The 144,179-nt window shown below is 31.6% G+C and overlaps 1 protein-coding gene across 1 annotated transcript; it reads left to right on the top strand.

Moving 5' to 3' along the window:
- The first annotated feature begins 49,648 nt into the window (after positions 1–49,648).
- On the top strand, positions 49,649–122,337 carry LOC127702471 (short transient receptor potential channel 7-like). The gene is made up of 16 exons (XM_052206679.1): positions 49,649–49,694; positions 84,123–84,232; positions 94,180–94,338; positions 96,649–97,140; positions 104,439–104,615; positions 106,989–107,153; positions 107,769–108,054; positions 110,089–110,228; positions 111,465–111,564; positions 112,963–113,114; positions 114,129–114,289; positions 114,647–114,845; positions 115,100–115,330; positions 116,663–116,821; positions 119,601–119,667; positions 121,687–122,337. The coding sequence occupies exons 1-16, from the start codon at positions 49,679–49,681 to the stop codon at positions 122,250–122,252; spliced, it is 3,180 nt and encodes a 1,059-aa protein (XP_052062639.1). The 5' UTR covers positions 49,649–49,678; the 3' UTR covers positions 122,253–122,337.
- Positions 122,338–144,179: the final 21,842 nt, after the last annotated feature.

Genomic DNA, 144,179 nt, shown 5'->3' with positions numbered 1-144,179 from the left:
AAAAAAAAGGCAATACCTTCTGTTGAACATAAAAATTGATCGTCATGAGAGAGGAAGGCATGGCGAGAATAAAAAATCACTTATTTTTCTTAATGATTTATTTCGATCATCATAAGCTCACAATGCATTAGTTCGTCAACTATTAAATTGAATATGGTATTACACAAATGTCGGTAAACAAGTACTGAAATATTCATTTTTTATAGCGCATATGCTGCATTCTAATAAAAAGAGCAACAACTACCGAAATGGCATTATTGTATGTCTTTGGATATACATTAACTTAAAGATATAATATTATTAGTCAACAAGATATTCAACCATTTATATTTTAATAGATCTTTAATATGTAATTAACCTTTTGTAACGCAAAAATATGCATTATACATATTCTGTTTTATGAGTAAAAAACGTAAACTGAAGTTTTATTTGTTAAAAAATGAAAACAACACGTTATTAAATTCATGCGTTGGAAACGCATTTTTGAATTCACCTTCAAACGGAAGGCTCAAAGCCGAATATTTGAAAGCCAAGGATGCATAAGAACAGAAACAGTTAAAGAGCCATATGATCAAAAGTTAAATTTTCTTATTACATTATTTTAAAATGACGCGTGGTTGTTTTTTATTATCAATTTCAACAGGCCCTAATTAAAAAAAAATTATAAAAAATCAAATGTTCGTGTTGAGAATAATTATAGTTTTTATTCATGCGTTATATAACCAAAAATGTGCGGTAGTATATTGTGTATGTTATTTACCATAGCTGTTCTTCAAATTGTAAAGCTTAAGCTACATCATATGTTATTTCCTTTGTCAACGTGCTGAAACAAAATATTCGGTATTTTTAAAAAAGTTTGTAGAAGATGAAATAAAGCTATCCACAAATATGTCAAAATAATGTAATATAAGTAAACATGCGAGTTTCTGTTTTTTTTGGGGTTTTTTTTCACGGTATTGTGTTATCATTTTACAACGTCATACGGCCAATTCATGTTTATTATATTAAAAAATGTCTCCGAATTATTTAAATTGCTTGTTTATTAACCTAACCATATGATGAAACTCAAAATTCCTGTGTAATCTATTATATGACATTTATTGTTTGGTTTTTTTTTTACTTTCGTGATTGACCTAAGTCTTTAATAACGTTTTAAGATAAAACGTTTAATTTAAAATGTACAAATAAAAACGCACAGTGATAAAGAAAAACTATTCAGTGCTTAGGATATAGCAAAATTAATGAACATTTTAATGAAGTTTAATTTTTGTTTTCATAATAATTTCATTGACATGAAGTCAAATATACTTTTTAAGTAAAGGCATATCAAATCAATCAGTCAAGACGTGCGTATGTTCATTTTGTAATAAACCCATCCAGTCGTAAAACTCGTCCGTTTTGATATGCGGTGAACAACGCTTTAGTGTTCGTCGTGGCCTGTTGTATACAGTGAACAATTGCTTCATAAGGGATATTTAAATATTAAATTTATCTCTTTCTATATATTAGTAGGCAGTTTGCATCAATGTCAAATACCTAATACCAGGAGGAACATCAGAAAAAACATTTCCAATAACAAGGGGATGATGAGAAACGAATACAGTTCCTCATCACAAACACAAAATCTACAATACAGACGTGCATTGTACAAGACTTTAAATTTAGTACGTTTGAAGTTATGAAGATTTACATATTCCAGTTTAACAATGTTTGACTTTTATGCTCCCAAGCATATAATTGCATTTGGCCTCAAAACTTATATAATCGAACAAGTCTTAACTATTGGTGTATGTACATGTATTCATGGCAGATCATAGATGACAAATTAAGCATATTTTTTCATAAATATCGGGAGAGGGTCGTTGCAAAGTGGTCTAAATAGTTCATCTGCATTGGTCAATGTCAACTTCGAGTTTGCGAGTTCGAATCCCACTCGTGGCGAATTGTATTCGAGTCCGATCACATTTGAAAAGAATTGTCAGTTATCCTGCCGAAGACCGATATTCTTTCCGGATACGCCGACTTCGTTAACTAATAAAAAGCCAGATACTGAACGTGGCGTTATAAACAACCGAGTTTTCGTTATCGCCGTGGGCCCAAGAACAAATAATACATTTGTCTTTGTCTTTCTTATAAGATAAACTCGTTCCATTTGTATGTTAAAGAACAGCATTATACATTGTATCATACCAGGACCATTTGTAGCTTATTATATTGTATGGGTTTTGCACAATCAAACAAACGAAAATAAATATCGGTTAGAATTTTTTTTTTTTTTTTTTTTTGAAATATCCACAAAAACACTTTCTGTACTGTATGAGCACATTTGCTACAGTGTATGCTGTGAGTAAATAAAAAATAAAAAAACAAACGACATTTGAGCCTGAACGTGGTAGGTGGTTATGTAATTAGTCACTAATTGCATTTCCAATTTAAATGTTAGTAATTTTTAAAAGAAATAACCGAACTGCTTATATCTGGATATAAATTTATCTTATAAAACATTTCCTCGACTATAAAGATTTTCATTGCATGAGAAAATAGTAAGCAGAATCGTATAAATATGAAAAAAAGTGTTTACGATGCATGTTTGATGTATATTTTATATTTTCATTAAAATACATATTAATAGAATTGTCCTTCCTACTAGGAAAATAAATTGCTTCAGAACAATATAACGATATTGTATGTCTAGCTTATAATAGTTTTATGTTTTTGTTTATTGTTACAAATTAATCTGTGTCTCGTCGTGGACGACTTATTATGTCCCCGCGGACTGTAGAGAGACATTGCATTACGTGAAATTATAAAATAAATACATAGAATCGCTGATATATCCGAGCATTCTAAATATATATATATATATACCGAGTGTCAAAAAAAAACGCAACCTACATATATTTTTCGTTTAACAATAATTTTAAACTGAAAGATCTTCTATGGAAGTTCGCCAATTGTTCTTAGATTTGAAGACTTTGTTTGATGTACATACAGAACATTTCAAGCAATTTTCAGAGCTATTTAATTTTCAGATTTAACTTTTACAAAATCTACATTTTTAACCAAGAAAAAAATACAACATGGAGTAGAAATTTCTCTGTCATTATAAACTCTTAAAACAAAGGTTGTCAAAAAGTAATGCAGATTAACAATTTTCCTTTGCCTTTGATCCAGTGTGATCCCATTTGGTAAAAACAAGTTGTCATGAATTTTGATTTTTAATCCCAATGAGACTGATATATTAATAAACATAAACATGATAGACGCTTATTAGTTTCAACGAATCTTTAAGAATATTATCTGGGAGCTATTTGAAATAGTAGACGTGTTGTTGAAAATATGACCGTAAATAATAATGTGAAAATGTCTTGGTTGGAATCTTGTTACGGATACATATGTAGATATATCTATACTAAAAATCATTTTGTTTACATCTCTTTTACTAAAACTTATGAAAAGAAGTAATTTTTGGTACGAAATTCAGATATGATATTCAATTCCCTAACACAGTTGCGGGGTACCAGGATAAGAATGTGTTACTCGACTCGCTTTTCATCTATTTAAGAATACTCAGTCATTTTTGTAAGTGGCGCTCGGAATAAAATGTTACTGAAAGTTAAATAGCATGTACATAATTCGTGTACATTAATGAAAAAAAATCTTAGATTGTACAATAGAAAAGTGTCAATTTCATATTTCAAGGTCTAAATATCCCATAATTCAAAAGTTGTTTCTGTGACTTAATTTAGCAAATTTTCAAAACTAATTCACCAATATTCTAAATTTTAAACAAACACTAAGATGTTTCTGTCTTAGGAAATTTACAGTTAGACGTTGCGGGATGAAATCAGTTTTGTTGGATCACCTCGCTTTCGATTTCGATCTGTGGAATACAAAAAAGAACGTGCAATAAAGTCAGTATAGAAACACTTTAAAATGCCGGCATCATAGATAGAAGGAAAACAAGCACAATAATAATATCACCCATCCTATACCTAAAAAATCGCCGGGCGGTTGGTTTTAAGGAAGTTATTGGAAACCACGACCATATACAGTACCAAGAGTAAATCTGTACATTATTTCAATACAGAGATAAACAAATAGAAATTTGTTTGAATATTCAGATTGGTTCAATAAATTAGCGAATTGATGTAAAAACAACAAAGACCCAAGGGTTAACTGGGGTATAGAAATATTGTCAACCCTTTCCAAAACGGGAAAAGTGTCAATTTTATATTTCAAGGTCTAAATAGTCTTAAAATTGTCTCGTTGATTTAATTTAGCAGGTTTTCAACTACTTCACCAATATTCTAAATTATAAACAAACTTTAATATGTTCCTGTCTTAGGACATATACAGTAACACGTTGAGAGATTAAATCGGTTTGGTTTAATCACCTGGCTTTCGATTTCGATCTCTGGAATACAACAAAAAACGTGCAATAAAATCAGTATAGAAACACTTTAAAATTCCGGCATCATAGATAGAAGGAAAAAATAAGCACAATAATAATATCACCCGTCCTACTATAAAAAATCGGCGTTTAGTGTTAAAAAATATTGGAAACCACAAACATGTGCTTTACCAAGAGTAAATATGTACATTATTTCAATGCAGAGATAAACAAGTAGAAATTTGTTTCAATATTCAAATTGATTCTATAGATTATCGAATTGATGTAAAAACAACAAAGCCCCAAGGGTTGACTGGCGTATAGAAATATGGTCAACCCTTTCCAAAACGGGACATCGATTTTGGCTAAGTGTGGTGTATAAATTCGCAGCCACATCTGGTCAGAATGCGGAGGCTTAAACTGATGCCTCGTGTAGAGAGTGTCATGCTCTGTGCGTAAGAACCCTTTGGAGCTCCGTATGTGGTCTGTTGAAAGGCTAGCTTTAAGTCCATATCCAATATAGCCTCCGGTGACATCCCAAATTTCCCGTCTTTCCTACCGGTCGACTCTATTGCAAGACCTATCTATTGTACTAATTGTTAATTTGTCCTCGTCATTAACATGGACGACATATTTGCCACTGGACATTTAGCAAAATACAATCAATAAATCAAAACAAAATAACGTACGCATAGATTGAACTACACCAGCAAAATTATAGTCTTCATCAACAGGTATATGAAAGCAAATCTATAAATAAAATGGACAGTGCTTAACTTTGCTTGCTTTATAATAAATGTTACTTTAAAAAGCTGGTTGTGAAATACCAGTGTCATAACATTCCTACCGGTTGAATATTAATCCGTCAATATATATTTGTTTTTAAATTTTGTTAAAGTTTTAATACCAAAAAAATTAAACAACGATTTATAATATCTTAAATCTTTTACAATGTTTATAAACACAATAATATGTATAAAGGTTCGGATATTTCTCTTCATACAATTTCCCCGGTTATAAACGAAATTGTATTAGAACAGGTATATGTTAACACCTATACGATATGGTACTTCACTAAATAAACTTCCAAGGCCTGCAGAAGCTAATTAATTTAAACAATAAAACAAAGTTAACCTAGCTTTTAGGAACATACATGTACATTTTTTTATTGCGCCATTGTCACGTAAGCTAATTTATTATATTTTGTGAATTAATGTAAAATTTCATTTGCACATAATGTTTCTTTTCACTTTAAAATACTATTTGATATGTAAAGCTCATGTGTACCCCCCCCCCCCCCCCCAAAAAAAAAAAACCACCACAAAATAAAAACATACGACCTGAGTATTTGAGAACAATTCCGCTTGCCTGCTTGTATGTTTTTTCAAAGCGTATCAAAAGAAAAAGGAAGCTTAAGATCCTTCAGCATAAAGGCTTTCAAACATTCCTTTTCTTTCGATACAAATATCTTAGATAAAATGTATGTACAATGAATAACACTGTACATGAAATATACTAATATCCTGACACTATCGCGTCCAGTGAGCCCCGATTGTTGACTTGGGTATACATGAATCCTCCCGTCCGGCAATAAAACCAAAACTAAAGAGGGCCGTCCATTTAGTTCGGCAGAATGTATAAATACACAACCACGTCACATTCGAATGGATATTCATATCAGATGCCTCTAGTTGGTAGAGTGTCACGTTCTCTGTCTGTTACAGAATCTTTGCAACAAATCATAAGAGAAGTCCGCAAGTGGCTTATGCAAGAATAATGGTAATCCCATATCTAACATACCCTCTTTTTCAATGGCCGGTGTATATTTCTCCGCCCTGCATCTCGTTTGACCCATTTCGCACAACCTTTTTGTTTGATTTTTTGAAAATTTGTCCTCTTCCTGGATATGTATAAGCTACTGGACGTTAAGCAAACAACAATAAATTAACTTCTGTCATCAACCGGGAAGGCACCGGCTAACTTCTTCCTTTGATGCACTATGAAATTTTAAATATATCGATGGTTTTCTATTGTAAACTTTTATTATTTTTTAATCTTGACAACTGTTCATAAATAAGTTTTCAATCACCTGAATCCATGTGGGAAATCAGCTTAAACTTATCCATACATGCAATTACTGTTTGTCTACAGATTAAGTTGAATTTTATCAAAAGAAAAATCAAACAAAACTAAAAGTTAATGTCAAGAATTCATATGAGAAAATAATATTACAATGAGTTTTTCTTTACTTTATGAGAGGCAACGCCTCAGGGATTTAATATTACAAAATATGACTAAGTACTACATTTTTTAGCGTAAACTTTGATCATTGATTTTGTTATGTGACCAAGGATGAAAAAAAAACCTCTTGGGTCCGAATCTCGGTATAAATATCTTTCATGACTGTATTCGTTCTATTTTAAACTCCTTATCTGCACTAACTATACTTGTCACGTACTTACAGTTAATGAGGTAACATTTAATTATTTAATACTACTTAATTGCTACTGTAAGACATGTTTCGGATACATCATTCAACAGATTAAACAAAAAGACAAGAAGCAGTTTTATTTGATAGTTTTCGGTGTTTAGCGTAATACGGAAATGTGGAGGATGTCTTCAAAGGTCACCAAAACCATCGTCGTTGCATTGCGTGCAACTCTTTTCCGTTATCGATTGATTTTTCGAAAAATGTTCGTATTGTCATATTTTTGTAATTCAGACGAAAATATGATCAAGTCTTTTCCTCTGTCTAATCTTAAATGATGAGAAATGCATTTCTCCTATCAACATGATCAAGGGGCTAAATAGATCAAAAATTGTATTTAGACTTCAATATTCGAGATCATGATAATGAAATGGAAAAAACAAAATTAATTTTTTTTTGCTTAATTTTACTGATATTCACCCGTAAATAATTTTTGAATTAGATTCAAACAAAGAAAACATGTTAAGGTAAATAGAGTGTCTTCCTCCATCTTGGATTTTGAAATACCAGAAAACAATCGGTCTAGATCTTTAAGAAAATGTGCAAATTTTGAGAGTAGTAGGTAATGCATGTGTAAGAATTTTCATTTCAATATAGAAAATGACATGTTTTATCATATTTATAGTTGTATTTTACAAAAAAAAACAGAATACTTTTTGTTTGATTCCATTTTTTCCAACTTTACCATATAAGGGGAGGCAACTCAAATGTAAGGGCAGATAATTCAGATAAAGTTACTTTTACAATAGAATGTGTTAGGAATTTACCTATTTTATTATGTAGCAAGAAAACGGGTCCCGTGACCCCATTTTTTCTTTTTCTTATCTGAAAGCACAATATTAGAGCTATCTTCTCATATTTTATCTCAAAATTCTATGGTGTAGTTTTCGTTTTATGGCAGAAAATTGGGTTTTCCATAATCTATACAAAATCTGTCAATGTTGCACAACCTGTAGCGTGAAAATAAGCCCCGTGATCCATTCTTTTTATTATTTTTTTTTAAAAAGCATGATATAAACTACATTTTGGCAAATTATTAAAAAATTGTATGGATTATAATTTAGACACTCCATCTACCTTAAGTTAAGGAATGTCTGGTAATGAAAAGTAAGAAATATCATCACTGTGTTATCTCCCTTCCAATAGTATGCACTTTTCAGCACAACTTATTTTTTTATCGTATCTTATGCCATTAGAGATTAATATCTAGAATGTCAAAAACATTTATAGGTGAAGAGAGGGCATATTTAAATATGATTTTTCGCTTATTTGTTATTTAAAGTTGTCGACGGGCGGCAAATGGAATATTATATTTGATTTGTTTGTCTGGTTATTACCCAAACATGAACATTGTTAAAAAAAAAGTACAAGATAAAAAATTGAATATCACAAAATGAGATTTCCTATAGTTCTATGACCTTTTTCAATATTTAAATATAATTAATCAACATTTTTTTCGCATGAAATGAATTATTTCTTTAGTTCCATTAGCTATGTTTGCTATTATCAATTTGTTTTACAAAAAGTGAATTCTGCCGTTTGCATTTGAAAATAATGTTCATTTTACAGTAATATTAGAACATTACGACATGTATTGGGCTGAAACAACTACATGTGTACTACATGTAGTATCATTACATGTTATAGTAGGTTATATATCCTTATATGTTATAGTAGGTTATATATCATTACATATTATAGTGGGTTATATATCATTACATATTATAGTGGGTTGTATATCATTACATATTATAGTAGGTAAAAAGTATTCTAAAACTGTTTTTACCCTCCATATCCGTCTTGCTCCCAGTTGTCCCGTGGTCTACGAATTGTATGTACAGTGATCACTAGCAAGTTGAATCAGAGATTGCGATTTCGAACCCTGGTAGGTAGTTGGGTGGTGTGTTCGACTCCAATCTTATTTGACGATGATTGCCAGTTTTCTTCTCGAATGTCGGTGGTTCTCTCCACGTATTCGTGCTTCCTCCACAAATAAAGAAATGCTGCCATGATATTGCCAACGAACAACGTTCAAACCTATGATTGCGTTGGATAAAAACCGCAATTTTTATACGTGTGCATGCAAAACAAATTTCTTGGTAGAGGGGTCTAAATACAGCACAAACTTAATTGATCGGTGCTAAATATCCATCAAAATATGTGATGTAACTAGGTTGATAGAAAGTATATATTATCACGAACCCTGCTTTGTAGAGACCGATACACTGAGTCAGATATTCAACTTGATACCTAAAAAGTATAAATGAAGGTCCAAAGAAAGGCATGTGACCCTAGTATTTTCTTTGGCTACGAGCCATACTTGGCGGAGAAGTACCAAATACCATTTTTTTTTTTTTTTTAATATATGATTATGATTTGACGAAGACTCTAAATAAGCTTCTTTCCTAAAGAGGGTACGAGACCTTTGAGATGATTTAGGACAAACATATAAATCGAATGTTGTGATGTTATTAATTGACTCTTGGTGTTCTACTTCCGGTTAAGAGTTGAGGCGAGTTGTATTTGTCACTGGACATAAAAGGTCTAGCATCAATGTATTAATAGCTAAACAGATACAAAGACTATTAAAGACAAATTTGGTCAATAGGACGACCAACTTTTACTTATTGAAGACTATTAAGTATGTCTCAAGTTGTTTCCTTGTTTAGCTATAAACGTTTTATTTTGTTGGTCAAATTTACAGTTTGTATTAATGCAAAAAGAATGAATAAAAGTATAATTAAGTAACAGAATAATGTTTACAATCTATGCTTAACATAAGAACACATTTATGGAGTATTTGAGAATACAACAAACAATTGAGATGTATATTTCCGATAATCACTTGCTTTAGAGTGGTATATTTCCGTTTGTATTTCTTAATCAGGTCAGCATTTGCAAATATTGTTGTTTATTTATTATATATATACTTTCGGTGATAATTTATGGTTTTACGATATTAATGGTATTTACGAGTTTAACGTTGACATTGAAAATTAGGAAGACGGCTATTAGATAGGAAAAAAACATACAGCAGAAACAATCTCAAAATGGATGGACATTGTAACTACAATGTATTTGACAGTAAGAAACACGTTTCTAGATTAAAACAGGTATTCTAAAACAATTCTTTTTTTTTCTTATTTTAAGAGTTTAATGGACCGACATACCTCACGGCTGAAAATCCACATGATGATAGAGTAAACATTATACATGTACTATCATTTAGCGGCCCTGTCGTCGAATTTTTCTACGGTGCACTTTTTGTAAAATCGCGGTAAAGCGTGATACTGTACGAAAATGTAAACCTTTAGCTGAGTGTGTGATATCCCTGCATTTAAAAACCAGTACACGCCTGATCAGAGATGGTATGGGTATTGTACAGAGTCTTTATGTAAAAAGGTACAATAGTTTTGGAGATGTGGGTAAAGACGCCTTTAAAATCCTAATAGCTTGTTTTAAAAACTTCGGGTGTGTCGTGAACGTGTTTGATCGATATTATGTGGAACATTCTACGAAATCAACAGAAAGAATGGTGGTAGATCTAAAAATCTTCGAGTCATTGAATGCAGAGATTGTCAGAAATTTCTTTGTGCACCCGAAAATAAACAGGGGTTGATAAGATTTGTAGGTGACTATGCACTCCCGCACTACAATGAATTTGATTTGCAAGACCATGACGAACTATTCCTAGCGAAATTTTTTCCAAATCTATAGACTGTGAAGCAATTTTGTGCCGGGTCTGTAATTGACTGAAGAGACAGATATAAGAATTATTTTGCCGTCTCTGTTTGCTAATGAAGAGATGGTAAAAAGTTATTCCAGGGGTCGCATTATATTAAAATCAACAATTTACTTCTAATAAGGTATTTTCATCAGATGTCAAACATGATGAATTGTGGCTTCAGACTAGAAAAATTTCTTCAACCAAAGGCGCAAGACGGTTTTGCCTGTTCACGACATATGCAAAGTTTTTGGACCACTGATATATGGCAATATAACCCCAGAAGCGATGCTCAGTCAGTACATGGTGATCTAAATAAACTCACGAGTGAAGTCTGCGCTTTCTAAGGATGCTTTCTTAGTGAGATTGCTTCCTTCAGAAGCATCATTCAGACAGCATATACTTCGAGTTTCAGTCTAAGCGTACGTCTGAATGAATGCTTATATCGCCAAACCAATACATAGATCACTTTTGGAATATGGATACGGGGAATAGCTCTATAGTTTCAGTATATTTTGAATCCAATGTCCTCTGACTTTTTACAGGACCTTGTTGGTACATGTAAATGCAAAACTATTTGTATGCTACGAACAGAATTTGTCGTGCACCAGCATTTGTTGGTGTCAGAGCAGTGGTGATTGTAGAATCCAAGTTTCTCATCAGATTGTTTTAGAAGATTGCTACGATAAGGATGATGATTGAACTATTAATCTCGATGCCCAATATTTCATATATAATTTCTGCTGTTAATGGCCTCCGACTTGATGTGGTTGGGGGGCTCTCTCTCTCAATCTCTCTCTCTAAAAAGAAACCAACCAAAACCAAACAAACAAACCTGCCAGTGGTCTCGGACCTTGACCATGTTGACGCGGTTGGTGCGCTTTCAAACCAACTGGAGATATTTTTGTATTGAATATTTCGGAAGTATTACATACCATGACATCCACATTTAGTTTTCTTAGTATTCCGTTACCTTTTCAAATGGACATGCATATTGATGTCTAGTGTTAGTGTAATATATGCCTAGACAGCTTCCTTTGTAGCGAGATATCTGTGAATCGTGTTTGATTGTAATTCACATATATATATATATATCGGGCTTTCGAACCGGTTTTAGTCAAGTCTGCTATATTCCATTGTTTTGTGTTGTTTTATAAAAAGGGGGACACAAGTTTTCAATATGCTATTGCTCTTGTACTGATTGACCTATTAACATAAGAAAAAAAATTATTCATATACTATAGTGTTTATTCTGATATGTATGCATCAAGACTATTTTCTATAGTTCCAACATTCTTTTGGGTTTAAATAATCAATAATGAATTTTATAATGTTTTCATTAAATCATGGACCGGGTGTTAACTTTATAGTGCCTTTTTCTCATTTGTTCTTTATGGCATTTTAACAAAACTATCTTTATATGTTGTCATATATTATTGCATAGTTTAATATTAAATATAAATATTTTTTGTGGATAATTTCCGTAGATAAAGATATTGTTTTCATTTTCTTACGTGTTGGAAGCGGGGTATACATCACTGATCTCTGGCAATCAGCAATAAATATGACAAGCTGAATTCGTGCAACATTCCCAAGGCATGTGTACAAGTAATTCAACATCATTTTTAATAATCAAATAACCATATTTATTCTTTTTATTTGTCCCGGTACACTAAAAGGTTCTATTTATGCAAGTTGTTGCTTAATCTTTCCTGATAGAGGATACTTTAATATATCGTTCTGTGTTATCATTTTCAAAATTTATTTGAATGAATAACAAACTATAAAAATTGGATGTAAAGGCTAAATTTTACTCTGGTTTTAATTTAGAATTATAGATGGAACAAAGTATTTCAAAATTTAAATTAGTTTCTGATCATGCTGATCATCAATGGGGAATCATTAAATCTGTTTTCCTTGTCAGTAATAAAATTATAGAATATATTTACATTGTATGTGAATTCAGTTAATAAAAAAACAAAGTAATTAACGCTCATTTGCTGCATAGAAAATATAGGCTTTGTTCCAAGATCCTGCCTCCCAAAAAAAAATACTGTGGGCAAAATTTTACAATATTCCTTTGAAATATTATATCTTACTTTCTAATTGAAAATACTATCTTGATTCATAACCTTATTTTACACAATAGCACTCATCATATGTGCAGACCGCCCCCTCCCCTTGTTAAACTAAAAAAACAACCGAACAACCCTGAAATTCAAGATACTTATTGTAACCTTTTACTGGTAGATATTTGTATAGAGGAACTACATTAATTAGTTCACAACAAAGGCTTTTTGAAGTATCAACCAAAATATATTACCACATCCTGTATCTTTGTTTTCCTTCTGATGGATGAATAGGTTCAGGGGAGTGAAATATAGGCTCTACCTTAGTTTTATATAGGACTAATATTGGTTCCAGGTTTTATGCAGATGGAATTGGAATAACAAATTGTAAAAAGGTAAAGACTAGCGAAGAGTAAAAACTATTACCCAATTTTATTATATCAATTTGAAGTGTATATCAATCCGTCCTAATTTGGAAATAAACTTGATGCTGAAATAAGGGAGCTACCATTTGATTTTTATGGGGCTAGGATGAAAAATTTTGTCCTGCATTATTTTTTTTTGTTGTAATCTCTGCCCTGCCTTTTTATTTTTCACTGTATTCGGTCCTGCCTTTTTTATTAGTTTATCCTGACTTTTTATACATAAATTGTCATCCTGCCTTTTTTTTTTTTTTTTTGCCAAATTGCTCATCCTGCTTTTTTTTTTTTTACTCAAAACTCCTGTCCTGCCTTTTTTTAAATTTCATCCTAGCCCCCTCCCCATAAAAACCGAATGGTAGCTCCCTTAATCAGACAGTGATCTTTAAAAATAACCATAACTTTTTAAAATCAAATGGGAATATCATAACCCTTGAAAGCTATTTCCATTATGTACAGTTTTTACAAACTGCAAATTTATTTTTCATTAAGATTTTTTTGCTCTCAAATGTTATAAACTTAATCAATATGTGAAAAATTTCAGAGTTTTCATTTGTGATTAAATTCATGAAGTTGCCTTTAAAAATTTCTTTAACTCTTTTAAATCATTTGGGATTTTCATTGAACTTGACAACTATCTCCGTTTTTTACTATTCTTACAAATTGAAAAATGTGTGTCTCATGTAGATTTATGACTGTCAAATTTTATTCTTTGAAAAAAGGTTAAAATGAGAATTTTCAGTTAGGAATAAACTCAGATACCAATAGTCAACTTTGAGAATTTCTATATCTTTTTAAAATGACCAGTAATTTAAAAAAAAATTGGGCAATTATGTCATGTTTATACTGTTCTTACAATATGCCAATGTTTAGTTCATTTGGAGATCTATTGTGTTAAATAGACAATGTTAACATTTTTTTAAATGATTTAAGATTGTTAATATAGACCTTTACAAGCATACCAAATACAAATTATTCCTAATTACTACATTTTGTGCTTACTTTACATCATATTTGATAATTAAAGTTAAATATATTTACCCAACAAATTTCAACTTTACTTGATAAGAAAACAAATATTGTTACAAAATATTGCTGAAATCATTGTTGTCCCATCTGGACATGATGAATAAAAATGAGGTTGAGTCCCCCATTTACAGCATGACTCCGACTCGCCACTCTTCTTTAATAGTAAAAATGAGGTTGAGTCCCCCATTTACAGCATGACTCCGACTCGCCACTCTTCTTTAATAGTAAAAAATGATTCGCCCTGATATACCGCAAAAAAGTATTTACCAAGCCCCAGTTTATCCCTCAAATAAATATTGAACGGTCCTTAAGGGACCGGTCAATGTTTATTGTGGGGGGGGGGGGCGGTGCAATTCATATTTCTTCCTTAAAAAATCTATGTCCTACCCTCTGAATATACCAAAAAAAGTTTCTGTCCTATATGAAATATCTTCTAAATAAGTATATGTCCTATCTAATCTATGAATAAATCAGACTTTAACTTCATTTTTATCAGATTAACATAGATCACATATAGTAGTCTTTGAATTTGTCTGGAATTTTAACTTATCTCCTCCTTGAAGAAGGCAAATAAGATTCCTTTTCAATTTCACTTTCACTTTCACTAGCTGCCACTACTACTACTATTTCTACTGTATTCATCATTAGTATTATTATCATCATTGCCATTATCACTGTCAGAACTGTCATAGGCTCTTATCACAAGGTCATCTTCTTCGTCACTTTGGATTTGTTCATTATCTAGAGCTATTAACATTGTTGCTATGTTTCGTTTAACTGCTTGAGTCTTTTCTGCCTTGTAATGATATACACCTAACTTGTGAAGTTCTATGTATTTATCCAAAGTTGCAACTGTTTGCTTTTCAATTAAATTGTTTACAAACAGTTCATCCCAGTTTATTTCTTCATGTCTTTTCAGCTTCACCCTGTCGTTTTTGTTGTGCGGTAAGCATTCTTTTTTCTCTGCCGAACTTCATTGTTTCCAAATGTCTGATGAAATTATTAACCTTTTCTTCAAGTACAATGAATTTGACAGAAAACTCTGATCCAGCAATTTTGTTTTGGCTAGAAATATTGCCATTTGAAAAAAGTCTCTTCAAATTAGCTCTTGGCTGGTAGTCGATTTGTCTCTATGTTCCCTCTACTTCAAAAGGTGTTAAACTATATGGCAAATAATGAAAGTTAGGAAGTTTTGTTCCATCTGGATATGGTCTTGGAATTTGTTTCTATATTAAAACATAATATTAATGTCTAGACCTGAAATTGTATTTCCATTGTTGTTACTTGTTTGTTTCTCAATTAATCTTGTTTATTTTTTTGTAATTAGATTTGTATAGCCTTTTTTCTACATTCATACATATGCCATAAAAATATTGCTGTCCTATCAGTGCTGAAAACTAAAAAAGTAGTCCTACCAAAAATTAAGTTTAAAAAAATGTGTTTCCTACTGCGTTTTGCACCGGTCCCAACCCCCAATAAATATTGACCGGTCCCTAATATAAACTGTACAACTCAAACTTGATCGATGTGACATTAATTGTTCTCACAATTTCTTCGTTCTTTTCTCATAACATTATATATAATATATATATTACATATATATGATTATTACAATCGATACAATGATTTAAGTATACCTACGCATATTTAATGCAATGTAATTAAAATGTCTCGAGTTAAATTGTCATGTTTTCGTAAAAATTATATTCATATAAAACTGTTAAACCCCCGCACTTGCTTCTATGAGAGGGCGTTTAAAGTTCATTTATTGAACTAAATACAATGATATTGTTCCTCGTGGGGCTAGAGAATGTCAACATAAAAAAGATAAGGCTATTCATGTTGAAATGTAGACAGAAATAAAAAAAAAAATATATAAAGTAATATTCATCATCTAGGAATTATCATCTTAATACATGGGTAACATGCACCGACGGATTTTAAAATTCTGATAATTAATTTTTTAGAGTTTTATTCCAACGTGACATGTTGAAGGGAATGAGCTGACAACACGAGATGAATTGAATCAATGATGTGTTATCGCCCTCTCATAAAATCAGTATTTGTCTGAAGACTGAATAGCTTCAGGAGCCAAATTACAAATCTGCCATACAGGATTCGGGGGTGGGGGTCTGGGCACTTCAATCCTTAATTGATAGGGGATGCCGCTGGGGTTCTGTTACCCCACCCTTTTCATATAATTGAGAATTTTAAAAAGTATACCATTTCCTATATTGCGTAGGTTAAAATGTTATCTTGTGGCTCCCCAATGCCAATGAGACAACTATCCATTCGAGTCTAAACGACGTAGATATAAGCAACTATAGGTCACCGTTCGGCCTTCAAGAATGAGCAAAACGCGCACCGTATAGTTAGCTATGAAAGACCCTGACATGAGAAAATGTGAAACAATTCATGCAAGAAAACCAACGGTCTGATATATGACAAGACAAAACAATACACGTAAGAGAACAACCAGCGACAACCACTGAATTAGGTACATGTAGTATATATTTTTATCATCGTTTTTACAAAAATATATCTGTAAAATGTAAGCTTACATCCACTTCATTTGAACTTTGGTGGATTCTTTTATCATTGACAAATAATCATATCACAACGCCTTATATTTATTTTCATCTATCTAAATAGGCTCGAAAGCATTTTCTAATTACAGACATACAAATACATTATCAGTTCAAATTAACGTTTTCTTACAATTAATGCCTATCACCCGATGACATGCCCGTTGATAATTTATCACGAATCTTTCTGAATGTTCTTATTCCTAAGTACTTCTAAGAAGCTTTTTTGTTTCCTTTTTCGTATCATCGTGCGAAATGGCAAGTCCATATAAATATATATGCAGCTAGATTTCCCATCAGATTTGATTTATGGAATCTCTACAATGGTTTGATAGTCGGTAATTTATTATGTATTAATGTTTGTCGGATGTAAATAACGTATGCACTTAAAATATTCATTTGAAAATGGCTTTCAAAAAGGCACTGTGGAAATCTTTACAAAATGCAGGAGGAAACAAAGCAGTGTTTAATCTTCGTAAGTATATATTTATTAATTTTAAAATTAGTGAATATTTACTTGTACAATCAACCAATCAATCAAACGCTTTTACGTACATTATGACAATAAATTCGTTCAAGGTTGATAAAATGTTTAAATTTAAATTAACGTATGCAATTTTAAATTTAATATCAGTTTTGATTATTTGATTGAAAGTTATAATTTTGATTTTATTTTAAAAATATAGCAAAGCATAATGAGGGAATTATTTTGCCGATGGATTTTCTACTTGTATTGATGTCTCTGCTTTGTGCAAGTATAATTTGTTTTGTTGAAGGCTGTTTTGTATAATATTTGCTAATCGGGTGATTTATATTTGGTATCAATCAAAATGGCCGTTGTCGTTTGCCCATCAAAATTTGTATTTATTGTCTATGAAGATATTCGCACGCTAAAAAGAAAAGAACTCCGGCCAATTTTCCGTGAAATTATTTATTTATTCATCAAGGACAATTTTCTAAAAGTTCTTTATTGTTAAAAGGGCAATAGCTGCCAAATTCATCACCACCGTATTGTATCAAACTCTTCAGCTTGAATTATAACATACTAAAATATTTACCAAAATTACAAAAGTTCCATGATCAACAATAATGAATCTTACTAAAGTATCAGCATTTCATACGTACTTAAGGACTATAGACACCATCTAATTAACCGTCGAGATCACCCCCAAGGTCATGATATCAGCCGAAGAGACGAAGGCTCAAGGTCGGTTGATATTATTTTATGAAATCAGAATCGTAATGATCGTTTTTATCATATACCTCCACCTCGAAAAATATCATTGTATGGAAATGTTTAACATCCAAAATATCAACCGCAACTACGTCATTTTTACTGAATGTCGACACTCAAATAGGCAATGAATTATGTTAAATATAATACAACACATGTATATTAAACCCTAAAATACTAAAATTCTTTTCTGGTAATTTTGAATTAATATTTTTGTACTGACAAAGATGGATTAAAAATATTTTAAGACAGACCTGAATGGGTGACGTAATACATAAATGTACGAATTATAAGCATCCTATTCACGCTCAACACTCGGACAACAATTCAGATACTTTTTAATTTGTTTTGCATTTTTATCATTTGAAAAAAATAAACATCGTTTAAAAATACCATAGAATACATTTTGGGAAAAGAAAAGTTTTTGATATTTGTTTGTAAAGAAAATGTTTAAACCAACCAATAAAAAAGGCAGAGCATCACTTCGGTTATAATCTTTTATAAACTGATGAACTTTAATCCATTATCATAAAATTTTGTTATTCTTAAGGAACAAACATTGTAACGAAAAAGTAAAATAACAAAATTACCGAACTCCAAGAAAAATTCAAAACGGAAAATCCTTTATCAAATGGCAAAATCAAAAGCTCAAACACATCAAACGAATGGAAAACAACTGTCATATTTCTGACTTGGTACAGGCATTTTCTTTTTGTAGAAAATTATGGATTAAACCTGGTTTTATAGCTAGCTAAACCTCTTACTTGGATGACTGTTGCATAGAATTCCATTATATCGACAACAATGTGTGAGCAAAACAAACAGACATTATAGGTAAAAACGTCAAAAATTGGGGTACAGCAATCAACATTGTGTTATAATCTTAATCACTATAAGAACAAATAACTATTTCAACAAAGAAAAACAAAAAGACATACAGACACTCTATGGACAAAATACATATTAAGTAAAAATGAAAGACAAGAATACAAAAATGATCATACATGTAGCACAACACCACAATAGCGGGATTTATATATACCTAGCCACGCCAGAAGTATATGTATATACCAAAAATTTACGAAACGGTGGATTTCTTTTCATTTTAGCTCCACTGGCCAAAAAGGCCATTATGAGCTTTTGCTATCATGCATTTGGCGTCCTTTATACTTTTACAAAATAACTTTTCCTCTGAAACTACTGGATCTAATTGAAACAAACTTGGCCAAAATCATCCTTATATTATCTAGTTTTAAAAAAAAAAGGTGTTCGATGATACAAGGTAACCAACACGGCCGTCAAGACTCCCTGATGTATTTTTGGTGTTTTTTTTGTTTGTCCCAACACCGCGTTGCGACGGGGAATTAGTTATGTCTTGTATAAAAATAGTGTTTTAGCTACAGGAATCTAATAAAGGTAAATGTAAAATAATCTACTGAATCTGACAGGGCAAAAATGTTATAATTGTCAAGACCTATAATACACATTATTTATTTTGACCAAAACCTTATAGGAGTGTTCAGTCGGGTTCATTATAGGAGTTATTGCCCCTTATGATGATGCTTTTTATTTTTAAATTATTTTTGAATGTTTTGGCAAAAAATAGAGTAAATGCAGTAAGACAAGATTTATAAATACATGTACATGTAAGTCAAAATACTAGCCTAATTGTCAGTCGACTTCTTATAGGAGTTTTTACCTTCGAATGACAGTTGTAACCTGTTTTTTGCGTTTTGATTAAAAAAAAAACTATATTAGGTAAAGAGAAACTGTAACATCGGTAACACAAAATAAAAAAGAGATTTTAGAAAGGAATTATATTCTAGTATAATTATACTGCTGGAGAATGGCCTTGTTCACATTGATCCAGATGAAATATCTAGGCTAGTGTTTAGCCTCATGTCTGTATTTACATACAGCCTATCCGTTGCCCTATAGCTTTTGTCGACAATTCTATTAAATAAAAAAACACTTCTAATGTGAATTTTTTTTTAGAGTGAGTAGTGCTCTATGATATTTATCAATATAAATGAGTAAAACAGTCAAGATTTTGTAAAATTCGGAATTAAACTGAATTTACAGTCATTTCATGGCCTTGAAAAGCGGATCTGTTTTTAAATTATTGACGCACTAGTACAAAGAATCAACGGTAAAATCAACAAATGTTTGAAATACATTTGATTTAAGGTTTTATTTCATTCAAAGTTATACATTTTCCTTGTCTTACTAAAAGAGAGGCGACAGGTATCAAAGGGATATTCAAACTCGCACTAACTCTTTTTGTTGTTGTCTATTTTGTTATAAGAGTATTGCATTGCAAGTCAAAAGAGAATGCCGGATTTATATTTGTTGTAATTCTTTTTTTAATTATTTTATCTGTTTCGTTTAGTTATTTTAAAAGTGGACATTCGTAATCTACATCATTGAAATGAGAAGGTTAGTGATAACATCTTTTTCTTTTCAAAAAATTCCGGAAATATAATATATATCTTAAGCTGGAAATACATTGAAACATACCCGACTTTTTAAAGTATTATAGTTGTATGCCTCTAATTAATGTGTATATGGTATGCGGTATGGGTTTTGCTTATTGTTGAAGGCCGTGCGGTGACCTTTAGTTGATTACTTCTACGTCATTTGGTCACTGGTGGTGAGTTTTCTCGTTGGAAATCATACCACATCTTCTTTTTATCCATTATTGCTGCTCAATTTTTAGTACATTATTATTAATAGCATTTGGAAGATCGAGTGAGGCAAGAAACGTGCAATAGGGGGAGGGGTGGGGCTTAACAAGTTTTACTTGTCCTACTAGACCATATGTCATAGAATGTGAACACATGATAGAAGACATACAGAGATTAGATACCAAAAGAACATTTACCAACTTGAACAAAAATGCTGCACGAAAACCCCTCCGCAAAGGACAATAATACCGGGGGGTATTAAAAAACGACACAAAACAAAAACCACAAACTTAATAAACTAATCAGACTCATACATAGGTTTCTGGAAGTGTTTAAATTTTATATTGAAATCGGTAATACTTGGTAGAGGCCAGTAAATATTAACAATATCTAGACCATCGGAAGAAGGAACATTTTAACTTAATTAGTAAGACAGTATATCACGCCTGTAGTCATTTCTCTTGAATAATGTAAGACATTTTTCGAGTTTTAAGTATGTCTGTTTGTAATGTTTTAGTTCTGTTAACAAAATTTCAACAGAAGTTAGGATTGAACAGAATGATATTGTTAAAACAATTTTCTCTAATTCTTAGCCGATTTATCCTTGCTCGGGCCTGTTGATTATTTGTATTTCTCTAATTCTTACCCGATTTATCATTTTTCTGACCAGTAGATTATTTTTACTTAATCAACGTGTGGTTATTTTAGTTTCAGTTCTTCATTAGTCAGAATTCGATTATGACGTCAAATTTTCTTGCTTTCCTCTGAATTTCCTATTGTGACGTCATGAAAAAAGGCGACCATGCCTGATAACGTCACTGAGGAAGAACACATGTTTTTGCTAAGATTGTCCGTATATCGACTAAAATTCATTAGAAAAACAGATTCCACCACCAAATCTCGTGCAATACGATTTTTATCCACTCTAGAATTTAATTTCAAATATTTAAAATGCTCGGCAAGCCCCGCGTTTTAAATTTGAAAATTTAACTGTCTCGAGTGGAGAAATATCGTATCACACTAGATTTACAGGCAAGATGCTGATTACGACTTTACATTTTGTTCAAAATATTCAACTGCCTGGTGTCTCTGTACATGTGTATAACCATGTGAAAGTAACGTGTGGGTTAGTGCAAGGTTACTTTCATTTACAAGTAGCCTTCATTAGAACATATTCTTGCAAACCTTTCGAGTTTTGAGATGTAAAAGAAATTGAATGCGACAAAGGAACGTCGTCATCTAATAAAGAAAAGTTTTGTTATAGCATTGTTGTATAATTTACAAAGTTGGTATTAGGTTTTGGATTTTCGAATATAATTGCATAGAGCATCACACTTTTACTTGTAATCATGGTAATTGTCGAATTGCACATCTAGGGCAGTAAAATTAGTACCGTAAATGTTATTAATAAAACTGATTTGATACTTCTGCTTGTTGGCCGTTATATTACATATAATTTCCGATTATATCACACTTACATTAAAAGTGAGGTTTTCTGCGGCTTCTAGATGACAATGATATCTTTTCAAACTAAAACACGCTGTTTTGTACCATAAGATATAACGATAAGGAAAGTACCATTTGATGAAAGATTTTTAGATTTTAACACAATCACATTATTATGAAACATTGAATACAGGTCGCAATGCATTGATATGGATTTTGGTTCTGGCATAAATGCTAAGAAAAATTCGTTTATCCTCTTCGGATATTAAAATAGCTTCAAAATAGAAATGTTTCGAACATATTCGCCTTAATTTCATAAATGAATGAAATAAGATATGTTTATTTGCTTCAATAACAACCGGAAAAACAACATTGAAGCTAATTCCCACTGAAAATAGTCATAGACACGATATTTTTATTGCTAAAAGACAACACAGATGTCAAGTACAAAATAATCTTCAGATAATTGAAAATGTATCCGTGCGTCATTCCAGCAAGCTTTTGGTTTTTGTTCCCTCGTGACAAGACAAATCAGGCAAATTTTAATTGCCATTATAAAATAGATTAAGGTTGAAAATTGATTTGAACAATCGTCTTGAAATTGCATTGATCGGAATTTTAATATCTCATTTTTTTTCTGCGACATTTGATGCTAAGAACATTAAAATACATAACGGCAAGGAATATCGTGTATTATTTCAGTTTTATTATTAATTTTACTTCAAATGCTCGCTCTGACGTTTTATTTTTTCTTCTATCTTACGAAACACAATTTTTAAAAACCTACGTACGAGAAAAGAATTATGCAATTTGAAGAAATAAAACTGTCCCTGTCAACTCCAAACCATTAAAGATAGTTTGAAACTTTGATAGAACACGAAACTTGTTTTGAGCAAGACAAGATGATTGACATACGCGGCATGCCTTTCATTTTTATGCTATTTTAATTTAGATTTTGCTGTCTCCGATACAAGATAATACAGTGATGAACAACCGACGTGCATTTTATGTTCTAAATGATACAATGCAAAACAGTTCGACAAAAGTGATCGACGAAAATTGGCACCGCATCTTAAACCAGACAACACCAGTTGCTTAAGGATGTTCGCTCCTCTTGTTTTTGAATTTTTGCCAGATATTTGGAATCCTCTGGCTTAATCCATATAGTGCCATTAAATATTTTGCCCGCTAACCCCTACTTTTCTTTCCATAATTTTATTACATTTAGTTTAAAATGGCTTCTTATAAAATCCTTGTTATTATTTCATAGTTTTTGAAAGAAAAAAGGTGTTAAATATATAAAAAAATCTAGAGAGAATCATTTCCCGCCAAATTTTCAATGGCTTATATTTCGAAAGCAAGAACATGGACCCTTAATTTTTTTCTGCGTTTTTAGTTCCTTTATTTATATACTATCAATTTATAACAGTCTTTTCAAAAGCTTGTTATTTGAAACAGAGTAGCGAACATCCTTAAGCATCGTTCCGGACTTATATATAACACAAAAGTCATATAAAAACACATGTGCTCATTTTACATGTTTAAAACAGAGGCGGAAGATATCAAGGGGTTATTCAATACTCAAAAGTCATAGAAAAACTGACGACGATTTGGGAAAAAAACGAAAAGACGAGGTCATCAAAATATTACATACCTAGAAAACTTATTATAATAAGCTTGAGCAATACGAACCACATCAAAGCCGGGGGTAATCTCGTGCGCACCCGAAGGGTGGACAGTTTCTGCTCTACATGTAGCGCCTGTTATATTAATAATTAAGGATATTCAATCCTGAAATTCAAAGAAACATGTTGATAAATCACGACTTGTTCAAAAGATGTTGTATGATAGATCAGAGCTGTAAAAAAAAAAGTTTAAATCATTTATAGCTACAACCACTAAAGACAAATTTTTGGTGGAAATAATGTCCAAGGATTCTTTAAACATAATTCAAAAATTGATGGTTAACTGTATAAAACATATATTTTGAATAGCGAGAATTTCAAAATAGTTTGCCAGACTTATTTTCAATATCTGGTGATGAAGAATGTATGTTGCCCTCTAGATGTCCTTTGGTTATTTTTGACATATAACCCACATCTCACTTAATTGAAATTGAACAAAACTAATCTAGAAATATAGGAGCTGTTGGGCAACATATTCTAAATGCTTAACCTAGGAAAAAGTCCCGAGGGGTTATACAATGTAATGGAAAACTTTAAACCATGAGAATGTAAGCAAATTTCATTTAAAGGGCATTAGCTGTCAAATTTGTGTTTACAGATTTGTCCCAAATTCTCATATTTGATTTATAACATACTAAAACGTATATCCAAATTACAAAAAGTCCTAAAGAAACAATGCATGGACTCGCTATAATGTGCATGTTTCAGGCTTTCGTGCTTATTTTAGACTAGAGGCCATCAAATTATTCAGCGAGATGAAATTCGAAGATTGCCGACGGTCATATAACCCGATATAAACATAAATATAACTAGACAGACACCTGCGTGCAATTGTATTACGATGATTTTCTAGGTTTGTTTGATTTCATGTTTTATAGGTTAAAATATATAATATGTAAATTACCGTTTTATATAAGAATGATTTGTGTGGGCCGGATCAGTCAACGAACTGGTTATTCCTGATGTCTTCTTGATTTCTTTTTTTCAATGTTGACATTCTTTTCTTTTTAATGAATGAACATGCTGACCACATGCTTAACTCATGCGCAAACTATCCCCACTAAAGGTGAAATAGTCTTGAATGCATGAATACGTATAAAAATGAGTTGCAAGCTAGTAATCAGCGATGTTTTAGCTTATTTTGACGAAATTGAACCGAACTGACTGTTAATAGCGAAAAAGCATTTCTATATTCTGTCCTTATAAATGTTTGAAAAAAAGATCATATTTTATTTGTTTGTCTAAATAAATTCGTAGATAATGCCCCTTTAAAGTCATTATACATACAAATGTATATAAAGAACACAAGTCAACACAATATGTAAACAAAACCTCTTACAATTGCTAGTAACTGTAACAGTAAAAGAGGGACGAAAGATACCAGAGGGACAGTCAAACTCATAGATCGAAAACAAACTGACAACGTCATGGCCAAAAATAAAAAGACAAACAGACAAATAATAGTACAGATGACACAACATAGAAAACTAAAGACTAAGCAACACGAACCCCACCAAAAACTGGGGGTGATCTCAGGTGCTCCGGAAGGGTAAGCAGATCCTGCTCCACATGTGGCACCCGTCGAGTTGCTTATGTTATTACAAATCCGGTAAATAGTCTAATTCGGTAAGTCACATTCGTGAAAAGGGAATGGTATTGTAGTAAACGACACGAAGAGAATGGCATCATCACATCTTTGTGGGTCAAGGGCAATTAAATAGTTCATAATCTTGAACTCTGGCCTGTAAGTTTCTATAAATTATTTCGAGTCCTATTGTAAACATCTTTAGTATATATTAAGCTTAATTATAGCCAGTGGTGTCGTGTTAAAGATTAATGCCAAGACTTAAAAGGAATTTTCACCCGTTTAGTGTTTAGCTTCTGAATCAATTAATCTCGGTGTAATCTTTTGATTAATGTTGGGATGAATAAAGCATTTCGCACAAAACAGACAGCCTTATGCTTTTGTTCAAACTTGAAGAGCAGATATTTAGACAAAAATGTATATTGAATACATTTTGCATCAAGGTATAGAGGGTATAGGCAATCAAACTTAAAAGAACAAGAACACCATAGATTGTCATCAAGACAAGAGGTATAAGCAATATTCATTTACAAAGCTACTTGTGGATTCATTATTATTCGTGGGATACAAATTTTCGTGGATTTCGTGGGTATAGGTAAAAAGTAAAATAACAAAATTACCGAACTCCAAAGGAAATGGCAAAATCAAAAGCTCAAACACATCTAACGAATGCAAAACAACTGTCATATTCCTGACTTTGGTACAGGCATTTCCTAATGTAGAAAATGGGGGATTAAACCTGGTTTTATAGCTGGCTAAACCTCTCACTTGTATGACAGTCGCATATAATTCCATTATATTGACAACAATATGTGAGCAATACAAACAGACATAATAGGTAAAAACGTCAAAAATCGGGGTACAGCAGTCAACATTGTAATATAATCTTAATCACTATAAAAACAATTAACTGTTTCAACAAAAAAACACAAAATGGCATATAGGCAAAGTACATATTAAGCAAAAATGAAAGACAAGATCTAAAAGTTGACCATATCACAATAACACAATGGCGGGATGTATAAATACCGATCCACGTCATAGGTATATAATCAAAAATGGATAAACATAAGCAAGAATTTAAATGTTGGTTTATTAATCATGTTTTAAAATAAGTACAAATTATCTATTATATATTGTGTATGCTGTCTGCAGTCTGCAGACTTTGTCAAAACCACGAAATCGAGTATCATTGAAAATACAATTTTTCCTCAATCCACGAAAATTGGTATCCACGTAAATAAATGAATAGTATTGAACATAAATGTAACTACATGTATTTAGGTTTGACTTTCCGGCTTAAATATAGTGTAGCACAAATGTGATATGTTACATCTAATCCTATTTAGTAATACGATTTGTGTGTAGGCTTGAACAAGTTGTCCTGAACGATACATTGGTGTATATTTAATACATGCACCTTAATTATCTATACACAAGTAGTTCAGGACATTTTTTTCGTAACGCTTACTAGCGTATTATGCAACTTTCCTCTCTTTATGTCAAATTATGTTTACCTAAATGTGTATAGGTTTGTACTTAATGTTTAGCTACTTCATATAACATCTGTACAAGATTCAAGAGACAATTAAGTACATTATGAGTTTTATAGGGTTTAGGACTCGAAAATATTACAGTTATAATGCTTAAACACCCAAAACAAATGCAATATTCGTAGTTTGTCCGAGTCGTTAATAAATTAAACATCTCTTCGATAGTCTGTAATGAATAACGCATTGCGTTCGCATTATTACTGAAAAAACACAAAATTGTATTTTTTAAACCGGGTTCTTTATTTTTTACTGACCATAATATGTTTCGGAACGTCCTTATATACATTTTTACAATTAGGGGCTTACGATAAAGTTGCAAGGGCAGATAATAAGGTATCCAAATTAACGTGTTTCACCAGTCTATTTGTATGATAAATTGTTATTCAAAAATAAAGTTATATCATATGAAAGTCATTGTTTTACACATTATACATGTGCAGACTGCGCCTTCGCAGGGTTGAATTTTAATTCTGAACTGGTAACAACTGTGGCAAATGTATTGCACGTCACGTGACATTTCCCCCAGAGCAATGCGAAATTATGAACAAAATGTGAAAACTATGAGACAGGTTTCAAAGCAGATACTGTTTCGGGTTGTTCCAGTCAAGATTTCGATTTCCGAAGATAATGAGTTTTTAAATGCCGTAAGCCATATAAGACAAAAATAATATTAATCATCAGTAATTCGAGATAGAATTTGATAGTTTATTTCAGAAATTTAAAGAGAAATCAGAAATTGCTTTGTATATATACTCTTTTTTTATTATCCTGCGATAATGGGAAATAAAATAATCAGCTGTAAATGTCATCCAAATAAGATTTGATTTGCATAATGTCGACTCCACACAGGAGAACTTCGTAACAGTAGAAACAAATCTGCATACAAAGTTAATTTTCTGGCTCTGGCATATAATCGTGGATGTTTTGAGAGAGAACTCAATTAAGAAGATGTTCAGGTCAATCAGCCTTACATAAATATGAAACATAAAGCAAATAGATATCGACTTCAAACCAATCCTTGCGGAAAGTAAAAAAAAATACAATTGTTTTCTTCAAAACTGAGACGTCGGAACATTTGTTTCTAAGACTGTTTCAATCAGCTATAGTAGTTGGATTTAGCCGATCAAGGCTTGTCATATGCTGAATTAAACCGAAAGGGAAGTCATATTTCAAAACTGTGGTGTCGATGATCTGATTAAAACGTTCGATTGAATGGGATTTTGTGAAAATTATTATTACATGTTTCTTGAATTTCATCCATAACGAAAGCTTAAAACTTGCGGTTTGAATCATGAGCAGAAAAGAGAACGAGAGACAAAATAAGGGAGAATATAAATACAATCTTCTGCACAGATCGTCAACTGTACCTGCAAGTAAGTAAAATATAACTGCCAGATTTGTTTTTTTCAATTTATTACTTACACGGTATCGTATTAAAATTATATTACATATACATAACTTAATTGTCGAGTTTGTCTCTAAAGCGTTAAAAACAAGGTGTTTAATATCAAATGATGTCCATTCTTTCAGTCTGATTGATACAAAACGATTTCTTTTCTATATCCTTGGACTTGATTGGTGTAATTAAGTGTAATTAAAGCTATTGTACAACAATACATTTTCAATCTTCAGTATTACTATATAGTATCATCTAACACTGTTTTCTGGTCTCTGAATCATTCAGTAGATATTAAAGGCTTCTATTCTTTACCACTTTATTTATATCCTTTTGCAATACAAAGCTTCGTCTTTTACTTGCATGGAATATTTGCCAATTGACGTTAGGCAAACAAAACAATCAATCAATCGTCATTGCAAAGCAGAAGTAAATCAAATTTATAAGATCAATTAAAAATTTCAAAATTAATAACTTGTTGATTTAGGTTAAATACATGTATCATACGCCGAGTATTTGTGAATGCACATGGCGTTGGGCATGCACAATGTATCACGCGCAGAAGTCCATTCTATTACACTTTTTGTTTTCGGATTACTTCCCTGGAGTATATTCCCGACGTAAAGAAATCTAGACAGAGATGATGTCCACATGATCAGCTAGAGGGTATTGCAGCAACATTAGAATAAGTAAGCAGTGATGTTAAAGTAGAACTTGTAACGGAGGGACTGAAAGACTAATTTGATGCACAATTATGCACAAAATTTCGACATCCGGTCATTTGCGGAAAATTTTCAGAAAATAGAAATCTTGATAATATGGGTACTTTAATATAGTTATGTACAAACACCTTCAATAATACGTATAAAGGTTGTAGTTTGAAAACATTACAAGCTAGCAGGAAATAACCATGTACTCCGTGTGCATGATTTCGCATCAACAATGAGAAAGTTTTACATCCTGTCATTTGTAGAAAATAATGATAAAACAAAATCATCATACTATCCATACCCTTAATATACATGTATATGTACATACAATCTGCATACTATTAGTTCTAACTTGAAACATACAAGAGGAGTTAGTCAGATCAACCATGTACCTCACATGCATAATTTCATAAAATGTGACAATTTTCACCATCTTGTCATTTTTGGAAAATTAAAAAAAACGGCAACCAAATAATAGCTAAAGGGTTTAATCTTAAACCTGTATGTTATAAAGCTAGGCGAACAAACGATGCATACTTTGTTGGACAAAAGGACGGGTGGACCCTCCAATTCTAGTCATTGGAGAGTTAAAAGGTGTCTTAGAATCTTTTCTCACTCAAAGAAAAAAAATTGAGACCTTTATTAACCCTTTTTTTGCGTACATCTTCTGTAATTTATATTCCTATACATTTTACAAATAAAACAATTCCTAAAATCGGAATGCTATTTAGCTGCATGTAATCAATGTTTTCGAAGGGAATTTCTGAATATTGACCGATTTTCTTGTATTTGTTAAACATTGCATATACATGAAAGATGCTTAAATTCACGTCATTTGGAATCTGGTGGATAGTTCTCTTATTGGCAATCATACCACATCTCCTTATTTTATACAGAAGAATATCGGGAAACAATATTAATTGTGTACGTGATAGACATTATATTTATATATGAATACCTCCGATAGAATTTTGATTTGAAGTAGACTAAGTGTTCGCATATTTATATATATACATGTAGCAATTTTTGACAAAAAATATTAATTCATCAAACATTGCATGTTGAACAACTATAAGCATTTATAGTACTATTAAATAATCATAAATATGACTAAATGTTCACTTGTCAGACTTGAAATGCACAAATGATGCCGTATTAATTTAAAACTAAAGATTTACAGATTTTTTTTTAACGTAACCATTCTTGAGAAAAATATATAAATTGATCTCGACCATTTTCAAATTGGACCTCATTGAAGAAACTTGTTGCATAATTTTATTTTTTAAACATAGAACATAGTAAGACAAATTTATTTCTAAAAGAACCATAATAAAAATCTTTTCACTATCAGGGTTCTAACCTTATGCTTGAATTCCCTGTGGAGAACATTGAATTGGATTTGGTAATTACCAATAATGTTTGTAATAAGAATCGATTTGAGACAGATCATATTTCAAAGAAACTGTGGAAAATTATTACTTTTTCTTTATTTTCACCAAGACTTACATGCATTTGTGTTGCGTAAAGTTGTTTTCTAGAACTTTTACACAAATCATGCTGGTTGACGGTAAAACTGTTTTTATCAAATTAGACATGATCGAAACTGTTCTATATTGAAAATATACTTTTGAAAGAAAAATGATAGTTTCAAATAGTTCTGAAGACAACATAGCTAAAAGTAATTTTATCGGCATTTTAAGACAAATTCGATTTTTCGTGTTAAGAGTCCGAGACTGTTTGCATGCTTTAGACTGTTTGCATGCCTGTACATTGTGCCAACAATTGAGCTGCATCGGATAGAAATCGACCTTATGCAAGTGCACGTATACATGTACATGATTAGGACTTTGGTTGATTTTGGAACATTCAAATACGGAATGAAAGATAGAATTTGGTCTATTTTGTGGGGTTCTTATATCAACTCAATTTTCAAACAGTTACAGACTTTGCATAGAGATTTTTCAACCCGAAATAGGTTAACAGATGTATTGATATTCGTTTGCATAAGGTCGATTTCTATCCAACGCAGCTCAAATCATAATCTTTTTGAATCATTTGTAAAACATGCTTTTTGGTTTACGTTAAAGTACACGTGCTACGTACTGTTTGATGTATAAAGTATTCAGTCCTACCTTAAAATCTGTCAAAGAACAACCGATATCGAACGATAGGTATATCGCTCCTTTTGAAAGTAAAAGCCAATGCCATGTGAAAAATACATAGTACATAAATCTGATGCAGTTTAATTTCTTTGTTCATTCGTATGAACGAAATAATTTATCATTTATTTAGAGACTCAGTCACCTGATTTTTATTTACACATTGAGCTAATTCCACAACAATGCAATAATTCGTTATTTCAGAATCTACTGCATTCTGGGTAATAATTCCAAAAGCGTACCAAATGTAGAGATTGTTTAAAACGTCCTTGCCAATAGAAACTCAACTATTGACGTGGTGTCAATTAGCAATTTTAAGGGTACTACGATCAATTAGTTTTTCAATAGTCCTTTATTTAGGTTCTGAAACGGCTAATCACAGAAAAGTAAATCTGCATGTCAACACAAAACATATTATTATGCTTATCCGTGCATGGAGAAATAATTTTACTGCACAATGCATGTGATCTTATAAAAGAACGCGTATATAGAATTTGTATAAAGCGACTCGGAAAATAAATCCGAAAAATATGCGAATGATTTCGCTATTTTTCCGTAAAAAAATAATCAAATGAAAAGATTTCTGTGAAGACCAAGTGTTTCTTAGAAATCCTTCTTCAGGCACTTCTTGACAAAAGATTTGGAACGTCAAATACATAAACATTTGAGTATATTAAAGCCGGAAGGGTCCAAATCGAACAAACAAAACCATCGGTGGTGAATTGTGGCTGTGGAAGTTACAACCTTAATTTCTAGCACAATAAGTTCATGTATGAACTGGAAATTTACAGGCCTATCGTCCTAAAGAAAGATGATTATTTTTATCAGGTTAATCTCTGTTTTAGTAAAGATATGGACAGTTTGAATAAAAATATGTTGAGCGAAAGTTAAAGTTTAAATGTGATTTGTTTGTGCAATGTTATTTTTGTAAGTCTTAATTTAATTTCTATTTTTTTGTTGCACATAATTTGTTATTTCTTTTATGTAAGCTGTATTTTATAATGTACCAATTTTTAACTCTGAAAATGACATATGAATATTTTTTACTTGTCTATATATATTAATTACATAATGCTGTTGGACGCATTTGTGAATACCCCGTCCGCATGTTCCCCCATTGTACATGTAAAGGGGTAGTTTCTAAATAATATATGATATATATATATAATATATACAAACAAATGTATCATTTTATTCTTGCCCTTCTATGGGTGCGGACGGTACAGGGAATTTGAACATTCGAAGTGTTATTCATGATTAAACTTAGTATAGAACACAAATGAAAGCATATATAAGAATTACGCAATACAAGACAAAGATGTAAAATAGATTTATTGTTGTTTTCTGAAGGTCCGGTATCAAATTTGTTATGCATACTTATGGTGAAAATCAAATTTAAGTTGAGCAGGTTAAAATAAAAATCCTTATATACGCCATCTAATATTATACTATTTAGTTAAAACAGCCAGTCAACATAATGCCTCTAAACGTTTTATTTTTCTTGCTGTCTTAAAATTGAATTGAGGTTACCGTAATAAGTTTCCAATTTTCGCCACAAACTTTCAGCAAAAAAAGATTAAATTGTAATCAAACACCCATATGACACCGCACAGCCATTTATTTAAAAGCGTTTTTGGTGATGTAATGGTCATTTCGTCCTAATGCCATCTCTTGATTTATCTGAAAACCAATAGAATTTCCATCTTCATCGTAAACATATACATTTATCAATACAGTATTACCTTAATATAATTACAGTCTGTCTTAATGCTATATCGAGTCGCTGTGTTCTAGGAAGAACCAGGTCTTATGTCAAATTTGATTGATCTTGATTCTGTGCAGAAATCTCGTGCTTGCTGTCCTAGATTTACAGATTTACAAGACTTAATAGTGCAGTTTCTTTCCTGGACTTTTCGATCGATATTAATGTTAACAATATTTGTTTGTGACGTTGCGCTCGATATTGGTGTCTGTTTAAAAAAAAATGCAATAGATAGCGGTCATTCTCATTCATTTACATGTTCTACATATCATTCGAAAGAATATAAAACAAAGAAATAAATAAAGAAGATGATTTAATGCTTTGTATATTTTTTTAAGAAATGCTCTGTTCATTCCGATGCCTTTAATGTCTTCTTCAGGGTGTTCCGCTGTTTCAAGTTTTGTGTTAGTCTTTGCAATCAAAGTGCGGATGACTAAAATTTATAGGATATCTCCTTTTTTTTCTGTGGGATATTTTTTCTGGCAAAATTCTCCCTTTGCGTTATTTTTTGTTCTTTTGTTTTCGTATAGAAATCATATCACATAAAATGCTTGATAACGGCATTGTGTATTGAAAATTTACTTGGAAACTTCACATATATACCAACGACACTTACTAAAGTCTTAGAGGAAATCCTTAACATTCCCAGGTCTGTTTTATGGTCCTTTTGAAGTTTACAACGAAGAGCTGGATCTTCGGTCAGTGTACTGGATACCAAAATTACATAAGTGTCCTTACAAACAACGTTATTCCATTGGGTCTGCAAAGTGCTCTACGGAATCTCAGTAACTGTGAAACTACCTACTGTAGGGGAGATATGGATGCTAAGACTCCAAAGATCTGTTAGAGGACATTTATCAAATTATATTTTCCCTTGCAACAGTATAAAACAATTTGCCTTCTTTACCCTTTACAACTCAAAACAGATTGAAAGAATTAGTTCTACAATGTTTCAGTTTTGTTTTATACAGGGCTTAATCATACTTTGTAAAAAGTCATTTTGATTAAAAAAAAAATCTTTGAGACATTATCAAGATACTTGATTTTTTTTCATAGTAAACATATGTGTTACGTTTTGAGGACGTGTTTTTCAACAATAAGTATACCCATGGGAACACCAATTGTGCTCCTATTCTTGTCATCTTCTTCTTTATAAATATGAGGTAGACTACATTTAGGAGCCTCTCTGGAAGCTCGCATTATCTTTTACATTGTAACTTCATGTTCCTTGCAAACGTGCGTATAAAGATGTGATTTGATTTTTCTTTGAAATAAACTCGAGAGGGTGTACTACGTCGTAATCAATTGTGTTGAGTTAGGTGATGGTGTTTGATAATATTGCGGACCATTCAAATACAGAAAGAAAAAACAGTACCAGCAAAAAATGATAAACAAGATAAGATCTACAAAAACTCAGCATCACCGAAATTATGACTTGTTTCACTTAAAAAATGATGTTACCCCTGTTTGAATATTATATTCCAAATTAAATAGACAAAAAAAGAAATTGTACACTGCAAAAATTCTCAACAGAGAAGATCTTCAACTAATAAATGGAATAATGATTATAGTGACAATATAAAGGGACATTTACTCCTTAAAGAAAGAAGTTATTGTCCTTAAATGGTATTCCCGCAGGGTTTTTCAGCAATAATCATGAAAACTATAAAATATGAGGACTCCGAGGAATTGTTATCAGCGAAATGATCAGCAAGATAAGATATTACCGTTAGTTATTACCCTTAAATGTTAATTTTGAACATTTATTTTTTGAACATTTTTGGATCTTTCCTTAAAAAACTGCCATACGGAACACAGAAAAAGATCAGCTATATACATGTATTACTAACATCAGCAAATAAACAAGCATAAACGATTAGAATTAAGATGAACATAAATATCAAAAAGGCATATTTTTGCTAGGTGAGTGATTCAGGCTCTTGTTTTAATTATTAAAAAATCGCACATTAAAGGAAACAATTAGAATTACATGTAAGAACGTTTACATTTGATAGAGATTTGTATATAATATTATTAACCAGAAAATAAACTAAAAAAATATCATCTTTCCATCTTTAAATGCATTGACATTTGGCAACAGATTGTCATGATGGTATATTCATAGAAGCAACACTAACATTTATTCTCAGTTTGAGCATAATATTTCATTTTTTCATTTTTCAAAAATGGTAAACAATATCCCTTTGAGTCATACAATATGCATGAACTGAAAGGTTTAATTTTTATTGATCAATACTACATGTACTATTTGTGAAATTTGCTAATTTGTTATCGAGAAAACGGTAGACTGGTGGGTAATTACTGTACGTCATAATCAGCGCCAGTCGATGTAGTATTCATGTTCATGTGCAATATTTAATTGCTTCGTGGATTAGCACCTTGCTTTATTTTTAGAATATAGATCAACATCAATCAATCTGTTTATTTCGGATTAGAACTTTCTGTAATGGGAACGTATGATTCCTTTTTCAGGGAGAACGTCACGTGTCTTTTGAACACATTTCTTAAATTTCGTTCGATAATAAGTATCGAGGGCCAATACATATAACGTTTACAAGCAACAATACTGAGTGGGCATATTATACATGTATACATGTACAAGTAACAGAACAGCTAAAACTCTCATAGATTAAAATTTTTAGGGAATTAAACTGAAAATTAATCAGGATTTATCCTCTAAACAATATCAAAACCATAACTCTCGAAAGTGATATTTCATCGTACATGAGCTTCACAGATACGAGTTTATAAAACAAAATACTAATATCACTGGTGTCATGTTGTACCAGGGGATATTATTCCTAATGATCCATATAATAAGTTGTCAGTAACATGAACGTATCGCTATTTAAGTTGTCAATTTTGATGTTTGCAATTATCAAGAGAAATAGTCTTAAATGTCACCAAAATTGATATTATAAGTGATATTCGGCGACACAGACACCAGACTATGGAAACAGATCGCACAGTACATTGATTTTATTTAATAAACAGTCTTCTTCTTTTACATTTTCAATTAAGTTTAGGTCATACTTTTCTCAGCATATGAAAGAGTTTTGTTTCATTGTAATTACTCCTGTCAATGTAATATTAAGCTTTTACCACCAACAAAAGAACAGAAGGTATACATAAGGATCATGTTTATCCTCTCACAAGCTATATACCCCAGGGGCGTTCATTGTAACCGTCATAAACAAATAGGCTTCTGTATCACTAGCCTGTGAACACTGAGATTGTGAGTTCGAACAGCACACGTGAAAATTGCCTTCGACTCCAATCTTAATTGACTAGGATTGTCAGTGTTCCTGCCGAATGTCGCCACGGTAGTACTCTCCGGTCACTAAGGCTTCCTCCACCAATAAAGACTGACCGTCTAGATATCCCTGAGTGTTGAAAGTGGCGTTAAACCCCAACAATCAATCGATTAATATATCATCAACAAATAAATTATAATACATGTTGTCTTGTTAGTTTATTATTTCTACGTATTGTAATATGTTCATGCACGTCGTACTTTTTGCCAGATCGTTCACAGTTACTATGTATTTCAATTTCGTTTTTTTTTTGTAATAGTAGAATTTGCTATTACAGCGAATGTTTTAATTTAATAGTGTCTGTGATCATATTCTAAAGTCTATAATTGAATTTGGCATTTGATTCAATAAGATTCAATGATGATATAGAGTTATTTCGCTTGACATGCAATTAAAATCAATCATTTGTCAGGCATATTATGGAATCGACAGAACAGACTGATGATTGAGTATTAAAGGTTCTATACAAAACCAAATGCAATGGAAAAACTGCGATAACTCGTTAGCCCTCTCCCCAAGACTGAATTCATAAATCTCATATTATTTTTATGATATCAAATAATTTCTTCAGATGTCTAGTTTCTTTCGTCAGTTACCATATTTAAGTTTTGTCTTCCAGGTCTATAATCTAATTCACAGTATTTCCGACGCGGGGCAATTTAGAGCTTGTTGTACAAATGTAATCTATTGACGCCTGTTTGATATTGAAGACCGTGGGTTGACATCTATATACGTCTATTACGTTCTGTGTCAATTGGTTGCTGCATCATTGGCGTCTACCGATGTGGCATGAACATGACATTGTGTAGTTAGGAATTAAAAGTAACATTAGAATAGCAGTTCTGCGCTAAAATGTCAAAATATTGTATTTGAATCAAATTGAATAGCAAATTTGTCTAATAAACACATTAACCCTTTAATATAATAGTGATTATAAAGAATGTAATTAGTTTGTCAATTTAAGAAATATTCGTCCTTTAATTTATCAGTTTTAAGTAACTGTTGAATAAACCCCCTGATCCTAATTTCAAGAACATTGTAGAATGGATGATTTCCATCAAGTCCAATAAGTATATGGGACTGTTAAAAGTTCCCTCCATATTTAAAAATGGAAAGTAAGAACGTCAGAATTAGAAATATCTTTTTCGGACTCTTTTGTTAACTTATTTTGACTATTATACTACTGCTTTAAAATGTGTGTCTTTTGGTTGATTGATTGATTGATTGTTTTATTAATGCCCAATGTCAAGTATTTGGATATTGGGGTCCTATTTTGTCAATATTAAAAAAAATCAGAAAGATAGGACCAAGAGAAAAATTAACCATTTTTGATAGCTCCATATACATGTACCTCAAAAGTCAATCAACTACAGAGACAAAAACTACTTAAACTCAAACATGACTTATATCCCTGACCTATAGTACCGGCATTTTACAGAGAAAGTGTTGCGATATAACACATAGTACGGTGTTATACCATCCATTCATACTGTAAAGTAGCCGACTTTACTGTTAATTACTCTATATATATAGTTAGAAGTCTAAGATTTTTAAAGACTCAATAATTCATTCCAAGTCCTAAAAGGGTACCAGTTTGGGTTATGTAAAGGAAAGCAGTAGCATGCAACTTCAAAACTACAGACGTAGACGTAAGAAAACAACGATATTTGAAATAGTACAGAGACCGTTTTGTATATATGGGATGGTAAATCTGACTGTATTTTAAGATATTTCGAAAAGGACGAAAGGTATCCCCCAAAAGACGTAGCTTTACAAAGGGATTGACAAATCCCGAGTTGCAGCTACATTTTTTAATCTACCATCGTAGAGTGAGATATAGTTTAGAGGGCATATTCCATATGCATTTACACTATATTGATTGCCATAAAGATGTGAATAGCATAGTGTATTTAGAATACTATAAGTCTCGAGTATAGCATACATTGTAGAGATGGAGCCAATTTATCTAGGATTTGTTTGGCTCACTGAGTCAAAATCGGAATATTTTTAAAACAACAAATGTGAATATTACAGAGTTGGAATAAAATACTGGAGGTACATTACTTTAGATTTATATACAACCATCAAACATTTAGTTATGCAGCGCTACCGATTTCTGTTGAAACAATTTGAAACAACCAAGCAAGAAATGAATGCATCGAAAGACAACTTTAACCAAAATCATTTCATTTGCATCATATAGTCAATGCGGAATGTCCATTTTTTCAATATTGTATTTAATAGATACTTAAATTTTTACCAAAAACATTTCAATAATTGCAAACACTTTTTCATACCGATTTTCTGATAATGGTTTTCATTGTACTATAGTATAATTATATTTCTCGAAGGTTTTGCCCGAGGGAAATATGATTTATTTTTTGGTTTACAAATATTCATAGCTGAAATATTTTGATGTTTATGTAACGAACAGATATCTCTTCTTTACTAAATTGAAATGGAAATTAAAGTCATAATAATATTGTGTTTTAATTAGTCCCCGAGGGTATCATCAGCTCAGAAGTCAGTACTTCGGTACTAACATGATTTATAACAAACATTTTTAAATTGTCAGTTTATAAATTTAGAAAATTATTAAGAAACGAAGGTTTCATCTCCCTCAGGCAAAGTTGACCATAGATGGATTTAGCTCTTATGTAAAAATAAGAAGATGTGGTATGATTGCCAATGAGACAACTATCCACCAAAGTTCAAATGAAGAGGATGTAAGCAACTATAGGCAACTGTACATGTACGACCTTCAATAATGAAAAAAAACACATACCGTAATGTTGCCTATAAAAGGACCCGACATGAAAAATATGAAACAATTCAGTTGAGAAAACTAACGGCCTAATTTGTAAAAAAGCAATTTACAAACTGCAAATATAACAGACTTGAAGTAACAACAACCGCTGAACTACTGTATAACATTCTCCTGACTTTGGACAGGCACATACAGAATGTGGCGAATGTGTAGGTCCTTTATTGGTCATATAGCTCTTCACTCCTCTTTTTTTTATACATTCTTTTACATGCTTAAAAATATTCAGCTTTGAGCGTTCCTGGTGAAAGTAAATCCAGAAAAGCGTTTCGGATGCATGAAATTTATAACGTGTTGTTTTGTGAGGGGATCGTGACATAAGGATGTGAATGAGTGGTTTAAGTGTGCAATAATGTCAGCCTCCTAACTATAGTGTAAATCTGCAATTGTTTCATGTAGTTGATATACAAATTATAACAAACCTTAAGATAAGATAGATGAATTGATAGTTGGGTGTTTAACGTCCAGTGGCAACTATTATATGCATTATTTGGGGGAGAACATTTATTATGATATAAATATGAACAAGGACGTGCATGTGCAGATTTTCGACTTTTACTTTAAACAACAGTGTCCCCGGACGTCAACACCGAATTTAGACTTGCATAATTTCTGAAACATACATTTCATTATTTAACCAATGTAAAGCGTTCCGAATTCGCTCCACATTTCTGAATTTATCCTCATTTTAAATATTAAGAAGTTAGAATTTTCAAATGTTCTGATCAGGCAAAACAAATAATACCGTTTTGAACTATTACGCCAAAACGCTATTATTATGTTGAACCAATTCGAAAGTCAAACATAACGTACTACATGTATATTTGATGGATGAATTCTGTATTCTGTATTATTCCCAACAATGAAAGCGCGGATGAAAAGGAATGGAGTGATTTAAAAACCAAAGTTATAAATGTACACGAACAGACAAAAGTGTACTCCATGTCATTGGTGATTTAGTTGCATAACATATAGTTTGACTATTATCGTTTTGAATTTGCAAATAATACACAGCACTTTGCAACAATCAAACAATATTCAACCTGATTTATAATATGACTTGCATTTCCAGGAAGAGAACATTTTTTGCGATATATATATATATTAACACTGACAGTGTGCGTATTACTAGACCAAATTGCTGAACGGGATGTTTTATCTTGATAGATGCATTAGAAACTTCAATGAATTATTTGTATTCATCAAAATATTTTTTATATCCGATAAAAATGAAAATCAAAGTACTGAAGTACTGAACATCGGATGACCGCAAGTTCTTGATGATGGTCACAAGCACTTGTCTCAGAAAAAAATCACATCTCTATACCTGAAAGTGAGGTTAAGGTACATAGATATATTTTTTTATGAGACAAGTTCGTGCGTGGATGATGAATAAATGACAGGGAATTCAACCTCACCGTAATAACTATTAAATTGTAGTGATACAAATAAGTATACTCTGGTTTGTTGTTATATATTATATTAATATTTGTATATATCAGTTACATGTATATATAATTTTCATCCATTTGTATTTCATTCTATTCTACTATTCGAATAATAGTGCAGTGCAAGTGCATGGTGGACACTCTTCTGTAATAGTTCGATTTTTTTAATAGATTGGATTTGAGTAGGCATTCATATTTTCCCGCAAAACGTTCTTGAGATATTCTTCCGCATGCGTTAACACAAATTTTCGGTATTCTTGATTTGTTATTGATATATAATATATTTCTCACGACAAAACATTTCATATCATTTATCTATGTTCTTAAAAATTATTTTCATGAGTATTTATTGATGAAATTGATATATAACAAGCGATAAGGAATGTTATTTTGCGTTCGGTTATCAGTCAAAAACGAAAGTCACGTGGGTAGAAATGTCTGTGGCAACAATACATCGGAATGCCCTCACGGTCATCCGATGTAAAATTCTATCTGATAAAAACTACCGTTTTTTTCCTATGAGACAAAATTGGAGTCAAATTTCTCCTATGGATTCGTAAAGGACAAAAATATCCTCAGTATCGGAACAAAAAATACCCCTATTGTTAAAATATTCCGTCATTTTTTAATAATCTTAGAGGGTTAACAAATTTCTAAAGTAAATTATTTTTCGGAAATAATCCCTTAGACATACCTTCGAAACGGTGTGCCGGATTTGCAATCGTGAACACGATGAATAGTGCAAATTAATCCGAGAAAGTGTTTATTTTAAATGAAATAAAGAATTTTTATGATAATAATTTTTTTTTATTACCATAAATTTAACTATTTTATCAGAAAATAAATAACTGTATTTTAAACCCGTAAACACAATTCCAAGTAAAAAAAAAGTTCCTATATTAAAATCGTTCTTAAGGAATACTTTATATATTTGCCTGATCTTATATTTGTTTATTTACAAAATGCCTTCAAATACATTTAATGTTTATTTTTTAATTTGTCACAAACGTTTTTAGCTTAGTTTAAATGAAAATAAAGAACAGAGAATAAAAAAATATTGTTTAAGAGAAAATACATATCCGTGTTAAATTCGCCTCAGTCTGTTATTTCAAGTTAGACATCCAACTTCTTAATGCGCAATCCACATTTACCTGACAACCTTGTATTTTGTATAATTATGTTTGATGGAATACCCTCATGTACATGTGACCATCGGGAACTGAGACAAATATGATATCTGTTATGGTATTTATCAAAAAAGTATAAAATAAAACTCAATACTCTATAAACGTGCCTGCGTATATAGATTGTAAAATGTAGGATTTACCAATTTACTCCGTTGTGATTCTTTCTGTAACATAGATCTAAATAAATAAAATTATGTCTTTTGTTGGTTTTTGTCGTTAGGTTTCTGTCTCTGAGATGCATACCCACTTATATCATGATACCGATTATAATGCACATGATTCACTTTTCTGAGTTTTTCTATTATAAGTGACTATCGAGACTATGAATTTGAAAAGCCAAATACAGAAAAAAATATTAAAACATGATCGCCCCTAAAAAAACCTTGAACAGGTCACTTAAAAATTTTCTTCTGTGAAATTTAAATGAGACAGTTGAAACCTGAGTTTAAGTAAAATATCATAATTTAGTAACTGGAAATTTTGGAATAAAACGGAATCAATAATTATATCATATTTGACTTCCACGAGTATACCAATTTAATTCCTTACTAATAAAAAAAAAAGATAAACATCAATGTGAACACATTATAACTCATCTAGATCCTACTGTTCGATTGCACTTCACCTGATTGATGACGAGTTCCGATCACAGACATTCATAACCATAACGAGGCTACTAGTATTTTCTAGGACAATGTTGACACAATGGGTTCAACGGAATGATTAACGTTATCTAAATAAATCGAAAATTAAGTGACTGTGTTATTTCAATATTGCTAAGTAGAAAGATTAAGCTGTTTTTTATATAGCAAACTTTCAAAAATAAAAGCCTTCAACCAGGCATTCATATAACCTCTTATAAAACTGTGTATAACATGGGTGTTGTCTCATGTAACTATTACAACACTATAACATTATGCATGTCTTTTCCAGCATTTTACCTTTTATGGTACTATGTATATGCTTATTACAGAGAAACTAAAGATCCAAGGATCTTGTATCGCTGACATACCATCTTCAAGTATACATGTATCCGATGAACCTCCAAAGAGACTGTTTATAGTCAATCATTCAAAAACATTGCAATTCTAAAAAAACAAAAACTATTTTGGAATCCACTTCAGACAAAAATGGAAGGGCCATAGTAACTACATGTACGCAATAAATCAATTATAAATATCGGGACTTTTAATTTTATACGAGAATATAACATACTTGTATTTAAGTCATAACTGTGTTTGGAAATTAATTACGGTGTAATATCTTTTTGGAACTGAGAACTTGCTATAGACAATAACTGTCGTTTGTATGAAATGAAGTAGGAGAAGGTCGGTTGGAACAAGCTATATATTCATTTCTGTCATATTTGTTTTCGTAAATTAGGGCCGTTTTTTGCTTACATCCACTTCATCTGAAGTCTGATGGCTAGTTGTCTCAATGGCAATCATACCACATCTCCTTATTTTTATATACAATCTTCAATTTAGTCGACACAACTATACTCGGCGATAAATATTCAGCTTTATTTTCACAAAGATAGCCATAGCATTTGATTTTCAAGATTGCTTTCTACGTAGTTTTTACAGAAACTATGGTCAGGTCGGTAAGTCAGAAGCACCAAATGATGTAACTTTGAAACTACATCATCCAAGTTTGGTACCAATGAAATAAGTTGAAACGGACATTTTATCATATTAAGTTTATGACGGTCATACCGTAAGTAATTGACACATGCGAAGAGAAAAGAAAAGGCAACACGAACCATGGCATCATCAACTCAAAACGGTAAATCGAATATCAGGTGCTTATTTGAATTTAAGAGGTTGTTGAGTATATATCAAACAGGAACACATTCCCATAATTTGTTTAATAATATAAGATATCTATTCTGAAAAATATTGTGTGTTTACGTCTATACCTACAGGACGTTTTTACTCCCCTTATTCATAATAGCAGTACTCAGACAATTCGGAAATTGCATGTTGACTTCCAGACACCAGATAAGTGTCTGTTAATCTTGATTGGTCAATTTAAGTCAGAAGTTATTGGTTAAAATCCATTTAATAGAGTATTTAACTTAAAAGAGTGGGTTGATATCGAGATATTTGTAGTAAAAGCATGTTATTAAGATCACAGTTCATCTCGTACTTTTTGCCATTCCCCAACTCATTAACAAATCACTTGCTTTCTTCAACTGGTTTCAGCAAATTTCAATTTTTATTGTACTTTTTTTTAAATTTAAAAAGGACATCTTTTATAGATCCATAATATGCATAATGTTTTCTGATTAGAGTTTTAATACATAATTTTTGTTTCTATTCTTAAGACTAATCCATTATATTCATTATTGATTGCAAATTTGTATTTTCTTGTTTTGAAAAAAAGGATAGGATTTACCAACAAATTTGTTTACATTTGACAATCATCTTAATTTACTAATCAGTGTATGCAATAAATGTCGTCTTGTAAAATAAGTCAGTAAACGAAAAAAAAAACCAAAAAATTAATAATGAACCATTATTTATTTGTTTATATGAAGCTGATAAAGAAACATAACATGTTCGATTATCAGTGACATTTAGAGATTTTGTTCTAGTTTTATCGATGGCAGTGTACGGTATGGATATAGTTTTCTAGAACTAATAATGCATGTACACATATTAGATACACATTGAGGGCGTGATCATATGATATTGAAAAACATGATAAATACATGGTATCCAATTTCATTTAACGACATATTGGTTTAAATGTATTTATTTATTATGATGACAACGTTCTTTTGTTGTGTTTATTCTTCTAACTGCACATTCTGAACATGTTTAATTCGCAGAGTTGGTGTGACAACAAACTCAACCATTTACATTTGTCTACCGCTCTTAAGAGCATATATACATATACATGTAAGTTGTTCTTACATCTGCGTCATTGTTACATACATATCCGTTAAACCTTAGCAATGTTGTAAAAAAATACATGTTGTTCTGTTTCCGAGTCATGTCAGTGGATATTCATTTATAATATCTGAAAGACCTTAGAGTTCAATTATACTTTCTGTTAATCAATCGAGCATTTACACAAGAGACTATTAGGATTTGAAATATTTCTTATAATAAAATTTTTATTTTCTACTACTCAACATGTTATTATGATACAATTAGATGAATCTGTATTTCAAATCAATTGTTTTGCTAAATACTTTGGGAAGTATTAAACGATGATCAGATGTACATTGTATTGCTTAATGAATTTACAAACATGAATCATACGTCTTCCAACTGTCACGTAAATGAAAAGTTACAGAGCCTAAAGGAAACTGTCAATTCATTAGCCGGAATATGTACATATTGTCCAAAGCAATTAAAAAGTTCCTGGAAATGAATTTATTGGTATTGATCACCGATGTTAGCTCGACATAAGGTTAAACAGTCATGGGTTCTTTATCATCGGACATTAACATCACTGTACATGTGCATACCACTTATATAACACACATAACATTTTATATAAAACACATACCGTTTTAATATAAAACACATACCATTTTTATAACACACATACTATTTTATATAAAACACATACCATTTTATATAAAACACATACCACTTTATAACACAAATACCATTTTATATAAAAACATACCATTTTATATAAAACACATACATGTACCACTTTATATAACGTACATACCACTGTATATAACACACATACCATTTAATATTAAACACATAAATGTACCATTTTATATAACATACATACCATTTAATATAAAACACATACCATTTAATATTAAACACACCATTTAATATTAAACACATACCATTTTTTATAACACGCATACCATTTTATATAAAATCACATACCATTTTATATAACACACATACCATTTAATATAACACATATACCATTTTATATATAACACACATACCATTTTATATAACACACATACCACTTTACATAACACACATACTATTTTATAAAACACACAAACCATTTTATATAACACACATATCATTTAATATAAAACACGTACATATACCATTTTATATAACACACATACCATTAAATATAAAACACATACATGTACCATTTTATATAACATACATACCATTTTATATATATAATACATACCATTTTATTTAGCACACATACCATTTTATATAACACATATACCATTGTATATAAAACACAGACCAGTTTATATAACACACATACCATTTATATTTAACACACATACCTTTTTATATTACACACATACCATTTTATATATAACACATACCATTTTATATAACACACATACCATTTTATATAATACACATACCATTTTATACAACACACATACTTCTTTATATAACACACATACCACTTTATATAACACGCATACCATTTTATATAACACACGTACTTCTTTATATAACACACATACCATTTTATATAACACGCATACCATTTGATATAAAACACATACTTCTTTATATAACACATATACCATTTTATATATAACACAATACAATTTTATATTACACACATACCATTTTATATAACACGCATATCATTTTATAAAGACACATACCATTTTATATAACACACATACCATTTTGTATATAACACACATACCTTTTTATATTACACACATACCATTTTATATATAACACACATATCATTTTATATAACACACATACTTCCTTATATAACACACATACCATTTTATATAACACGCATATCATTTTATATAAGACACGTACATCTTTATATAACACACATACCATTTAATATAAAACACATACTTCTTTATATAACACATATACCATTTTATATAGCACACATTCCATTTCATATAACACACATACCATTTAATATAAAACACATACATGTACCATTGTATATATAACACACATACCATTTTATATATATAATACATACCATTTTATTTAGCACACATACCATTTTATGTAACACACATACCATTGTATATAAAACACAGACCATTTTATATAACACACATACCAATTAGTATATAACACAATACAATTTTATATTACACACATACCATTTTATATAACACGCATACCGTTTTATATAACACACATACCATTTTGTATAACACACATACCATTTTATATATAACACACATACCTTTTTTATATAACACACATACTTCTTTATATAACACACATACCATTTAATATAAAACACATACATGTACCATTGTATATAACACACATACCATTTAATATAAAACACATACATGTACCATTTTATATAACACACATATCATTGTATATAATACACATACATGTACCATTTTATATAACACACATACCATTTTATATTTCACACATACATGTTTCACTTTATATAACACACATACCGTTTTATATAAAACACATACATGTGCTATTCTATATAAGACACATACCATTTTTTATAAAACACATATATGTACCTCTTTATATAACACACATACCGTTTTATATAAAACACATACATGTACATGTACCATTTAAAAAAACACACATACCATTATATATTAAACACATACATGTACCATTTTATATAACGCACATACCATTTTATATAAGACACATAGCATTTTATATAACACACGACATGCATAAGTAATAAACTACATGAAACTCTTATACAAGTGTAAGAAATCGGCTTTCAGAAACGCTTATACAATTGAGAAAAACTGTTGTGGTATGCAGTTGTTCATTAGATTGTTAAACGATAACAAGGTCAGCTTGTGTAATCTCCCGCCCATTCTCTTGTTTTTTTTGTTTTTTTTTGTTTTAATTTTTATTTTATTGACACTTATTCAGTGGAAAACTCTTCTAAGTGGGTTTCAACAAATAACTCATGAACTAGTACGACACATTAGTAGTGAAGCTGGAGCCATGAGAGGAATGACCTATGAACAAACATGATACGTCATAAAATATTTTGTGATTTTATCTGGATTTGCTACAAATAATCGGTGTTCAGCGTTTGCAAATTATTCCTTTGAATTATTAATTTGGCTCGTATGTCGACATTTCTACTTTGAAATTTTCGATTTATTAATTTGCAGAGAGTACATTTTGAACGTCAATCGGTAGTTTTTCGGCCATATTCCTGACCGTTGAATATCATGCAAACGGTATGCGTTGATATGCGCATTGTTAATTAATTATTCTCTAATATAAACATCAATTATATACATGTCCTAGACATATGAGCTGAATGGTCTTTCTAAGTGCTACAAGAAGGTCATCCATCCATCTTTGATTTCAAATGATCATTTAAATACTGTATGCGACTCAAAACAATTGTTCTAAATAATATCTTTCACTGAAACCAATAATGTCTAACATCGAGATAGTATTCAATTGAATGACCATATTACTTTTTTATACGATAAAGAATATAATAAATAAAATTCAGAAAGAGACAAAGAATAAAAACAAAAACAAATCCTAAGGAATAAGGAATTCATAGCAAACATAGTTTCCTGTGTATAATTTGAGGACGCCTCCGGGTGCGGGAGTTTCTCGCTGCATTGAAGACCCATTGGTGGCCTTCGGCTGTTGTCTGCTCTATGGTCGGGTTGTTGTCTCTTTGACACATTCCCCATTTCCATTCTCAATTTTATATATCAGATTTAATTTCCGATTGCAGTCGTATTTTCCAAAACCTCCCCTAAACATTTTTGAACTCATTGGCGATTAATTACAAAATTATATGTTGTGTTTTGGTCTTTTTAGTTTTTTCCCATGGTGTTGTTACTTTATTTTCGACTTGTGAGTTTGAATGTCCCTTTGGTATCTTTCTCTTCTCTTTTATACATAATATTAACAGAATTGAATGGAAAAAAAATAACGTTAATTTATCAAACTTTTGGATTGCTGTGTAGATATTGAAAACAATATAAACTTTCAATGCAATTAATACATTATAATTGCCCTCTTATACATAATTGTAATTCGTTTGGGGCTGCATTGATGTTAATTCATCTGCTTACCCTTCCGGAGCACCTGAGATCACCCCCAGTTTTTGATGGGATTCGTGTTGCTCAGTCTTTAGTTTTCTATGTTGTGTTTTGTGTGCTATTGTTTGTCTGTTGGTCGTTTTCTATTTTAGACATGGCGTTGTCAGTTTATTTTCGACTTACGAGATCGAATGTCCCTCTGGTATATTTCGCCTCTCTTTTACTGTTGTTATATTTCCATAATAAGTGAATAATGGATCGACTAGTGAAAAAGCTTGGCGCACACATTCTCATTAGCAGTGCCTTTTCATTTTCTATCGCTGATATCTGATATACTATTTGATCCTGAATAAGAGCATTTCAGTGTATACATGTGTACGTCAATTAGACATCAGCTTAGCCACCACAAAATCAAAAGGCATCTACATGTAGTTGTACAGTGATGTGTTACTTATTATTTTTGAAAGAGGTTCTTTTACATCTGTATTTTTAGATAAACAATTTGTTTATTATATTTATAGAATATGCTTCATTTACTATGGCTTTTTTTTTTATGAAAATATCATGTTAATCTTTTACGCCGAAGAACAATAAACCAAATATGGATTTACACCACTGGATGAATTTAATAAAATTTCCCTATGAGAATCAAGCTCAGCAATTAAGCACTTATTAATCATTCGTGTTCAATTATCGATATTTAAGTTATTTTTAACCTGATGATTTCGAAAGATTACATTCAAAGTGTAATATGTTTGTAAATCAGAGTTTTGCTGAAATCGAAGATTTAATTGACTGAATTATGTTTGGTGTACGTCGCATGATAATTATGATTATTACATTAAGTATCAATTTTTAAAATTTGTACTTCATTTTCACGTGTCGCATAATTAAATGATATGGAATTAGTTGCCATGGTAATCCAGGTGTTTTCGTTAGTATTGACTTTTTTATGAGGTCATTTTACAAAATTGTTTTCACGTTTGGATTATTAGGATGGTCAGACCAAGAGGTAAGCAAAAAGTTTAATTACAAATTTCTATGAACAATTATCAGAATGATTGATACATTGACATTTCAAATACCAGTTATTGTATGAATGTACTTGGTTTTGGTATCTTTATGATATTGAAGTATTGTAATTCTATGATGAAACATGTTAACCCAACTAGACAAACAATTTAACTGGTTTCCATATATTTCGAGACAAGAATGTATAAAGTCAACAATTTCAGTCTTATTTATGCACACACTCACGTGCATTCAAGTTAGACAAGTTGTTAGTTTATTTTAAACAATGAGATGTATAAGATGATATATGTGTGTCGCCTTCTTTGGTTATAAAAATCAACATACTCGTATATTATTGATATTAATAATATGCAGAATTGATACCTGGAAATACTTGCACCGACAAAAGTTTCGACCGTTTTTATCTTTATATTAAAAGGATTTTGTACATATTATGTATCATTCATATTACACGACCAAGTCAGCTATACAAGTCTGTGTTGAAACAACGATTAAAAAAGGTTTAAATATCAGAATTGCATACGATACCATGAAGAGACGCATTCCAACAGCTCTCAGAAAGAATAAGAGTGATACAATGTAGTTCCATTGCATAACATTATTAACTAATATTAATTTTACATGTTTCCAATTTACAAAAATGGAAACATAACATTCATACCATAACAAATGACTGGTACCTACATAAATTCATAAAACATCTTCAAGCATATTGTATTTTTTTCTTTTTCTATTTTTCTTCCGTAACAGTAATCGACTTTAGAAAAAAAAAATGCAAACGATATTTTTTAATATTTGTACTATCTAACTTAACAGTTTAAAAGTCTAACGTATGCCTTGATAACCCGAGAAATAATGTTATCATCTCGAGCGCACACCTGTTAAATCTATCGTCTGGACAATTCTGGCAAACGCCACATTTTGTGTATAAGAGAGGCCCTAGAAGGTCTTAAGCCGTTGCTTATTCTTTAAATGTTTATGAAAAGATTGATAACATTCATCAAAAAAAAAGAAAAATGACCAACTTAAAAAGGTGGAAATTAGTGATTAAGATCATTCGGAACATTCATTTGTAAGAGCTTTGAACATGTTTCAATAGTTGTTAACTTCTACGTCATTTGGTCTCTGGTGGAGATTTGTCTCATTGGCAATTATACCACATGTCTTCTTATTGTTATATAATATTCACTAATGCGATCAGAATTTTATTATTTTTTTTTGTTGAAAATGAGACTTTTGAAACAACTAATTTTAAAAAGTAAATGTCTCAAAATATAAAAAAGCTGCATTGTTGTTTGGTAGCTTCTATTTGCTGAATGCAATACTTGATAGAATTAGTGGGTATACAATGTAATACTTGATAGAATTACCGGGTATACAATGTAATACTTGATAGTATTACCGGGTATAAGATGCAATACTTGATAGAATTACCTGGTATATAATGTAATAATTGATAGAATTACCGGGTATAGGATGCAATACTTGATAGAATTACCAGGTAAAGGATACAATACTTGATAAAATTACCTGGTGAAGGATACAATACTTGATAAAATTACCGGGTATATGATGCAATACTTGATAGAATTACCGGGTATAGGATGCAATTAAAATTGCAAGTCACTATTTGTGTAATTCTACATGTCATTGAATTTTGCGACATCATTTTGTCCTTTAGAACAGTTTTTAGGAAATTTGTATCGATGCATACTGTAATGTTAGCTTTCCTGAAAGTTTTAGATGCTGGATTTGCAGAAAGAAAATCTTTAAGTATAGGATTGAAATAAATGGGAACTTAAAACCATATTTCAAAGGCTTCATCAGGAGCTAATTAAATTTTCCAAGTGTTCTAATACCTAGCTGAGTATCCCATTTGTCAGCATAAGGATTTGTTTTTACGGAACTAAAATCACGAAACTATTATACTTTGAATCATAAATTTCTAACGATTCAGTTTGACATGAAATGTAAACTTTATCTAAACTTAGGAGTATTGTTTCCAATTTTTAGTTTTTGCTTTTTCCTGAACGGATATTTTCAACCAATAGTGTCTACCTTACCTATCTTCCTGAAGTAGAGAGCATATTTTGACCCCACTGTCCAACGAAAGTCACAGTCTTATTTTTTCCGTTGTCAAGTTAGTGTTCCTGGACTGTGCTTTAATAACATATGGTCTAGGTAAGCGAAAGGGGTGAGGATGGGTTCGTGCGCACGTAAAATTTACTTAACTCCAATTCATTTTGTGCTTGTACTAAGTTGGGTTAGTATACGTGATATGATATAAGTGATGCTATACAAGTGAGGGCGGAACATAAATAGTCTGACTTTATCTTTCTCTCTCTCTCTCTCTGTCGGTGTTAAAGACTATAAATATATACAAAAACAAGGACTTCTTTTATATGAATTGTAAGTTTACGAACAATGTCGCAAAAGTTTTCCACCATTTGCTATTTTCTCTATATATCTCCAGGTTTCGAGTTGAAGCAATAATGACCTTTAAAGTGTCCTTCATGATATATGACCTGCATGTACATGTATCTATCTACTATATAGCCACATTTCAATAATCATGTCTAATAATCAAGACATAAGATAACTACATCTACATGTACCTCTTCCACAAGAAATATTCGGAAGCCAGCAAATATTTTTTTATACATATAGATCTAATTCATTCCGAGATTAGGGTGTCGGTATAAGGAAAGATAACTCTGTTTTTCCAATTTAGTGTGAATTTAGAAACATCATCTAAAAGTAATGATTTAAACTATTTTGACATTTCTCTTGAAAATATTTTGTCTCATGGTAGAAATAAGAGAATTATCAGAAGAAATACTTAAAGGAGTTTCCATAGAAACAGACAGATCTAAACAGATTAAATTTCAAACAAAAGGATGAACTAATACATTTGATATAGAGTATACAATATACCTAAATACACATGTAAATGTATCAAATGTATGTTCTGTACCGGTTAAGATTGTACATTTCTTACTTGATTGTGCCATCAATTTGATTTTGTAACGATAAAATGAAATGTTTTATATGAATCTGAACGTTTACGTTGAGTCGTAACGAATGCAAATTTCATAAATTCCTTATAGTCTGGAAATTACAAAACACAAAATATTATCACGATAATCCGATTATTTTGTATGTTATTTCTATGATTAATTGTTTTTCTTCTGAAAAAAAGACATGGGGTATGATTTACGTGTACACATCACGTGGTTCTGGAACACCCTTCATCAGTATGAAAAATAGCAGACGACATCCTTCAAAAATTAAAACAAAAATGACTAATCTAATATAATTGTTCATTTGTTGGTAAATTTATATAAATTATTACGTTCATTATGATTGTATTGTTGACATTGTTTCTATTATGAAATCGCTAGACTGTAGGCGTTTAACGACAAACAAACATTTTTAAACGTAACAATAAACTCAGCCAGAGACAGGGGTCTTTTCTAAGGTAAAAAGTAACTAGATGCAGTTTGAAAGATATTAAAATGGGTATTTAACTGTTTAGATTGTAGTATAAAGACAATTATATTGTATTGACAAACTAAGGTATTCGGCACGAAAATGATAATATGCTCGGAATTAAGAGCCTCGCATTTTATAATTATACATCCTTGACTTTCATTTTTTTTTTCTTTGGGTGTTCTTGATGAAGGTAAATCCAAAATCACGCTTCGAACGCATTCAAATTATACTGTTCCTTTCATTTTTTTTTTCTAAGCCTTATACTTATATCGTTATTATTTTAAGTAAATGTACTATTATTGTATATGAAAAAATGGGGATGTGAGTATCCTTTTCAAGCCTACATTTTGGATTTATTGAGAATGGATTCATGAGATATCTTCCATTGTACGTTAAGAAAACATGTTTGTGCTCCGTGCGGATCTGATGATTCGAGTCTTTTTCAGCTAGTTTTTATAATTGCTCTTGTAGTGTGCTCTTTCACTTCTGTCCCAGGTTAGGTTGGAGGGGAAAGGTGGGGGGGGGGGGAGGGTGATCGTTCACAATCATGATGTTTAACTCTGTCACATATATTCCCAATACAGGAACCTTTAATTCAATAGTTGTCGTTGGTTGCTTTTGTTATATTTGTTATTCGTTCGTAGCTTTAAGCTTAAATCGCCGTTGGTTTTCTTATTACAATTGTTTCACACTTTGTCATATCGGGGCTCTTTGTGCTTTCTATCAACTGTTTTGGTTTTGTTCATTATTGAAGGCCGTAGATGACCTACAGATGTTTATATCCGTTGGTCTCTGGTGAATAGTTGATTCATTGGCAATCCTACCACTTGTTTGTATAACAATTGAATAATCCTTTAAAACTCTTTGGGTTTAACAGCAAAAGCTCAATAATAGAACGCGCAATCAATTATAAGTAACAGGAAAAGCACTTATCTATAAATAACATTACAATTTACATGTAATAAAAAAAAAAAAACAAAAAACAAAACAAACAAACATTCAAATAAAAAGAACATCATACATGCAGTATCTGATCAAAATATTATCAGATACAATTTGTACATTTGTTGTACGCTCAAGTACAAAATTATTGAAAGTTAAACAAATATAACATTAGCGAGCACACACAAGTGCATTTTGTACACGATCAATTGCACAAAATATCGAAAAGATTTTTGTAATTCATGATCATTTCAGTGCACTTACGATTAATTTTATTTGTAAGATTTGTTATGAGAAGAATTGGTTCGTGTTGCTCAGTCCTTAGTTTTCTGTGTAGTGTTTTGTGTACTGTTGTCAGTTTATTTTCTACTTATGAGTTTGGGGGTCCCATTGGTATCTTTCGCCTCTTTTTACAGAAGTGTACGAAATGAAGTTCTTACTGTATATTTGTATAGTAAAGAGTTTTTTTTTTTTAACAAAGTCCTGCATGGGTCAAACTGTTACAAGATTTTCTGATTTACCCCTAAACGCTGAAAAGAATAAACAAGACAACGCGGATAGAGAAAAAAATGACTTCCATATGAATATTTTGCGACAAAATGAATGATTATTTCAAATTGAAAAAAATGCAGAAATTGAGTTGTAGATTTGTATAAATTCATAAACACTATATGGAAAGAAAACCAAACAATCTAATTGGCCCGATGAAAGATATTATATACGGGAAGGAATTAATTTTGAAGCATCTCCAGGAACGATTTTTTACATACAAAGTTGATTTGTAGAGACGGAAGCACACTTACATGGCTTTCCTTAATACTGTAAAATGTTTGATGTTTTCTAAGGTTTCGTTTCGAGTCATCTAGAAAAATTCGCAAATTAAATACAATGTATCAATTTCTGTGAAAGCTCTTTTTGTTTACACTGCAATCTATTTGTGGAGTGATTTGTTTACATCTGAAAGCTATTCGTTTTGATTACTTAGTAAATTATTAGGACACGTCAGCGTCCAGTTTACACAACATGAATTATTTTTTTCTATTCTTGTATCAATTGCAATTTATATTACAATTTTTATAATTTTGAAATCTTTCCTATAACATATATTTATAGTGATCAATTATACTTTGGGAAGAAAAAATCAGTGAAAAACTGAAATTAGATATAAAAATAAAAGATGATTTTGAATGCTTAAAAAGTTTTGACCACACTAAAAATGAAGCTAAGCATTAGCCGTGCAACATCAAACAATCAATTCAATTTAACCGGTTAAATTGTAAAATTAAAGAAGACGTATGTGAAGTTATAACAGGAACGGATACATTTGTGTTATATTGAATGAAAACCAAATGGGTCTAATCAGTAGCTAGGAAATAGACTGAGATGCGACGCATTGGAAAAGGAAGTATCCAACTGACTATTGATCAAAATATTGAGTACCATTTCCCCAATTTGTACCCCAATTTTTGCAATTTTGACATATTAAATCTGTATGTTTTGCTCACGCATTGTTGTCAATATAATGGAATTCTATGCGACTGTCATACAAGTGAGAGGTTTAGCTAGCTGTAATACCAGGTTTAATCCAACATTTTCTCAGACGGAAATGCATGTACCAAGTCAGGAACAGTTGTTTTCCATTCGATTGATGTGTTTGAGCTTTTGATTCTGCCATTTGATAAGGATCTTTCCTTGGAGTTCGGTATTTTTGTTATTTTACTTTTTCTTTAAAATGTAAAATTTAAATTCATGATCAGGACCATGATAAAACAATACCAAGGATACTGAATCAATCACCATCTGACAAAATACGCGCTATATCGTTCATTATCAATAATTCATCAAACAGTTATTAGAACAAAGGAACAAAGACATGTGACAGTTTTTAATTGTTTTTTACTGTTTATTATCATGTTTGTTTTCTTCTTGACTATTCATAAACTCGTTTATTTTTAAAATATAATTCTTTGACCACATGGTCTTTTGTCTATATTTGTAAAGAATAAAATACTAAAAACATTCATACAAATGGGTTTAAGACAATGCTAAAAATATTTCTAAGGATATTGAATCAATCAATATCAAACTTAATAAGCGCTGTATCATAATTAATAATTTAGCAAACAATTATTAGAATTGAAGAAGAAAGACGTTTGCCAGTTTTAATCATCCTTTTATTGTTTATGGTAGTTTGAATATGCATATAAATGTTTGTATTTGATATTTAATGTTTTATTCAAATTGTCTTTTAATAGAAAAACAAAAGATAAGGGGTATTCATCCATGATACAAAATCAATACATGCACAGCAAAAAACACCCAAAAAGCAAAGGAACAGTGCTTTTGTTGATGTTTTTCATCTCAAAGTCTCATTGGGGCCTTCAACATGTTTTGCCTGTTTTGAATATGATTGAAATATAAAGATCCAGTATCCACGCTTACAAGCGTAACCGAATCCTGGACACATGATCTGAATTTCAATCAGATTGGCCTGCATTCGTCATGAATAGTATTTCGACACTCATATAAAAGGGTTTAAACTGATTTATCCATATATAAAATAGGCGTTAATACGTACATATAACTTATATGTACCAATCCTCTTTGCATGCCTTTAAGTTAAATAGTGCAATTTGATCTGATCCATAAACACCTGTTCTGTCATGTAAACTGATATTTTTGCTCTACATTATGCTCAGATTACATTGATCCATAACACAAAATCGATTAATACCGCAAGCTCCAAGAACTTTTTTTTACCAGTTAATGAAACAATTTTAAAACCGATGAGAGATTCGTGTATGCTTTAACAGTTCTAGTAAATCAACTATCATATCTTTCCTGTTTCAAAAAGTTGTTAAAAAATCCATGAAAAATGTAAATAAAATTCTTTTCACCAGATAATGTCATATCCGGTTACTTGATTATTTAACTTTTTAACCGGAAGTCAGTATTGGATTTTGAGTTTTAAGGCATTCGATTCACATGTTCTGGTATAAAAAGATATATGGTAAATGAAGTTTACATAAAGTGGATTATGACATGTTAAATACCAATAACCTCCAAATAGCCTTTGTGCTGATACAAAAAAAAATTATTATGAAAAAATGTCGCGTTTAAAAATACCGTCAGAAGTGCATGATATACTTGAAGATAATAATACTATAATACTTATACTATAGACTACTACAAGTAGTTCTTCGGGGTACATGTAGTATAGTGCAGTTTTATATTGTTCAAACTTGCTTTACGGAGTAAAGCTACTTTTAAAAAGGATATCGTGAATTACACACAAAAATGAACAGTACAACAGAGGGTTATATGTATCTGAAATAACCTATGATCTTGAACGCTCAGGACTATAAATTTGAAAGCCAAGGATGTAAAAATATTCGAACACAGGAGGAGCTACGTGACGAAAAAAAAAAGAACACAAGGAAAATTGCCAAATTCATCAAAAGATCAACTTTGCCTAAGGGATTTGAAACCCTATTTTCTTAATAATTCTACATTTATCATCGATGAATTTAAGAAGTTTATGTTATAGCTTATGTCATTACCGAAGTTCTGACTACAAAACTGACGATACTTCGAGGACAAGCAGTCCATCGGCAGCGCTATCGATCCAGTGCTAGAAAATGAAAATTAATCTTCATACATTTAGTGCGGTTGAGGCGCTTTTCTGGCTTAGCCTTCATCTGGAACGCCTAAATAAACAAAAAAATTAATCCAAGGATGTATAAATACTTAACCATGTGAGGAGTTACACGTATAAAAAGTAAAATAACAAAAATACCGAACTCCAAGGAAAATTCAAAACGGAAAGTCCTTTATCAAATGGCAAAATCAAAAGCTCAAATAAATCAAACGAATGGATAACACCTGTCATATTCCTGACTTAGTGCAGGCATTTCCTTATGTAGAAAATGGTGGATTAAACCTGGTTTTATAGCTAGTTTGGCCAAAAAGGACCTAAAGTGAGGAACCAAATCCATCTACGGTAAACTTTTCATGAGGGAGTTGGAACGTTTTAAGTATTTTCTAAATTTGTTAACGGAAAAATAATACACTTATGTTATAAATCAAGTCAGTCACAAACCACTGACTAATTAAGCGGATGATTCAAATATGATGAACTTGGCTGAGGGAAAGAATGACGAAAAAATAAAACCATACAAGCGGACACTGAATCAGATAATGGACTTTCTATGATGTTTTAAGACGATGTTAAAGCAATCAACACAACATTCCCGAACAGCATTAAGTAGTTTTCATTTAATAAAACTGTCAAAGCTGAGTCAATTCTAAAAGCCTAAAGCCACACAGTTTGAGAAATAAAAAAGGAAATCAATATTGATTGATACTGTATAATATATAGTCTAGGCAGATTTATCAGTTAGATTTAGAACTAGCTTTCAGTAACAGCTATAGTATTTAATGTATAGTTACTATGATTTTCTTTCTTCTCTTTAGAAGTTGTTTCTGCATAAATATAAATTTGATGAAGTAGAACGTTTTAACAATTTGTTATATTTTAACGATCAAAATCCGAACCACGTCATACCGGTTATATAAACGACAGACAAGTAGACAATATGGAAAATAAGCAGCATGGCCCGATGGTATCATCATCAAAGTAACTAAGTACTTCGGTACAGGCATGAAAATACGGATATTGTTCTATTCTAATTTTCTGTCTATAAAACTATGGAAATACTTTGAATACAGGAATGTATCTCTCTCGTGCATAGCTCTGATTTATTATCTGTTTTGCAATACGTTTGGTCCTTCTATTATATCAGCTCTTCAACGATTGTGCTAAGACTTAAGATTTTCAAATGTTTTGGTCCCGAACATCATTGATGAGACATTAATTTTCGAAATGCACATCAGGCGCAATTACAATTTGGTACTGTTCATGTTATCATTCTTTATTTTACTAAAACTAAAGTTGAAACTCTTTTAAAGATGATGCCTTAATATGAATTTGGCTGTTCTGTTCGCTTCATTTTGATATGATGCTTTCAAAAACATGTAAATATGACATCAAAAATACTGTACCGCAGCCTGTTCTGTCCAAGTTAAGCTATGTGTCAACTTTACGACAAACGTTTTTCATTGGATAGCCTAGGGATAAACAGGGATAAACAAGGCCGTACCTTGACCTATAATGGTTTTCTTTTATAAATTGTTACTTGGATGGAGAGTTGTCTCATTGGCACGCATACCACATCTTCCTATATCTACAAACACCACAAATGCTTCATTTGGAATTTTACTCAACATTGTAAGATCTGTTTTTCTGAAGCAAATTCCTGTGATATCACTCAGTGGGATTTGAAGCCACGATTCTGTGACGTCCTGGCAACATCGAATGTACTGTTTCAACAACCCTTGACCACTGAGCCAATTATGATATATAAAAATATAGCTTTCGTTAGTCGAGGAATGCTTTTCCTCGTTAGGTGCAATGGTTTTATTGGTGATGGCATATACATTTGAATGACTTGTAGATCAGCTGACACCATCATTAACATATAATACTTTGACTAAAACTAGCCTAACAATGTTATATATACATTTGTATCAGGACAAAAGATTATTAGACCGACCCTTTTCTTTTACATCGTGGTATTACCACCCTTTACATGTAGCAAATGCAATTGTAACTAATATCATGCATTTATGATGATGTTATTCATTTGTCGTTCCCTTCTAAATAAAAGTTTGAATGTCTGTGGAATGTGTGCTTTGTACTTTAAAAGGACTTAGAAGTTGAAAAACTTATGACCCATTTCTTCTGCGCTAGTCTAGTTTGCTGGTCTTGAGCATGTATGAAACATTTGCCACTGACGTTAAGCAATCAACAATGAATCAATGTAGTCTCGCTTGCAAAGTAGACATCGAAACATTTGTCAAGGAATTGACTCTTCTGTGCATTCATAATAGAGAAGACAAGAGCTTTAAAATAAAATTGTAGCATGCTCAGTTACTTTAGTGTGCATTTTATACTAGTCAACAAAAGAAACGACACAAGGCAATGTATTTTCCATATGCAATGAAATTGCATACACTGTTCCAAGGCTAATAATTGCCCAATTGGTCTAATATTTACAGAGTTTTAATTTCTTATCAAAACCATTGATTTAAGGCAAATACGCGATTTTTTTTTTTTTGCAATTTTTGTTATTTCAAAAATCGTATTTTCACCCAAAAATTCAGAAAAATCGATATTTGAACTTAAAACTTTAAATGTATACTTGGTCTGCTTATAATTTTATATGCCTTTGCAGATATTTGAATACTTAATTCTCATCTTCGAAATTAAGTGCCGACTTTTGTCATCATTTTCCGCAAAATAAATTTGACCCCTGTGTTCAATCACACGGTATTTTCTCACTTTCCAATTTAGTCAGATTCTTTTAATCATATGCGTTTGCTTTGCAAATAAATGTTTTTTTATTGGATAATTTAACAGTTTTTCCTTTATATTATATTTTATGATAAATTGGAGTTCAAACTTGTGTATTGTTACTTTTGTTGACTAGTATATATTCCCTTTTATTGCTGAAACTTTAAATGTCTATTACTACTAATTAACACATTAATAAAATATATGAGTTATAATACAGGCAACAACAAACGATTATCCTTGAAATAATGCTGTAATAATTGTACCTTTTATGGGTAATAAATGCATTAATTGAATTGTATAGCTTGCAAGCGAAAACAAAGTCAAAGGTTCATTGTGACGATACCGGTATAATCAGTATAATTATGTGTTGTGAGAAAGGTATCTTTGAATCTTTGAATATATAATTTTATGCCTATCGTTTACATATGTCTGCGTGAATTTTTCCATGACGAGTTTATTTTTGCGCATTTAGATATGATAATTTTGATTATTTTTCTTTAATTTGTCAAAATGTTTCCATCTCTACGCTCCATGCAGACGTTAAGGAATATATGTATCACAGATGACCACGGATATGTTCCAATCGTCGTTATCATAATCCCGTCAACTTTCACCGAGTATGTACTTACATGTACCACGAACAACATGACTGGTGGCAGTATTGTATCAGGGTCTGTCTTTGCTTCCAGAACAATTGATGTCATTCTAAGATTTTGACTAGGTTCGTGTTGCTCAACCTTTAGTTTTATATGTAGTGTTTTGTGGAGTGGTTTGTCTCTTGGAGTCGTAGGTTATTTGTATTAAGGTTGTCAGTTTCTTCTCGACTTATAAGTTTTGAATTTCCCTTTGTATCATCCGCCTCTTTTTTTAAATGAAAAGCTGTTTCTATTCGAAAGACAGATTTTGATAATTTCAAGCTAGGATTCATGAGTTTTCTAGTCGATGAATAAACCTTTCATCGTATGTTTATGCTCAGGACAGACATACAAAATCATTATTGTAGCTATGAATGTAAACACTTGTTTTTCTTGTTGATAATCTTCAAAGAGGAAGTAGCGACAATGCTCTTATTAAAACTCTATAAAACCTGTTTAGAATCAATCGTAATTTGTTGGTGTAATTGTGTTTTCTTCGATTATCAATGTGTTTAGTTTTGTCTGGAACATATGTATACATGAACATCCTTGTCAAATGCTTTAAAAACAAAACCTACCCTTTTTATCAGTTATTACAATAGATATCAATCAATTCTGAGCGAAAATAAGAATATAGTTAGGGTTATCTGTTCTTTTTGGTTTTATGAGTCTGGACCAGCCCAGTGAGAAATACTGGGAAAACGCGGGTTTTACCGGGTAATGCTGGACAATACTGGGTAACATAAAATACTGACCTGAATCTTAAGAGGATTCAGTAATTAATCACAAATGTAATACTTTATAAACTTTTTATAAAAATAAGACATAGTTTATAATTTATAAGTTGACTTGTTTGAGACTCTTATTATAAAGTGTATAAATCTAGGAAAATACCAATGGTCCAGCAACTCTTAAGACACATAAAACAAGTGTGAAAAGCTTTTTTCAATAATCCCCGTAAAAAACTATTTAATCACCATTCTATCTAGATTGGTCAAGGTGTTAACTTAAAGTCGAAGAATTCAATTTGTTTTTTTTTTAAATAAATACATGTATAAATAATGTTAAGAACTAACAATTATATGTTCGGAAAATTACTTTTAAACATTTTTTGTTCATTGCTAAAAATGTTCACTATGTTTTAGTATATGTTTATGTACATCACTAATTGATAAGTTATTATTCAGATTATAACACAGATTTGTTAACATAACAATAATCAGTCTTTTGATTTCTATAGGTGTTCATGGCCTGTCCCCTTATGGTGTTTATTTAGCAATATGATTGTATAACAACTAAAATTTACAATATACTCAAAAACACTGCATGCAATAAAATGCCTTTTTTCAAAGTTTTAAATTGTATTGTTAAAACAAAGCTAGGAAATTAACAAAATATCCTGAAATGTGCAAAACTTGTATTCTGCCTTCATAGAATTAGTGGAGAAAAGGAAGAAATTGAATTTTCCATCTTCAGGAATGACTCTCAATGGTTATAATTTATCTGTATAGAATGTATATATTTAGCTATAATAATGTGAAACTACAACAAGTCTTTACTATTCTGTGTAAAATTAATCTTGAAAAATCATATTACCCTGTATTTTCCAGTATTACACGTTTCTGGGAGTATTGCCCAGCCCGGGAAAACCCGGGTAATACTTTGCCAACCCTGCTTTAAACTCGTATATTTGCACGCAGCTGAATGGCAAACTTGTCTTGAAAAGTGCTATAGATGTATTTCTACATAAAAAAAAATGATGTCATTCAATCCAATGTCTCTGAGCGTTCATTGGGAAGCCCAACTAACGACTACAAAGTAGACACGTACGCAAAGTAGTAAAATTGTTATATAAATGGTCTTGAGATATTGCAGACAACTTTGTTTTCCTTGTGCATTGAGGTGATTTCAAAATCTTGCACTTTATTCTTCTGGTATTGTGTCGTTTTCGATTACATATAACGAAATGCTGAACGAATGCACTTACTTTTCCAACAGGAGCATTTATTTTCAAATTTAATTTTGCAAAAAGGAGCGTTTATTCTCAAATTGAAATTTGTTGTGGAATACTATCAATTTTGTATAATCATTTATCTTTGATAAAACGTTAAAGGCTTCGAGCCAATCTAGTTATGCAACTTTAACCGTTTAGATTATATCGTGGAAATTTTATCACCGTTATTATTTCAGAATATCATTGATTTACATTTAAACTAAAAGTTACCGGACATCTCACCTATTAAGTATTGATGAAATTGAATTACTTCAATAGACAATAAATTGTTAAGTCTGGTCAATATTTTACATCCGTCTTTCTCTGCAAGAAATTAGAAAGAAATGTAAACAAGATAAGCCATTAAACAACTTGGTTCAATATCTGTTGTTATTATTAAAAGGAGTATCGGTACTTCCTGCATATAATATTGTTACTTAAGGTGGTACCTAACACTACAGGGAGATAACTCTGTAAAAATCAGCTAAACGTTTTAATCACGTTGTATTGTTGTAGGAAATATTAAGCTTCTCAATGATCAAAATTAGTGTTTGTCAAACTGCTGTATAACCAAAGAAATTTTTCTGATAAAGTGGTTGGTTCAAATTTTTTGAAATTTTTATATTTTTGTCAAAGGGTCAAAGTTAACATTTTGTCAAAATTTTATGAAAATTAAACGAGCCAAATTAATATTAGTCAAGGTGTTGGGTACCACCTTAAATGATACAACTAGAATTTTATACCATTTATATAATTAGCAAAGAATAATTGCAGGCGGTATTTAATCAATTTATTCAGAATTGCATGTAACAATTTGTCTCGTAGGGTTTTATGTGCAAAAACAATATCCAACTTGAAACAATTACTTGTTTCTTTAATTGATTTCAAAGTTATCTGGCTACTTTGTTCATTAAAACGTTAACATTCGCACAATATATTGTAACGACAAGGAATATGCTACACTGTTAATATAAGAGTTAATAAATAGAACTGCTTGATCGCTTTTTTGTGACACTTTTTGAACGTGTAATGGTGTTCCAAATGTTTACATGTGGGATAGAAGTCCCTTCTCCAGTTCTCTTCTTTTATGTATCCATTCTTCGTTAAACCGTCTAAATCTGTTTCCGGTATTTGGTATCCTGGTATATTTTTTTTAAAACGAAGTGTTCAAAATTTCGAGCGATTTGAACACTGATTGAACATGTAATGTTAAAAAAAATAACGGATCATGAAATGAGATAAACATCGACATATTTTTATTACGATATTATCATAACAGGCCTCATTGATATGCATAATTATGTCACTTATAAGTAAAACTTGTAATACATTCATAAACTATACATATATATGCCAGCTTGGAAGTTTTATATTTCACAATTACTAAATTAACCAAAAATTCACAAGATCAACATCCTGCGTATACATTCATATTTGTTAAAGAATTTCTTTTTGAATTTGCCAATTGGAGGAATAGAAAATCGGAAAAACGACTATCTTCATTTTTAGAACAGAACTTGAACACCGGTGTTCACTCCGTCTGGTGTTAATATTTTGAACGCAAACGTTAAAATTTTGAACACGTCTCTAAGCATGAACATATGACGTTAACATATTGAACATTCGGTGTACAAGTTTTGAAAGCGTCCGGTATATTTACAGTGTAGAGGACAGAGATAGGACCGTAGGGATAAAGGGGAGAATATTTGGCCGAAAATTTAAAATAATTTTACGTTATAAAATATCGTCATTCAGAATGAACAAAATATCGTCAATTAAGAAATTTAACGTCTTTATAATGTCTAATCATGTCCAAGAATAGTCAATCAAATATCTCTGACGAGTAATGAAAAATCGTTAATTATTACAATTGACAAGTTCAAGACCTGATTTATAATAACCCATTCAAATATGTTGTTTATCATGTTTATTTTGGATCAGAGTAACTGGTAGAGTGCAAGTTAGGGTTAAAGGTATCTTTATAAAAGGCAGGTTAGGGGGAGGGTTGGCGCGCCTTCATACTATCATTTAGAGGCCTTTTACAGCTGACCATGCGGGGTATGGGTTTTACTCATTGTTGAAGGCCGTACTGTGACCTATAGTTGTTAATTTCTGTGTCATTTGGTCTCTTGTGAAGAGTTGTCTCAATGGCATTCATACCACATCTTTTTATTCTTATATAACTGCAACAGAGTTAGTACATGTATATACAATCAAGGAGGTTATAAGAGATATATAACCTCCTTGATACAATGTATATAATTAAATATAATTGAGTTTTATCGAATTAACAATAAAATAACTTACTGTGAAAGTGATAAGATTAATAGTAAACTACGCTGTTAGTTTTTCAAAGTTGATAATATGTTTTATGATCCAAAAGCAATATACCTCTTTGATTTGATAAGACTTTATTGCAATATAATTTACATAGATTTTCTGAAGTGTAATCACTTATCAGCAAAACGTTCAGATTTTGGTAATTAAACTACAATTTTTTTTCTGAAAGTATTACTGCCTCTGGAAAATTTGAAATAACTTTCCTTTTTTTATCTAAATTAATTGCTCATTTTAGAACAACAGAAAAGATGAAATATTTTTGTATTACTTCTATGTAAATCATATGTAATCATCTCGGATCCTCGGATCTCACGCTCCTCAGATACGAGAGCCCTACATCTAATAATAATAATATGATTTTAATGGTGGTAAGTGAACTTCTAAGAAAAACAGAAAATAGCAGGTAATAAATTGACGCAATATGATATACAATGTTCACAGTTATCAACTTTGAAAAACTAACGCGTAGTTTACTATTAATCTTATCACTTTCACAGTAAGTTATCTTATTACTGGGACGATAAGAAACAAGTCACAGATAACCGAATCGTAAACTATTATAGCTTACAAAGAAACGGTTTGATTATTTAAAATATAATCGTTCTTACATTTTTTAATCTCCTACGTTTTTTTTTCGTAAACATTGATTGATTTTAAAATAAAAAAGATAAAACTATATGTATTATCATGAAATAAAATTGTTTTGTGTTTCCGCCTAAACAGATTATTATTTTTTTTAGCCAACATCTCAGTAAGAATAATTAAAAAAAAACTTTTTGAAAGTTTCCAGTTACGGCTCGTGACATGACTACCATTCCCGCATCTGTTGTGATAACAATGATCAGACATAAATATTAGATACACCTCGTCAGCCCGATTTGCTTTATCTAATTTATACAAGATACATATATATATATATGGTACATAGTAAATGCAAAAAGATGAATATTTATTTTCTAGGAAGGGTTCTTTCACCAGGTCGTCCTTATTCTAGTATGCTAAAGCATGATAAATGCAGAATACCCAATCCAATTCTGTTAGACTGGGTAGCATCATATGGTGTAAATAAGCATCATGGTGTAAATATTTTATAATGTCAGCCTGTTATTGTACGTACAATCAATATGAATGTGTGTGTGGATATGTAAATTTTGAAATATCCCAAAAGTCGTATCAAATGAATTCGTTCATTGAATTTAATACATAAATCGGATACCAGGAACTACCAAAAATATTGGACAGTAAAACAGAATGTTCAAACTACCAACAACCCACAAAAGGGGCATTCATATGGAGACAAACTCCACTGGACATTGTCCAGAAAGTCTAACTTGGTCCAAACACAAACTATGGTAGGGTTTAATAAATCAGTTTTACGTGCGCACATACCTCCCCCTATATGGATTCACAACGTATAAAAGTTGTTAAATTTACCGCCCTTATGATTCATTATGTGTGTTTTGTGTGTTTGCATATGTTATTATCTGTAGCCTCAATTTCGTTTTATTCAATCTAATTTTCGGTTGGGCCATGTGTCAACATAACCATAATTAAATTCACAACGAGTATCTTGCATTAGCAAATATAGAAAATTCCTTGTTGAACGCTTCAAAACAAAATCTATCGTTTTGTGCTGAGTTGTTATATTTCAAATATCAATCAATATTTTTCTACGCGAAAATATTATTACGTTTATAATTATATGGCTACCTGTACGTTACAACAATTTTTCAGGAAATGAACACAACTTCACCTTTTAACATTTTTCTAAAGATTTCATAAAACAAAATGAAATGTCTATTTAAGACTTTGAACTTCAATTAACAAATCACGCCATTTCCTATTACTTGATTTTGATTTGTACTTAATCTTTTTTATATGAATGTTAACAAGTAATTTCAATTAATTTACATCAATTTAGAACATTTTATCTTGATCGCATTTAGATAAACACGCAACTCTTTAATGAAAACATGTCATATTAAGCGAAATGTTAAAAGAACGTCAATACCACAATGGCTGACCGAGGTATAGAAATAGGTTAATAAGGACTTATCCCATTCGGGAGTGAAACCCAGGTTTGACTAAACAGGATGTATAAATACACAGCAACATCAGAATAATGAAGTTAAATCAAATCCCTCGTTTAGTATGTAGACTGTCACGCTATCTGCACGAAATTACTCACGCAACTCTTTGTGGGACTCGTAGCAGACCTGTTTTAAGAGAAATTTGGGTCATTGTCAAACATAACCAGGATCAGTTTTAATTTTCAGCTCGTCATCCCTATCGACCTACTTTGCCGAACGTACCCATTGTATTTACTGATTTTTCTCATCCTGAATATGCATGGAATATTTGCCACTGGATGTGAAGCAAGTACATTTTGTACCAGTCAGTCAACTAATACAAGCGTCCAATGTGTGTGCATCTCAGTATAAATACAAAAGTTTATGACGTCCACGTTAATGATGAATTATGAATATTTTATGACAATAGTGTACATCAACTGTAGGAATTGGCCTATCCTGCAATCTATTTGTCCGTCTGTTCTTTCGTCTGTTTACCCGTCCGTCCGTAGCCAGCATTTTAATTATCAGAAACTACTGAACAAAATGACTATAAATTGTATTTGGTCATCAGTTTGAAAGTGGAGTTGTTAAGTGTTATAGTGTTTTGGGTCTGTCAGACACCTACTTCATGTTTGCTAAATCTTTGAATTGCAAGTGAGGATATGCTTAACACGAGAACGCGTGTAACTTTTTATTTTTCTTTGTTAGCTTTGTAATGAAATAGTTAGTGCATTGAAGTTAGTTACCTTATACAGCTCCAATATAATGCTGTTACAGGATTGTTGTAATGTGCTTCTATTGCGAAAGTAACAATTTGTTTGTAGTTATTGACTTTTGAAATAAGTATAGTGAAGTTTACGAGCGTCGAATTATTGCGCTTTTCAGTATAGATTTACAAGTTCGAGATAAAAAGCACGACATGAACGCTGTTAAAACATACAATACGAGGAAAAGAGTAAAATGTTGCTGACTTGTCATAATTTGGAGCTTAATGAAGGTACATGTAGTCAATATTCTGTTAAAACTTGGTTACGTTTTTTTTTATGGTAACAGTGTTTTTAAACATACGTCCACCAGTTGTAGTTCAATGAAGCTTAATCCAAAAAAGGCGCTGTATGCGCGTCAAACTTTGAAGGCATCGTTACAATTTAACTTCTGATAGTAGAAGTTAGGACTAACCTCAATGTTGAATAGCAATACAATATAATACATTGTGTTCTCTTGTTGATTGTAGGTTGATAATATGTACAGACATGTACAAGTCGAAATCTTTATGATTTTTGTATCGTTTGGTCGCCGTTTTTTTTATAAACGTTTACCCCACATCATACAGTAATCCACTTCTTGGATATTGTTTCTTAAATTTGTTGAAAAGTTAAACGAAATCATGTTTTATTTTTAAATAGATTCTTTGTGCATCGTTTTCCGAGTTGTTAGGGTTCAAAATACTGACAAGAACACTTTTATTTGAAATTCATATTTTCCATCCTCACTGTATACCGTTTTATTAAATTATCCATAGGGACCAATAGTGTATAATTATGAAACTAAATAAACTTTATTTGTTAAGAAAACACATGGATTTTTTCTCTTTCATTGTTAGTTTCCTGGGTACTTTTGCAATGCAAGCATGGACAGAAACAGGGATGGTAAACTATTATATAAAACAAGAGATAACAGTCAAGTTGAACTAAACAAATAAAAACAGAGGTATCAGTGCAAAATAATATTTGAACGGTTTACCGTAAATATTTACAAACCATTAAAAAGGGGGAGGGTATCTTCATTTATTGGTTTTTCCGTGTTTCGCATCCTTATAGAAGGAATAGTCTTAATAATTCGGTCAATTAGCTATGTGATGAATATGAATTTGCAGCCATGTACTGAGAGAGTGCAAAGCTTTTTGGAATACGCGGAAGTGTACACTTGTATAATAATTTTATTATTTTGCAAACAATGATTGTTTGTTGTTTGTTTTACGCGCGGTAATTGTACAATATCTGAAAAGAGAATTAAACTTATGGGACGATAAAAACGCACACAATATTCCCTGTTGTGGCTTAACCATAATTTACAAACTTCCTTGATTTATTTTACTGTTATCAATTCAATTTCATTGTTCATATTTGTAAAAAAAAACAAGCTTAAGGTATTTGCCTGTTATTTAAATACAGTCTATCTTTTAAATTAACAATTTTTCACCTTGAAAAAAAAATTAAATGTTGTATAACCGTACTACAGATCATAACTTGGCAATTCATTCGAGATCTATTTTTCTTCAATTAATCGGTAAATCATGCAAGCATGATTCAGAACAGTTACGTATCTCATTTTCAATTTTGTGATGTAGGATTAAGATATTTCATATCAATAAATATCCTCGAAGGCATACATACCAGATATCTCCAGTAAAATATTGTATTAACTTATATTTATGATCCATCTTTGTGTCAGGAGACACCTAAAGCTACTGTTTAATTATCTGAGAAAACCCCCCGGAATCGTTGTCAGGTTTGTTTTTTTTTAGACAAAGACACACGCTCAGGCTCTTTTAAAGTACATGTTCATGATAAAGAACAGTAAAACTTATTTAATATGTAATAGTCATGTAATAGTCCTTATATGATTAAAACTGAAAAGTAGGATTGTATTTGTAATTTAATATTTCATCTATTTTTTTCAAAAACTGTACAAAATACGATGCATTTTTATAGAATTATTAATCTTCAACATGTGTTTATATATAATTAAGCTTGACAGAATTTCATTATATAATTTAAGAATCGGCAGGTTAAACAGATCTTTTTTTTATCAAAGTTCAAGTTAAATTAAGTGTCAATGCTGATCAGAAAAGCATCTTATCTAATAAATTGATATAAACATACACTTGGATAATCCCCTAAACAACGTCTGACCATACAGTATTACATGTTGCTCTTGTACATGTATACTCAACACCGTTTTGAATATGAGTTAATATTAATTGATCTGTACCTTATAAATACTTTTATGATTGATTACTGCTGGAACCATTCGCTTAAGGATGTACTCAGGTCAGGTTTATGAATTTTTGTCAGATGTTCGGACTATTTAGGTTTTTTTTTCTACAATCCTTTAGGGTATATTGGCAATCATAAATTGATTATTCGGAAGACAGACAATTCCATGGTAAAAAAAATAAAAAACGTCATAAATACTACTCAGAAAGCTTAAGATTGAGGATCACGAATTCCAATAAAATCTGCAAGTATATACAGGTTCTCCGAAAGGACCATCAGTTCCTGTGCATGTTTAAGAAATGTCATCCATCGTAATGTTACCCGTGTTTAAATTATATATATATATATTGATACATTTTAAGACAGAATTTGTAGTTTTTAATCCCTTAAATTTTAAAACATTTATAAAACATTGTGACTTTGAAATCTTATGACCAAGAAAAAATATCGAAATCTTATCGTTAAAAATATATATTGAAAAATAAAAATGACTTTATCAAAATTGTAACCAAACAACGAAATCGTAATCATCGTGTTCTGTCTGACTGTTTTGTTTTCTTACAGCTTTAAAGATCGTTTGGCCACAGAAGCAAAGTCCAATCAGATAAAAAACAAACCAGTTTATAATACTTAATCCTTATTTGTTTGAATTTTCCTATGCAATTGAATTACATATTATTGATTATACCACGGAAGTTATAATATTTCACGTATACATATAGATTTGATATGAATAATTCATCTAAATTTATAAATAGTGGTGACACAATTATGTTCAGTCAAATCAATGTCTATTGCAGATAAACATTTTAATTGCATTTAACAATAAGCATTAATTGTTTTGGAAACATAACAAATTATTCAAATTTGACTGAATGGTAAATTGATATTGTTAGAGGTAGGCTATAACTTAGTGGCAGAAGACAACACTGTACTGGTATCCCAAATACGAGTGATACGTTCAAAACAGTATGAACTCATAAAAATTATATATTTCTTTTTTATCAAGAAAAAGTTTTCAAAAATTGCTCATAACCATCTCCTTTAAACGCAAATGCTTCAACCGTAAGTAAATGCATACCTTTACCATTATATGTACAATACCTTTTGTTATTGTTATTTTACTCTTTTTTTATAGTATATAATTTTTACAATGAAAATAGACGAAACTTGAAGTTGCATTTGAAAATTTCCAGAAATAAAAACTCCAATTGAGACAACATAAGGTGAACAATGCTACAAGTATATTATCATTTATATCACTGCGCCAATAGTATATACAAATTAGAAAACGTGGTATGAATCCCAATGAGACACCAGAGACAAAATAAATCAAAGGGCATTCTCCTTTAAAACAGCTGAACAACTTAAAACAAGATTAAGAACAAAAAAGATCAAACTATTTGTTGACCTCCAGATGTATTTTGAACTGTTTGTGTCTTTAATGTCTTGGAGACTCATATGCAACAAAACATATAGATTGAAGTATTCTTTACATTGTATTGAATATGAGGACAATTCCTTTTCATGTGGTCTACCATTATCTAAACCTCCTTAACCAAAAGAAATATATACTTAATAATAATAAGCTTTTTTCAACTGATTTTTATAGTTTGTTCTTATGTTAAATTTGCTGTAACACCACCGTCCAAGGTTAGGGCGAGGGTTGAGCGCACACAAACAGGAGCCTGTTGTTCAGTGGTTCTTAAGTGTTTCTCGTTTCTCGTTTTTTATATAGATTAGACCGTTGGTTTTCCTGTTTGAATTGTTTTACACTAGTCTAGTCATTTTGGTGCCCTTTATAGCTTGCTGTTCGGTGTTAGCCAATGCTCCGTGTTGAAGGCCGTACTTTGACCTTCAATTGTTAACTTTTTATACATTGTGACTGGGATGAAGAGTTGTCTCATTGGCACTCAGACCACATCTTATTTATATTAACCCCCCCCACATGCTTTATGCGCCTGTCCCAAGTCAGGAGCCTGTAGTTCAGTTGTCGTTAGTTCATGTCTGTCATATTTTTTTTTCGTAAATTCTTTTGTTATAAAATAGACCGTTAGTTTTCACAATTGAAATGTTTCATATTTTTATGTCGGGACCTTTTATAGCTGACTATACGGTATGGGTTTCTAATTGTTGAAGGCCGTACGGTTGCCTATAATTGCTAACATCTACTTCATTTGAACTTTGGTAGATACATTGTAGTTGTCTCATTGGCAATCATACCATATCTCCTAATTTTTAATTAGATGTTGTGTACTTGTAATATACTAGTATACACAAGTAAATTTTTTGAACTTACCGGAGTTTCGTTTCAATATTAACCGAAACAAAATGTAGAAACTTGGCTAATATAAATATTCCTTCCCTTCGTACGGTTGTACTAAGTAGTGTAATCATGTATAATGGGTATATGGGGTTTGTTCATTGTTGAAGGCCGTATTGCAACATATAGTTCATTTGGTCTCTGGTGCATAGTTGTCTAATCGGCAATCCTACCACATCTCCTCTTTTATATTGTCAGCCATTGCAAAAAATATTTTTCATGATTGGTGGTACTTTATATCATTATGATACTAAACTCATTTGTAAGGTCTTTATAAAATTTGATGTCAACCGGACAACCAGTACGGCTGTCCTCGATTAGATATATTTACCGGAGTCTATAATTAATAACAATCTGATTGAAATATAGCCCATGGGTCCACGTTTCAGTTACAATCGTATGCGATCTTTGTAAGCAAAGCGTTGGCACAGAATCTGTAGTTTAATCAGATTGACTGTAATAAATCTAGAAAAAAAAAAACAGCTGATCCAAATTAAAACAAAAAATGCCAAAAGGGTTGCATGGGAGGTACTGAACGAGTGTGTAAACTAGTGTTTATATTTTGTTGACTGATATAGGTAAATCAAATAGTCCAGCAGGTAGTGCTTATAAATAGAGGTTTGATATAAGCTTTAATTTAATGGTACATTCTGTTTGTGAATTTACGTACGGTATATATACGATTTGTGATTGTGCTAAAATAAGGTTAGAACTTCCTCAGGTAAAGTTGACCTTAAATGGTTTTAGCTAGTCTTTTATGCTCGTTTGAAAACCGTTTTTTTTTTGTGCTTTTGTCATGAGTGTACTAGATTAAAATTATTCCGTTACCATGTATGGTACTTACGGAACTCATCATATTTTCAAAGAGCCATTGTGCAACAATACATGGATTCCATCATCAATAAATTAACTTTCTGATTATGACTTTACTTGAAAATACAACTTAGTCATCCAATTTAATATTTTAAAGTGGTAATACAAAACATATCAAGAAGTTACATTTAAGCCGACGGGAAAACGTATAAAAATCTTTTGAAGATTTACCGAACCACATTATTTTAATATAATTTGGTGAGAATTTTCCTGTTGAGGTGTAGACTTGGTGTTTTAATTTATTTCGCCAGTTGCCCTAACAATATAGCCCGCTGGCATGTGACTGATCTTAATCAACTGAGTTCTTAGTCTCGCAATTTTCTCTTAGTTTCCCAATAAATCGATATTTCGTCATCTTAAATAAGGTTGAACTCTGTGTCTATAGTTGAAGAAGCTTACATATCCAGATTACCATTTAAATATATAGGTCATATAAAATAGATATGACTTACAGGACAAGTTCGGGTGAGGCTCGTGAACATATAATATACTTAAAAATGGAGAAGAAACCAAGTGAGCAATCTTAAACCTTTGATCAAAGAAAAATAGACAACACCATTGCCGAAAGTAAAACGAACAAAAGACAAACAACAGTTCACAAAACACTACACAGAAGAAAAATATAAAGATTGAGCAACATCAAACTTACCAAACACCGGGATTTATCTTAGGTAATCTGGAAAATTGAACAGTTCCTGGTTCATTAGTAATACCGTCGTATCGCTCATTTGAAAGGAAAAAAAGCTGTGAAAAGTCGCATTCAGTCAAAATCGAGAAAAAAAGACGGGATTGTAGCTACGACAAGTAGTTCTTATGTACGTGGTCATCTGTGACCTAGACATTGCATAGCAGTCAAACAAATCATCATGATGGTCCTCGTTAAATGTTCGAAGGGGTGACTTCTACTTTACTATAATGAAGTCTTGGTTTAATAGCTTACTCGTAAGCATCAATCATCTATAATATACATTTTTTGTAAATCATAATCATGATTTATACATGTGTTCAAATTGTACTTTGCATATGTTATATTACCTTTAATGTAAATTGGAAATATAACAATACAATGTGCAAAATGTATGTGTTATAATTTAATTATTAGACATAAGTAAAAAGTAATATCTTTAATTTATTGATATGTACATCTAAATTTACTTGATATAAAAGACTGGAAACTGAGAAAATTTAATATTTACATTGTGTATTTCCATTTGATCAGACAATTTGTAATGTTAAGATAATAATTCTGAACTAGCATACAATCTAATTGACTTAGTTCCAACGGTCAAAGCCGTAGATAAAGAAGACATGAACTTTATCATTCAGGAAAAATCATTGAATTACTACTTGATGCCAACAATCCTCTTATAAATGAAGGCCTCATCGCAATCATGAATAAAAATTTGATTTGTAACATATCTGTCTTTGACAACTAAAATACCGCGGCGTTTAGTTTTACATGGCATTGGTTATTTAAGGAATAATACATATTAAGAATAATGTGAATGAATAATATTCTTGGAATTTTTAAGGAATAAGTCATTCTAAGTATAATGTGCATAATGGCATTCTTGGAAGCATTTCTTTTAAAGACTGGATTATATCATCTTAAACATGATTATAAGGATGTTTGATTCCATGTCTGCTTTCATTAACTAAACCGAATTGAATTTAAAGGAAGCATGACTGGTAAGTGGATTGTTAATTAAAAGGGTGTACTTGTTATGTTATTACATTGTAGAAAAACTATTCCAGATATGAATTTAAAAATGCTGAGAGGTTTGGTTGTTTCTCATAATATATAAATTCAATAGATATTTTGATAAATCAGTCAATTTGGTTTTTACTATTTTCATTACTCGTCAAATTTCTGTGTTTAAATACAAATCAATAATTGTGGGTGGCGAAATGGAGAATGTAAAGCATGTATGCCAAATAGTTATATTCGTATCAGCTGTGCAGAAGCACACCCTAAATTTATACATATACGGGTAAATCAGTTCTGATAAGACCTATTGTTTACGAATATAAGTCGTTGATTTTTCATCTTGGTTTGTCCTTATCAATAAGTCAATCAGTTAACAGTTCGGAGTAAATATGGATAACTTCTGATATTTTCTAGGAAAGGTATTCAAACCACTGTAAGCACTTCAAATGATGCATAGACATATGACTAATAGTCGTCATAGCAAATGTCTATAAGCAAACACTAGTATGAGACATTTTCTCTTCATGGTCGCCTTTCCTTAGCTCTTTATAGGAACCTGTAGTAAACACTTCCATTGACCCAAATTAGCTATGATTAAGAACATGTTTTATGTGGACTGGAAGAAACTGTCAATATGTGAGGTGTCGTATTTCGGTCGATTTTAGAGAGAAAGAACGGATACCTATTTCAGAAACAGAGTTATCTTGTTTTTTCTGTCAGGAGACTGGTTCAAATTATCAATTTAAGATGTTTGTACGTGCACTTACATGTACAAATGTATTTCGTCTCGTGTAAAAGTTGGCCGCTTTTAACGCTTTTGTTAAGGATCAGTTCTATGTTTACATGTTTAGCGCTTTATAAGTGCGCAAATAATGTCCGCATTTGGCAACAACAACAACCAATAAAAACACAGAGCGTTTGCCTCAAAATTTACCTTTATAAAAGTTGCCTATGTGCGGATGTATTAAATTCGTTTTTACAATGTCTTTTAAGTAAATGGAATAAGGAGCAAATGACAACGTTTTGTATGTCGGTAATTTAGAAAATATAATAATCTAAAAATCAAAATTTGATTTATAATCATTATAATCATTCTATTAATAAATTATAAGTCTTAAAATAATGGTATTACATAATTACATGGACATTGCAGCGAAAAAGAGATGCACAAAATAGAATAGAAATTATAACTTTACTGTAAAATCGGATATGAAAAACTGACCCGTTTGTTTTGCACTTTTAAGAAACCACAAGCCGCAAAATTAATGAAGTAATAGCAATAGAGGAACCATGATTATTTACAAACACCATTATAAATTGAAAATGTTTCGATCATTGTGTCGATATCAGAATAGATGAAAAGTTGTGAAATTTAATAAAAATATAAAGCGTTAATAATGTGTTCAGAAGATTTTCCATCATTTTAACACATATTAATCATTTACCAAGGATTTTATTGTGTCTTGAACATGGCGGTTGAACGGAACTTTGATAAAATATTGCAACATATCCACATTATTTGTTTAAATTTTTAGTTATGTATCACCTTTTCAGATAAATACTCAAAATTTGCCAAAATCTTTCAAAAATACATTTGGGAGGTATTTATTAGCTACTCAAGTATATTGATTAAATTTATAAACATCTCAAATTTAATTAAAAAGTGTATGCAATATTTGTCACTGAACTTTAAGCAAACAGCAATCAACCAAGTTTTTAATATGCGTTGATATAATATTAAGGCATATAACAAAAACAAAAAAAAAACAAAAAAGAAATACAACAGTCTCATAGTAAAACAGTACATTTGTACAAGTTCTAATTACATCTCAAATAATTTTTTAACTTTCGTTTATCATTATTTTACACCGTACAACCGCCCTATTTGTATAAACGTTCTAAATAGACACTTGAAAGGTTCCAATTAATTATTGATAATTGATTAAACAGTTCGTAAATTAAACAATTCCAGGATTTTCTGATTTGCGTTTGTTATATTCCCAAGACATAAATTAAAGTGTCCACATAAATTGGGATACTGTGATTCTCTTTTAAAAAGATTCAACGACTGCATGTGTACCAATGACCCATGTATCGTGCAATTTTATGACTTGCCAAATACAATCCTCACTTTACATTTTGTAATGTAAACAATAATAACATGACTATATTCTTTCGAATTGATATACATTTTGTTTACATCATAGATATTTGTATAGTGACTGTCGGTGTCAATGGTTATATTTTTATCAGACAGAAAATCGACAAAATGTGTGAGAACAAAACATATGGCGTAATGTTATGCCATGCATATTATAACGAACTTATTGACATGTTCAGGAACGTTTTGACATGTATTGTTGTTTCGTTTGTTTTATTGTTTTCAATATACACCATTCGATCTGAATTTTTACACAAAGCGCATTTTCATCGAGCTTACATTTCGTTTGTTTAGACAACTCTAGGTTTGAAACTATAAATGCATTATTAAGTAATTCAGTAATTTGTTATAATACATTTTCTTAGCTCAAAATATTCCAGCAAGAAGAGCATCCCCACAGACCGTCAATTCGGCAGTTTGGAATGTTTAAGCACTCTGGACGAAATGGAAAGGGAAGCATTAAATCCAACTATCCATGTTGGAATAGTGCCATTCTTTTAGCGCTCTAAAAACCTAATAAATAAAAAATCTTCTGAGTGGTCTATGGATCATGCTTTTCAGTAATGCAAAATTTTGTACTCGACACAATATGTTTAATTTTTTCAAAAGCTTCTGATCCGCCATTTTTTTCACAACCCACCTTACTTACTGTCTAATATGATTAAAATGGTTGTCCGTTTTATCGTCTGCCCTTTCATTTGATTGTCACAGCTACTTACAAATATACTATACGCGAACACATTATGAAAATGTGAACTGTACTTAAATTGCTATATGGGTATACGCGTAACATACTATGAAAATGTGAACTGTTATTTAAATTGCTATGGGTATACACGTAACACTTGTCACTTTATTTTTAATATCTCTATTCTCGTCAGGAATCTATAAAGCTTGATATCAGTATTTTATATACATTGAATTCATGGTTTAGACTTGAAAATCTAATCAGACAAGGAACTGTTCTTAGAACAATTTATATTGGAATTTTTAACATGAACAAGAAGCAAACTTTAAATAACTGTTTGAAAATGTACATTCTACATAACCGTTTGTAGGATTTGTTAACATCCTCTTTTATAATAATGATATATAATAACAGAGTATAATTATCACTGCGTTATGAATGCAAACATTATCTATTATCTAAATTCTCAAGTATGTAATTAAGGCTATGTAAACATTATTGACATCAATATTTAATACATACTTTAATCACTATCATTGTGCTCTTTATCTTTAAAAGTTTTAATTCGAATGTAAAACAAGAAATCTCGTGAGATTTCCGATTGATAGCAAGGGTACCAATACTTTAAGCGTTTACAAGACGTACATATCACGGATAATTACTTCAATCATCAGAACCACTTGACAATCAAGATGTCTACGACTTTCCCTTTAAAGGCAAAGCATTGATTACTAAGAGCAGTCTGAATATCATTAAGGTTGTCACCCTGTCTCCTCTTCCTCTGTTTCGTCTAATTATGATTGTGAATGTTGAGAAACAAATGTCAAACTGAAGATTCCGATTCCGGCATTTTAATGACGCAGATATAAACTCAATAGAAGGCATTGTTTAACCTTGAATTTCTTTTAACTGGTATCTTGAAATTAGCGTAATTTTGCACGCACACTGTAGCGGTGAAAAGGGTATTAGTTCACCAAAAAGGTATGAAGAAAATACATTTATCAAATACTTTAAAGGATCGTTTAACCAAATCAATGCAGAATGGATATTTGTAGTTAGTGACCCATCCATTGATTCTGAAAAGGAAACGAATAACGGTGAAAGTGGTACATAGTCCGAAAGAAAATTGGCCATTTTCCTGAAAGACGAGAACAATACGTATTATTATACTTCACGTTAAAATGCCAGATTTTGATTGGCTAATACGAGGGAGACGATTTACTCTATCCCATGGCTGAGCGGGAGACAATTTTTTTAATGTCACCCTTTCGTGCAGACCAATCAAAAATCGATAATTTAAGGACAATAAATTGAATTTACATCAAATAATTAAAGACAATGCTTAAGTTCTACGTTTTGGCCCAGAACTTTTTTTTTATAGACTGTCAAAATAAAAAAAAAAACATCTTTCTTCACGTCTGTTGATTTCTCTAATATTTGTAACGTTGTAATGTACGTGACGTCATTGTAAAATACTTTAAATTTAAAATTCAACAGTAAAAGACAATAATGATAGGACATTCAGTATAATAAATCAAATAACTCATAGCTGAGAGTGTGATAGAGCAGATTGGTACCCCTCGAAAAACATTGTCAACCTTGACTTCTCCTCAGTTGACAATGTTTTCTCGGGGTAACAATCTGCTCTATCATCCTCTCAGCTATGTGTTATTTATATAAAGTTATTTATTAGAAATGCTGATAGAATTTTAAATAACTACAGTATGCTGAACTATGGATACATTTAGTCCTTATCCAATATTTGAGGGTCTGGATGGGGTTCCTTTATTTCTGTATTCTTTAATTTTGTAGGTTATTCTTCACGATTCTTTATTTTTTTGCCCAATTTTTCTCTTTTCCTTCTTTTATGCATTTTTATGTATATTTGGCTCATTATTGTCTATTCTGTAAACCCCATCAAGAACTTCATACTTACCTGACACAATTAATTAAAAGAGATGTTTTATTATTAAGCATTCTAGAGTCTAAGTGGATTTCTAAGTTTTTTTTATGTGACCCTTGCATTATTAGTTTCAGATTTTTTATTTTGTATTTATGAATTCTACTTAACATAATTGACGGATGAGGATGTAAAAAATTGAAGCATGCAATTTTCAAAAACAGCCACATCATTTTTAGGTGGTTAATTTTACTCATGGTCGTAAACATGGTATATTCCTATTCAAAGTTGTGCACTCAGTATTTTTAAGTTAGAGAAACAAAGACTAGTAATTTCAGACAACCATAAGATAGGCTGTGAGTTAAAAAATGGTGTCTGAGTAGAGTGGGTCTTATTCCAACAGAATGCTATTCATTTTCATGAAGATGATAATCGCATGCAACAGTAAGAATATTAATGGTCGTTGAATACATCGATGTTCCCCAAGAACATACTTGAAACATTTTATTTATTCGTCTGTGGGACGAGTACGTTACATCCAGTCATGTGTACAGATGATAGGACGGACCTAAGGACTTGGGTCAAGACCGTATAGGTGAAAATCTGCACTGATGTTTACAGGTAGATGTCAGCCAGGTTTTTTTACAAGAGTTCTCTTCCTATGCCAAAAAAAAATTTCTCCGAAGTTTTTCGATTTTCAAATGGCAAAGTAAAATCTGATGTTCAGTAGTTGTCGTTTGTTGATGTGGTTCATCAAGTATTTCTCGTTTCTCGTTTTTTATATAGATTAGACCGTTGGTTTTCCCGTTTGAATGGTTTTACACTAGTAATTTTTTGGGGCCCTTTATAGCTTACTGTTCGGTGTGAGTCAAGGCTCCGTGTTGAAGACCGTACTGTGACCTATAATGGTTTACTTTTATAAATTTTGACTTGGATGGAGAGTTGTCTCATTGGCACTCATACCACATCTTCTTATATCTACCAATTAGCGACAACCAGACATTGTCATACATGTACAAAAGAAGAACACTGAAACAATTACATAACAGACTGCATTTTGAGAGTCTTAATCACCTTCAAATCTAAAACCAATAGAACATTTATACAGTTGATAAAATCAGCTTATATACAAAACTTATCGACATGCATAATCCATTAAGTCATTACGACGGCAAAAGTGATGAAATTGAAGAATATATAGTACCGGTATCAGAAACAAATATCATAACTAATTTGTTGTACAAATGATTGACAGGTCGATTCAATTAGTATTTCGGCTTGATATCGGATAAATTTTTAAAGATAATATGTAAATAACGGAAATTCATTTACGACTAAGAAATATATTATAATATTCATTGTGAGTGTACTTGTGCCAAATTGTTACGGTCGCATCGTTTATGCACTGAATATTAAATAAGATGAATTACATGTATCATGGTTCTATTTTTTATATGAAAGGAATGCTTTTTAGCTTTTGTGTATATTCTCGAAGTTTGTTGTGTGGTTTTAATTTTCTAAATGTGATTAGATGCATTCTTTTTCAAAGTTGCGTAAGGATATTTACATCCCTTTGAGTATCATATTTTTTTTTGTGCGAAAAGGGATAAGCATCGAAGAATGAACTACGCGTATTTAAATGACATACAATGCATGTAGTACTAAAATGTGCCTACAGAGTTGCTGTTTGGTGATGAATTATAAATTAAGTGTTGATTGCTATGCTATGTTGATGCTGTGTTGATGACATGTATGAGAAATGGTTCATCGTATAGCAATTTTGCCAATAAAATACCAAAAAGGAGGGAGGGGGTTAATTTCTAAAAGGGACAGATAACACCATGAACAATATAACAATCCTTTTTAAAATTCTCAAATTATATAAAAATGAACTATAGCCAACTATATAGTATGGGTTTTTCTCATTGTTGAAGGCCGTACGGTTTTCATCCACTTCATTTGAACTTTAGTGGATAGTTGTCTCATTGGCATTCATTCCACATCTACTTATTTTTATATAAGTCATGCTTTTTCTTAGATTGTTCATGATGCCTTAACATTAGATCCGTTCAATGTTTACGGATTGATACTTAAGTCACGCACTTTGAAACAGCTTTCAGTAACTGCGAGTTCTCTTATATCGGTGGTTTGTGTCTATTATCTTTATGTTATTTATTTTCTGTGCTTAGTTCCGATCTATTGAGTTTAGCCATTTTTTTTATCTTTAAAATTTGTTCTTATGTATTGCTGTTACATCACTGTCTAAGGTTAGGAAAAGGGTTGAACTCTCACAAACATGTTTAACCCCTCCACATTCTTTATGTGCCTGTCCCAAGTTGTGAGCCTGTAGTTCAGTGATCGTCGTTTGTTCGTGTCTGTCATATTTGTTTTTCGTAAATTGCAATGTTATAAATGATGCCGTTAGTTTTTTCGTGTGAATTGTTTTACATTTTTCATCTCAGGGCTTTTTATAACTGACTATACAGTATGGGTTTTTCTCATTGTTGAAGGTCGTACGGTGACATATAAATACCTAAATACTCGTCATTTTAACTGTGGACTGTTGTTTCATTTGCAAACATACAGCATCTGCCTATTTGTATATAGATATTCCAAAAGAGTGATCATTTTAATTAAGTTCATAACATTTCTTTAATTCTTCCTTTCCTTTTGATATTAGAATTTATATAGAAATTTATGGTACAACGGGGTGACAATTAACGCATGCTCTAGAACTACAATCTGTGACATTTATATAAAAAGGTGTAGAAGTTCTTTGTAATTAGAATCGAAGTTTGGAAGATAAATCAAGCAAAGTAACTTGCAAATTTTATAAACCTACGTACAGAAAATACCAACTTTTTACAACTAGAATGAGCAATCAAAATAATCAGATAGAACAGAAAGGGATTCTAAAAATTCCATGCATTCACAGATGATAGATTCCTAATAATATTGTTCAAGGATTTCTGTCTATATTGTAAACAAAACAATAACACCAAAGCTACTCTAGGGAGTAATCTAAACAAAGATATCTTTGATTAAAAAAAATAAAACATAGTATTAACCCATCATACAATCTATTATCTATCAGATAAAAATTCACTCTTTATTTACGACCCAGTTATTAGACCCGAAGGCAGAGGATTCATAAACATTTGGCCGGAAATGCTATTTAAAATGAAACATTTTTCATTATCCGTAACGTTGAATTGTTTTTATATTACCTAATAGTTGTTTTGTATCTTATCCATATTTGTGATGCACTTTAAGTACAAACGGATGACAAACGATGTCGAGAAGCAGATGAACTGAAGATCGGACAACCCACTATTGAAGTTGTGTATTGAATAAAAATGCAGCAGGACATGTGCTCAATATAAACTATGTGTCATGTGTTTAAGTTTGTTCCTAACGTTTTCTAACACATTAGATTGTTAATTGTATCTTCAGTTTATTCCTGAACAACCTCAGTGATCTCATGGTAGCGTGGTCGTCTTGAGTGCGAGAGGTCGTGGGTTCCATACCCGACCAAGTCAACTCAAAGACTTGAAAATTGGTATTTGCTGCGTATCCGCTAAGCACGCGGTATTTAGGAGAAAGACTAAAACGGTTCGGCTCGAAGTCCGAATAAGGTAAAGTGACCGACGGACTGTTACCTTGTAAGCTAGCTGTTCAAATTCCTGCTCCGGGTCTCGGTCAAATACGAATCAGGGTTCAATTGATTTCACATTAACTTGTTGTCGTCTTTATATGCATGTGCATGTCACTACCAGTGGGCGTTAAACACCAATCGGTCATCATCATCATCAGCATCACCTATTTATTCTAATCTATTTTAAATATTTCTATTTCTTTTATTTTTAGCCAGAACTGCTGATAACAGCATAGACTCGTCGTACCAGAGGACGGGAAGGGATAAACGAAACGTTCAAAAATTTACACTTGGTGAAAAGTATCATGGATTTAACAGATCGGTAAGTTAAAGAAATGACAAGTCCAGCAACGTCAAAATTTCTAAATAAAACCGCTGTTCCTTTGGTACACTTAAACATGTTAAATTGGTAGTTTCCTTGTTACTATGAGAATGTTGTCTCATTCACATCCACTCCATGTACTGTTCTTCCTGCAAATGATATTAAAACTGCCTTATTTATGCTATTAGCCAAGTAACAAAACCTGTACGACATAGAATTAGTTTCAAGAAAATTGCTGCATATCATATTGATTGATTAACGAAAGAGCTGCAGAGAAACTTTATTTTTGGAACGTCCTTGACATTTTCACCTACTTAAGATAATCACAATGTTTCCCTAAATACCTTTGTATAGAAAATTTCCCTATCGTTTCTGTTCTTTGAATAGAATGAATTTTCATCGTTTCTTCAGCATTGATATGGAACGTTTAGAATTATTGACGTGGATTATGGGAAATACGATAAAGTAGACATATTTTCGTGGATATTTCGATTCAATTGTCTCCCCTTGTTCTAATCATTCGACACGCTGTGTTACTTACATCATTTTGAATGTTTAAATTTGTTATTTCTTTTTTATCATTAATTACGAGTATCAACGCAAGCACAATGGGTTGAATCGAAGACAATCTTATCGTTTGCATCGACGAAAAAAGTTGATTATTTTTTGGGTTATCTGGTTGTTTGTGTCGTCGGGTGTCTGTCTCATATTTGTTTAGCTTATATCTCCTTTGAGTCATATTAAAAATAAAGGAAGACAAATAACCAAGCAGTTATCACCGACCTCCCTTAAACAATCTTTACTAAAGCTATTAAAGTCGGCGTCTAACAGTTTTACATGCAGAACAGACATGGTTTTCCCGTTTGAATGGTTTTACACTAGTAATTTTTGGGGCCCTTTATAACATGCTGTTCGGTGTGAGCCAATGCTCCGTGTTGAAGGCTGTACCTTGATCTATAATGGTTTACTTTTATAAATTGTTACTTGGATGGAGAGTTGTCTCATTGGCACTCATACCACATCTTCCTATATCTATAACTACTTGTAATTTGACTGCAATATGAAACTTAACCGTCCTCAGCCACGAATCTAGATAATGTACAGTGTGTACTTTCCTTAAACGCATTATTTGCTTCTGAAACAATATTTGGATTAACCTTCATTGGAATCGAAAAGAGAAAGCAATTCGGAAAAAGAACTGTTCACTTTCATGGGAATGTATGAAGTCAACGTTAAGAAAAGCAGGAATGGTGTTTATGATGTGATGAAGGGCCGGATGTTTAAAAAGCCATTGAAAAAGTGTATGTTTGATATGAACAGATATCTTGCGTTTTAACAACAGACTTCTCAAAGAATTGTTGCAATGTTTCTGTTGTGTACAGAGAGCTTAACACTCTCCCTGGACAAGTCAAGTCATCATAACCTACTTATATTTATATAGTTCAACAATGCCAATGCTGGTATGGATTACGTGCATGTGCGTTATACAATATGTCATTTTTCATTGTGCCATCTGCAAAATAGTATGTTGCTGTTAGCGAAAGCTTATTTGTGGGACTTCATTTACAGAATCCATGTTATACATTGACTTATAACGATTCCCTAAATAACCGAGATCTATATAGTGACTCGGTAGAAAATTGTTACTCTATATCAAGATATATACATGCAAGAATGACAAAAGCCATAAACACACTGATACAATTCAATTAAGGTGGCTGGGGCGTCTTAATTAAAACTGATAGAATTTTTTAATAATTTGTCATAATGAAGTTTTTATCATGCTTTTTTCAAAAATATAATAAAAAGTATGGGTCACCGGACTTTTTCTCACGCTACAGATTGTGCAAAATCGTCAGATTTTGTATAGATTATGCATGGAAAATCAAATTGTGTGTGATAAAAAGAAAACTACATGATAGAATTTTAAGATAAAATGTGAGAAGATAGCTCTTATAACATGCTTTCAGATAAGAAAAAGAAAAAATGGGGTCATCGAACTTGTTTTCTTGCTACAGATTAAAATAGGTAAATTCACAACACTTTCTATTATAAAAATTACTTTATCTGAGTTATCTCCCCTTATTTGGAAAAGTTGAAAAAAAATTAATCAAACACAAATCAGGTATTTTTTAAAAAAATTACAGCCGTAATTATGATAAAACCCACAATTTTCTATATTTACATCAAAAGTCTTACACATGAATTACATACTACTCTCAAAATTTGCACATTTCATCAAAGATCTAGACCAACGTTATCTGCTATTTCAAAAGCCCAAAATGGAGGAAGACTCCCGAGCCACCTTAATAAGATATACAGGGATATCAGAGGAACAATATGTATAGTAATTTTTAAAAAATGATGTTGTATGATAGGTAAAATAATTATGTAAAATACGATCGAATTTATACCAGAATCAAAGTTTTATATCAATTTTTTAGAAGGATTGAAACTCATACACAAGACAATTCAATAATGATACTTTATTTCATCAACCACATAATTACGTGTACAAGAGTATACACGAATAAAACAACACAAATGCACAATTTTTGAAAAAGTTCTAATACCGTCAAGTATAATTGTTGATTCACGTTTTTCAGTTATAATTTGTAAATCAGTATTTCGTTATTAATTTCTGATTTTGTAAAAATCAGCTGGAAATGGTTTGATCGATTCATCAGATCGTCAAGAACCACATAAACAACAAGCATAAAGACAAAATACACAAAGTAGCCATCTTAGATTACTCGTCGTTACTGAAAGCTAGATCAAAGACAATAACAAAAAAAAACAAAAAAAACAAAAAAAAACAACAACATAGAAAATAGGAATCGTGGGACTTTTGTCAGATTTCTCTATGACATATTATTTTACAAAAGAATGAAAGAACGTCTTTAATGCAAACTAGTTCAAAGTCAACTCTAAGTAATAGATAAAACCCAGAATGGAAAAACCTTGTCTTTTAATTACACGAAACTGGGCTATGAACTAGCTTTTAGTAAGTACATGTTAGTAATTAATATTTCGTCATTTTCTTAGCTTTCCTTGTCCTTAGCATGTATGATATTATTGATTAAGTCATTTTCAACTGGTGTTTACATGTTGTACTGGTCCAGTGTGTGGTGGAGACGGGGTTGGGGATTGGAGCACTTGCACACATGCTTCAACTCGCCAAATTGTGTCTACCTCAAGCCAATAATATGATGTTCAGTGGCTGTCTATGATAACTGTGCTCAATATTAATTCATTAAATGAGGCCGATGGTTATCTCTTTTGAACTGTTTCACATTTTTGTATACCGGGATCTTTTATAGCTTACTATACAGTATTGCTTTTGCTCGTTTGTTTTGTTATTTTTCTGATTGACAATTTTAGCATAACCAGTATAATACTTTCTCCTTAATACTTTCATATTACGGAGATATTGAAGTAAATGAAAAAAAAAAAAAAAAAAAAAAAATAGAATACCACCAGAATATAAATACAATGTAAAATGAACAATTTAAGAATTAACCATAACACTGGTTGATTGTGTGACTGCGTTACAAATTACATTTTATTATGATCATTATAGAAACGCAAATCATAAAACCTGAATATTTCAGTCGAAAACAGGAATATTCTTGTCGATGACAAATGTTACTTAGAAATAAATAACCATGAATAAATAGTACAAACAGCAGAAAACAAACAAATAAGATAAACCAATAATAATTTAGACATTACACTAAAAACTCCAAAGAAACACCGAGAGACACCAAGCGCCCCAGACGGGTGAACAGAACTTGCTTATAATCCATAGATTGTTAACCTACTCACTAAAAAACTTTGTGTCAGATAAAAATAAAGGAACAAAGAAAAAGTCAACTAAAATCGGCTTTGCAGTGAACAAGTCCCGTGGAGAACGTGATGAAAACAAAAGATGAACGAAAACAGATTACAAAACAATTTGAGGTGTTTTGAAAGAGTTTTTAGCACAGGGGAAGCATTACTGCGATTATACGTATAAGATACCGTCTTCTGTGCGTTTACCTGATGGCTTTGACTTTTTTCTTGGTTTGTATTTCGACACCGGACACAATGGACAGCCAGAAATACAATTTTATTTAGTGTATGCAGATATTATATGCATGTACTTGACAACAGTGTATTGAAACCCTCCATCATTTTTGTATAGGGATACACCGTACCTATATAACCTTTTTTATATATACAATATATTTAGTTTTGTTTCATTGATTCATTGTTTCGTTGCTTTTTCATGAATAACATGCAAACACCGATATTAGATCATATAAGTATGCCCATCTATTAATAACTATTGAAATTGGTATGATCAGAATAACTTGCATGATCTTAGTTACTTACAGTTATATGTAACCTTGGCTTATTCATTCAGAAACTGAGAACAAAACACATATTCATATTCTACCAAAACAGTTATCTTAATAAGTACAATTGTAAAGCAATTTCAACATATCTTCAGTGAGCCTTTTGCATCATATAACAATACAAAGATCAATATTTATTTTCTGGAATCAGATTATTGTCGCCAGCTTAGTAATCGTTTTATGAGGGTTCAAAAGTGAAGCATTTGTCGTATTTCGCTAAACAATCAATACGAATGACGATGCAGGCTAAGGATTTATTCCTGTTCATTCTTAAAACAATTGAAGCTTAATGTCGATTGGCAAATATTTTATCCATATTCAGGACGATTACACATTAACAATAAACACAATTGCCAGTTTGGTAGGTTCTTCATGATAGGTCGACCGGGGAGAAGGGCGGGAAATTTGGACTACCACAGCAAAAATTTACAGCAGTCTTAAAGCAGGTTAACTTTAGACATATGAGTTAGTTAAGTACGCTTAGAAACAAAATCCCCCCCCCCCCCCCCCACCTAAACCCATGCACCGTTATTATTTTCCTTTTTTCACTTATACTCATTAAACTTAAACTTATAATATATCTGGATATTTTGTCATTTTGCACTAACTCTTGTATCTCTTGTATATTGCCAATCTCTAGATATCATATGCATTTTGGTGTTGTTAAGTTGCTGTCTTTTTGCCATATAACCAGCATTTTTTTTTATATTCCTATCTTATCATATAATTTAGGCCATTCCCAGACTCAATTTTACGACATAACAATAATGCCATGGGGAAAATTTCAAAGGATATTATTAGTCGTCGAGATCGTCACTGTTGTTGCTATAATGGTTTTTACGTACTATTTGTTTAAGAGAGAATAATTATAAAAATCAATTCACTAAATACTTTCATGATAGCTGCAATGTTTTCAAGTTGATGTCGGTGTCTAAACATTGCCTCAGAGGTCATTCTGGTGATAAATATTTCTGTCAATATACAACTGGGGCGAAAACTACTTGACAAATTTGTAAATCGCGTGCTTTTAGCGTGTCCTTGTATAACTGCTTGATGATAAATGGCTCCAATTAGCCAACAGTTTTTCTGTTCATCATTTCAGCATAGCATTTATTCGTTTTTAACTTTTAAATATTTATACGAATTATCAGTGACATATATTGCAAGAAGAGATTAGCATGTAACTAGTAATCTTCGAAGAAGATAGGGACGCACATTACATTTTTCAACATTTCAGCATTTGACACACATGCACCGAAAGTACTCTGATGTCATACATCTTAACGCTGCTTTCAAATGTTAAACAACATTGTTCTTAGATAGTCCAATTATCTTTAATGATATTCGCTTAAGGAAATGGAAACTCCGGTTGGAAGCTATCGTTCATTTTTAATTGACTTTTTGATAATATGTTTTTAACTTTACGCTAATATTTGACTTTTGTAATATGCATATAACATGTAATCTTTCAGTTCTATATGGTAATTACAATCAATTCAAGACAAATAGTTCGTGAAACAATCAGTGGAGTTCATATAAAAAAATGAATGTGCAACTAAGCGGTACATGCATGTTTTGAATATCAAAAATCAACATAATTATGCATTTGCAGCTAACATATTGCACTAACTTGACCTTTGCATTAGCCATTTGAAAACTAATCATGACATTCTTTCACGCTACACGTCTCGCCGTTTTCATGTTTAAGATACATTTTTTTCAAATTGCTTATTTGCATTTCCACTTTGGGTTTCCTATAACAACGATTAATTGGCCTATTTGTATGTTTTAACAAATGGGACTTATCCCGCGATTTGTATTAATGATGAGCAATGAAATGCTTGTCCTTCGGAGCACAATGGTCCGTCGATTTTTGGTAATGTGCGTTTTTTTAAAATTTTTAAGGTCTTATTTGTATCGATTGAGTGTCCTATTTGTAATTTTTTACAAAATGTGACTTATCACGCGATTTGTACGTGTCTTACACCACACGTCGGATGCCGCTAATGAGCAAGGAAATGTCTGTCCTTCGGAGCACAATGGTTCGTCGATTTTTTGTAATGTGCGTGATTTTAGATATTAGGGGTTATGTATAATGTAATGAGGCCTCTTTTTGTTTGTCTTTTTCTCTTTTATCTTAGCTTTTTACCATTTATGTTTGTCCCTTTGTTAGGTTGATTGTTGCTGAATGACCAGTGGCAAATATTCAATACATGTTCATTAAAACCCTTTGTTAGACCTGTGGTAACAATTAGCCTCCCCTCATATTTTTACTTTTAAAAACTTTGAAAACCCCCATTTGTATTTAACTACTGTTGTACTTCTACATTAATGACTCTCTAGACTTTTAACCTTTAACGCTGCTAATAAAAATAATAATCCAGAATTTCTCTTCAGCGAATTCAGAGATTACTATACATTTATTTTATGGACATCATGACGAGCAGCTGTATTATATCTTTGCTTGTTAATTTTCTAATTACAACGACTGACTGTTAAACAAGATTTCCGTCTTGTCAGATCAAGGTTGACATTTTGATTCTGCATCGATTCCAAGATCGAGCTTAGCTTTTTATAGGTCGGAGTCAGATAAATAAGGACATTTTGCTGTAAGTTTGCATTCTGATGGAAATAGACCTAATGAAATTAACATATTTATTATCCCACGCATGGAAGATACTGATACGCTTGTGTTTATGTCAGTTCTCATTATTAATTATATAGTTCGGGATTCATTGTAACGATGCTACGTCACCATTTTGATCTCCTGACAAGTTTAAACCAGATGAAAAACCAAACATTAAATTGAAAATGTATTAATGAGCATGTTCTCGATATAACAATTCGTCTATTTCGTACTTTTGCAGCATTTAATTGATAGAAATTTAACTTTTTATTTTGTTTTTCGTCGTTAAATCGTCGTTGTGCATATCTTCATGAAGCTGTCGGAACTCATTCATTCTATTCTATGTTTTCAGAATATCCTTAACTACTTGTACATCAGTTTTAAATGCTTTAAAACTGCAATTTAGTTTAAATCTACATTGTTCTACGATAAATTATTAACGCAAAAATTAAATTTGTTACTGTAATTCAAAGCTAAGATTATGTTGTAAAGCGCACTTGGTCGTCGCAACCCTGTGTCTCTTCGAATTTGAAATACAATATAACAATAAGCTCTTTAATTACAAAAAAACCCTAACACAGTGGAGACATATTGGTCAGAGTAGATATTTGATACCGTGCTGGTTTTACAAAACAAAACAAAATCATGTTTCTCAGACTTTTGGATTGAAAAAATATATATAAAACTTGGGAGATTGTAATATTAAATTATTGGAGTCATATATTCTATAATGGATATATTAATAATACCTTGCCTGAAAAATCAAAAGTTAGAGAGGAAAAAAAGATATGAGGGATGATGTACATGTATTGTGAAATATGAGAATAAAATATTTGCTGTGTAGAGTTCAAATGAGATGCTAAATGAAACATTTAGATTATGGAATTTCCATGCATTTGTCACATTTTTGCCTTTATAATTCCGAAAGAAGGATAATTCAAATATAAAAATGCCGTAATCCAATGCAGTATAATTTATTTATTTTTTTTATTAATGAACGTCTACTTCCAATAATGCTTCACCGTCGACCCCCATCTCCTGCTGATTGACTGTTGATTCCAAAGGTATCATCAGCTTGGAAATGAATGTTTCGAATTTGTTTAGTACACGTACTTTTCAAAACTTGAAACTTATTTTTTTTAATTTATTTTACAAATGTTGCAAACACGTCAAGTAGAGTTGACCTGGAATGGTTGTTTGCTCGTAAGAATTACTTATGATCCATAAACGATTTCATTTGAGACTGACATGTACACATCTTGTATAAAAATTTTCTTTTCATGTTAAAGCACAGAAGGTTCATTGTTTTCAGAAAAGATTTGGCATCAGCTTTGTCTTAGATTAAGTATCAATGAAATACTATTATTGCAAAAATCTATTACATGTAATTTTCTATCTATTTATATTCAATTATCGCATAATGACGATTTTTTTAAAACATCGTGTAATGCAAATGCAAAAAAAGATTGAGTTACAATTTTACTTTTTTTATTTTATAACCTTTTTAAAACGCAGACATCAACTGGGAATTCCTAATATGATACACTTAATTGTATATACTTGAGACAAATATTTGTCAGAGAGTACAAGATGGCCAGACAAATGTTCAAAATTACATTACTAAATAAGACTGAGAACACTTAATGTAATATCAAGAAATGTTAATCCTATAGGAACAGCTTACTCTCAGTGCAATAGATGACTGAACCTATTTAATCATATAAACTCAAATAACGAGACAAGTAATTAGTTTGTTGCTTTGTCCAGTATGTAAATTTGGGATTTCAGTGTATTTTTAGATAATTTCTGTGGTGCGTCATCTTGGGTTTAGTTTTGAAAACAACCTGTCACATGCAGATTCAGTTAGGAATCCCTTTGCAAATCGACCACGTAATCTTCTTCCCTTTGATAATTCATACACCATTTTCAGAAACATGAAGTTATGTTACAAAAGTTCCTGTAGTGAATCTGATATTATTTTTTCCAATGTTGCACTTTGACTGTTGAAAGTTACCTTAAATTTATATTTACATTGAATTTACTTTTATCACATTTCTTTCTACAATTACATTTCTGTATTTTAAATCTTCAATTATGGGTATATTTTTTCTTTTCAATGGCAATGCTTACACGTATTTGCTCATTAGTGAACCCTAGTTAATGAACAGCTCGTTTAATTACGAGAAGATGTGTCATATACATTCACCAGTCTATTTTTGTTTCAATACTATATTACATTTTACTTTGAATCGTTACTAAAATTCTAAAAAGTCATCTAAGCGAAACATTATACTTTACCTAGTTGAAAGAGTTAATGTGAAGGCTCTTTAATCTACAATATTTTCAAAATTAAATCTTAAATAAAAGTTTTTATGAAAATTAAACAAAGCGTATGTCCAAACTCTAGTTTAAACTTTTAATGTACTATTCGGGTGGCGGTTATAACTGATCTCTGAACTGTTCAAGACTTTGGTTAAGATTATGCATTTAGAAGAAACGTCTGAATATTTTTACTCAAATGTTTAGTGAACACTCACTATCTTTTTATAAAACATTTAAAGGTTGTCTATTCTCATTTAAATGATTTAGCCATATAGAATTCGTTGTACAAAACCTCGAAATGAAAATATGACGTGTTCAAACAGGTAATTCCTGACCATTATAATTCCCAAATCGACTTTCCAGTGTCTTGGAATGGGGTTTCAGTATTTCATTTGACAGTGGTTTTTATCACTAAAGCTTTAACAAATCTGGGTGTGTTTATTTTGAATAAGATAAATATAAGAAATGCCTGTTAGGAATATGACAGTTGTATTAAATTCGTTTGATGTATTTGAGCTTTTGATTTTGCCATTTGATAAGGGACTTTCTTTTAGAATTTCCCTGGAGTTCAGTATTTTTTTTATTTTACTTTTTTCTTTCAGCTTTCCATATTGGAAGAGGAATTTATCTATGCTGCAGAATTTGGGGACATTCCAACCGTTCAAAAAATAATTGATGAGAACCAATCATTCAATGTCGATTACCACGATATAATAGGGCGCACTCCATTACGTCTGGCAGTGGGAAATGAACACCGAGAGGTAAAACAGTTTAAATCACAACACTGAAACCTCAAGAGTGACATTTCAATTTACCGAAGCAGTATAAAATTAAATACTTCCTGAAATAAAGATTTCTAATTTGCAAAAAAGAATTTCTGTGAACTACAACGTAGTAATATCGATCTCCCTCAAATTATGTATTATGTAGTAGATATTGTCTTTAACGAGAATCAATTTCCAGTTTCCGGGCATTGTTTCAAAATAAATTGTTATGTTTAATTTGACATAACTGTTATGATACAACACATAAGTATTCCGCTGTGGGATTTTGCTGATTTATCAGATGTTATGCATAGGAAGCTGAAATCAGAGCCTTGAAGATTTGTAAGAGATTTCGACGCACGAAAGAAGAGAGTGGCGGCAGAGAAGTGACACATGTCTACTTGTCGAAAATTAACTTAAACATACCGTAAATGTCTTCCAAAAAGTAAAACAAAAGGTGAACAAGGCGTACAAATTACAATTAACAAAACCGAGTTTAACCATGCTTTTTTTTATATATTGGAATAACAATCTGCTGTATAACCCTCTCAGCTATGCGTTGGTTAAGTACAATGTATCTCCATACTGACCATTAAAAAATCGCATTTTAAAACAAATTATGATAAAAACGATTGTTAAGGATGTTTGATCCTCTGTTTCAAAATAAGAAGCTTTTAAACGACTGTTTTAAATTCATAGTATATAATTAACGAAATTAAAAGAGCACAAAAAAATGAAGGGTCCGTGTCCTTGTTTTAGAGTTACAAACCATTGAAAATTTGTGGGGACATGCTTCTCTCTAGACTTTTCATACATGTTGCATTGGCAGCTTTTTTTCTTTAAAAAAACTATGAAAACTTACAAGGATTTTATAAGATTTTTGAAAGTTGATTTTTAAACTATCTGTAAAAAAGTATGAAAAGGTGCTAGCGGGAAAACTTTTTTAAGGCACTAAACAGATGAATCTAGAGGGTTCCGAATATCTGACAAAAAGTCAAAAACAAGAGTAGCGAACATCGTTAAACTTAATGATTAATCATTGACGTCTAAGATGTTATGGGATATTTCTGAGTTAAAAAAGATTAGCAAAGAATTCTGGATTAAACTTTTAGTTTTTTCTATGTACATGTACACGTAGCTAAAACTTCAAAAACATAAATATTTTTGTAATTTTCTGATTACCTAAGTATGATAAAATCTGACCAACTTTGTGCATAATCTTTGATCATTTTTAATTTCATTCTTTTTCTTATATATCGAAGTCTCTATGATAAGTTTTAATATCTTATGGTTTTAAAACAAACATAATTTTAGTAAATATATCATTATCATTTCAAAATGCTGTGTACATTTAGCAAAGAAAATAAAGGATAACACTTCAATGAGACAGCAACTATGATAGCCACAAAACACGCAATCCAATTCGCCATTTCAGAATCTAATGCATTCTGGGTAATATTTTCAAGAGCGTGAACAAAAACGTTGTGATTGGTAAAAAGTACTTTAACTTAATAATGCAAATTCACCCAATGACGTAACGTTATTTTCATTTTGATGTACGAACAATGAGATTACCCATAGTCCTCTAGATTCTAAAATGGCGAATTCCAAATCCAGTTGAAATTGAACCATTAAATCTAAATCCACGTGTTGTGAGAGTGTCACTATCGTCTTTCCAAAAAGGAAAAAAAGATGGTCAGATACTTTTATTTTTCCTTTTTTATTTATCAAAAGCCTATCTGGCCTGGCCAACTATGAGTTGGCCTTACTTTGGTGTCGTCTTGTGGCTTTTGAATTTCATTTGGCTAACATTTTGTAATTGCAATCTCTCTGACGTTTACCTTCATCTATTGTATTCTTATTAGAACAAAAAAATATGGTTTGATTTAGGTATATGGATATTTCGAGGAGACTCATTTAAATCCTAAACAGAATAGAACATGACAAAATCATATTCAACTATACAAATCTAATTTGTCTAAAAGTGGGTAATAAAGAAAAATCAAAACTGTTGTCTGACTCACAGAAAAACACAAAAACACTATCAATGCTTGTTAAACTTGAGACATAAATTGAGAGATGTATTTTCCCGTGACGCAATACTCGCTGATACTAATCAAAGGATGGAATATTGAAAAGCAAAAATACTAACCATTAGATAAATTGTTTCATTTATGAACAATTCTAAGAGATATGTAGACATAAAAATGTTCTCTTTTAGATGCTTATTATCGATGATTTGGCGATAAAAACTCCCATCATCCAAATCATTAAATGATATTTAACGCTTTTTTCCTGTTGTTTTAGGTTGTAGAGCTACTTTTAGATCGTTCAAACATCGCAAATATACATGAAGCATTGCTACAAGCAATTAGTGCTGGCCATGAACAAATAGCTGAAACCATATTGAAACATCCGAAATACATCGACGTTAAAAGGGAAAATAAACGTTTTGGTGAAACAGACTACTTTTTTAACACAACAAGTGAAGATTCACCATTTTCTGCAGATATTACTCCTTTAATTTTAGCTTCAGAACGAAATCAATTTGAAATTATTCAGTTATTGCTTCTTAGAGGCGACACAATTAATAAACCACACCACTATTACTGTAACTGTCAGGAGTGCAGCAACAAATTACAATTTGATCAGCTGAGACTTGCCAAAACAAGATTAAATGCATACAAAGGACTCGCTAGCGGTGCTTATATATCCTTATCCAGCAAGGATCCAATTTTAACAGCATTTGAATTAGCGAGAGAACTCAGACGAGTGGCTAAAGTTGAAAAGTATTACAAGGTAAAATTTAAAACAAATTTTTCAGAATAATTGAAGGTAATTTCAGTTCACATGTTCTTAATTAAGGTTTTAAATGAACATTTACACAGATATGCAAACACATTTTGTCGTTGTTGCTGAGTATGAACTTCTAGCAAAGGTCAACATCTAGAACATAAAATTTAACTTTGACCTAAAGCTCAATTTCAAGGTCAAAGATCTTATATCAATAGAACCCAGGTCTATAATATGTGTGGTTGAGGTTTAGTTCTACCAAACAGTTTTTTCATAGTAATATTTAAGGGGAGAAAAACTCCAGACCTATAATAGTCATTGGACCACTTCAACCCCAATGTACTGGCGTATTGTCATGTCGCACTTACAACTATCCTAAACTTCATGTTTATAACTTTTACGGTTTCTGAGGATTGACGATAGCTAGCAAAGTTAAACATTTTTTAGATGACCTTTACTATTGACCTTGACCTCAATTTCCTGCGTATTGACCATAGACCTCATATTAACAGCCTCTACTCTGTAAGACCTACGGTTTATGAGTTACCCGAACATACCTCTCATGTCAAACACAAAAAGGGAAATAACTCTTATTACATGTAACCGGACCGCTGGAGTCCAAATGTAACATGTCATCCCGAGGAAAAATTTTAAGCGGTAACTTTGGTGCTTTCTGAGAAAGAGCGAGATCAAGTATATTGACAAAACTCCAATATGGAAAAGTGTTCGGTTAAAAAGATTGAGTTTCAAAATAGCAAGAACATTTCGATACCACATACTAAATATCTTATCGACGTGTTGCAAAACAAAAGCTACATTTCAGGAACAAAAGTGGCGGGAGAAAAACATTTTAATCAGAACAAAATCAAAAGATCTTTCAACGGAAAGGTGGAAAGATTTAATGTCCACCTCTAGATATATAATTAAAATATGCTTTTGAAAGTATGATTATGATATTGGATTTTTGTTGAATTGAAGTAAAGCATATCTTTTCTTGAAATCACAGTAAATCACAATTAAATAAATCAAGAACAGTATCAAGCGTTAGGGCAAAAAAGTGAAACCAAACAAACAACAAACACACCAATTAAAGCTATTTAAAGTTTTTAATTTTAATTCTTATCATTTGACTATAAAAATGCTCTTTTCTCATTGGATAGAAACAAAGGGTAACTTCTTTGATGAAACAGTATAATCACCGCGGAAAAAATCGGGAGAGGTTACCGTTAATATAAGATTTGGAACAGCTAACGTGTACATAAATAGTTTTTTCCCCGGGTAACGTCATGCACATTCTAGTTTATCTTCTTCTTTTTTTTCGATGTCAATACTTTCAGGTAAATTTTATTGAATATTTCAACTAATAAAACTTTGCAATTGACAACACAGATACAATATTTAGTATAAAATCTAGAAGCAGTAAAATTCTCAGGCAAATACTAAAAAATCGGAGATGGATAAAAAAGTAATAATAATAATTAAAAACAATTGTTAACTTTTGATGATGTTGATCAAATATTTTATCAACCCCAGATATATAATATTCACTGAGGCCACTTTATTATTCAATATATAAATTAATAATGCTTATGATTTGAATTGACAGTATTTGTCCTTAAAAGTTTTGTCTTTGTTGTAAACCATTATTTCTTGAACATCATACTTTATATTACTGTCTATGTTGTCATCTTTTACAGTAATCGAATTGGGTGTGTACTGATTGAAATTCAAAGCAGGGTAACTTGGTTTGTTTATTAGCTCAAATTCGCTTTGAACTAAAGTACACTTAGGTGGACATCTTGTGTTTTGTTAAGGTTTTTTTGTAGTACTTAGTGCCGATCTGATGAGTCGAGTCATCTCCCACTGATTTTGAGTCTGTTCTTATGGTATGCGTTTTCACCACTCTCGAAGTGCATGGGAGGGTTGATCGCTCACAAGCATACAGTATTTAACCCAGAAATTTTCTTCAAATACCTGTCCCAAGTCAAAAGCTAGTTATACAGCTGTTGTCGTGTGGTTGCTATCTGTCATATGAATAAGAAGATGTGGTATGAGTGCCAATGAGACAACTCTCCATCCAAGTCACAATGTATAAAAAGTAAACAACCACAGGTCAAAGTACGACCCACAACACGGAGCAACGGCTCATGTTTGTTTCTCCTTTAATACACCTTATCGCTATTCCCGGCTGACCCGAGAATCTGTCCCGCTTGAACTTTTGACGTCATACAACAATCACTTTTCCATTGTGGCGTCAGATATTTTGTATTGTGACGTCAACATTTTACGGGAACCTGTGTGATGTCCAGTAATGGCGGACAAATAGCGATAAGGTGTATGTCTTGAGCATAAATCAGGCCGTTGTTTTATGTTTTGAATTATTTCATGTTTTTGTCATTTCGGGTATGTCTATCGATTCTAAAATGAGGGAAAGGATGCATATACAAATCAACAAATTCCATAAAAACTGAGAAAAAAAATATGCATGGAGCTTCAAAGTTCCTCCATATTGATTTTTAAATTTTAAATGTATTATCGCTCCCCTCTTCCCTACTTTATACTAATCGAGTCAGCATGTATCGTTTAAGAATTTGTTTATCAAACAAAATATGTCAATGTACAGCAATTCAACTATCCTTCAATCAGCTTTAATCTAAAATGCATAATATGGTTAAAATCACATTTTCATAATAACATCTCTCCCCGGAATTGACATTTCAGGAACTTTCATTAATAAAATCTTTTGCAGTTTATTTCAATTTTATTCTTTCCAATAGAAAGCAAAAGTTATTAGCAAGTTGCTGATTGAAGTATACTGTCTACAGCCAGCACTTTGAATCAGACACATAATAGTCTTCTTTATGCACAAATGTAATTGATTTGAATACAGACCATATCTCTAGAAATAAAAATTGTTATCACATGTACATGAATGAGTCTACTCTGTTAGTGAATTTCCTTTCAATGGGGTTGTGTTAAAATGTTCCTAAAAAAAAATTAACTGAACAGTTAATATGTTTTGTTTGTACTTGAGAAGTTATTTTAGCAATGCTATCAAAATAAAACAATCATACTGCTTAAATGTAAATTGCAACATGCGTATTAATTACTGTACATCCTTAACTATAGTACGTTGAAGATGGTGCTAGCATTTGTTGAAATGTATGTCCAAGTTAGTATAGAAATAAATATATAATAAGAAGAAGTTGTGTGTTGATGGCAGATATATATTTGATTCTTTCTGTTTAATTCATAATTATATAACTTAAATAGACGCGGACGATTAAGATCTAAAAATATTATGTGGACATCTATCTATTGTTGAAGATTGAGTTGCCCTTTATAGATATACTTTTGTTATTTTTGGCGTTGGGTAGCTGTCTCAAAATGTATATCCATCATCCCCTTGTCGTGTTGCTTGAAGTCTTTATATTTCTATGTACTGTTTGGTAGATTGCTGTTTGTCTTTTTGTCATTTTCTTGGACATGGTACATGTTATCTTTTTCTTCTACTTATGATTTTTTATTGGCCCTTTGGTATCGTCTGCCTCTTTTTTTAACTTAACCCAGCTACTCAGCATGTGCCTGTTCCACCCCCAGAACCTCGGCAGTACTTTGTCTTTGTTGTATTTAAATGAATTTTAGTAATTTGGAGAATTCAATGTTGATGGCAGATCTTTTAAAGTCTCTAATTTTTAACAACTTTAAACTCGGGATGAGCTTGACATATTATTTATACATCCTGAAGTAAACACCCGTCTACTATTGTCGAAGAAAGCACATAGTCCCCTAGATGTCTGTTAGTTTCCATGTTTCTAATGTATAATTGACGTATTATACTTCACACCTTCTTTTATTAATATATTTTATATAATGTGCGGTTTCTGATATCTTTTACATCTGCAGAAGGTTGGAAATTCATAACAATATACATTAATTGTCATTTTAGATTAATTTATCAAATCGTTGATTCTAAAAAAAAAAAATACGAAATAAGACCTATATATTTTTACATTCACAAACTATTTATAATTATAACAATTGTTGTAACCACAATTCCGCCCTCTTTTTCTCAATTGCGACAGCATTGAATGATACTTATCACTGGACTTTTACTAACCATGAGCAATTTGACTGGTATATGATCTGCTTACCCTTCCGGAGCACATGAGGACACTCGCAATTTTAGTTGGGGTTAATGTTGCTCCGTTTTTAGTTTTTTATGCATTATTTTGTGAACTTGTTTGTCTTTTCGTCTTTTTGTTTGTTTTTGTTTCCATGGCTGTGTCAGTTTTCCTTCGACTAATGAGTTATGAAAGTCCCCTTGGTATGTCCCCCCCCCCCCCCCTTTTTTTTAAATTTATCTTTTTTGTACATTTCACAGACGCATGAAGTGACAGCAAATAATACGTATACCCAAAACCACTTTACTATAAAAAAAAAACCTACCAAAGTTGATAAATGCTCGTCGCTTTGTTTAATCTTGAACACTAGTACGATAAAGTAATGTTTAATTTAGCGTTTGTCCATAACAAATAATATCATCAAATGCACTTTATCTAAGCGATATTAGATCAGCGAGAAAATGAGGCGTTAACTATGACAAGGCTAGTAAACACATGGCTTTGTGATTAAATAGATGTCGATACAAACTGATAAAGAGTGGAAACGAAAAATAACTCAATTACCATAAGAAACACATGGGACAACTTACGATAAATAAAGTATCCATGCATTGGCATTCAGTTGGCACAATTTATTAATTTAAATTGACGCTAGGGGGCGTTAGGTATTAAGGTCTTGTTTGTTGATAAGGACCGTGAGGAGCAAAATAATGTGAAGATATAAATCAGTATGCAAGGCATCCCTACATTTAAACTGTTAGTTTTCTCGATTTGTTTCACATTTTTCATGTCAGGGTCTTTTATAGTTGACTATACAGAGTGGGTGTTACTTATAATTGTTACACGACGTACGGTTGCCTATGATTCCTTACATCCACTTCATTTGAAATCTGGTGGTTCATTGGCAATTATACCACATCTCCGTATTTTCATATTGGCTATGTCCTGGATCCAATGTAAGTTTTTTTCAGTTGTCTTTAGTTTTGTATGTAATATTTTGCAGTAAGTTGTTTGTCCTCTCGTCATTTTGCCATTATTTTGTCGCTCTATTTTCGACTTATGAGTTTCGAGTCTCCTTTTGATATTTCCCGCCTCGTTTTAATTATTGAAGGGGTAGGAGTCTGCTTTATCTTGTTGTAACTATAAACAACTATTGTTAAAGGAAATTCAAATCTATAAAGATAACGTTGTATTTTGATCTTATTGTTTATGATTAATGAAACAGGAAAATACAGCTAGATTGTTTCTTGTACATCTAACCATCAACAAGTTGTTCATTCAAATATCATGAGTGGAAATGTTTTCATCTATGTTTGAAATTGTTGGTTGGCATACTCTTATGCGTATTTCTGTTTAGTTCAAAGTACAGAAATTAAGCAAAACAAAATCATAAATAGAAACATTTATAAAGGTTAATTGAATTTGACTGCATAATGGATACTGATAAAGTCGTTAGCTGTAACGAATATCTGCTGTTAGTACTAATTACAGAGACAATGACGCAAGCAATATGAAGTACACAGAAGAACGGACGAGATTCAAGTTTAATTTATTAAATAAAACATATTATACTAACAGTAATGTCATGCAAAAAAGAAAGAAAAAAAAAAAAAACAAAAAAAAAAACATTAAAATAACTCTATTTGTTTTTTATCGAATTAATCAGATTAATGAAACCAATTCTAAATTCCATGATTATTGTTTTAAAATAAGGAATCATGTTATTCTTCAATCTTCATTCTGTTTCAATCTTTGATATTAAGGTCAAAGACGAACCAAAAGGTTTGAATAAATGGAAATTTGTGAGTAATTCGTACATGTCCGTGCAGTTATTAATTTTACTATAGTCTGTACTAAGCTGTAATACAAATGTATGTAATGATTTTTTGGGACGTTGCTTTCAGAATTTTTTATATAAAATCTGTATCTCAATAAGGGCTTTTATCTTCGCCTATATATATGTGACAAACATGTGTAATTTCTTCATTCTTATGCGACCGTTGGTATTAACAGCTTTTAAAATAGTCGATTTTATGAGGATACTTGAGACTACAAGTACATAATTAATAATACATGTAATGGATTATACTTGTATGTCCGATTACTAACATATCACGTTGTCAGAACAATAGGCTGGCTTAATCTCGTTAATTTGTGTCTAGTAATGAAATAATAATTCACTCCTTCAAACGAATTTATTAGCCTAAGTGAATATTCCATTAATGGTTTATCATTATTGAAAAAATAATTTAAGTCTATTCTACGGAAATGGTAAGATAGTTGTTGAGAAAGCAGTAAATCGTTTCAACGCATATATAGCTTTTCTACACTAGGAAGTTTGAACATTTGCAAATGTGGGGTCTCGTGGACCTCGTAGTCTAAATACTTTATCCACGATGATCTATAGTCTGTTAAAACTGAGATTGTGAGTTCGAACACCGCTCGTGGCAAGGTGTGTTCGACTCCGATCTTATTTGACTAGCATTGCTAGTTTTCCCGCCGAAGGGCGGCGGCCACTCCATCAACAAAACCTGGCCGCCATGATATAGTCACGTGTATTGAATGTGGCTTTAAACACAAATATAATTTATATAAGTCACATTCAATCACTAACAAATGATTTACTGTATATAATACATTTAAATGTCAGGAATAGCAATACAACAACACGAGGAAATTTGACATACAACTTGTAGGTGTTTTCTTGTATGATTGAACAAGGATGTTTACCATAGAAAAAGCTTAGTTGCAATGGGTGATAATAGTTTAACCTAGCAACATGTGCCTGTCCTATGTCAGGAGCGTGTAATGCAGTGGTGGTCGTAGTTCCCGTCGGTCATTCTTGTTTTTCGTTAATTGGTTTGTTATAAATCAGGCCGTTCATTTTCTCGTTTGAATTTTTCCACATTTTGTCACGTCAGTGGCCTTTTATATCTGACTAAACTGTATTGGTTTTGCTCATTGTTTAAGGCCGTAACGGTGACATAACGTTGCTTGATTACATCAACGTCATTTGGATTCTAGTGGATATTTGTATCATTGATCATGATATACCACATCTTATTTCTATAAGGATATAAAATATTTACTATATGAGCTAGACAAGATATTTTCCATTTACATTTAGTAGCCTGTACCATTACTTTATTCACTACTCATGATTAATTATTATTTTTTTAGAATGAATATTTGGCTTTGGCAGATCAACTTAGTGAATATATTGTAAAATTACTGGACAAAGTCAGAGGCCATGATGAATTAGAAATCCTTTTGAATAAGAAGGGGCGTGATAGTGACGATGAGAGTTATGAACTTCTTTCACGATTGAAATTGGCAATACATTACAACGAAAAGAAGGTGAGATAATAATGTGTGAAAACTTTAGTTTTATGGAGCTATTTATTGTTCGATTTTGCTGAGACTTTGGCGTTGATGTGAATGAGAAATATTTAAAAAGGTTGAACATATCTAAAGTATTGACCAATCAAAATCAGATATGAAGTCATGTGCTATGAAACGGTGAGCTGTTCGTGCTCCACTAGTGTTTCTCCTTTTATAGCACGTTAATGAATCATTTCCGGTGATTAGGCACTACACAATAGGGGATTTGTAAATGTCTCTCGTCTAACCCTTATAGGCATTTTCTAATATATAATCCAACGGGTCATTCAAATTCTCTATCCTTAATATATGAACGAATGTGAAAGTTCGAAAAAGAAATAGTTTTTCTATACAAAAGATACGCAAGGAACACAACACAGAAAATTAAAGCAAAAGCAACATAGACCCCTTTAAAAAAATCGAACTTCAGAAATGGTCAAACCCAAAAACAAACTGAAAGCCGAAGATGTGATTTAATACGTTAGGGCTACATGTACAATCTAGACATAAAATATTAAACAGCCAAATTCATTCAGGGGCATCTTTGCCTGAGAAAAGAACACATTGCTTTACAATATTTACATTCATCGAGAAAGTTCATAAGTACATTTGGTCTGCCGAACCTTTTGACTAAGCTGGGGAATTTGAATTAAAAAATTAATTAATTGTGAGCGTTGTATGGAACTAGCGTTAAACTAAATTCCGAGATTGATTATTGTAATGTTCTTTCTGTTAAATTTGATTTCCAATTAATAAAAAAGAACAATGGCGTCGATTTTTTTTTAATAAACTGTGAGTGTAATGATTGAATCGTCCTCTTGAAAACAGATGGCGACGGAGCAGACGTTACCCCAAGAGAAACATTAACAACCGAAGCGATCTTTTATTTAATTTATTATATTAATCTTCTGTTATTATTGTCTTTTAAATGATTGATTTTTGTTTGCCAATTTGTTTTTTAATACGAGAGGGTAAAATGAACAAAAAATTGTTACACACTGAAACACTTGTTAGAGTAGAATGTTAGCCTCGTTTTCACAAATACAAACTGTCATTTTAACTTTTAAGTTATAATAATACACAAACCTTTTAAATCATGAATTGAAAAGATGCCCTTTAAATGTTTGAAAAAAAAAAAAAAAAAAAAAAAACAACGTTTTAATAATTATAATAAAAATAACTCATCAAAGAAATTTTGTAGACGCGCGTTTTGTCTACAAAAGACAAATAAATTTCGATGTTAAAGAGCGTCGATGACCAAAAATATAATTGCTGTGGACATATATTTTGAGAGAGTTGAGTGTCACAAGAGAACAAAAACCCACTAAAATCAGTGGTCCATATATTTATTAGAGAAACATATTATACCACACTCCACCGTGTATTCGGATATAAACGATCACAGAAAATACCCTGTATGTCAACCATGTAATAATAGTGAATTATATCCCTGACTTATTAAACAAATATCACAGAAATAGAACGATAAATTTGTTTAATGACACAAAAAAGCATAACAGGAACACCTACACTAATTGAAACAATAAACAAATGTCACCGAAGCAGTGTGGACAAACTTAAACTGTTTAAATAGTGGAGTCGATCTGTCTACAGTTATAAAATTTATTTAATAAAATTTATGTCTGTAATAGAACACATCCTATCTCAGCATAATGACGGCCATTTAACTCTCTAGTAAAATTAACTTGAGATATGACAGCATAAAATAGCTATTACTAAATTTTGAATCATAATTATGCAATAAACATTACAAAGAATATTTATAGTGGCTGCATTCAGTATATTAATTCCTAAACAATGTTATATGAAATGATTCGATAACTAATTTGATTTGATATACCAAATGCGCTTTTTGGTTGATTGTTGTTTACTTTAGTCCAGTAGCAAATAGTGCATGCATTATCAGGACGAGGGGCTTTTCGAATTCAAATATTTCTCACATAAAGTAATACGTATATTACCTATAATTGTTTACTTTTTATACATTGTGACTTGGATGGAGAGTTGTCTCATTGGCACTCATACCACATCTTCTTATTTATATTAGAATAAAGAGCAAGAAACCGAATGTGACACACATTCCAAAGTCACCAAAGCCACATGTATATCGTAATAATAATGAAAATGTCTTGGGTATAAATAAAAAAAAGTAATATGCTAGTACAAAAGCACTGTCTACAAGACTGGTGATAATCTCGCATCTTAAAGAGCCATTTGATCGACCTTGTGAAATTAATTTTTTTATGCTGATACTATTAAAGTCAGTGCATTGACACTTCAGCTAAGTTGTTTTATAATATGATGTACAAAAATCTTATTATTTTATAGTTTGTAGCCCATCCAAGCTGTCAACAGAAGCTGGTCAGTATATGGTACGATGACCTGAGGTCACTTGAAAGATCTAATTGGTTCTTTAGATCTATGATGGTGGGGTGTGTTACCATTACTTATCCTTTCATTGCGTTACTGTATATGATAGCACCAAAGTCAAAGGTATAGTTTAAACGTATATTGTAAAATGTGTATAAATGCATGCAGATTGTATACTATTGATATTAAACATTCCAATGTATAACCTATAAGGGTTTCAATCTCCAATAACACACAGGAACAGGACAAAGGGTTAAATTATTTCCGACATCAAGTTCTCGGCATTTGTTGTCCACCTTTTTGCTTTAATATAGTTTGAATATGTCTTTTTCTTTTGCATATTTCCTGTTAGCTACATACTTCAGGTTCGAGGACTCAACATGTGATATGTTTTCGCGGTCTTAGATCTTTAAATTCCGGAATAGGCGTATGATCTGTACATTTACCAATTGTGTCATTTTCCTAATGTTGTCAATTTGGCTGAGTGTGAATTCACATATTGGGTGACGCACGCATAGAAGGAGACGCTTGGTCTTTTGTCGTTTGAAGTTCATGAAATACCCTCAGGTGTTGTGTTTTTTTGTTTTTGTTTTGATTTGTAAACTCGGAAGAGATGTTTTCCTACATGGAAATCTTTTAAAAATTAGTCCGAAAAAAACTTTGACTTATTTCTGTAAACTATAGATTTTGTTACTGCCATTTTAGTTGTGTTCAATAATGTTTTTTTTTCTATTTCAGATTGGCAGATTTACAAAGTATCCATGTATTAAGTTTATTGGTCATGCTATATCATTCATAACTTTTCTAATAATGATTGTTGTGTCAAGTGTATCCGAAATGCCTAATATAGCAAATAGAAATTTTTCAAGGTACGAGAGGAGCACGGCGTTTGTGCATTATTCAGAATTTAGAAACAGTGTTATAAGTAACCATGCTCAAATACCTCAAGTATTGCCCGAGGACTTTGCATTGAGGACATTTAAGCCAGAAGTTATTCATATGTTATTGACAATCTGGATAGTAGGTAAGCACACACAAATATATCTTAAATAAAGGCAACAGTAGTATACCGCTGTTCGAAACTATAAATCGATAGAGATAAAAACAAATCCGGGTTACAAACTAAAACTGAGGGAAACGCATCAAATATAAGAGGAGAACAACGACACAACAAAAACACAACATTAAAATGTAACACACACAGAAACGAACTATAATATAACAATGGCCATTTTCCTGACTTGGTACAGGACATTTTAAGAAACAAATGGTGGGTTGAACCTGGTTTTGTGGCATTCCAAACCTCCCGCTTTAATGGCAACGTCAAACACAACACCAAAACGACAACATCACATGACAGGACCACAATACAAATAAATGGGAGAACATATAGGACAAAGAAACACACGAATAATAGCTAGCAGAAGGTACTAGGCTTAAATTTCAATAAACCAGACACCAGACAGAACTTAACAATATAAATTCAAACTTAATGCAACATGTCATACAATCAAAACTAAGGTAAAGTATTGAATTTGATTACCAAGTTGTAATGATTTTTGTGATGTCAATGCTGACTTAAAAGATGACTTTTAATTACCTGCTCTATTTGCTTTTTCGATATACTTTGCCAATTAACATGAATGAAATGATAAAACAAATATTTATGTTAGCAAAGATATTCTTAGAAATTAGTATAGCGAAATATTAAGTCAATCTGTTTCTGTCCTGAACATTTTACTCATATGAAAAAGTCATGCAATCAACAATTTTCAATTAATAAACTAACTGTGTCAAGCCCTTTCCATCTGATTTCTACAGTTTATTCTTATGTTGTGCTTTCATACCACCATCCAAGGTTTGAGGAAAGGGTGAACGATTAAATACATGTCCAAACCAATCTAATTCTTTACGCGTGCGTCCTAAGCCAAAAGCCTGTTATCAAATGGGTTTTGTTGGTGATTGTTGTTTACCACCATTACTTTCTCTAATAATGTTTAGGTATAAATTAAGGCAACAGTTGTTTACCGATGTACATATCGCATAAATAGATTGAGTAAGAAGACAAATCAAGGTAATAAACAAAAAACCGAGGAAATCGCAATAGCAGTGAGACTGTGTGCGTCGATAGGGTTAAGCGTTTCTTGCTATGCATGCATTAACTGCCATGTGCATTCTATAATCTGATGTCAAAGATTGTTTATGCGTGTGTCTAAAGTCTCATACAATTTGATCAATACCTTGCCGCGTCAATTTTGTTTGATATTCTGCTACTGATTATACTTAATAAATCTTTACGTACCAATTGCCACAACGATAATATTCTTTTAACACTTAACTTAATATGTCTTGTCTAGTTTTCGAGACGATTTCTGCAATTTGACATGTATTTATCATTCAATTTCAATTGATATGCAATTTATTACATGAAATTACATGATACTGCAAATAAATTGATATACCATACGTGCATCTTAAAAAGATGTATAGTCAGTGGTCTCCGGAACCATTTATATATACTCTGGAAATATACAAATAAGAACGCCGGGAACTTCCAGTAAGCCAGCCGTGATATATATTGAATGGTAACTATATATAGTATTACACGATTCCACAGTTTACTTGATCATGTTGATGAAATGATAAACTGTGCATTTCAAAAATTGTACTTTTCGTCATTGGTACTCGAAGACATATTGAACATCTAAAAAAACACATTAATTGAAAACAATAAACGTAATTCTAAAAATCAAAACAGGCAACACGACCAGCTAAGGAGCATCTTTACGTATATATCGGATATAATCGTAACATTTTTATAAACAAGCTTTACTCGAAGTTTCACCCCCCTGTCTGTCACCTTAAATTTCCTCAAGTATAAGAATCAAGGTACTAGTAATAGTCTGCTAGTACCTAAACACTGGCTACTGGAACGTTATAATAGCAGTTAAAAGCGAAGGTGGTCGGTCATAAATGATAGGACACTGTAATTACATAGGTTAAGTTGGATATTGTTAATAGAAAGAGAATCTAAATGTGTATAAAATTTGTTTTGAAGGTATGCTTTGGCAAGAATTAAAACAAGTGTATTCAGAAGGTTTTTATGACTACTTCGACTCATTGTACAACTACTTAGATGTAGCTGTTTTAACGCTGTACATAACCTCATTTACCATGCGATATGTCAGTATTATGAAGGTAAGCGTTTTTCAAAATCGGTAAATTGGTAGATTGTCATATCAAGCGTAGATGAGTGAATATTATCTAATATGATTATCCTCTAAAAATAAATATTCTTTAATTATTCAAATTCCTTATTATTGCGTTAAACCAGGCAATTGATATTATGTTCACGTGAGTAGACGGGGTTTGAGGAATCATTTCCGCACATCATCCATAAAGTGAAAATGTATCTATTGTTGTTTGCTGTGAATAAATTTATCGTAAGATGTCTTTTAAATTTGAAGAAATCCATAGTATAATAGTTCAATAAAGAATATATTGGAGTTATCTTTCTTTGTACTGTTTTTTTCTTAAACTGACACCATTTAATATAAGTCCTAGAATAATGTTGTCGTGCACCATGTCTTCAACCTGGACTGATATTTTAGGAAATGCAATGCCTTACGCAACATAATTCAATAAATCACGTACCAAGGATAACTATGACGTTTAAAGCATTATAATTGGGCATGACGGGGTCTTTCCTCAATGTGCGGTTCGGTCAGCATAGATCGACCTTTACATTCTTCCTCTTGGTTTTTGAACCATTATAGATTGAAGTATGTACTGACAAGCTAGTTAAGTACAGTAATCTGAGTAAGAAGTTATGGTGTTCTAGATTGAAAAAAGGATTATAGTTAAACGCTTAAAAAGATGATTCCAAGATATAAAAGCATCTGTAATATCAGTACATGTATGCACAAGACATTTATTTGAAAAACTAGGTTCTGAATGGATGAAAAAATAAATAGAACGAAAACATGGCGCCACCATCTGTAGAAAACTATTGAAAGTCACGCCAAATCTGGAAATACAATAATAGAAGAATTATTTCTTCTCAAAATATAATTTTCAGACTCCCTCCAATTTTCATTTGTGTGAAAAGAGTAAATTACTAATTATAAACCGACATTCGTGTTACCTTTGAGACTACATTTGGTAAAATGTTTAGACAAAATAGTGTAACCTTATTTCAAAGAAAGACAATCAACTAAATTGAAAGAAATGAAAAGAAAATCAACAATTCTGAAAATATTACTCAAAACTTTAATACTGTAAAATAAAAGTAATTTGTGATTCCTGGAAGTTCCTACTCAAAATTGTTTGATAAACACTGTATGATAGCAATAATTACTATGAGTACAAACAATATTATAAATACTTATATACAAATTTTAGAAAATAAAAATAAAATTAAAGAAGTATTTTCAGGTTATTCAATCTATAGATTATTTTGAAAGTCAAGAACATTGGTATGCCTTAGGAAATGGATCTAAAAAGGCAGAATCTAACTGGTACTGGCTTCCTGCTGGTAAGTACGGATAATGTCGGATATACAAATTAAAATGAAAACAACACGTTATAAATTTGATGCGTCCGAAGCGCTTTTCTGGATTTACCTTCATTGGGAACGCTCAAAGCCGAATATTTGAAAGTCAAGGATGTATAAGGACCGAAAACGTTGCAGAGCTATAAACATAAAAGGACCTAAAAATAGCCAAATCCATCTAAGGGCAACTTTGCCTGAGGGAGTTGAAACCTCAGTTTCAGCATGATTTCAAAATTTATGAACGGGCAATTTTAGATAGTTTGTTATAAACCATGCCAGTACCGAAGTACTGACTACTGAGCTGATGATACCCTCGGGGACTGATAGTCCACCAACAGAGGTATCGACTCAGTGCTGTAAAAAATGAAAACAACACGTTATAAATATGATGCGTCCGAAGTGCTTTTCTCAAAACGTGATATATTGTACACCTTATAATCATTAATGGTGGTGAAGAACTATTCAACACATTTGGAATATCAGTATCGCCTCTTAAAACTCGTAAATCATCAATTTTGATTCGAGCGTCACTAATGAGTCTTTTTAATCCAGGTATTTATGATGAGTTTATTAAATATTTAATGTTGAAGGAACTAAAAAAAGGGCAATTTTCCAAAAACAAACCCCAAAAAAACCCATAAGAAATGAACAATAACCATGCATGACTAAATGATGAAACTTATGACACCAGATATTACGAATGCCAAATCTGATTTTATCAAACGATTACATTTAAGCAAGTTTGTATCGGTCAGATACTTTATATAAACTTGGTTACACAACCAAGTAAGCATAGTGCAAGACATACAGAATTGTACTCTACTCAGGCAGTACTCGTATACTTCAGTTCAGCATTTGATTTACGAAAATAGTAAAAAAAAAGTACCAAACTCCAAGGGAAATTCAAAACGGAAAGTCCCTTATCAAATGGCAAAATCAAAAGCTCAAACACATCAAACGAATGGAAAATAACTGTCATATTCCTGACTTGGTACAGGCATTTTCTAATGTAGAAAATGGTGGATTAAACCCGGTTTTATAGCGAAAGACAGTCGAAAAAGGGATATTTAAACTCATAAGTGTAAAAGAAACTGTCAATGCCATGGCAAAAAACGAAAAAAAATCGATCAAAAGACACTCAATTGATGTACAAAACACAACATAAAAAAAACAAGACTAAGCACCACGAACCAGTAAACGATTACGTATACATAAATAGACCGTATTTAGATATAAGAAAATGTGGTATGAGTGCCAATGAGAGACCGTATTGTCCATATAAACGTAATGCACGATTGTTAAAAAGGTTTAATTTTTATACAGAAAATCTTAGCCTTTTCCAGTTTGATTGTATCATATCGTAAGATATTTCATTTACAGATAGATATTTTTGGCATGCTTTGGATCCACACAATATTTCAGAGGGCCTGTTTGCCATAGCAAATATTATTAGTTTTACACGATTATCCTTCCTCCTACCAGCAAATGAATTATTTGGACCTATGCAAATCTCACTTGCAAGAATGATAACCGTAAGTTGCTGCTTGAGCATGTTAATTTTTTATTTATGATATGGAATGTTCTTTTTCTTATAATAGAAATCATTTTGAACGTAAGTCCTATTTAATCTGACAATAAAAATTCACACAAAGATGTTGTAACTTCTTTGTGCCTAACTACTGTAGTAATTTGATTTTGTGAATCATAAGAAAAAACATATGAAGTTTCTGTCAAATGTTCAAAAACTTCTATTTGATTTGTATAAAACTTAATATAAGATTTGAACATATGGTTGTTCCAAAATAAAAAGCCAAAGTATGCTCAGAATAGGAAACAACTGCTCGCTCAATATAGCACTTAGTTAATACTAATTTTAGTAGACTTGTAGTCCCCATTGTTTCATCATATTAGTAGTAAATGCATGGGTACTGACATGCTTAATAACATACTTTTTTTTCAATTCTCCTTTGATAAATTAAAGACATTATTAAGATACTATTGTTTCAAATCCCGCAGGCAAAGTTGACATAAGAATAATGTGGCCTATCCTGTGTGTTCAGTTAAGTCATATAGGTCCTTTTGTAATCATGTACTTAAGAAGCGTTTGCTTTCGAAAAGGGTTTGGGCGTTCCAGATTATGGTAAATCTAGAAAGGCATTAAACCGGACATAATTCATAAAGTGTTATTTTCATTTATTGGCGATTCCTTTTTTTCAACAAAAAAATCATGTTCAAGAAAAATCGAATTTGGAAGAGATGGCAGATTATATTATCAAGCAAAGGACAATAATTTTATGTTTGTGATGAAAATGAAAAGAAGCGTGCACTTCTTGGATTTCTTGGATCTTGTGTCATGTTACATATAACATATGTAGTAAATAAATATTTACATACATCAACCAATCAGTTTGTAGAACTCGTTGGTGTCACATTAAGTATATACTGATTCTGGAGGACCTTAATTTGCTTTCCGTCTTTTATTTCAAATTTTTCCAATCTGTTTGATATATACTAATATGAATTATTTTATCCTCATTTATTTGCAGGACATTTTAAAGTTTGTTATAATATTTCTGGTAGTATTTGTCGCCTTTATGGTTGGTTTACATAACCTGTATTGGTACTATCCAGTTGATGTTCGATCGCAGGTGCAGTTTGGGACGTTAAGCAGTAATATATCAGCAAAGGCTGAAAACCATTTTGGAATGTAAGTTTTATTCTATGATTTCTTTTTAAATTTAATTTATTTTACCTTTTAAGACAAAAGTCTCGAACAAAACATTAACATAAGTTGTATCGCATTTTATATCGCAAAATGTTTTGCTACGTATGTATGTACGGATGAATAAAAACAAACAAAAGTCGTATGCATTTTGAATTGATGTAAACATCTGTCATCAACAACCGATAACAATAATGGTGACGCTTTCAAAGGCCTTGGTGTTAACCTTGGTAAAAACTTATCTTAATTGAAATACTAAAGATGATAGCTTTTATTTTAGGATTAATCACTTCATATCACCAAATATATTAAAAGAATAAATAAACATTTTATTATTTTCAGTATTGACAAGACATTTATAACAGTATTTTGGTCCTTATTTGGTCGTGGGGATCCTGATGTAGTTGAACTTGGAGATTTTGACAGTTACTTTATACAAAATGTTGGCTACGTGATATTTGGTGCCTACAACATTTCCACAGTTATCGTGCTCTTAAATATGTTGATAGCAATGATGTCAAGATCATTCGAAATAATTCAGGTTTGTATTTTTTTTGTCTTAAATGTGAACTCATAGACAACATTTTCTTTTATTTATTTTTTTTAGAAATCGTCGTTGTCATTGTTTTAATCATCAAATTAATATTAATCAGCGTTTCAATCATCGTCATCATCACAACTGTCGTCGTCGACCTCCTCCTCCTTCTCATCATCATCATCATCATCAATAATCATCAATCATCAGTCATCAATAATCAATCATCATCGTTTATTCAATTTATATAAATTTTTCAGGAGGAGGCAGACACAGAATGGAAATTTGCTAGGACAAAATTATACATGGAATACATTAGAGATGATGCAACTCTTCCTATTCCATTTAATATAGTTCCAACTCCAAAAGCACTTTTACGAATTTTCCAATTTTTTTGCAAAAGCTGTTGTCCACAAAAAAGTGAGGCTGATGTAAAGCCACATCCGGGGAGAGTAAAGGATAGAGAAATGTTTAATAGTGCCAACAGTCCTGTAAGTTTCATGGTACAAATTGTTTATGTATATAAAAGAGTAGTCATGAAATCTTATAGTTATTTTGTGAAAATGCGTCTGAATGGGGGAGCCGAAGCATTTTTATAGTGAAATTATGATTATAGAATTTGTAGATTTTAAATAAAACAAATAATTTGTAACTTTATATGCACTATTCTGGAATTTGAGCGGCGAAACAAATTGTCGAAATTGTGCATTAAAATTATCGTTTATGTTATAACACTGCATATATGTTCAACAGTATGCTCCTAACACACGCAGAATGCAACGACGTAATAGAATACACAAGTCATGTACATGTTTATCTGTCTCGTTATTTTCAAGTGTAATATATTCCACTTAATGTCAAGCGCACTAACTTCCAAGGGAGGGAAACCATGCATATGTATGTGTTTAATGAAAACAAGAGGCCGAAGATACAAAGGGACAATCAAACTAAAAAAACTCTAAGAGAGATGATTTTCAAAAGAAATATTGTTTTCACCTCTGATCCAAATGAGGGAATGTATACGCGTTGTCAGTAACTTTAATGTTTTTACTTCGAGTTTGTCGAAAAATAAAACCTTTGAAATTTCATGCACATAATTGTTTGAAATTTTCGTCAGTGAATGTAAGTCATAGTTTCTTAATTATTGCAATATACTTCTTATGGTTATTCTATGCCTTATTCATGTTATTAAACATTAAACATTTCTTCTATTTTCTACATCCTATTTTTTAACACATTTTTCGATATCTTTAACAGCAAGGTAGAGTCAACAACATTGAGCGGGAGTATACTAGTGAGCAAAAGCTAACAATACATCTTATTTGAAAAAAAATGACAGTACTTTCTTTGCCAAGAAATGTCCATGAAAGGGAAAAAAATAAACTTTCTCTAATGTATTGTTTACAGATACAAATATATAACATATGCTACTGATTTTAATATGGAATCTACATGTATTTTGGGAGACAATAATACGAATAACTCGCAGGAATATTAACACAAAAATAACCAGGACACTATAGTTTTCTAAGGAAAACTTTACCTTAGTTAGTTTCAATCTATACAATTATATAATTTGTTTATGGGAAATTTATAATTATTGATGCCAGTATTGACGAAAAACTATACTTTAAACGTTTGATACCGATTACACTCGGTATTTCTTTTATCACATTATAGCACTCGAAAAAGAGCAAAAACTGGAAGCCAAATACATGAACCATTACCAAAATTATCTGCTTTAAAGTTTTATTCACCTAAATTATAATGATTCTGGAATTGGGTTCAAATATTTTGTTATTTTATTTTTTGTATATATTAAGGCTGCCGAGGCTGCAACGGCAGGCTGGGAGGAAAATCGTAACGGGTCAAGTGAACAGTCAAAAGGAATAAAGCGTTTTCGGGAAAGAAACAACACTACAAATGGTTTTGTACGTTGTGACTCAGATCCGAATCTTGTCTATGTTTCCCTAACATACAAGGTAATTTATTTTAGTATTGGTGTTCAAACGTCTTTATTAGTGTTTATTGTGTTTTAACCCTACATTGACATATGCAAGAACATTTTTTTTTATATTAAAGTTATAATAATAATAACTTACAGGAATAGACGTAAAAATAATGCTTAATGTCTTTCAGTCATTTCAGGACAATAGAATATGTCAGTGATGTATACAATATAAGTTTGTACGAGACCAATATTTGTCTCATATTTGCGCATAGAGGACAATAAACCAATCCACCTAGACACTTTATTTTCTTATTCCGATCCTACCCGTCTTTGTTCCCATAAATGGAACTATTAAAGTGGAGAAATATCAACTACATACGTAAGGCTTCACAACTTTCAATAGTCTAAGCAATCCTTTTACTATAATACCATAGCGGCAGGTCGATAAAACAAAAATGCAGAAAAAAATTGCAGTCGATAAGACGAATAAAAAGGATACAACTGAACAATGAAATGTGGAATTTGCATTCAACCTGTATAAAAATGAAATTTATGGCAACCTTGGCTTTTACCTTTGGTAAAAGTTTTCATCAGAGCCTTTAATCAGAAATGCTCAAACCCAAACTTTTCAAACGAAGGATGTATGACCAAAAGGAATATATATATAAATTTATCGGTGTTTCCACGGTCTATATCACTGTGCTCAGCTCTTCATATCATTGTATATCACGGCTTGTGACGTCAAATACGTTGACCTGGATTTATTAACTTTGACCCGGACATATCATTGACGACATAATGAATGAACCTACGTTGATAAGCTTGACCCAAACTTCTCACGTCATCTTTCGGTTTGCTGGTGAAGCAAACAAAAACACTTGTTTCTTTCTTGCAAATACACAAAAACAATCCGATAAATCAATTATCAGGTTGTCTGCATAACGATATTGTAAAATATCAGCTGCTCGACACAATATGGTGCTTTTTTGAACTCGTTCGCTGCGATCACTTGACAAAAAACTTCATATTGTGACTTGCAGCTCATATAGAATAAGAAGATATGGTATAATGGCCAATGAGACAACTATATCCGTAAGTATCCGAATGTCGCTGATCGGAATTTTGTTTTATATGAAATTGGATACAAAACAATAATATCGTTTTAATCCAGTGTACAATATTTTTTAACACAACCCTATTCATCGGTCCAACTTCGTACATGTACCCTAATTTGATTCCATTTGAGAGCAATACAATGTATGAACTTAAATATAGTAAAGTATTGCTGTAACACAAAGCTTTACTTGCATTTTAGATCACTATAATACAGTAATTTGGCTCAGAAGAAACACCGACATAGCTAGATAATACAATTAATTATCTAATTACTACCACAATTTGATATTAATAAGTATTGTAATTTTCATTGTTATTAATAAATGTAATGGCAGTATTACAAATCTATCTTGAATCAATCCTAATCCTATCTTATTTTTGGGAAATATTTTTACAAATTCATATGGGACGTCACTTTGTGTGTTTTTTTAGAATTTCAAATGTGACGTCACTTTGTGCGTTGAGGCTTTAGCTAACTCGGCTGTGTATTTTTATATGTTGGATTAAGTTGTTTTATGTAATGTATCCGTTTTTATTCTGTAGTAGTTAGTCCCCACTTTGGTTTTATCATGTATATCTATTATATAGTCATTTTATAATATTTACTGTTTGCAAAATTATAAATTATTCTAAATAATAAGGATGTTCTTGTCCCAGGCAGAAAATCCTGGCCGTGTTAGGCGCAACTTTTTGGAAGTTTTGGTCCTCGGTGCTCTTCAGCTTTGTACTTGTTTTGGCTTTCAAACCTTTTTTATCTGAGCGTCACTGGTTGGTCTTGTGTGGACGAGACGCACGTCTGGCGTATTGAATGTTAAGCCTAGTACCTTCTGCTAGCTATTATTCGTGTGTTTCTTTGTCCTATATGTTCTCCCATTTATTTGTATTGTGGTCCTGTCATGTGATGTTGTCGTTTTGGTGTTGTGTTTGACGTTGCCATTAAAGCGGGAGGTTTGGCATACCACAAAACCAGGTTCAACCCACCATTTTTTTCTTAAAATGTCCTGTACAAAGTCAGGAAAATGGCCATTGTTATATTATAGTTCGTTTCTGTGTGTGTTACATTTTAATGTTGTGTTTTTGTTGTGTCGTTGTTCTCCTCTTATATTTGATGCGTTTCTCTCAGTTTTAGTTTGTAACCCGGATTTGTTTTTATCTCTATCGATTTATGAGTTTCGTAACATACTGAATATTGCGATCGGGAACCAGTCTACGAACAGCGGTATACTACTGTTACCTTTATTTGTATTAAACTTGAAAATAAAGTTTTTGTATCATTAAAATAATGTAGGTCCATTTTTTTTCCCCACAAAAGTGTTACAAATGATTTTCAACATCATATGTGGCTTAAACAAGCATGTTGACGTGTATAACTTCTGATCATACAAAACTGTAACATGTACTATGCATATTGTGGATTTAAAAACGTTCAAATCCTGGCTAAGGTATTCAGCAATGTTATAGATGATGGTCTGTTTACCCTATTTTCTGAGGGATTTGTTATGAACAGCTAATTAGTATTTCCCTGACAATGGCTACAATTATACACACTAAATGAACGGAAAAGAATGTTCATATATATGTATTGACAGTTCGTGCCCCCAAGCAATACTGTATTTCAATCTTTGTAATTGACTATGAGTATGACCTTATATTGAACGATATGTGGTTAATATCATCTTCATAATACTTTTCAGAGAGTAATGAAAAGAATTGTAAAGAGATACATATTTGATGTCCAGAGAGAAGATGATGCAAGTGAAGGTTAATATTGTTTATCTGATTATAGTACACACATTAAAATTTCGACCAATTTTGACAATAAATGTTTCTTCAGTGATGTCCAAAGCCAACGTATTTGAAAATCCAACGCATTTTTATAAATTGAAATGCTGATAACACCAACAAGGAAAAAACGTATAGCCAAAGGAATCTTAGTTTTGAATGAGGCAGACATATCCCTCTAAATATTGTATTGAAAAAAAGTCTGTTAGTACAGCCTCAAAATCTAAAATATATTATCAAATTGTTTGGGGTTTTATAGTGATCTACAATACGAAATTTACGTGAAAATGTAAGTTTTAAAAAAGTAACAATGCATATGAAATGTTTTATAAATCCAAATTCCTTTGTCTTTTAAACGTTTTTAGTAAACAAAACCCGCCATAGATTGGAACATAAACTGCAAGATCTTTATCACTTTGTCATTAACAAAAAGGATAACAGGAATAACCAATAATTTTGGACCTAATGATTTTATTTACGCCTAATGAGCCATTACCGGGTCATTTTCACACACAAAGTTGTACAAACGACTGGTTCCAAGTTAGATGCTTCGACCCGGTCATCAGGGGACGGCATTTAGCCTTGCGTGGTAAAAAGTGAAAGAAGAGATAACGAAAATAATGTACCATAGACTAGAACTTTAAAGAATAAATGGGTTCTCAATTTGATCGTAACATTGATTTAAAATCAAGTATATACCTGAATGTAACATGTGAAAGAAACTTCTGTTACAGGCAATTACTCATGTCCTATTGCATTGGATAACATGTGATGATTAGCATGAAACAATCAAATGATGTCACTATTACATTGTGTATTTACACCTTTTAAACAAGATAGAAACACATTTATACCATTTTCTACAAAAGAAAGTGCCTGTACCAAGTCAGGAATATGACAGTTGTTTTCCATTCGTTTGAAGTGTTTGAGTTTTTAATTTTGCCATTTGATAAGGGACTTTCCGTTTTGAATTTTCCTTGGAGTTCGGTATTTTTGTTATCTTACTTTTTACAGTTTGCTAAAAAAAAGGTTTCAACAAAATGTAATATGTAGGTGATAGAAATCATCTGTAAAATAAATTTACAAAGCAAGCAATCAAAGGCTACCAACGAGAGGCGGAAGAAGCCGAAGGGATATGCAAACTCATAAGTCGAAGATGAAATGAGGACGCCATGGCAAAACACGAAAACACAAACACAAACAGAAAAGATGAACAATTTAGGCTCCAACTATGCTATTCAGAGTGTTGCTTATTCTATATAAGAAAACCCTCAATGCTATTTCGCATTTGGTGATGTCACAATAGGGGGAAAGAGGACCGGTTAGGAGTCGGAACAAGGTACAAAATACCTTTAAAAAACTATTTGAAATGAAAAATATATATTCATATAAAATAAGGAGATGAGGTGTGATTGCTAATGAGACAACTATCCACCAACTAACGTGGATTTAAGCAAGTTTATGTCACCATATGTATAAAACGACGAGCAAAATTCATGGCATAAGATCAACGCTAGCTATGAATGGCCCCGACATGACGAATTGTGAAATAATTCAAACAAAACAAAACCAATGGCTAGATTATCATTAAATGCAACGGAAGAAGTCAAAGGGATATTCAAACTCATAAGTCAAAGATGAAATAACGACACCATGACAAAACACGAAAAGACAAACACAAACAGAAAAGATGAACAGTTTAGGCTCCAGCGACTCTTTTCACAAAAAAACTTACGATTAAAATTGATCGTAAGTTATACTGAAATGTGTATGACTTACGAGTATTTTTACTCTTAAGATTTTTTGTGAAAAGAGCCGCAGCTTAGTTTGGTTTGAATTATTTCACAATTCGTCATGTCGGGGCCTTTCATAGCTAGCGTAATTCCTATTTCGCACAAAACAGTTTATGTACTGCTTGGATTGTATTTTGTAACATCTTTTTTGCAATTTATGGAAAAGAAATGTTAATTTTATTCTGCAATGTTATTCTCTTTGTAGTTGATTTTGACGAGCTTAAGCAAGATATTTCCAGTTTCCGATACGAAATGCTCAATTATGTGTCTAAAAAGGATACAAATAATGAACTGTTAGCAGACAAAATGAAATACTTAGATCTAAAGTTGAATCAACTTATTGATCAACAAAATGTGTTAATTACGTCCCTCTTGAATATAAATAATACGTCAGATCAATTCAAAAGCTTAAGTCTAGCTTCCAGTATAAGTACTTGTGATTCAGACGTTTTATCGAGTAGTGGAGATTCTTTTTCAAGCAAACGGAACATGGGAAATGGTACATGTTCAATGTTACATGATATTGCAGAAGAACACATAGGAGATGCACCAAGCTCATCACCTTCCGCCAACACCTCTAGTGATGTAAGGCAAAGAACTCCATCAGAAAAACGTAGGAACTTTCACAAAGATGAAAAGGAAATTGATTCTGTTTGTACGGAACAAGTTGAAATGACTGTTTTTGACAGAGAAGACTTGAATGAAGTTGTTGTAGCTCATGATGACTTATCTTCATCCCTTTCAGGGTCCATTCATGATTTCCATTTGTAGTTTCAATTATCATTATGACTAAAAGTGCCTGCAATTGTTACAGAATCTTTTCACAAGAAAGGTTTAGTTTTATTGGTTTTTTTTGTTTTTTTTAATGGGGGGGGGGGGGGGGGGGGGTAGGGGATAGGATTTCAAGGTTTAAAAAAAGTTTGTTTAATGATTTTTTGTCAAGCAAATGCCATTTCATTTATACTATAATAATATAATGCTCGAATACGTATAGAAAGAAATAAGCTATTTTAGGAAAAGTAATAATTTTTGTGAATATATTCATCATGTGGTTGGATTTATTTTACCTCCATGAAACTTTAAAATTAAGTTAAAAAAATAGTATATGAAACTATTCAAATTAAACAAATACTTTCAATTGAAGAGTAAAACAGATATTTAATTATTAAAAGAAAAATTAAAGGTGAAAAATGGAACAATTTGGCTTACGCATGTCGAGAAATAGCAAATAACAAATAAATGAATAAAATAACAAATATAAACAAGATTTGTAATTGCAAACAATAACGTATGGCTCGTTCCCCCATTACCAGGGTAACGGCAGCCATTTTGAAAATTCCAAAGTCAAAGAGCGCATCAACACATGCCAAATAACATTTTTGTAAAGTTTCTTAAAGTTTGGAGCATTTTGGAATTTTGGACATTTTTGCTGTTTCCATGGTAACGGCGGATATTTTGAAAATTCAATACCCCGATTGCAAATCTGCATATGCTGGTTAACATTATTGTATAGTCTATTAACATTGGTTCATAAAATTCCGAGATATAAGCTGGCTAAAAAAAGTGGAAGAAAAAAAAAAATAATGAACTGCTTGCAGAATTTTTTTTTTCTCTATTATTCTTCTTTATCATTCTTGAAAATTTACTAACATGTTCTTTAAATTATTCATATGGTTTGTTTTGCTAAATTCAATAAATACACTGTTTCGCATATTATTACAAAGGCACTAGTATATCACTGAAATGAATAAATAATGTCACAAATTAAAGGCTAGGGTAAATATTTTGTGAAATGGTTTAAATTTAGATGATACATTTTTTCGTTATTTTTGTTGTTAAACTATAATCCAGATTATCCAAAGGCTGTACTTTCTCCTTTCTTGCTATGTGCATTATCTTACCTAAAAGTATAATTTCTGTATTCAGTACGCTGTGATATTTTATAGTTAAACATTTGAATATTGTTACCTATAAAGGTAAACACGATGCCTTATTAAAACACAAACTTACATATTAAAGTGCTTAATTTGATGTACCATATACGCATTTCAAATATTAATATATTTTCAGTATAAAGTATTCAAAGTTGAAAAGCCAGATTGATAGTATCACCTCAATGCATGGGTGCTTAATTAGTTTAGCAGGCTTAGGATATTGTATCCATGCTAAGGTACAATAACCCCATAATTTTCACAAAAACATTTGCATGTTATCTTTAAATTTATCAAATATCAATATAAAGTAAAGCAATATGAAAAGAATACAAAAAAGTACACCGAAAGACTTGAGTCATGTTTTATCAATGCATTATGATGGAAATCCTTTTATGAATAAAAATAAATGTATACTTTATTCGGAAGTTTCACATAAATCCCTTACATGTTACGTACCAAAGATGTGTATCTTCGGTTATTTAAAAAAAAATTAATATTAGTGAATTGGAATCAATATCCAAATTTGTCTGACTGAGCAAATTGTATGATGATATATTTTATAAAGTTACTTCATATTCATATTGAGGGTAAAATGCCATTTACATCAAGGACGTATGCCATTGTCGGTTGAATAATCCATAGTATAGATATGAAATTACATGCCGTAAGATCAAACACCCTTCTTGCAATTTGAAAAACACATATTCAGGTGAAATTGTCAAGTTTCGAAACCTTAAAAGAAACCGATGAAATTCTTAAAGAAAGGTTTGGCAAAATATTGTATGATCGGTCATTATAAATCTGCCATCCATCATATAATATTGTAAATGCATGTATATTGAATATGGCATTCAAGAGTACATGTTTCATCTAAGCCTATATTTCGCTCCACTTTCTATGCATGTACATAACTACCTTTTCAATTCGATCAGGAAAGTCATAATTCTTATTAGCCGAGGTAAGCTTATACGACAAATCACCTACCTCCGGCAAGACGTTGATCAATTAAATCAAAAACCGACGGATCATAACAATTTCGTTGAATGTTGACTGAATATCTATTGTTTATGACGTATGTCGCTCAGAACGTTTTTGTGGCAATCTGTATAGTACATTAAAATCCTGGAAGAGATGGTAACGCAATTCTCATCAACGGGATAATTAAGAACTTTGACTTTGTAGTATAGAAATTGGTACAAAAAATGCAAAATATTTGAGGGCAATATTATTGCACACTATTTCATGAAAACATGTGTCCTTTTATTAATTCATCCCCAGCTTAAAAATATTTTAGCATTTTAAAAAGAGAGGGTACCTCTATTGACGTCTTTTTTGACAGAAAACAAAAATATCGGCGTTTTTCATTGGGTTGTTACATATATCTGAACATCAATTATGTAAGGAGGGAATTCATTATGAATTCTAATTTGGCGACACTAGTCCTTTTGGGGAAATTTCAAATGTCATGCACTTGCAACATATGGTTATTAGTATGTGAACAAGCTCAATTAAGGTTTTCACCACTGTTCATATTTTGATTTTGTCTGAATTTTAAGCGGTAAATGTTTTACAAAATAATGTTGATGTTTCAACATTTTGCTACAGCAGTTAATGTAAACAATTTTAGTTCTAGATTAATTTTGAATATGGCTACTTTTAAAATACTCATTGATGCAAATTCGATTTTCTCATAAGAGACATTCTTTCGATTATCACTTGCATTATCCTCTAGCGAAAGGTTTCCTATCTTTTACAGCAGCTTCATTTATTTATTATATGATATTGGTAGGAGAAAAGTACCTTGGAAGTATGAATGTGTAAAAGTTTGTATCTTTGGATAATTCAGTTACACTGCTTTTTACTTGTACAATATAACTTGTATTTCCAGCATTTTATTCACATTGTATCCAAACAAGAACTATGTTATCTCCTGGAAATATTGTTTGACAATCTGTTTAAAGTTTATTAAATTTTTCAAATTATTGTTAATATGATATTTTAAATATTCATTTTCATTACAATTTTATATTTTTTTCATTTTATATATTATGCATTTGTTTTGTATATTGTTGGTCAAATAAAAGTTTTTATTCGAACTGTTGTTTTTTTAAATGTCATAAATGTCATTATTCCTTCAAGACTTTTTTGGTTTGTTACCACAGGGGGAGGTGAAGATTATATGCTCTGTCAACCTTTTTATGTACTCCGACATAAAAAGGATCATATGTTTTGTTACTATTCTTGATTAACCCTTTTCTGGCTGTTTACTCAACAAAATAAACTCAGATCTGTACTTCGTGTCTTTTTTGTTCTGAGGGATCATGTATAAATACCCTGCAACGTCCGGTCTGTGTTTTTATTAGATGTTTTTCTGCTTTGTATCGATCTGATGTGTTAGTCCTTTTACAACTGATTTTGATAGTCTATTCTTATGTTGTACTGTAACATCCAGTCCCAAGTCAGGAACCTGTAATTGATTGCTGGTTCTAGTATTTGTTTATCGTATATTGTTTTGAATAGTTTGTTCTTGTGTTGTGCAGTTGCACTATTGTCCAAGGTTAGGGGAAAGTTGGCGCCTTCAAACATGTTTAACCCCGCCACATTCTGTGTGTGCCTTCATGTGTTCATAATTTGTCCGCATATAGGAAAACACCTTGCAGATTGAATTTTCAGGTAAAAATAACTTTTATTTCACCAGCTTTCTTAATTTATCGCCCAAATTGTTCTAAAAACATGATGATTTCATCCTTCTCATTTTGTAAATAGTCAAATTTAAGTATCTTTCCTTCGACATGTGAATTACACAGCATATTTGTAAATACCCGCCAAAAGAAATTTTAAAGACAACATAGTTTAGATCCAAGACGGAAAAGACTGGAGTATCCGCAAATGTGATATAATTTATATTTTCAATGTACAACTAAGGGCAGTAATTTAATCGAATGGGCCAAAGTCATGTGGTGCAAATATGAATAAAGTACCCAGGACTTTGAAATATGCCTAATATTCATAGATATTTTGGTGTTTTTTTTACTTACTGGTTCCCAGATATGATCTCTATTTTTCATTTCATAAAGACACAACCTTTGGAATTTTACCAGTATAATTACAGTTGGATATCAGTCCATTTGAATTCTTAGGAATACTCAAACTAAAGGTAGGAGCAGAATATAATTTAAGTATAAGTATAAACTTTGGAAGTTCGAAGCATATAAATGTTGAAAATATGCCACACAGCCCTATGATTGACCTTTGAAAAAATAGTAGTTAATGTGAACTTTCCGTTATAGGATTTATATTTTTCCAAAACTTTATAGTAAAAGTAAACATGGCACAGTTTTAGCCATAAAAGCAGTTCCTATGAGAAATTGCATTGTCTATATAATAGAAGTGCAACCTTCAGAGATAGTGACAAAGATGTACACAACCAATAGCAAAGTATTTAGTGCCAAACAGCAAAAATAATTTTTATTGATTTTATAGATATTTGTAAATATTTTGAAAGATATTTTAAGTATATTATTAAGAATTTTATTATTCCCAGTAGGTTTTCACCCATATGTAGAGGTAATCATCTATTGATTGTATAAAAATAAAAACTGCTGAGCTATCACCATTTTTGATATAGCCTTTCCATCCTTAAAATAGTCTTTTTTAAAGTTAACCCATTATATCATTAAATTTTTTTGCTCTTAAAATGATGCTAAGTTTATGCTTTTCTAAGACTGTTTATGAGCCTTTTCTCTCAATCTGTATGTGTATTGGTTGATGCTTGAGAACATTATTTATTCATTAGTTGTATTTGACTTTGAACTAGCTGGCCGTCGTTTTTTTCCTTTAAAATTATTTCGAATCTTCTCTGGCCTTGTTTTATTTTATTAAATGGTATAGGTTTTGCTTATTGTTGAAGGCCGTACTGTAACCTATATAAAAATAAGATGGTGTATGACTGCTAATGAGACATCTATCAACCAGAGTTTAAATGAAGAAGATTACTAGCTATTCACAACCTCGTCCTCTAGTCACTGGTGGAAACTTGAAAAATAAGTCATTGCCAATCTTACTTATGTGTATGTCGTAGCTCGTGCATGTATCTTGTCTTGGGGAGGGATAAATCCTACTTTGTAAAGAATTACTCTGATTCAAACAAAAAATTCTCTGAAACTGACATTATCAAGATGCTTGATTTCTTGATTGACAACATATTTGTTACGTTTGGAGGACGTGTTTTTCAACAGACTGTCGGAATTCCAATGGGAACCAATTGTGCCCCTCTTCTTGCCGACTTGTTTCTTTATTATTATGAGGCTGACTTCATACAGGAACTTCTTAGGAAGAAAGATAAAAAGTTAGCAATATCCTTTAACTCTACGTTCCGCTATATAACTGATGTTCTCTCACTAAATAATACAAAATTTGGTGACTATGTTGAACGAATCTATCCCATCGAACTAGAGATAAAGGATACTACAGATACAGGTAAGTCTGCCTCATATCTTGACTTACATCTAGAAAATGACAATGAGGGTCGGTTGAAAACAAAACTTTACGACAAAAGAGATGATTTGAGTTTCCCAATTGTGAACTTTCCATTTCTATGTAGCAACATTCCAGCAGCGCCTGCATACGAAGTATATATCTCCCAGTTGATACGATATTCCCGGGCTTGTGTTTCCTATCATGATTTCCTTGATAGAGGATTGCTGCTCACAAGGAAGCTATTAAACCAAGAGTTCCAAATGGCGAAGTTGAAATCATCCCTTCGTAAATTTTACGGACGCCATCACGAGTTGGTTGACTGTTATGGAATAACCGTTTCACAGATGATATCGGATATGTTCCTTATGTCGTAACTACAATACCCTTCCCTTTTCACGAATGTGACTTACCGAATTAGACTATTTACCGGATTTGTAATAACATAAGCAACACGACGGGTGCCACATGTGGAGCAGGATCTGCTTTCCCTTCCGGAGCACCTGAGATCACCCCTAGTTTTTGGCGGGGTTCGTGTTGCTTAGTCTTTAGTTTTCTATGTTGTGTCATCTGTACTATTATTTGTCTGTTTGTCGTTTTATTTTTGGCCATGGCGTTGTCAGTTTGTTGTCGATCTATGAGTTTGACTGTTCCTCTGGTATCTTTCGTCCCTCTTTTCACACTACGCGGACTTCATAAGCAGATATGTGCTTCATACAAAAACACTGCTCCAACAGAGTTATAGGAAAAAACGACTGAAATCGATACCACATCAAGAATGACTTGACCGATACAATATGTTTGTGTCTCAACTCACTGGCGAGATGTTTTCTAAGTCTTCAGATACTTGAATTGTCATATCATTTGTAATTTAACCGAATATGCTTGGTACACAATTATGATATTTTGACTGAGTATGGAATCGTATGGTGGGTAATGCGTACATAGAAGGAGACGCTTACCCTATTGTCGACCCCGGTATCAATCCTTTTGGCGTGCATGCGATTCCCTAAATGTTTGTTTGTAATCTGTAATTGTCTTCTTTATCGACTTATGAGAATTTGACATCGGTAAACTACTGTTGTCTTAATTTTTCTAGTTTATTCTCCTAATTGCAGCTATAAATTAATAAGCTGTTATCGTTTGTAAGAAGACGTTTTGATTGTAACGCCTTATGCAAACGAAACCAATTTCTGACGTATTACATTATATAAGCCTTGTATATTTGAATTAATAATTTTGTTTTGTAATTACAAAGTTGTGGTTTGTACTGATATATGACAACACAATCGGTGTATTTATGTAATTTGTTATCGTTTGCTAATTTTACAGACAGTAATTATTAAACTTTTCAATTAATTAGAAAGGTATATTGATTTGGTTGACCGTTATGGAATATATATGTCACAGATCACTGATAGATCCGCTTGTCTTATCCACCATTCTTCGTTTCTTCGATTCTGAATGCGTGTGACCATAAATAACAAGTAATTTAACGAGCACAACCAGTGGATCAGGGACCTGCTTACACTTTCGGAGGGCACGAATTTATTTCAAAATTGCTGGTGAAATTTTTTTTGCTCATTTTTTTGTGTTGCGGACTGTTGTTTGTCTTTCAGTAATTTTTCTGGAATAACAATAGGGCACAAGGGAGAAGGCATTTATCAAATAAGAAATATAAAACGTACCAATTATTTGTGCGCCAAAATAAATAAATAGTAGTGATAACAGATGTAGTGTTTTCCATGTGAAATGATTTTAAACATCGGAATAACGGAAGGAAATTTATTTTCAAACTATAAAAATAAGAAGATGTGGTATAATTGTCAATGAGACAACTCTCCACAAAAGACCAAATGACACAAAAATTAACAAATATAGGTCACCGTACGGCCTTCAACAATCAGCAAAGCCAATACCGTATAGTCAGCTATAAAAGGCCCCGAAATGACAAATGTAGAAACAATTCAAACGAGAAAACTAACGGCCCAATTTATGTACAAAATAATGAACGTTAAACAAATCGGTTACACAGCAACAAACGACAACCACTGAATAACAGGATCCCGACCTGGGACAGGCACACACAGAATCTGGCGGGATTAAACTAGTTTGTTGACGCCAACCCATCTCCTCAACCTGTGTCCGTGGTGTAACGGCACAACATAAGAACAAACTATGCAAAACTATAAACTTGATAAACGAAAAACAAGTATGAGAAACAGCAAAAAAACGACAACCACTGAATTACATGCTCCTGACTTGGTATAGGCACATATAGATGTGGCGGGGTCAAACTCGTTTGGACGCCGTCAACCCTCCCTACCCTGGGACAGCGGCGCAACAGTACAACACAAGAACAAACCACAAAAAAAACAGCTGAAAAAGGCTCAATCCACCAGATGGACACAAACAGAAAAACACCCAACAAAAACACAGAGTGGACGTGTACGGGTACCCATACATCCTCATAATAATCTGTTTAGAGTTTTCACACATTTTAATTGTTACATCGTTTCGATCAATTCCATTCAGATATCCGAACAAAGCCAGTAGGAATGTCTGCCTGCTCCGCCGTAGAGACAAATGTTACGTTATTGGTGGATCACAGATTTGACGTTATAGATAAAAAACATAACGTCATAAATAAATTGCTTTAAAAGGACAAAGTAACTTACTATGCTTCCCCAGAGGACAAGATAATATGTCGTCCCACCCTGTGGAGAAGTTACTTTGTTACTCTCAAAATAACGCTTGCTTCCGATATCTTTATCAAATAAATGATATGTCATAGGTAAGAAATCTTATTTTTCCTTGACAAATATTTATTTATTTCAATTGCTGAGAGGGCTTACATAGGCTTTGCCTTTTGGCCAATCAAATGCAATTTATTTTGTATAAAATATTGTTTATAACTAAACTAGATAAAACTGTTCCATTAGTAGTTACCTCGCTTTAAATAGTTTGTTTTGCATTTCTTCAACAACTGTTCAAAGTAAGACACTTCAAACATTTAGATTTTTTATGATACTTACATTTAGCTCACATAAATACAAAACAAGTTCTATTCATTATTATACCAATATCAAAACCTGACTATTATTACAGCTTATCATAAATGTATTTACCTTTACTAGCTATAATAACCACAGCGTAGATACTATTATGTACGCTATCTGGAAGTCGCGATTTTCGAAGCGATGATTTCCAACTGGCTAACAGGACGGTTTTGCCTACGGTGACTTTTCTCATCATTTGTTTACTCCTATATCTATAAAGTGCTTTGAACATCTTCAAGGTATGTATAGCATCATAAATATGAGTAACTGTAACAAAAACATGCATAAGAATATAAAATATACGTGTGCATCACATCAACTTGATAGAAAAAAGTGAAATCGATGGACAATTTTGCTCTCGTAGTACAAAGCAAATAATCTTTTAATGCAAATATTTGCATCAGTTTACAGTTAAATATATACTGTTTCAATATTCTTTTCGTATTTAAGTAGAATATTCGTATTTACCATAAACAAATATGTTTTCCTTGAGGATCCCAAAATAAATTACTGTACGATCAGTCTAGAACTGACTGTATTCTAGAAGCGATTTCAGATTTTTTGACTGTATGACCAGTCGTGATTTTGAAAAAGAAACAACGGCAATTTGAAGGTATATACGTGTCTATGTGATATTATGAACTGTCCAGGGAACTATAACGTGTTATTTCATCAGACAATACAAATATATTTCTGATGATTTTTGTAGACGGCATTTGTATGGGAACATAATTTGGAATCCCTTTTCTCCTGGATTGGATCCCCTCTCCATTTAAAAATGGCTGGAACCCACAATGTATATTAAGTGGTTTATGAGGAGATGCACTTACAAAACCGACGAAACATATTGTACCGGTCCAACAGATAGATGGACTTCATTATCACTATAAACCCCCGCTTTACAAAGTGGTGTATAATTGAGTGTCAAAGAGACAGCTCTACATCCAAAGCAAAATGAAGGAACTGTGATCAATTATAGGCTACAGTACGGCCTCGAATGTGTGTAAATACATGCATTTTTATATAACAATTAAATCTGTGTGTTTGTACAATTTTAAGTATAACGGAGGACATTTCTGAAACTTATATATACAACAAACCTTCCTCTTATTTTAGCAACATTTAAACATCCTTATACTTAATGTAGTAAGTCGAGTACACCCCATCAAGCTAAAACATGTTTCATAAGTTTTCAGGATGTGAATTTATTGAAATATATTTGTGTTATTTAGAAAAATGCCACCTTCTAATGTATTGTAAATAACTTTGAAATCACCACTAGAATACAGTGAAATAAAGACTGATCATACAGTTTCAAAATATACAAGCGAGACTGATCGTACAGTGAGAAATTCAAACAAGTGTAATTTTTTTATTTCTGGCTTCAAAGATCTGGTTGAAACTTTTACCACCACTTGAAATATACTTCATTTAGTTAATTACGTCTGGTTTTTACGTTAATTTGTACACTAAGAGGGTAAAAATATTGTTTTTAGGTTCACCGACTGATTTTCCTTAGTGATGCACTTGAAAATCTCTTGATTAAGGCAAAGAAACGAATAATTAATGTGCTGAATTTAATTCTAAACCATTTGAGAATATCGATGTCAGCTGAATTAATCATTAAGCAATGTACAGATGATCAACTTACCGTTTAATTCAGTATATCCATGTGATCCAAAAAGTTCTCGCTTCGAAAATCGCGACTTCCGGATAGCGTACAGAATAGTATCTACACTGTGATAACCATAAAGTTAAGGTTGCAAATGATCATTCAGTTTTTCATGTCTATGGTGTAATTCGGTCTCATATAAATTAATATCATCAGTTAAGACTATTTGTAACATGTAACTATATCAAAATTATTCTTAGACTATTACTAAAAAGTAAAATAACAAAAAATCCGAAATCCAGAGAAAATTCAAAATGGAAAGTCCTTTATCAAAAAGCAAAATCAAAATCTCAGACACACCAAACGAATTGAAAACAACTGTCATATTCCTGACTATGTACAGGCATTTCCTTATGTAGAAAATGGTGGATTAAACCTGATAAATCCTTATCCACAGTTTCAAGTTTTAAGATTACAATAATTCAAAAGTTATATTTAAAAAAACAAATGAGAAACGTAATGCATGACAATTGAATGTATAATTGAAAATCAACTGTTTAACGACTAATATTTTTCTCGGTAAAGACAGTTACATGTTACAAATAGTCTTAACTGATGATATTTATTTATATGAGGCCGAATTACGCCATAGACATGAAAAATTAAATGATCATTTGCAACCTCAGGTTTTGATATTGGTATAATAATGAAGACAACTTGTTTCGTATTTATGCGAGCTAAATATAAGTATCATACAAAATCTAAATGTTTGAAGTATCTTACTTTGAACAGTTGTTGAAGAAATGCAAAACAAACTATTTAAAGCGAGGTAACTACTAATGGAATAGTTTTATCTAGTTTAGTTATAAACAATATTTTAAACTTTATGGTTATTATAGCTAGCAAAGGTAAATAATTTTTGATTTAAGTACATTACGCTGGACACGTTATGGCTTAAGGGTTGGTGAGTTTCATGCCTCTACAACTCTATCAATATTCCATCGTGGTATGCAATCTGTTCTATACTGTGGGCGCAATATTGTCGGTTTTATGTCCTGAACTGAAAAATATGTTTTGCACACGTAAAAAAGACGGCAATGAAACGACATCAACATACAGAAGACAGATATGTTCCCAATCTGATCATTTATGAATGGTACTACGCCACTTCATATTCAGGTTAACTGTCTTTACCGAGAAAAATATTAGTCGTTAAACAGTTGATTTTCAATGATACATTCAATTGTCATGCATTACGTTTCTCATTTGTTTTTCTAAATATAATGTTTGAATTATTGTGATGTTGTATCTCATAAATGTCTTGTTTTATTGACATCAGCTTATTATCTTAACCTTTAAGTTATTCTCTCATTTGCATAACCTAACTAGCAATTGAATGACATTTCACGTAGTTACTCATGATTTCGACTGACTACCGTGGACATGGCCTTTTTGTAGTGTATTATATACCTGTTACAATTGACAATTTACGATCCACTATTATTTATGACGGTTACGATATAGGCAACAGTAGTTTACCGATGTTCTAATCTCATTTAAAATCGATTAAGAAGACAAATCAAGGAAATAAAACAAAATGAGCGGGATCGGGTGCGTCGACAGGGTATAAGTCTACTGCTATTCTCGCCATCAAACTGTATCATAACCAACAACAACAACAAAAAACCAACACATAAACGAATATAAATAAATCAGACAAAACAAAATACGCGAGGTTAATGTCGCCAGGAAGTAACCCAACGACACAGAAAAAAAAACTAATATACATTGGATTTTACGAAAAAGAATAAAAATCTGTGTAATATCTAATAAATAGTTCAACAAAAATGAATCAATGTTAATACCGATAAAAACAATATTTAAAGTTTTAATACTGTGTTAAATGATAACCATAACGAACAAGTTTATTCAAATGATCAATGAGTTAACATGAATCGTATCTAAATTTAAGGTTTCTATGAACAACATCATCGTAATAAGTAGGATGTGATATCCCGTTTTGGTAAGAATTTTACAGAAACAGCCAAAATTCCTAACCAAAACTTCGTATCTATTAAACAAATTGGTAAAGGTTTTAATTAAATTAGTTGTAACCCCCAAAATATCCCCGACTTGATAATTTACCAGTAATACATACATCACGTTCATTGAAATCTAAAACGTGACTACAGACACGGGCTTAGCAAACCAGTTGTGAAATATACACACCGTAAGAAACGTGACCGTGCAAAATGGGAAAATGAACAATTCAGAACGAAAAAATCGTCGTATACATTTGAAAAGAGTTTCCCATGTGAACCTTGTTTTAGCACACAATTACAGTCGTGTCTTTGCAATGAAGTGACGTAACCGAATTTTCGGATACTTCAGTTCAGTCATCCGACATAAACAAATTCTGCTATTTGTGTGAATTGCTGTTAATTGCTTTTTCCACAGAATATCTCAAGATTCATTTTTTTTTACGCTTCACCAGAACTTATTCTCGAGATGTACAGAAGAGAGCAATAAAACACGCCCCCGTAGTTGATAATTCTAGATATCTTTAGGGCTATGAACAGTTCTGACATCTTATTTCAGCAATGAGTTCCTTTGTTGAAAAATAATACTCCTGCTTTATCATCAGCTTTCTTTTGTTTTCTGTATTTCAGAGATCACGACATATTAAGTCACGTTTAATTATTCTTCTCGTGACTTCAAACGTTCTTCAGGTCTTTATGTACATATCGCTTTCACATACGTTATAACTATGTACTTATAGGTAATTAATTGGTCATTTATAATGTCTTTAGATTGATATTAAAATCTCATTTCATTTTCTTTTTCATTTTATCTATGATATTGTTTGTCATTGTGCAAAGGAGAGGCGACAGATATACGGTTATACGGTTAATGATTCCTCGTGATATCTTTTTGCCTTGTATATACTTCAACTACATTTTATCAATAAACGGTGAACTGATGAACTCTACATCTCCATTACAAATATCAATTAACCATCAAATATGTTTTAGAGACACTCGGCTTTATACGAAGATATTTTGTGAAATAATTCGACAATATACCGTGTTTGCTGTATTGTTTATGCTTTGAAACCAAAAAAAATTTTGAAAATTTAAAATGACTGATTTTCGTCCATGATATACTACTTTTTGTCGAGCCTGCGAAATTTATTTCCGAAAAGCGAGACATAGCGATCCTAGATTCCGTCTTCGGCGTCGTCAACATTTAGGTTCAGTCTGTGGTTAACGTTTTTTTGGACATCAATAACTTTGTCAAACCTACATAGAATCAGAGGAAATTTGGACAGAAGCTTGTTTATGACCAAAATACAGTATCCAGAGCAAAACTTTGAAAATGTTTATTTTCATTTTTTCGTATATTACTGATAAATGGACTTAGTTTTTTTTTACAGTTAACATTCATATTCAGTCTAAGGTTAAAGTTTTTCAGTCAACAATAACTTTGACAAACCTTGGAATTTGATGAAATTTAGACAGAAGCTAGAAGACCAAAATACAGTATCCAGAGCAAAATTTTGAAGATATTTATTTTTCCGTATTTTACTGATAAATGGACTCAGTTTGTTTTTTTATATTTAACAAATATATACAGTTTGGAGTTCAAATTGGATGAGCGTCACTGATGACTCTCATGTAGACGAAACGCGAGTCTGGCGCAAATACAAAATTGCAATCCTGATATCTATGATGAGTTTATTTACACATCAAATACTTGTCAAACCTTCATAGAATTTTACAACTTTTTTATGATTGAGAGATAATGTCTGAAGCACACTTTTGACAATATATTTTCTTTTTGAATATTTTTCTGATAGATGGACTTTTTTTTTACAGTTATATTTACTAACAGTCTGGGATTAAATTTTTTTGACATGATAAGTTTGTTTACCTTCATGGATTGTTATGAAACTTGGACAGAAGCTAATCTTCAAGACAAAAAAATAGCATTTAAAGAGAAAGTGTGAATATTTTTGAACATTCTGTATTTTACTGATTAATGGACTCACTATTTAAGTCAACATTACACTTTTACACTGACAACAGCAATCGTAGGCGACACACAGGGGTCCGCGGAACCCCTTACAAATATTTTTCATAAGATAGCTACTCTTTTCATTACTGTATCTTGATTACATTCATAAAAAGCAACAACTTTCCTTATCTTTTCATTTTTAGTCTTTTCTTACAGATTCAACTTCGTTTAATATATCCACAATGACATTGTCAAATTCTTGCATGAACTGTTTTAGTTACAGTGTCAGTTGAGTGACGGTTTTAACCAATGTCAATATCTGTTTCCATGACAAAGAATACGCTGTGATCATATTGAGTGTCTGGTTTTCTGAAAATAAAACATCACTTCTCCACGAAACTGTATTGCTTTTACCTATATCATTTCGTTCGACAACGATAATACTTGAAATCGTACCAGAAAGCTTTAATCTACAAATGATTGCTTATCTTGGTTGTTGATGTTAAGACTACCTTTGCATGATTTTATGAGAATGATGTCGTTTAATGGTCCAAAATCTACAGTTGATCATGCTGGTAACCTTTACCATGGAATTTATTTGTATAGCATATCATAACCACTAAATCGCCTTGGAAGTCTTATGGTATCTTGATAATCTACAGTGAAAGAGCTGGAGGGTTTGATTCCCGCAAAGGTCAAAACAGACTTCAAGATGGAATTTCCTGCTTGTTCTCATAACACGCTGCTTTAAGGAAAAAGAGCAAAGAATGATAAACGTTAAAGGAGAGAATAAAAATATATCTTCAAGATGCAAAATGATTTTCACATATCTCTAAGCCCAATACTATAATTTATGGATAAGTAATTATAAAACAAATCTTAAAATAGGCAGCTGCATTAAACTTTAAAAGATCATAGGAACAGATTTTTACAATCCAAATACATGGTCTAACGTTATACCTTCTTTAAAAAAGAATTCCATTTCAATAGCGGAATTGCTGCTCATGAAAGTGAATCAGTATTTTAATAGTATCGTCTTGTTTCAGTTAGCCAAAAACATAGCAAAAATATCTTAAAACGTTCTTCTATATAACAAGTGTAATGATTAATAACGGAGGTAAATGAAAATGCCTCAAAGTATGCCTTTGTTTAAATGAATGGAACAAGAAAATCACGAAGAAGAACTTGGAGTGTTCATGCCAAGTGTGTTCAATAATTAATTCTTGCATCGATCGTGAGGATCGACCATTTCTCATTCAGCAAGCAAGTTGTCTGTTATTTGCACGTCCAATACTTTTTGGTCAAACGAAAAAATACAGGAATGTTTCATGAAACAGTCAGTAACCTATTTTTCAAAAACCTTCATAATATCCCAATAACACATTTGAGATGTTATCCTCTATACATAAATTGGCCAGGAAAAGGAGGAAAATATTGTCTTATGAACATTTGTTTTCTTTTACTATTATGGATCAATAAAAGAAAAACAGTAGACAAATGACGTTCTTTCAAATCTTATTTTACTTAAATCGTTTACCTTTGACGTGTCGTCTTCTTCATGTCTTCTTGAAGGTTTATTTGAATTTGTAAATGTTGATTGCGGGGACTATTTCTATGAATTCGTTTCCGATTAAGTGCTTTTTTGAGGCGTACATATGGAACGCCTCAGCTGTCTTATGTGGAACTCTGATATTACTTTATGTTGTTTTATTATTACTTGATGATATTTTGTCTTTACTTAATATGGTTTTGACATTACGTAATGATGTTTTAATATAACTCAATATGGAATAGTCATTACGTAATGATATTTTGATATTACACGATATGGTTTCGTATTGACTTGATATAGTTTTGTCATTACTCAATATGGTTTTGTCATTACTTGATGTGGTTTCACCATTATTTAATGTGGTTGTGTCATTAGTCAATGTGGTTTTAACATTACTTGATGTGAATGTGACTTAACGTTATGTAGTTGTTTCATTACATGATGTGGTTTTGTTATTTCGTAATGATGATTTGCCTATTCTTTATATGGTTTTAACATTACGTAATGATATTTCAAAATTTGACGATTTTACACAACATGGTGTGTTTGTTTCATTATTTGATGTGGTCCTGTCATTCTTTGATGTGGTTATCCCATTACTTGATGAGGTAAAATCACGTGACCAGTTCGGAAAAAACCTGTTCTATTTTTAGATAGATTTCCATGTTGTATGTGCCTTGGATGAGTGTGGCCTTCAGTCGAATTAGAGTTCAAATTAAAGTTAGGGTTTCTGTTTGAGTAGAACTTTGAGTTAGTCTCCGATTCCGAATTCAAGTCATTATTAGAATTAAAGTTTTAGTTAGCATTGAGTTTCGAGTTGGACTTCAAGTGTGAGTCACATTTAAAGGTAGAGTTCTAGTTACACCATTAAATTTGAGTCACTTTTTGAGTTTGAGTAAGATTCGAATTTAAGTCTCATTTAGATTAATTAAGATTTTGAGTTGAAATTCGTGCTATCTTATATGAGTTCGTAATTAAATTTTCTATCCCGGAACAAGGACTTTTGCTCGGGATTCCGAAAAGAGGGCTCCGGGGTATGCGTACAAAAGATAAACAATGTTACAGTATACAAAACGCAACATAGAAGTTGAAATAAAGTTAGATGTGGTGTGATTGACAATGAGACAACTATCCATCAGAGTATAAATGCAGTGGATGTAAGAAATCATATATAGGCAACCGTACAGCCTTCAACACACCATATTGTCAGCTATAAAAGGCCACCATGCAGCATGTGAAAAAATTCAAACGAAAAAACAAACGGTCTTATTTATATTTAACAATCTACAAAAAAAATGACAAACATTTATACAACGACAACAATTGAACTTCGTGCTCCTGACTTGGGGCAGGTACATAAAGAAACTGCACGTGGCGGAGTTTAACATGTATGTGAGCGCTAAATCCTAACCTTACATCGGACTGTTACACTTGTGTAACAGCACAACACGAGAAAAAGTGTAAATTAGACAAATTGATGCCCCGCACTCAACTCATTTAACCGCTTATACCCAAAATAATGACAAAAAAAAAGTTCAATTATCTCCCAAAAGAGCAAAAGATAATAAAAATAAAAACCCTGACCACATGCACACCTTCAATATATGTACAAACAGCCAGCAGAGCGAAAACTTCCTAGCATTCAAACTGTAGGAGGAGTTATCTGGAAACGCTCTTCTTATGCAAGTAAATTTCCCAAAAAATTACAAAGTTCAACTATCTCCCAAAAGAGCAAATATTAATAAATATTAAACCCTGACTTCCTAGGATTCAAACTGTAGGAGGAGTTATGCGGAATAACTATATACCCATAATGAGACGGACAGACGGACGGACGGATGGACGGACAGGGGTAAAACAATATGCCCCCCCCCCCCCCCCCCCCCAACTTTCAGTTGCGGTGGCATACAAAAAAGTTACATTTGGCTGACTCAATAGATCGGTATGACTGGGTAATATAAATCCATTGGGGTGATCTCGGATGCTCCAGAAAGGCACCCGTCGTGTTATTCGAGAAAGTACAAACCCAGTGATTTGGTTTTATTTGGTAGTTCACATTCAAGAAAAAGATGACAGTATTATGGTTACGACCACAGGAACATGTCCGTCGTCACATGTGAAACAGATATTCCAAAAAGTGTTTTTTTTTTTAATTAGTGTGAAGTAGATCAGGGAATTCAATTGATTACAAATAAAAGATTGATATTTGTATCAGTTCAAATTATCATTTACGCTAAAAAAAAATCGGATAATTCTTATTTTATAGTATTGATGCTTTGTCGCGAAGTCCGAGCCCCCTCCCCTCGTTTCCCTGTAACTTTAGTGTGAGTTGATTTGAAGTGCTTCATTTGTTAACATTAAAGTTCAAGTCGTTTGATTTGTGTCGAGCCTGCGACATCAATGTAGCGGCAGTGAGACCCAACAAACCTATATTTCGTCGTCGATAATGGCGTCGGCGTCTCCATCTCCATTTTTTTTATTTCTATTGAGTTTAACCTTTCATTATACATGTTACTAAACACGTATGCCATTATAATTTTGTACTTTTAGAATATCATACTGTATTTGTTTACCTCAACTATTGTATCTGTATTTATATTGTATGTTTCTCTGTAAACTTGTAATTAGTTTTTAGAGAATAAAGTATCTATCTATCTATCTATCTATCTATCTATCTATCTATCTATCTATCTATCTTTAGATCGTTAGGTTTCTAGTTTTTTACATTTTTCATTTCGGGACCTTTTATAGCTTACTAAAGGGTATGGGTTTTGCTTATTGTTGAAAACCATACAGTTTTGTTTTAGTTAAATAAAACCGAATTAAACTGTTTTGACATGATAAATTTGTAAACCTCCATGAAGTGTTTTAAAACTTGTATAGGAGTATAGGAGTTATTCCTCAATTTCAAGAAAAGGCATCTACAGAAAAACATTTTTTTTTAAATTTTATTTTACCGATAAATGTATAGATAAATGTACAGCCGATCAACATGACGCTTTTACACTTACAGCAGCAATATCAGGCGAGACATAGGGTTCCGTGAAATATTTTACAAATTTATTACAAAAATACTGCTTCCGTTTGAGAACTTAGGATAAAAACAACAAGACAAAGTGGTTTGGGGATATCACAATTATGTAAGAAATACTGTAAACTTTTTAATACTTTTTTTCTTATTATTGTCTGCCGGTTACCTTTTTCATGCTAAATAACTCTGAACAACCACTCGAACTTTAATTTGAACTTTAACTCAATGGATAGCGATACCCATCCAAAGCACATTAAACAAATGATATATTGAAATCTGTTTAAAAATAGAACATATTTTTTTCCGAATTGGTCACGTGGTTTTACCTCATCAAGTAATGGGATAACCACATCAAAGAATGACAGGACCACATCAAATAATGAAACAAACACATCATGTAGTGTAAAATCGTCAAATTTTGAAATATCATTACTTAATGTTAAAACCATATAAAGAATAGGCAAATCATCATTACGAAATAACAAAACCAAATCAAGTAATGAAACAACTACATAACGTTAAGTCACATTCACATCAAGTAATTTTAAAACCACATTGACTAATGACACAACCACATTAAATAATGGTGAAACCACATCGAGTAATGACAAAACCATATTTAGTAATGACAAAACTGTATCAAGTCAATACGAAACCATATCGTGTAATATCGAAATATCATTTAGTAATGACTATTCCATATTGAGTTATATCAAAACACCATTACGTAATGTCAAAACCATATTAAGTAAAGACAAAATATCATCAAGTAATAATAAAACAACATAAAGTAATATCAGAGTTCCACATAAGACAGCTGAGGCGTTCCATACGTACACGTCTGCTTTCTAGTAGACAATTAAGAATAAATTTTTTGAAGGTTAGGTGTCGGCTTTTTCGAGCAAATCTTATAAGGAAATTTGATTCTTGGATTTGCTCCATGTTTTGCTGCATTAAGCTATAGTCGTGTGTTTTTTTCGACCATGACAGAAAACTGAAATGGAAAACAAATATTCAGGCATAAAACTTAATAAATCAATTTTTGAATAGTACTATTTAGATTCATTGCATATTATAATCAAGAATATACAGATTGATCTTTAAATGCTGGAACTTTCAGCAGTTCAGTATTACTAGTGTCACTTCAAATTGTTTTAGTATTATATTGAATATAAGTTAATGCATTTCGGTTACTTTTGATTTAAGTTTATCGACATAAATTTAGTATAAATATGAATATAAATATTCACATTTCAATGTCAATTTGGAATTTTACTTGTAGAAATTGGGTATGATCGCTTCATATCAACTGTTGTTAGAAAATCTCTTTAATACTAATAATATGCTTACCACAAGTTCAATTATTATTATACGGTGGATTCATTATTATTCGTTGGATAGCAATTTTCGTGGATTTCATCGGAACAGGAAAACCACCAACTTAGATATTTAACGAATTGCAAATTTGCTGTATGATTATATGCAAACTTTTGGAAAATCACGAAAATTGGTACCGACGAAAATAATGAATCCACAGTAACACAAGATTGATATCAAGAAACATAAAATTTGCACTCAATATGAATCATATAATGAAAATATTACGATCTTTTCATGGTCGTCTTCTAAAAATACAAATATTTTTCCTTTCCTGAAAACCGTTATAAATGGAATAAATCTGACGGTAGAAATATAAGGATTTACATATTTTCCATTTTAAACAAAACATTCGGACTCCTTATTCATGTTATTGTAATAAGTATCTTCGAATGGCAATTGGTATCATGTTTTCTGTTTTGGCTCTTATATTTAAAACTATAATAGATAGAAAATTGCAAAACATAGATCGGAAAAAAGGGATCTACATATAAGTCAAATATGATCAAAATTGTCATTTATTTTTATATTAAGAATTATATTATATTAAAAAAAGCAAAACTTATCAAAGATACCAGGCTTATAATTGTGTACGCCAGGTGCGAATTTCACTTCAAAAGACGCACTAGTGACACTCGAATAAAAAAGTTAAAAGGTCAAATCACGTTCGAAGTTGAAGGAACATAACTATGTTTTTTTTGTCAATGTATGTATGTATATGTATATATGATATGTTTATTTTTTTTGTTGAATTGCATTAAGGTTTTCAATTCACAGCAAGAACGGCATTTCCTGACTGTCTAGTTAATAAACAACAAACGGATTGTATTTCAACTGTGGCCTGTTAATACTAGTTAATCAAAAGTCGCCTTTCATTAAAATAATTTGATCTTTACATACTATATATGCTACCTGGAAAATCCAAATTACTGAGGGCCATGCGGTAATCTACATGCCTGGAAATCCTGACTTAAGTTAAATGTACAAAATGGTTGTATGTTGTTTAAAACATATAGACTTTAACAAAACCATAAATTCCGTGTATAACGAGGTATTGATTTGGCATGGTTACAGTATCTTTCTAAGTATGTTTTTTTTTTATTATTATTCCTTTGTATATGAGAGCAATTAAAGGAAATCACAATGTACAATATAGAAAACTGAAAAAAGGTAATGAAACAATATCCTAATTGTAAACAGAAACGATAAAACAAACAGATGTCATTGCCCCAAAACACCCGTGTGCTTACGTCTAAGGCATTACACTATTATTAAAATGACTGAATATTTTCGCAGGAACTGAATAAATTTCTGTTACTATAATGCATCAACTCCGTGAGCGATTCATGTTTCGAAGAAATTTCTCTTCTTTCGATGATATCACCTGCCATTTCTCATATGCAAGACCAAAGCCAGAAAGTAAACAAAAATCGTTTTAAGCAAGTTGGGTTGGAATGGCATTCTTCAATTTCTGTAAATCCTCATAACTTTGTCATGTTTTGGTCGTTTTTAACCGTTGTCAGACGACTAACATCAAAATTGCATGTTACACATTATTACACATACACTGTATATTCACCCATTACAATCACGTGACATTAGCGATTTCCTAACTATATGAATTGTTATCAGTTCAAGCCCGG

This window comes from Mytilus californianus, unplaced genomic scaffold, assembly GCF_021869535.1.
Source record: "Mytilus californianus isolate M0D057914Y unplaced genomic scaffold, xbMytCali1.0.p SCAF_5, whole genome shotgun sequence".
Classification (NCBI taxonomy): domain Eukaryota; kingdom Metazoa; phylum Mollusca; class Bivalvia; order Mytilida; family Mytilidae; genus Mytilus; species Mytilus californianus.
This window is presented reverse-complemented; position numbering and strand designations above follow the sequence as displayed.

Bases quoted from the DNA above. Each gene is read 5' to 3' on its own strand.
- LOC127702471 (XM_052206679.1), top strand. The intron at 115,331-116,662 runs GTAAGTTTCATG...GTATATATTAAG, and splicing joins TTAATAGTGCCAACAGTCCT to GCTGCCGAGGCTGCAACGGC. The intron at 116,822-119,600 runs GTAATTTATTTT...AATACTTTTCAG, and splicing joins ATGTTTCCCTAACATACAAG to AGAGTAATGAAAAGAATTGT.